Source organism: Diabrotica virgifera, chromosome 1 (assembly GCF_917563875.1).
Source record: "Diabrotica virgifera virgifera chromosome 1, PGI_DIABVI_V3a".
Taxonomy (NCBI): Eukaryota; Metazoa; Arthropoda; class Insecta; order Coleoptera; family Chrysomelidae; genus Diabrotica; species Diabrotica virgifera.
Window position 1 is genome coordinate 250,687,797 of NC_065443.1, and position 111,161 is coordinate 250,798,957.

Below are 111,161 nucleotides of genomic sequence, written 5' to 3' on the forward strand. Positions count from 1 at the left end.
ATTGTTTGAAAAAAATAAGACTAAAAATTAAAAAGTAAAAAAATATGAAAAAAAAACTTTTGAGAAACGCTTTTCTTTAGTTACGAGTGACTAAAATTAAAAATATTATAAAAAATGAACCAAAAAGCAAAAAATAAAAAAAAATTGAAAAAATCTAACACATTGGTTAAGGCTATGGGTACATAATTCCCAAATATTTTACGTGTATGCCTACTTTTTCTGTCTTTACACGGCAAATTACGTGTAGTAAAATTCACACTGGTATGGATATGTAAACATTACTAGAATGTCATTCTACTTGAAAATGTCATCATTAATTTAAAGAGATGGGTTTTGAATGTTCTTGGATAACTGTTATTTTTATAATTGCAAATTATTAATTCAGTTAATAAATGTGATAATTTTTTCACTAACTATGTATTCAGTGATTGTAATAATTTATTTGTACAACAAAGACTAATACTCAATCGAGAAAAGAGGAAAAGTGTTAAAGTGATTTTTTAATAATATATTGTTATGGAACGCTTACAATTTTGAACATCTTTAACAACAAAATACTTGGATCACAGAATATATTATCCTAATGTATTCTCTGCTTGGATCTTCCACAAATAATACACAATAAATAACTTTTTATTACGTTCACGTCTTAAATCAATTATTTATCAAATACATTATATATCAATAATATTTAATCAATAACTCAACATATTCCCGATGCAATGTCAAATATTTAAAATTGTCACTGATTGTCAGTGTCTGACTGACAATATTACATTATGCTGACATATATTACATTATGCTGATATTATATTACATTATACATATATATTACATTATGCTGATAATATTACAATATGCTGACAATATTATATTCGGCTGAGTGCGTTGTAAGACAAAGATAGATTTGGAAAATATTACCACGGCATTGTGTTCATTTTTTTCAAATCCTGAAAAAACCAATAAATATTTTTGAAAAATTTAAACGCAGAATGAAAGACTAAATTATTACCGAGGGCAGAAAGTCCCTTAGAATAAATAAAAAGTTTATTTTGAATGATATATTTGAAATTAAAAATCACACTGAATTTTCTCTTAGTTTTTCACCCCTGTAACTTATTAAAATAAACATTATAGAAGTTCTCAGGGACTTTCCGCCCTCGCTAATAACGTAATATTTCATTCTGCGTTTAAATTTTTCAAAAATACTTATTAGTTTTCTCAGGATTCGAAAAAAATGAATCCCCATTTGAATAGCATTGCAGCTGAAAATACGTACCGATCCTCTTAAAGAAAAGCGTAGGGCGAAAACGGTTTATTCGATGAACACGCGCCACGCTTTTCTTTAACGGATGTGTTAGATTTTTTCAATTTTTTTTTATTTTTTATTTTAGTTGATTTTTTTATAATATTTTTAATTTTAGTCACTCGTAACTAAAGAAAAGCGTTTCTTAAAAAATTTTTTTCATATTTTTTTTGTAAATAAAAACACTGATGAACCCATAAATTAGAAGTTGGATTGATAAGATTAGAATGACATGCATGTAGCCCAGATCTCAATCCTATTGAACATTTATGGGATGAATTAAAAAAAGCTATTCGCCGTCATCCTAGGCCTCCAGAAAATTTGGTGCCGGTGAGTGTATTTATTATAATAATTAATCTGACTATAGTCATATTAAATAACAAATTATAATAATCGTGTGTACATATCATTTGTGAATGAACTTTACCTTAAGAGCGTAGGCACAACATTTCGGGCAATGCTTTTTAAATAAATTCTTTTTTTTTCGAATCCTAAAAAAACTAATAAATATTTTTGAAAAATTTAAACGTAGAATAAAATATTACATTATTACTGAGGGCCGAAAGTCCCTGAAAACTTCTATAATGTTTATATTAATAAGTTACAGGGGTGAAAAAAAAGAGAAAATTGAGTGTGATTTTTAATTTTACTCATTCAAAAGAAACTATGTCATTCAAAAGAAACTTTCTGTTTATTCTAAGGGACTCTCGGCCCTCGAGAATAATGCAATCTTTTATTCTGCGTTTAAATTTTTCAAAAATATTTATTAGTTTTTTTAGGATTCAAAAAAATTAATTCATTTCTTTCTATGGTGGTCATTGGGATTAACGATGGGCGCATGCATTAGTTAAATAATAGAGACGATCTTGATGTAAAATAGTTATTTATGTACCAAGTCAGTAAAGTGACTCTTTATCGAACGAGTCTGATATTATGAGCCGAGCGAGTCTAGCGAGCGAGGCGAATAACAGACGAGTTCGATAAAGAGTCTTTACTGACGTGATGCATACAAGATTTTATCGCCAATCATACAAAACATTAACACTTACTTAATTACATCCTTCTAATGAAAAAAGAGTGTGTGTACTTTGTATGCACGTAAAGTAGGTACTTAAAATAACAGCCTTTCGAAGTTGCTTTTTCCTTGTTTAATCGTAGAAAATCTAAATAAATAGTCATATTTTGTTTAATCTTTTTATTGTACAATGTACAATCCGACTTGTCGTGGTGACATCATTGGGGTAATTAACTTGTCGGGACTTGTCGGGTGACGTCATTGGGCAATAGGGTGGAGCGAAAAAATTAAAGTTAAAATCTTGTTTCGCAATACCCGCCAAAAGTTGCCTATTGATAAGTAAAAAGCACTTGCAAAATATGAACAAATTCGAACAACTGCTTTTGCCCTCTACCAACGCTTGTTTTTCTCCAAAAATGAAAAAAATCGTTTGTTTTGAGCAAAGCAAAAAATTTATAATTTGTTTCCTAATTAATTAATTTGCATACTACGCCTATGGAATACATAACTACGATCATTTTCTAAATAGACCCTACGATCGTGCCGTTGCCAAGGAAACAACACCGTAGCTAATTAAGGCGGGAGGGCGGTCTTATTGTTATGATGCAGAATCATCTGATGATCTGATTCTGCCTTCATACGATTTTAATATTCGAACGCGTTACATGGTGTCTGTTATTTATTTGTGTTTAGTAAGTACGAAGTGCCACTATTTAACCTATTTTTGGATATTTTGGTGTTTATATTAGACTTTCGTTTCATTATTAATTCACAAGTGACATTTGAAGAATTACAGCGATTATCCTGCCTAGCAACAGGTATTATTTTTTTTAATGCTCTATTTTGCAATATTAGTAGAATATTTTAATTACAACGTTGGTAATAATGGCTGACGGTGTGATTGGAAGAGTTGTAACCAGAAGTACAAGTGAATGTCCCATTTTTGGTGCCCCTTCAGAACTTAAAAGTACCGTTTTGCCAACTATTGGAGACACTATAAAAGGTTATTTGTATATTAAACATAAATTAATCCATGAACGATCCGGCCAAGAGCCAAGCGTTTCGGAAATATCCAAACAGTTAGGACATCAAATAGAAGAAATTTGGCAAAGAGCTTCGATTCCCACAGTATCACACGAACGCATCCGTCAACTGATTGGTAAGCATTATAATACATATCGTAGCCTTATCAGATATCCACAAAAAAAACGTAATGAAAACCACACCATAAAAGTAAAAACTTTTAAACACGAATCAACGAAGCTGTTTGATATCGCAGCCTGTAAATGCCCAATAATTACTTCTTGTTGTTGTGTCAAGTCACGTAAGGTTCCAACTGAAGAACGGTCTTTCCTTTTGGACCAGAGATCAAATAGAAGAATGGGGATTGGAACTGTCGATATAATTGAGACTAATAAATTAAGAAAGAAACTTGAAAGACAAAAAGCAGAAATCGAACGTGAAGAACGCTTTCGTCAATGGCAAGAAGGGGACTGTAGTCAAAGTGCTAAAATAATGGATGATAGTATTGACGATGGTAATGAGGGTCAATTTATTAACATTGTTGCAGTTCCAGAACTCAAAAAAAGTAGTAATGATACATTCTCTGCAACGGAGCCATCAACATCAGAAGTTGGACAAATGAGGTTCACACTTCCAACACTCTCACGGGTCTGTGACCAATATGGTATTTCTGATAGAGGTGCTGCAGCAATTGCTTCAGCAACGTTACAGGACATTGGTATTGTTACAATGGATGATTGTTCTAAAGTTGTTGATAGAAGCAAGGTTCGAAGAGAGCGCCAGAAAACACGTGCTTTACTCAAAAATTTGCAAACTGGAAGTGGAGAAGGCTTGAAAAGTATATTTTTTGATGGCAGAAAAGACAAAACGCTCTCACAGGAAATAGTTGGCGACAGATATCATAAAAGAACGATCAGCGAAGAACATATATCTATGATAGAAGAACCAAATTCTCTTTATTTGGACCATGTGACGCCGAGTTCTGGAACTGGGAAGCACATAGCGACAGCAATCTATGATTTTTGTATTAAAAATGGATTAAACTTCAACGAAGTTTTAGCTGTTGGTTGTGATGGTACAGCCACAAATACCGGAAGAAAAAACGGTGTTATTGCGAATTTACAGAATAAATTGGGACGTCCTTTGCAATGGTTAATCTGCCTACTGCATGCGAATGAGCTGCCTCTGCGTCACTTATTCGCATTCCTTGATGGTGCAACAAGCGGTCCTCGTGAGTATTCGGGACCTATAGGTAAATTGCTTGAAAACTGCGAGGCACTGCCGCCTGTACAATTTGAGGCAATTACTTGCATTGTGCCCGAAATGGAATATAGTGATCTGAGTACCGACCAGAAATACATGTACGAAATATGTCTTGCAATTTCGGCTGGTCAGTGCTCCTTAAATCTAAGTACTCGCAATCCAGGAAAACTATCACACGCTAGATGGCTTACAGCCGCAAACAGAATGCTAAGACTTTATATTGCAACCGAAAGTCCATCTGCAAATTTAAAAATTCTGGCTGAGTACATAGTAAAGGTATATGCCCCAGTTTGGTTCCAGATAAAGAAAGAACCTTCGTGCGCGAATGGAGCAAGGCATATATTTAAGATAATATCATCATCTCGTTATTTAAGTGATGATCTTAAAAATATTATTGATCCTGTCATTCAACGGAATGCTTATTATTGCCACCCCGAAAACGTGCTATTAGCCATGCTAACTGATGAACGAAGGTAGTAGCTTTGCGTAGTAACTAGCTTTGCGTAGAATTTTGAAAGCTAGAGAAATGGTCTCTGTTCCCACAGAAGTAAGAGAATTCCATATTCCACAACTGAACTTCCATGTCTTAGACTACATTGATGTTATCAACTGGCAGACGTGTGAAGTAACCCCACCTCCAATTTTAGCTGGCGTTTTGAATCAAACACTCCAACAATGCATCAATAATACCGAGGCAGATTTGGACTTCGTTCAGTTCCCCTGTCATACTCAGGCAGTGGAACGGTGTGTTAAGATGGTGACTGAGGCGTCTATGTCGGTGATTGGTGAATCGGCTAGGGATGGCTTCATAAGAGCAAAAATTAAATCTAGGAGCATCATGCCCTCGTTCGAAACGAAAAAAGATTATAAGGTGATGTAGTGATTGAATGGTGGCTATAACTGACTATAATGGCTATTACAGCTCTTTATTTAAAAAGTATTATTGTTCAAATGTCCGTCTCTGCTGTGTTTGTATGGTTTTTTAGTATAATAATAAATCCTTTTTCTACTTTACTTTTTATCTTATATGACATATATTATGTAATAGTTCCAAATTGAAACTTTGGAAACATATTAAATGCCCTAATACCATTTCAACGGGCGGTAGAGGGCCCAAGATGTTAAAATAATTCAAAACATAATTTACCTTTTATTTTTAGGATATTATAAGGCAACTTTTTGCGGGTATTGCAAAGTGAAATTTTGAAAAAAAAATTATTACCCCTTTAAGGGATGGTAGAGGGCCAAATATGTTAAAATAATTAAAAAACATCATTTACCTTTTATTTTTAGGATATTATAAGGCAACTTTTTGCGGGTATTGCAAAATGAAATTTTGAAAAAAAATATATATCTCATTTTCACTCCACCCTATTGGGCAACAGCCCGATTAATTATTTTTAATCATTTTTTAAGTCCTTATACGCTCTGAGCTTCGCTGGTGTCGCTCCTAGCGGTTACTAATTCAACTTTCACCGGTAATTTTTAAATTTATTATTTAATTGTTATCGCTTAATATTTACAACGCTAAAAAGTAATTAAATTGTAATAGATTTTTTTTAAGATTTTGCTAATCATTTTGACGTTCTATTGATGAAATATTAATTTCTTACTTCGGATACTTTCACAATTATCATGTAGATGGCGCCAAGATTAATTTATAATTACAGATTACAGAACATTAAAAAACGCAAATTCAGTATTTAAAACGTAAATATATTTAAAGTAAAAATATAAACCACAGCTTTGATCAACTAATATTTTTTATAATTAATGTTTTTAATTTTAATTTAAAATTAATCACTTTGACATTTATGTCAAATTTCCGGTAAACGTTTACAGACTTGTCACTACTGGCGCTCACGAATTTATAAATATCCCCTCTACGTACGAGCTCACAGCGTATAATAGTCTAGGGCCGGTTGTTCGAACGCTCATCAACAATGATCACTATCAAATATTTAATTACTGTCACCAACTGTCAATGTCAACTTTGACTGGGTTGCTGAAAACATAATTGATTATAATTATGAGATTAGTTAATCAATTAACATAACAATTATTAACATAATTGATTAACTAATTTCATAATTGCAATCAATAATTATGTTTTCAGCAACCCAATAAAAGTTGACATTGACAGTGGGTGACAGTAATTAAATATTTGATAATGATCATTTTTGATTAGCGTTCGAACAACCGGCCCTAAGGGTCGGTTGTTGACGATTCCGACAATGATTGCAGATGGCAACTGCAAACATCAGTTGCAGTTCTCGGCGTTATGGACGTTACTACTTTGCACTATGTATCTGTATGAGACTGATTCCGACATCTGACTGCAACTGCTGTCGGCAGAACCTCAGTTGCTAATAATTATGCAAATTAATAGTGCAAAATAATGACGTCTGTCATGGTGACAACTGTAACTGCCGCCTGCAGTCGTTGTCGGAATCGTACCTTTAGGGCCGGTTGTTCGAACGCTAATCAACAATGATCATTATCAAATAATTAATTACTGTCAATGTCAACTTTGTTTGGGTTGTTAAAAAGTCTGTGGAGTCTATAATCAATTAATATAACAATAATTATTAACATAATTAATAATAAATCTCATAATTGTAATTAATTATGTTTTCAGCAACCCAAACAAAGTTGACATTGACAGTTTTGGTGACAGTAATTAAATATTTGATAATGATCATTGTTGATTAGCGTTCGAACAACCGGCCCTTAAAGTGTGTGGTATAATTATACAGGGTAGCGAGAAAGTATGGAAACACGGAAATTTCTCGAAAACCACTTGAACGATTGTTATAAATTTTGGTGGGTAACGGTACTCTAATACGGCCGACATTATAGTGGTAATTACATTGTTGTCAAATCTTCCGTTTTTCTGGAAATCTAATGAACTTTCTTATTTTACATAGAACACCCTGTATATTTTTTGCGTTTTGAAGTCCTTACGAAATACTGATTATTTTTCATATTATGTTCGCTATACCTAAATGCCATAATTTCGGAGTTAATGCTACATTTATTAAAAACATTTTTTTTAACAAATTATACAAATTTATTTTTTTGGACCGGGTAGATAATATTTTAGGTTATTTGGGTCATTGGGAACAAAAAAGGTCTTTTGTAATTTTCCTCAAAAGTTAATCGTTTCCGAGTTATAAACATATTAAAACTGAAAAAAATCGAAAAATGACGATTTTCTGGATTCAAAAACATAAGTAAAAAATATTATTTTTGAAACTATGAAGTACCTAAATTCAAGTTAAAATCTTATGTTATCAGATGCCGATAAGTAATTTGGTCTTATTTCATTCTAAAACATTATTTTTTAGTTGTTAATGCAGCCCGATAGCCCGTCCTCGCATATGAGCTTTAATAACAATTAAAAAAAAAAACAATAATTTAGAATAAAATATGCCAAAAATTCTTATAGAGATCTGATAGAAAAAGGTTTGAGATTGAATTTAGGTACTTCGTAATTTTAAAAATTATTTTTTTACTTGTGTTTTTAAACCTTGAAAATCGTCATTTTTTGATTTTTTTTTTAATTTTAAATTGTTTATAACTCGGAAACGATTAACTTTTGAGGAAAATTACAAAAGACCTTTTTTGTTCCCAATGATCCAAAGAACCTTAAATATAGTCTACCTGGGCAGAAAAAATTGATTTTTATAAACTATTGTTAAATTTTTTTTAATAAATGTAGAAATAACTCCGAAATTATGGCATTTAGGTATAGGGAATATAACATGAAAAATAATCAGTATTTCTTAAGAACTTCAAAAGTAAAAAATATACAGGATGTTTTATTTAAAATAAGAAAATTCATTAGATTTCCAGAAAAACGGAGGATTTGACAACAATGTAATTACCACTATAATATCGGCCGCATTAGGAAACCCCTACCCATTAAAATTTATAAAAATCGTTCGAGCGGTTTCCGAGAAATCACCTTGATTCCATGCTTTCTCGCTACCCTGTATAGATTATATACAGTGCTAGTCAAAAGTCCGTACCCCCCCTCGTATCTTTTGAACGGTTATACCTACAATAGTGAAATTTGGAGGGAGGAAATAAACGGACGTAAGCTTCTTAACTAGTCATGACAGGTGACGTAATTATGACAGATGACTTTACAGCGCCACTGTGACAGATAATTTTAAATGGGACCTTATGGCAAGTGATACCTCGTTTGAAAGGTATTGAAAATACCTATTCAGTGATACTAATTTTGTTTGAGTTTAAGCTAATTTTGATGAATAAATGAAATAGATATAAAATTGTATTTTCGCATGTAATTAATAAAAATTCAAAATTCCTCCTATGATTACTTGTCAAAAAGGTTGAAGATGACGTAAAAACTACTAGAGAATTGAAAAACGTCAACATTTTAGACAAAAAAACCATAGGCGGACATTTGAATTTTTATTAATTAAATGCTAAATTACAATATCATATTTATTTAATTTAATCACCAAAATCAAAATAAACTAAAACCCAAAAAAATTAGTATGACTAAATAGGTATTTTGAATACCTTTCAAAGGAGGTATTACTTGCCATAAGGTTCCATTTAAAATTATCGGCCACAGTGGCTCTGTAACGTCATCTGTCACTATTACGTCACCTGTCATGACTAGTTAAGAAGCTTACGTCCGTTTATTTCCTCCCTCCAAATTTCACTGCCACATTGTTTGATTTGCTTGTCTAGATAATGTTTAGAAGAAATGCGTTCAATGTGCTTCCCCGTTTAGGATTTTGTCCTCTTCAGGGTTTGAGGTGAATGTATTGTGTTGGCAGCAAAGCAAACAGTCCGAAAACCACACCGGGGCAAGCGCCGTGTCCTGGTGTTCTTGGATCCTGGGTTATGCCAGACGGTGTTGTCCAGAAGGCCAGAAGTCAACAGAGAAGAAAGTTTGATGGATTGGTGTTGGTTCCATAGACATTTACGTGTACTGTCCGTGCTTTGCTTTCGACCAAGCTCCCTAGAAACCATTGTACAACGACAGGCGAACCTGCGTCCCTCGTCGGCGGTCAGGAGGTGGCTTTGAGCGCAGCGTGGACAGTGAGCGTTCGAGTGGAGAAAATAGTTGCGGCTATTTTCTTGGGACGAACAGGTATAATTGTGCAATGAAGTTGGGAAACCGCAAAAAACCAACTTCTCCCTGTTCGGGGTAAGGAAGAGGAAATGTTAGAGGTGGGTACGGAAGGCTAACGGGGTAGCCTCAAGGATGTTTTCGTACTCTACCGGGAGTTCGTCAATGCATGTTTGCATTAGAGCGGACGGTACGTGAATCTTTTTGCGTTTGGGCTTTCGGTAGAGTACGTGGCCGGAAGATGAACAGGAACATTTGAGAGATTCTTGTGTGTCGGAAGGGGGGCCGTTGATTACTTTGATTGTGAAGTTCCTGTTCAGAGAGTTTATTCTCTCGGTGATTTTGGGGATGTTCGAGATGTTATGGATTTCGTTTGAGGGATATCGCCAGTGCTCATAGTTACATCTACGCAAGACTCTGCGCTCCGCCCTCAACAACCTCTCTTGTTTTTGTCTTGAGCAAAGAGAGTAGATACATGATTTGTACTCCATGACGGGTCGAATAAAGGTCTTGTAAGTGTGAATGAGAGTCTTCTTGTGTGTCTTGCCAATTTTTCCCGAGAGAGCGTTGAGAAGTCTGGCCCTGTTCCTTACCCTATCTAAAGTTGCCTTTAGATCTGCGTCCCAGTTGAGAGTCCTGGTAAACAGTACTCCCAAATAGTTCACAGTCGGGCTAACAACAAGCCTTTCTCCCAACAAACTCAGAGGATATTGGTCGTCTTCATTGCGAATGATTCTATTTGACACAGTAGGGGCGCGAAACACAATTGTTGTTGTTTTGTTCGCGTTGAGCGTGACTCTCCACTTACAACACCATTCGCCGACACCGTCCAACAGAGCCTGTGCTCTTCTGAAGAGGAGTCTTGGGTTGTATCGAGAGGTAGTTGAGAGCAGAGTCGTGTCGTCTGCATAGAGAAACAGCCGAGCACCTGGGATATTTTGGTTAGTGATGTCGCTGTTGTAGATGATGTACAACAGCGGCGCTAGGACTGAACCCTGGGGAACTCCAGCTTGTGGAGTGAAGGGGGTGGACTTTTGATCGCATATTTTCACTCTGACAGTACGGTTGTGGAGGTAGGAGTGTACAATTTTGGTAAATTGCAATGGAAGCCCGATGTCCAGAAGTTTCCGAACAAGCCCGTCGTGCCAGACCTGGTCGAAAGCCTTCTGCACATCCAGAAATGTGGCTATGGCGATAGAACCATCGTTGATGGTTTGAGTGACTTTGGTAGTGAAATCTATTAATGCATGTTTGGTAGATTTACCTGACTGGAATCCATATTGGAATTTTGGTATGATATTGTGGTTTTCGAGAAAGTTATTGAGCCTCTCCTTTAGGATTAGCTCAAGAACTTTACCCAGAGTATTGATTAATGAAATTGGTCTGTAGGATTCCACGTCGGTTGGGGGTTTGCCTTTTTTCAAAAGCATGATGGTGTTGGCCACTTTCCAAGGAGTAGGAAAATGGCTGTTTTTGAGACATGCATTGAATATTTTAGTTAGAAGAGGGATGATACTCTCTGGAAGTTTTTTGAGGCACCTTCGGTTGATGCCATCAGGTCCGGGAGCGCTGTTTTTGCCGATTTGGCAAAAGCTCTCCGTTTCCCTGTCTGTGAGGGGGTCCATGATAGGATCATAGACTGGAATGTGGTGGTTGAGAGTAACATTTACAATGTATTCTGTGTTGAATTTAAATATGCGATCAAAGTTCGGGTTATCTGGCGTTTGAAAATTGTTTTGAAGCGAATTTTTGAATGCTTCGGCTTTCCCTTCTGGGGAATTGACTATGTGATTGTTGACCAACAGATGAGATGGTTGAGATAATTTTTGTTTTGTTAGGACTTTGAATTTTTGCCAGAATTTACCTCCGTCTCTGTAGTCCAGTTTTGAGGTAGTCTCTTCCCACCGGCGAGCCGTTAGGACAGATATCTCCCTCTTTATCCTGGCACAGATTCGGTTGTACTCTGTTTTGATTAGTGGGTTTCTGTTGGCCTTGTATTGACGTAGAAGACGTCGTTTTTGTTGAATTTTGGCAATGATGTATTGTGGAAGTGCCGGTGATGTATAAGTTATTTGTTTGAGTGGAATTGCGTGCGTGATCGCCTCAGTGATGAGGTTCTCGATATTGGTTGCACTGGTGTCGATACTATCGTTAGTATCGAGTTCGCCTAACATTGGGAGATTTTGTGTGATGAAGTTTTGGAATTCAGTCCAGTTAGCGTGACGATAGTCTCTTATAGATCTTGGAGGGTTTGGTTGTTTTGGAGTGAGAATGTCGGTGTCGACAAGAAGAGGTACGTGGTCTGACGTTATCGAATCGCCTATGTGGCATCTATCCCCGAACCGATCCAGAATGTTACTAGTAACTAGGATGTGGTCGATAATAGAGGCCCCATTGGCGTTCAAAAACGTGAATTCAGTGTTGGTGATTCTTGAAATGGGAAGGTCTAGTAGATAATCCGTGAGGCGGATGCCTTCTGGGTTTTGATGGTGATCACCAAACTGTGTATGTCTACAATTTAGGTCACCCATCAACACAGCCTTGCCGAGCCTCGAAAAGTACTCTAGCAAATGCCTGTTGAGTGGTTGACCCGGGTGTTTGTAGTAAGAGACTATCGTGAGGGTTTCGTTGTTGGGGATGTGCACGTCAATTGCCAGGAAGTCCACATCAGGTGGACGAAAATTTTGTGGGAATGTGTGTGTGTTGTGCGGTATTCCGTGTTTCACGAGAATACCATTCCCACGTGAAACCTGACAGCGGCTTCGATGGATGATCGAATATCCTGCGAAGTGTGGATCGTTTTTCGACAGAGTATCTGTGAGTGCGAGGATCTGGATGTTATGCTTCGACAGGATATTCTTGATGAGGGGTCTCTTTTTGGAGAGACCCTGACAGTTGACTGTGCCTAGGGTGAAATCCATAAAGGGAGGGTGTTTAGTGGTTGGAGCGGAATGTCACCGTGACATTGCTCCCGTACCCGTGGACCACTGTCGAGTGGTCGTAGACTTGGCTAATCAGATTAGCCGTGATTGCAGCGATATGCTCACGAAGTTCAGGCAACAAGTTAAGCAACAGAGCGGTCTGAATAGACAAGATGTTTTTTGTTTCTGTAGGGAGTTCGAAAGGGGGGAATGATCTTTCGATCGTAAGTGGCTGAATTTCATGTTGGGCGGAGGGGATGGTGTGTCTTTGAGGACACTTGTTGGAATATGCGGGGTGGTCACCGCCGCAATTCGGGCATTTTGGTTCCTGCTGTTTGGTGCAGGCGCTGGATTTATGGTTGCCGCCGCAGTGGGGGCAGACGAATGCTTTTTGTGGGCATTCGTCGATGGAATGTCCGTTGATGCAGCATTTGCTGCAATATTTTGGAGTGGGTATTGTAGGGTCGGAGCCATGAGGGAGTTCGGCATTGTAGATCTCGCCATCTAGAGTTATGCCTCGGCTCAGTGCTGACGTGAATTTTTCCAAGGATTTGGTCACCACCTTGATCACTTTGGAGTCCTTGCCTGTTTTATAGGATTTGACTCTCCACAGTCTTTCGACTGGGAATTGCTGTTCTGTGAGCAAGTCGGTGACCTCCTGCTCGGAGTAATCCACGTCGATTCCAGTTATGCAGAGGAGATAGGTGGGCTCTTTTGCGGAAGTGTTTGCATTTCTGCTACGGCTATGGACCGTAACCATGGTTTGGCCAGTTGCAGTGTGGATTGCTTTCTCGATATCCCCTGCATTTATAGGATTAAAAAGTCGAAGATGTGCGATTCCATGTGAGAGGACTTTGCAAGAGTGAATTTTGTTGGACAAAAGAGTGGTGGCATTTATTTGCCGAAAGAAGGTACGTTTGTTACAAAGATCTTTTGGGAGATCTTTGATTAGATATTCGGACAGTGTGGGATCGTTTATGGCGTTGATGACGTTTTGATTTCTGGCTTGGGTTTTGGGGCGTGGATTGGCTGCGGCATTGGCGTAAGACATTTGTCTTATTTGTCTTCTTTGGAAGACGAAATCGTTCGGTTCAGGATTGTTTTCAGTGCTGATGGTTGCTTGTGGTTGAGAAGAGGGTTGCTGTTGAGAAGATTGTTGTTTCGGTTGTTTGGGTGCTTGCTTAGACGGTTGAGTTGGGACTTTGGGTATGGCACCGTGAATATTCCGAGCGCTCTGTCGCTGAGGACCAGCCTGTGCTGGTGTTCTTAGAGGCGGAAAATCATTAGCATATCGCTGCAGAAGGGGGTTGGAGGCGTCCCAAATTTCACTCTTAAAGGTATAACCGTTCAAAAGATACGAGGGGGGGTACGGACTTTTGACTAGCACTGTATATATTATATTACTTAAATGGTTTAAACTTAAGTTTGTTATTAAATTGTGACTTAAATGTTTAATTTGTTAATAAATGATCTATTAGTTTATATGTTGTTTCTAGTGTTGCCCAAAATCGGTCTTGGTCTTGCAGTCTTGGTCTTGTTCTTGCGTTTTCGCAAGACCAAGACCAAGACCAAGACCGCCTAATTTTAGCAAGACCAAGACCAAGACTTACCGTGCAAGACTTGAGCAAGAACAAGACTAAGCCTGCGAGACTCTTGCGTCTTGCAGTTAGAACTGAGGGTCGTTTTAGGGAGTATATAAGTTCGGCTATATTCTTAGATACTCTATGAGAAACAAAAAAAATTGTATCAAAAATTTTGAAAATTGGACTTATGCGCATTACGAACAATACCATAAACATACATAGCGAATCAAAATATCCATTAAAAGAACACTCGACACATTTGACATGTACTGAGAGGTCATTATTATAATGTAAAAATAAAATTTTTTAGTCATACATTCTTTCTCAGCAGCAGTGGCGTAGCTAGCCCCACAGGGGCCCCGTATCAAAGATTTTCGCGGGGCCCTTTTCAAGAACTGATATAAGGTAGTGCTAGAAAATGTTCGATGGAACACCGTACTTATGTGAATGTGTACTCTTTTGTATGGTGTCTAAGGTTAGACTTTAACGGATACCCTTCTCAAAAACCTGGAAACCTTTGAAACCTTGGTGTATCGAAGGATCCTACGAATAAGTTGGGTGGATAGAGTTCGTAACGAAGTTGTTATACATTGGAAATTACGGGAAGTCATCAGAACAGTAAAAACTCGCAAACTTGAATATTTTTTTGGCCATGCTATGAGGTGCTATGTGCTATCCGTATTATACTACGGGATGGAAGCGTGGACACTGAAGAAAATTGACGTGAGAAGACCGGAGACATTCGAGATGTGGGTGTACCGAAGAGTGCTGAAGATCTCATGGGTAAATAGAATAGCCAACGTAGAGGTAATGAGACAGACGTATGCATAAGGAAAGAGAAGTATGTACTTCTAACAATTAAGAGAAGAAAACTGAGATATATGGGACATCTGATGAGAGGAGATAAATATCTAATACTCCACTTCATTATGTAAGTAAAATCCAGGAAAAAGATTTATAGGAAGCTGATAGCTAATTTAAGAGGAAACAGTAGCGATCAACAGGTAGCGAAAACGCGTTCCAAGATTACGGCTGTAATTTTGAATATTTTTTCGAGATATTTGGCACACGTATTCGTAATATAATAAAGAATGGCGGTACAGAGCCTAATTTGAAAAATATATTAATATGTGGAAATTACTCTGTAATTAAATACAATATTAAAAAAAACGAGCCTGTACCGCCATTAAGAAGAACAAAAAAATACACTTTCTTCATATAAACTTTTTTATCCGATGCCTAGATTTTGTGTCATTTTGGAACTACTAAAATTTTTTATTCCATTAATAGTTCCAAAATGACAGAAAATCTAGGCATCTGATAAAAAAGTTTATTTGAAGAAAGTGTATTTTTTTGTTCTTCTTAGTGGCGGTACAGGCTCGTTTTTTTAATATTGTATTAGAGTAATTTCCACATATTAATATATTTTTCAAATTGGGCTCTGTACCGCCATTCTTTATTATACTACAAATACGTGTGCCAAATATCTCGAAAAAATATTCAAATTTACAGCCGCAATCTTGGAACGCGTTTTGGCTACCTGTTGATTGCTACTGTATCACCTTAACTCATGGCTGAAGAATCTTAGGGCATAGTTTGGATGTAGTAACAACGAATTATTTAGAGCCGCACTCTCAAAAGTAAAAATCGCTTTGATGATTGCCAACCTTCGAAGCGGAGACGGCACCTAGAGAAGAATGCGCCACCCAGAGAATTATAATATACTCCATTTAATAATAAAAGGCAAAGGAGACGGAAGAAAAGGGTCAGGTCGAAGAAAAACGCCATGGCTTAGAAACTTAAGAGAGTGGTTTGAGAAACTCCAGCTTCCATTTTCCGACCTGCCGCCAACAAAATTACTATAGCCAATTTGATAGCCAACACTCGATAATCGAGCACGGCACATGAAGAAGAAGACATGTGTGAATAATTTTATTCCACTTTAAAATCCCTGAAATTCAATTACTCATCAGTACCAACTAACCAGCATCTGAAAGAATTACTAAGAAGTGCTGTCACCATTTATTCACTAAGTTTTAAAGAATTATCAAAAGAAGTAAAATAAATTTATAATATTTAAATTTAGTACAAATAGGTTGTACTTTTATTTACACGTGTTCAATAAATATTCTGTACAAAATTCTGTAAAAAAAATTTTAACACCTCTTTTGCATAACTTTTTGATACGCATTTAATGACGGCTTCTAAAAAATTTCAAATTTCTATCAACGAATATCAAGGACCTTGGCCACCCCTGTTACAGACGACAATTAGATAAGAATTAATTATTGTTTCATTAGTAGATAGAGATCTAGATCTAGTACTTACCATTGCAATCTAAATCACTTTGAGAATCTGGTTGATGGAAAAATGAAGAAATTTTGGGTATTATCTTCTTCAAAACTTCTTCCTTTTTTTGTTTCATTTTTCTTTTCATCGCTCCACTCAGCTACACTCTTTTTATTTCACTAATTTTTTTCACTTCACAATATTTTCAGAATTTAAAATTTAAACTTTGTGAATCGACTGCACAAATTGAACCTAATAAACTCTAATAAACCAAACTCAAAAAATAGATTTGAAAACAGATTCAGTTTTTTCAACAACACTTGTTATATAAGCCAAGGGTGACGGGACAATGAAAAAATGGGCTAAACAATAAATAGATTAAGTACACGCAAATATACCCAAAACAATACATATACACACTGTTCCAAATCGTCAAGGATTAAGCGATAACAAAAATTGCAATTTGGCCATTTTACAGTGTGTCACCGCCAACGGTAAATGAACCATGAAAAGTACCTAACTTGAAAACAAAAACAAAGCTTCTTTGTTGTTATGGAATAAGGCGGCAAATGGATATATGTATTATGATTTACAATACAATATTATAGATAAAGATTCCATTATACGAAAAGGTCGACATCCAAACAATACACTGTTTCAAAGCGTTTTATTAGGGAAATTGTAGAATATTTTGTTCAATTTTTTCAATGGAAGTTTTGTTTCGACATGCAGCGCCAAGGCCCCGTATAATATGCCGGATATCGTGTAGACATAATACCGAAATATTATTTTAACGATATAGGTACACTTCTCCAAGAAATTAACGCACCACCCATCTTTATTTATACGTCCATGGCACCACCTTAAAGGTCATTTTTAATGTCTCAAATTTCCTAAACCTGTTGTTATTTAAATTTAAGTGATTTTTTTAATATTTGGTCTTATTCTATTCTTTATAAACATCGCAGTAATAATAGATATTGTTGCTAGACAGGTCAATTTTGTCAGTGTATACCGGGTGTACCACTCAAACTGTGTTTTTTCTCACTCTGTGGAATATTCTAGCATTATGCTAACTTATTATTCTAGCATGCAATAATAGCATACTGAAATTAATGCCCAACTAAAGCCTCATATTTTCTTAACATTATGTTTTTTTATTCATTCACTTATATTGTATAATAAAAAAGTTAGGTACTTTTTTAACTATCCATGTTTTTCATCAATACAGAATGTTTTTAAATAAGTATGGCAAACTTTAATGGGTAATTCTGCACGAAAAACTAATGACAGTTTACTTCATAAACGTTTACTTTATAAATGCTTTGTTTACCAAATAGGGAGGGGTTGAAATTTTTCTTACAAACTGACGATTTATTTCTTGCTCTAAAATCGGCTGAAATACGCAAATGAAATTTTGTGGGTTTTAAGAGGTAGTTTTAACTTTAGTTAGTTAGAACATAACAGCGATCACTTTAGATCGTGGGTTCAAACCCCACCCGGTGTCAGTTGTTTAGATATTTATTAATTTGGCTAGTCTTTACTATGGCTATGATATTCAAGCTTAAAATGTACCTCTCTGTTACGTTGTTCTAAGATATGCAATAGGCTAATGGGCAACTGCGAGACTTGCAAGACTCTTGCTGCAAGACCAAGACCAAGACCAAGACTGGGAGCGCAATACCAAGACCAAGACCAAGACCAGGTGTACTGCCGCAAGACCAAGACCAAGACTCTCTAAGTCTCGTCTTGGTCTTGCATTTGGGCAACACTAGTTGTTTCACTTTTGACACATTAAATACTTATAATATAAAAAGTGAAAATTCTATGTATGTTATATATTTTGCATTGAGGATATTGTAATTCTATGCATTTTAACGAGCCTTCCATTTGGTTTTACTTAAATGGAAAAATTGCAATACTAACAATGCCCATACGAATAATTGAATTGGTCTGCCGAATAACGTTGTAAGCGCCACATGGTTTGTTTTTGAGAAGTCAAAGAAAAAGTTTTAATATTGTGATAATGGTGAGTTTATACATTTTAAGGGTTAGTAATACAGTTTTTAAATACAAAATACAAACTGTATTACTCACCTTTAAAATGTATAAACTCACCATTATCATAATGTAAAACTTTTTCTTTGACTTCTCAAAAACAAACCATGTGGCGGACCCATTCAATTATTGTGTATTTAAATCGACGTAAAAACCACGTTTTTCATATCACGTATTTAAAACGTGAATTATGGTGGGACAAATCGACGTAAAAACTACGTTTTTCATATCACGTATTTAAAACGTGATAAAAATGACGTGAATTATGGTGGGACATATTCACGTGATTTTTGACGTCAAAGAAACGTGATAAACTGACGTTGCTTGGTGATAATTATGACGTTTTTTCAACGTTTTGTAAACGTTATTTGGTTGCCTGGGTAGTTGATGGAGAATATTCTTTAGACAATTCAGAGAAATATGCTAGTAAAACACTTTCACTATAATTAGTAATACTATTTTTTTCACGCCATGCTTCAAATATGTCATATTGCCTATTGTATTTTTCGATGGATTTTGCTGGGAGAAGCTCTGAAACTACCTCTAACGATTTCTTGGGTATTTTAGGTGGCGTACATGTAATTTCTTCCATTTCCAAAGCAGCACTACTGTACTATAATTTGATATTCGTTCTAACACTTTTATTACACTATATACAATTTTCAATTTAAATTTTTTAAATATGACAGTGATGACAGATGACTTCTGCATGCCGCTTTCGATTTTTAATCGATAGATAAATATTAATATTGAATAATTACAAAATCGGTAAAGTTTTGATTAATTTTATATGAATATAATTGCAAAATACTACAGAATTTCACTTTTTGGCATAAATTTAATTAACAATAACGTAAATTATGTACAATATTTTTAATAATTAAAGTAAATAAATTTTAAGTTCACTCAAATAAATAATCGATTACTGCTATCGACCACTTACATTGAATCTCGGTTAATTTGATTAATCGCGGCAGGTAAAGTTAAATTCTTCTTTCAGTACAATAAAGTGTTACTTTACTGCCGCAAATGGCGTCAAATGAGTACAATAATGAATGATTTTAGTGTCGGTTGGCGATAAATATAATTATTGCTGTTCAGTCAGATCGCGAATTTTCTAAGTGACCACGATCGCGTCTACGATGGCGATGGCGATGGCGATCTCGGTTTGTGTAGAAAGCGAACACATCGGAGTGATAGCGACGTGCGATTTTATTAGTATAAATAATACAGTTGGAAATATTGCGTCTCAAATGTACGATTTACAAGAAGAAGAAACAGTGCTTGTTGCAGTATTGTTGGGCGAAAATGGCAGTTGAATCTAATTTGAAGACATCGCCGCCGCCTATGAAAAGTATAACTCCGAAAAATGCCGTTAAGGGTAGAACTTTCAATGAACGCCGCGAAAAATTATATTTTTGATTATATTATTGTGAACATTATAATCCCTAATAAAGTGTTAGCGAAAAAATTTATTTTTTGAGGAGTATCAGCAAAAAACATAATTTCTTCTGTGGGTCCACGAAAATTATAATTAGTAAAATGTTCTCAGAAATAATTGTTTTCGTCGGCATCTATTATGAACTAAATCTTTTCATTATAAATATTTTGAGAGTTATAATCTTCGCGGACACGCATATAAAAAAATTGTAATCGCCAATACTTATCAAAGAGTTATTATTTTCACTGCAAATGTATTAGGAATCATAATATATTAATCAAAGGTACCAGCGATATAACCTTCATTAATCGAAATTAATTCGGATAAAGAAAGATATTCAATTAAAGGTATGCGTGGGCATTCTATTTTTTCCATTTACAAATGAAGGTATTTTTCAGAAAAAGAAGAGGTGTTTGGGTAGGTATAAAGGTATGTGACATTAACCTGAGGTACAAGCATTAAGGAAAATTTTATAAATTGTTGTAAATGAAATTCATGAGGCCGAACAACTAGCCCAGAAGAGAGAAGATGAAAAGAAAATATAAAAATTTTATTGTGTCACCGCATCCCTATAGGGGATTAATATGACAGTCAATGGGAGCAAGAATAGGATATTACCTCCGAATTCTATCCTACTGCATGGATTTTAATGAAATTTTGGGAATAGCCTCTACTTTTCTCCTAATTCAAGATCCTGCAAACCTAACGCAAGATGGTTCCTCCCAACGTGGAAGTCTTAAAGAATTTAAAAAAAAAATTTACATTCAAATTAACCAAATGTTAATACAACATATAAAAAATAAAAAACTTTAATAATGAAGTCTATAGAACCATAAAAATATAAACAAGTAGATTCTTCCTCCTTCCTGGTCTGGTCAGTTTTGTCTTTGCTCCTGTATTTTTAAGCTGATGATGGCTCGTGAAGAGCCGAAACGCGTCCTTATATGACCATTTTATTAATATATACATTTTGTGGTACTTCTTTGAGTTTGGTAGTTCCTTAATTATAGAACAGTTTTTGCTTAGAATTAGGTTCTCTAGCCTCTTCTGTGGCTATTTTAACCAAAACATTTTTCACCTCCGAGAAGGGGTGGGAAACACCCTCAAGAATAAAGCGCACATCGGCATAGGGTAGACTTTGTTTCTTGAGCCATTCCCTACTTACTGTGAAAATATCAAGTAAGTCGATGTAGTAGGATGGAATTCGGAGCCAACACAAGGTCCGAGGAACAAGAAAAGACGAATTTTGTAAAATCGTTTTATTACGTACAATAATAATTGCTTAAAATATATCTGTAAATATACAGTACAATGGATTATTAGTTCATAAAATTTGTCATAGACATATACCTACAAGTTTATAAAAATATAACATTTTAACAAATAAATTTCTATAATTAAAAACATTCATCATAAATGCAATTATTAAACGCTTTTATTTAGTTCAATCGTTTGCGTCAAATCTTTAGAAGTTAATTTGACTGCCTTTTCTTCAATGGAAATGAATGAAATTTTGCAGACATATGGATTCGCGGGAACAATACACGAATAGTCGATCAAATTTTTTTTTATGTTTATGAATTGTTTAAATAAAAAAACCATTTTAATGGAAAATGCTTAAATTCTCTTGTTTTTTACAATGTAGAAACTTGAAACTTTTACAGATTATAGCTAATTATATGAACTATACATAATTTCACCTTTTACGTTATTTGTTTACGTTATGCTTCATATACAAACAATAAAGTTTCAAATTTATCCAGTTTTTGTCCGATTTCTATCCAGTTTTCAGCGAAAAAAAGTTATGGCACCGCAGAGGGACGAATGTTGCCCTTAGTATCGTCGTGGGCTTCGACTGTCCATAAAACACAAGGTTCGACTACTGACTACGCTGCGCTGTCGGGAACTTGGGCCCGAAAGTGTTTGCGTAAGGACATGCTTAAAAGCCTGCATTGAGCCTGCAAAGCTTACGTTTCATTGAGCCGAGTGCGATCATTAAGGTACGTATCCATACAAGGGTGAACCCCGCTCGGTGTAGCTGCTCAAATGGATACAGCATGCGCCCCTTATATATAAACCGCAAACCGGTTGAAACGAAGAGTGTACGCGCCAAGCGGCGATCACTGACGCGACGTATCCACTAAGTGGAGCTACTACACCGAGAGAGGTTTACCCTTGTATGGATACGTACTTTTAGATGGCTTGCGCATCGAAGAACTGCATTGCGAGAAATTAACAGCGTCTACACCGTGCAATAGTAAAGTATTACAAGAGATGGAAATACTGCGAAAACTATAATAGTCGTAAATAATGATTTTGATTTAAGAAATATAAAGAAATTACAGAAAATGTACAATGTATGTATCAAAAGTTAAAATAAATGCAAAAAAGGTATCTGTCATATACCTACATCCTTTTTTTTTAAACATGACGATATATTTTAATGTTTGAAAAGTGTAAGACTAAAAAGTAAAAAATAAAACAATATGAAGATTTTTTTAAGAAACGCTTTTATTTATTTATGAGTGACTAAAAGTTAAAATATAAAAAAATCAAATAAAAAGCAAAAAATAAAAAAAAATCAAACTCGACGGATTATTCGAAAAAAACGTTCGTTAAAAAAATGAAAAAATCTAACACATTCGTTAAAGAAAAGCGTGGGGCTCGTCTTCATCGAATAAACGGTTTTCGCCCCAAGCTTTTCTTTGACGAATGTGTTAGATTTTTTCATTTTTAACGAACGTTTTTTTCGAATAATCCGTCGAGATTGATTTTTTTATTTTTTGCTTTTTTATTGATTTTTTTATATTTTAACTTTTAGTCACTCATAACTTAATAAAAGCGTTTCTTAAAATTTTTTTTCCATATTGTTTTATTTTTATTCTGATTTAATACGTTCAAATCCTACATTAATACCTTTGTTTGGTATAATCCTAAACACACTCTTGTCCAATTCGATCGGTATATCCGTTTTTTCGGTCGGGACTATTTTAAAATATCTCAAAATATAGAAAAATAATATTTTTGTTTCTAGAAGCGCAAATCTGGAGCCGATACAATTCCTGGGTCCCAGTCCGAATGGCATATAAGAATAGGGTTTAATGTTAGCTTTGTTTTCTTCACTGAATCTTTCAGGATCGAAAGATTCTGGATCTGGAAATAGTTCAGGATCGTGATGGATGGAGTAGATGGACAGATGTACGATGTCACCTGGTTTTAGTTGAACTGGCTTTTCTTCAGGTAAAACTGGTTCGATGGTATACGGTTTGGTACATAGTCTGTCCAATGTTGGCATAGCTGGCCATTTTCTTAGGCATTCTAAAAATATGTATTTAATTAGAAAAACGGGTAATAATTAAATAATTAGAAAAATATTCTTGAGTATTTTGACGTCTAGATTTTTGACATAAATACCTACTCAGGATTAATGATATCTGTACTAATTATCATGATTGGTTGACTGATATCAGTCAGGGTAGACAGACAGATATACCACATAATCATCCGTATAGAGTATAGAGTATAGACCTTCACGATATTCGATAAAAATATTGATATTGTATTGATATACCTATACAATACATAATATGATAACTTAGCAATATTAATGTCAATACGATATTCATTATCTGAAATCAATACAATACTCTTTGTATTGTCGATACGCCTACTTCGATATTATTGAGAACATCGATATCTAAAAAAAAAAATAATAAAACACCACGTGAGTTCTGCATAAGTCCTATTATACAGTTAAAATATTATAAGAGTTATGTTAATATTACAAGACTCACAAGCGCATATGCTCTCCATTAGTGCGAGAGAGAAGGACGATGAACCCAATAAATCAATCAATTTCGATATAGTCTGGGCAGATTATCGGAGAATAGGCCATTTTTGGGAAAAGTTATTTACCAGCAATTTTATTGCTGGAATCGAATCTTATGATTCTATATATTAATAATATAGGTATGCAAAGTCCGCAGATAGTGTGCTACTTTTTTTATAAACAAAATGCGCCCGAAAATCATGTTTTTTTCAATTTTTGCTCTATAACTCCAAAGATTTTAACTTTACACCAAAAACACTCAAATAATAATTCACCGTAATTAAATTCTGCATAGCGACGTGTTTTTCCCGATTTACTGCGACGAAAATTTTCCCCCGAAAATGCGGGTTTTTAAACAAAATCTTTAATTTTCAACTAAAATTTTAGATAAGTAATTGTTTATCAATAATTAAATAACTTGGTAATATAAAAGCTCTTTTCGTATAGATTATAATTCCAGAAGCCAATGGAAATTGAATGGACAGTTTAGCAACAATTGATAAATTTTTAGTTGAAAATTAAAGATTCTGTTGGAAAAACCCACATTTTATGGGGAAAATTTTCATTGAAGTAAATCGGGAAAAACACGTCTCTATGCAGAATTTAATTACGGTGAATTTTTATCTGGGTGTTTTTGGTGTAAAGTTAAAATTTTTGGAGTTATAGAGCAACAATTAAAAAACACGATTTTCGGGCGCCATTTTGTTTATAAAAAAGTAGCACACTATCTGCACTATCTACGGACTTTGCATGCCTATATTATTAATATATAGAATCATAAGATTCGATTCCAGCAATATAATTGCTGGTAAATAACTTTTTCCACCTACCTCTACCGAAAGTATACTTTTCCGGACCTGATTGTAGGGAGCAAAGTTGTACTTTTCCCCCCTAGGGAGGAAAAGTATTTTCCTCCCTAGGGAGGAAAAGTAAAAGTGACATCATGGTATTTCATTTATGAAATATAACTTATTGACGCCCTGTACAATATCTATTTCTATTACGTAAGTATCTATACATTTTAACGTTTATTTATAAAACACCCTGTATTTTTCAGAATGGTAAAAAACAGTTTATTGTTATTTTGATTTAACCATGTTTACATTAATAATTTGACTTATATTTGACAGTTGACAGTTATATTGTACCTACTTGTTAGTTTTAATTCTAATAAATTTTGTTGGTTACTTACATAAATAAATTAAGTAAAAATGAAAAAATGACTTGTTATTTGAGGAAGGTGGAAAAACCATATGTATACATGGTAGTAAAGTGCCTTTTCCTCCTTTGAATGATTACTGCCCTCCACCACGCGTCGGGCAGTAAACTTCATTCTCGGGAGGAAAAGTAGCACTTTCCTCACTTGTTATATAAATAGCTATTCCTTGTATTTTGCTAATTTGCCCACAGTAATATCTTATTTTTAAAATCATCAGGTAATATCGATGTTTTTGAAAAGAATAGTGAAAACTACTTGCAATCTCCCAGACCTGGACCAGACACAAATATTTTATTATGGTGGAAACCATATAGTAGTGTTTTCCCCGTTTTATCTCGGTTAGTTGGGGATATTTTGTGTCCAAGGGAACGTCTTTACCAGTCGAGCGGCTTTTTTCTGAAGCATCGATGGTGCGAAATAATAAAGGAATATTAAAGATGCTCTTTAAAAGAAAAAAGTACATATTTTATCAAAGAACTCATTTGTGTGAACATATGGATGACGAACTCTTTAAATGATAATATTTTTTTGTGACGTTACAATATAATTTATCCTCTTTCTTGTATATTTTTTTGTCGAGATTTTTTTAATGAAGATAGTGAGAAATGAACAAATAATTGTTTTTGCCCCCCCCCCCCTACCTAGAATAGGGATATTGAATAAATCTTTGCGGCAGAATTACGAGCTATTTATGAGCTCTCGAAGTGATATAGTTTAGATTTTTGAGCTCATCCCATTCACCCCCAAACAACCCTTTAATTGATTTAACTTAAGAGAAACATGCTGAGAAAATTAAAATTTATCGTATCGCGGATATAATTTGTATAGCTTATATATAATCTAAGAATAAAGTCTTAAATCGCGCCCATTTCGATTATTGAGCTACAGCCGCTTCGCAAGAAAACCACCCCATCTTCCCGGCTTAAGAGAGAGTTGTACTTAAAATGAATTCAATTATGAATTCAATTATTCACACAGAAATAAAAAGACACGTAAAATGTTTGCTAATAAAGAAACTCAAATTTCGTTCTCTATCATTTTATACGTGTATATAGTATTATTGAAGTTATTATCAAAAGAAAATAATTTACGAAAATTTGAAAAATTTTGATTCTTTTAAATCGGTAAATAAATGCATATTTTTTAAAAATATGCATTCTAAATCGGCCAAAATGTTTAAGGTCATTACTTATACTAAAGTAAACAAAGTCTTATAGGGATTACTAATAATTTTCAATTTTTTTGGAAATGGCGTATATTTTACTTTTCACTATTTCGTAAAAAATTCTAAAGGGTCGTCTTATTTTCACTGTAAGTTGCTTAATATCAACTTCCGTCAGTAGCTCACTTGTTAAGTATTGCCAAAGGATATATACGTTCACGTCTATATCCTTTGGTATTGCTGAGTACTTTAACAAGCGTATATTAAATATTTATATTTTATAAAATGCAACGTTTTTCCGTTAATTAGGCTTGAATAAAAAGATTTGAGTACCTACTCGCCGAAAAAAAACTATGTACATTCAATTACATATAACTCACTTTTAATTGATAATAAAAGATTTTTCAAAGATTCAATTTTGGTAACGATAACTTATTTAAAACCGCTTTAAAGCATGCATTTTTTTGACGAAAAATTAAAATCATTGATCTTTAATAACTCAAAAAGTATTGATTTATTTTAATAACTTTATATAACAAATTTTGCTTATAATTTATCCTTCTATCGATTTTTGAAGTTATTTTTAATACATAAAATAATTTTCACCCTCGAGACGGGGTGGCATCCACCCTCAGGGTAGAAGCGCAAGGTGGCACCATGTCACGTTTATTTTTTGAGGTATCCTCTAACCACTCTCCAATTTTCGTAAAAATCGATGAAGGTTCACCGAAATTGAAGGTAATAGTTTATTTTTACCTCCCAGTGACTGCATTATACAAAAGAAATTGCAATTTAATTATCTAAATGAGTGTATTGTGGGAGATCATAAATTATTAAACAATATGTAGTCGTCAAAATATAAATTGAATTCATTTTAAGTACAACTCTCTGTTAAGCCGGGAAGATGGGGTGGTTTTCTTGCGAAGGGGTTGTAGCTCAATAATCGAAATGGGCGTGATTTAAGAGTTTATTCTTAGAATATATAAGCTATACGAATTATATCAGCTATACGATAAATTTTAATTTTTCTCTGCATGTTTCTCTTAAGTTAAATAAATTAAACGGTTGTTTGGGAGTGAAGGGGATGAGCTCAAAAATCTAAACTATATGACTTCGAGAGCTCATAAATAGATCGTAATTCTGCCGCAAATATCGCTTCAATATTCCTATTTTTAAGTAGGGGTGGGGCTGACTCAGCTGACTGACTCAGTTGCATCAACTTTTTATTTAGTATAACTAACTTGAAATTACACCTTTTTAAACCTAAACTCAATTTGTTTCGACGGGAAATGAATGATCGTATGGGCATGTCAACGCAACTATAACAAGTTATTACCCATTAACTTATTATTTATTACTCGACGATTCCATTTGAAGCGTCTCCGAAATACCGCAAAGTCACGGATCGTCTACAGTCATGGACGATCATAGGACGATCATGGGCAACTATAGCCGAGTATGCCCTCTACACAATCGTGCTCGCGCTTGATTGTCTGTAATCGGCCATTATGTAGATGAGCCATTTGAATTAAATCAATGTTAGGGCACCATTGTTAAAAAGATAGATGCTCCGTTAGGAAGCATTTTTTGATAAAGTAATTTACGTCTAATCCATATAAGATGAATGCTAAAATTTTGGCCCGTTAGGGATTTATGGACTAGCTAATAGTTTTTATGCATGGATATATGCCCCAGTTTATTAAGGTAACCATTAATTATATTTTAAAACAAAGTTTTATACAAAAAAGGTAGATACCTACCGCTACAACGTTTTATCAAAAATTACTATAAAACTAAGCCTATTAGCGGTATGTGGTTTACAGTTATGTTATGATTGTTAAATTAAACTTACATCAAAATTACGGTACTAAAGATTATGAAATTGAAAGAATCTAAGTACTATTAAATGTTATAATTTTGTTCAGCCACAATATGCCATCAAGAAATTGACAATATTTAGTTGTCGCTATATCTGTTTTCTTTCAAGAGTCAATAAATACATATTGGTTCATTAATTGTTCATTGTTCTATTTGTGATTCAATATAGACAATTAAATAGACAACCAAACAACATACCTTGTGTCTGGTACATACAAAAACCTATTTAGTAATACAATGGTATTACCTCATAATTAACATTTTCTATAAAATCTTTTATAGTGCGTCTAATAATTTGGCCAGAAACTGTACTATACTACGAAAAAAACAAAATTTGTTCAGATTGTTATCAGATGTTTAAACCACTGCTGATGTTAAGCGTTTTAAATAATTCTTCAGCTGTGAATGTAAACCATACTTTTCACTTTCTCAGCTATTATATTTTTATTTTGTTTCTTAGCGACAAAGGTTTCCTATGTTACGACAGGTTATTATGGAGCTTTAAGATTTTTATGATCGCCGACACCGACCCTAATATTATTATGCAGGTAATTTTTAATCTCATTTTAGATAAATACGATAAGTAATAAAATAGTATTGGGAGTTTCACAATATAATATTCGGTAAAATACCATTACTTACAGTAATTAGGGCAAATTTTAACAATTTATTAGTTGTATTGTACAAACTAGTTATATATTATGATTAAAATATGATCATATTGTCTTTTAGACCGAAAGATACCTAATTATGGGATATATACGATTTTTAAAGTATTCAAACAAATTTTTGTATCATTATCCAGGTACCTCACGCATTCTTAGAAAATTTAAAAATGAATAAAACCAGCATTTTTGTATAAAGTGGAAAGTGGGCATATACTATATGATTTGTATTTAATAATATTTTATGGAAACGGAATGCCACGGATATGGAAAGTAAACGGAAGGTATAGTGAGAATCGACCTTAAAGCGGTTGGCCTGCGCGAACCTGCTTTGACTATATTCGTGTACATTTAAAGACGTATTCATTTTAAAAACGTTTAAAAGCGGGTCCGCGCAGTTTGACCGTAAGCGGAAACCGCTTCCACTATGTTCGCCGACTTAAGGCGATTTTGCGGTTTCTAAATGTAGGCGTAGCATTCTTGAAATATGTAGGCGTACCATATTAGCGGTAAGTGCAATATGCTAAGGTATATGGACGGCAACTGTAGTAGATACCGTCAAAACGCCATGGTATTTAACATTTGCCGCCAAATGGCTTAGGCTACGGCTCCACGGGCGAGAAATTTACGCTAGCAGTAGCTGTAAAACGAACTTAAGGTTCCACGGAACGGAATAGGAATAGCCGAACTGAACCGACTACGCACAAGTCCTGTAGTCGGTACAGTTCGGCTATTCCTATTCCGTTCCGCGGAACCTTAAGTTCGTTTTACGGCTACTGCTAGCGTCAATTTCTCGCCCGTGGAGCCGTAGCGTTAGTATTTTAATTTAAAAGTGTAGATTCCGCTAACAAAGTTGCAATTTTATTTAAAATATAATGCTTCTACAACTCCAAAGACTTTGTAAATATTTACTAAATACCATGTTCTTCCTAGAAATACAAAAATCTCATTTTCGATAAAAAATCAGTTACCGCCTTTGGGCTTAGCACGGCAGATCTCATCTGCATATAATTTAGATATATAAACAATTACAGAGATAGTAGAAATGTTTGTTTTAACGGGAAATATTTACCTGACACCACCATATCCATATATTTCATGTTTACAAGAGCTTCGTATGTTAATTTTCCATTACAATTTTCCATAGTTTCTTTAACTTCATCTCTAAGGCTCTCTTGAATATCTGGATTGGCACATAGTTCATGTCCTAAGAAGCTCATTAAGTTGGAACTCGAGTCAAAACCCGCAAAGAAGAAGACAAGAGCTTGGGCGACAATATCGTCGTTGGTGATATCGGTTTTTACTTCAGCTGGAAATTGAAATAATTAATACTAAAAAGTTTAAACTCTAAATAAAAATATAGTTCTTGTGAGGGAGTTACAATTAGAACTTACATTTAAGATGTTCTTCGACAATGGCATATCCAGTATCATCAGTAGTCTGCTGTTCATCGGCTTTAGAGGTTCCTTTTCTTGCCTCTAGAAGTAAATGGATCATATCTGGCCTCACAATTCCTTTTTCTTCTCTCATTTTAATAGAATCTTCAATAATCTTCGTAAAGAAGTCCCCGACGCTTTCTTCGATGATTCTGATGTTCAAGAGCTAAATATATATGAAATAATATATATGTATTAACATTTCTGGTTAAATAAAAAAAATTAAAGGAGCTAATATTTATTTAATAGAATAATATAAATTTTGAAGTAATAAAAAAATATAGAAGAAAGAGGGAAGAATCAGCCTTTTAGGAATCAATAGACCATCAGCAAATTTTAGGTCCAGAAGTAGAAAGATCTGAGAATATCATCTTCTTCTTCTTCTTTTTGTATAGACATGACTCTGTCTGTTTTTTCAATATGCCTCTAGTAAGTTGTCGTTCCATCGTTTTCGTGGTCTTCCCACTGATCATCTCCCTATTGGGGAACCGTCTCTCGCGCTGTCCTGACTATCCTATTTGTTGTCATTCGGCTTATGTGGTCATTCCATTCTATTCTTCTGTTTCTTACCCAGTTGTTAATGTTATACACCTTGCATCTCCGTCGTATATCTGTACTTCTAGCTCTGTTCCATAGAGTCTTACTATCGATTTTTCGAAGGGTTTTCATCTCCGCTGTTTAGAGCAAGCTTTTGCTGTTCCGCTAATGACAGTTTTGTAAATTCTGCCTTTCATTTCTTTTCCGATATTTTTATTTCTCCATATTGTGTCATTCAGGCAACCTGCGGCTCTGTTTGCTCTATTCACTTGATCTTCTACTTCTGTTTCGAGCCTTCCGTAGCTAGATAGTGTGATGACTAGGTATTTAAACTCCATCACTTGTTCTATTATCTGACCTTCCAGCTCCAATTTACATCTTATTGGATCTACTGTTATAACCATGCATTTTGTCTTTTGTGAGGAAACTAACATGTTAAATTTTCTGGTGATTATGTTGAATTGGTGCAGCATACGTTGTAAATCATCTGTACTTTGAGAAATCAGTATTGCATCGTCCGCATAGCAGATTATTATAAGCTGTTTTCTCCCATTTGGCATCCTTTTTTAGTTCTTACGTTTTTATTATTTCGTCCATGATCAGGTTGAACAATAAAGGACTCAAGGAATCCCCCTGTCTTATCCCATTGCCGGCTTCAATTGGTTCAGTTAATTCATCGTCAACTTTTACTTTTATTGTGTTGTTCTAGTAGATGTTTTTGATCGTTTTAATTATTCCTAGAGGTACCTCTCTTCTCGAGTATAACAAATGGATAACGTCCTTTAATGTGAGCCTGTCAAATGCTTTCTTAAGGTCCACGAAACATAAATATGCCAGTTTGTTGTATTCCAACGATTTCTCTTGAACTTGTCTCAATATAAATATAGCGTCAGTGCATGACTTTCCCGATCTAAAACCTTGTTGTTCTTCTGCTAATGTTATAATTTCATTCAATTTGTTTGTTATCACTTTGGTTATTAATTTTGATGTTGTGTTTAATAACTTAATTTCTCTGTAATTCTCCGCGTCCGATTTGTCTCCTTTTTTGAAGAGAGGTATTAAGATGCTTGATCTCCATTCTTGTGGTATTCTGTTTTGTTCTATTATTTTTTGTATTAGTTTTAACAGTTGTTTAGTTAGATCTTGTCCTCCGTACTTTAGGAGTTCGTTCGATATTCTGTCCTCTCCCTGGAGATTTTCTATTTTTTAATTTTCTTAATGCTTCCCGTACCTCTCCCTCCTCGATGTTTATTTCTTCGTTTGTTGCAATTTCAGGTGTTGGTGGTTCACTATCGTCGCCTTTAGCAAATAGAGATCGGAAGTAGTCTGCCCATGTTTCCTTCTGAATGTGTTTCGCTTTTATTAATTCGTTCATCTCCTTTCTTTGCCCTCTGATCAATCTCCATACTTCTTTTTGCGTTCCGTAGAAGTCGTGTTCCATCTGATTTGAGAAACTCTGCCAGTGCTTCCTTTTTGTTTGCCTCACTAACGTATTCATTTACCTAATTGGTTTAAATAGATGGATGATAGTTCAACGCGTTTCAAACAGAGAAGTCTTAAACAAGATAGGTCAAGGCGAAGGCGACTTGATGAAGATGATAAAAAAGAGAAAACTTGAATATCTGAGGCATACAATGAATGGTTACTCAACGGAAGGATCGACGGAAAAAGAAGAATTGGTAGGAAGAAATATTTATGGCTCCGAAACCTTCGTCAATGGACTGGCTTATCAGCAGATCAATTGTTACATGCCGCGCTAGATCGAGAAAAATCTCGGCAAATTATCATGGAAGCTACCCACGCCTAAAATTTGGAAACGGTACTGAAAGAAGAAGAATTGGTTTAATAAAAAGATTTAACCACTTTGATTAAGAAATTCCTTTTTATAAAATAATATTTCATAAACAGACACTTATATGTCACTTGACCAACGGATAGAATATTCGGATTCTTCTTCTTCTTCTTCTTCTTGTAGTGCCTATCCGTTTCGGATGTTGGCGACCTTAATGGCAATCTGTACTTTGCACACTTCTGCTCTAAAAGACTTGTGGTTGTTGTTTTGAACCATGTGCGTAGATTCTTCAGTCAGGAAATCCTTCGCCTTTCTGGTCCTCGTTTTCCCTCCACTTTTCCTTGCAAGATTAATTGCAGTAGTCCATATCTTTCACGGTTTCTCATGATGTGACCGAGGTATTCGATTTTGGCTGCTTCTATTGTGGTTAACAGCTCTTTTTCTTTTTGCATTCTCAGCAAAACACCCTCATTAGTAACGTGGTCGGTATAAGGTACCTTCAGGATTCGACGATAAAGCCACATCTCAAAAGCCTCAATTTTCTTGCAGGTGGCGTCTGTGAGAGTCCACAACTCAACTCCGTACAACAGTATAGGAAAGATATAACATAGCAGTAACCTGACTTTTATGGGCAATGTTAAATCATGACATTTGAATAACTTAGCCATTTTTTGAAATGCAGATCTTGCATTCTCTATCCTACATTTAATTTCTATGGAATGGTCAGAGTTTTCATTGACGTTCGTACCAAGGTAGGTGTATGTTTTTACTCTTTCTATTTGTTGACCGTTCACAATGATTCGCCCAAATTGCTGTTCCTTCTTAGAGATCATCATACATTTTGATTTCTTAGTGTTTAGTGAAAGTCCGTATCTCTGGCTGACTTCTGTGATTCTGTTCATTAACTCCTGGAGGGCTTCAGAACTGTCAGCGAATACCACCGTGTCGTCTGCGTATCTTATGTTATTAATACATTCTCCTTTAATTCTAATTCCGGCTTCAACATCATCCACTGTTTCTTGAAAGATTTGCTCAGAGTAGATGTTAAACAGCAGTGGTGATAATATACATCTCTGACGGACCCCACCTTTGATTTTGATATCGTCTAATTCTCCTGCCTCTGTCCGGATAGTTGATGTTTGATTCCAGTACAGATTGCTGATAGTTCGTTCTTACATCACAGGTGTTTATTCCAATATTGGTTAGTATCTCCATCAGCTTGTCGTGCTTTATGGTAATCAATGAAGCATGCATAAATATCGCAATTTACGTCTCTACATCGTTGAAATAGCACTTGTATACTAAAGAGAGCCTCTCTCGTGCCCAATGCATTCCGAAAACCAAACTGTGTACGGCTAATTTTCTCTTCGCAGAGTCTATATATCCTTTGATGTATAATTTTTAGAAGTAATTTTAAAATATGGCTCATTAAGCTGATGTTCGGAAATCACTGCAGGATACGGATTTTGTTTTCTTTGTTAAAGCAACAAACGTCGACTTTAGCCATGTACTTGGTATTACTCCGCTCAAATATATGTCATTAAATATTTTTGTTAGGCGTCGAGTATCGTCGGTATTAAATAGTTTTATGGGTTTAGCATATGCATTGTCAGGTCCAGGAGCTTTGTCATCTTTTAGTCGTGATATTGCTTTTTCCACTTCATCTGATGTGATTGGTAAGCGGTCATCACATATGTAGGATGAAGTTGTTCGGATCTAGTAGCATCAAAGAGTTCTTGTATGTATTTTGTCCATATGCAAATTTCTTGGTTTTTGTCTGTGATGATATCACCCTGTTGGTCTCGCAGTTTGCTAGTTGTGTTGGATTTCTGAAGACCAGCTGCTTGTTTCACCTTTTTATGCATGTTAAACGTATCATGTTTTTGTTCTAACAACTCTATCTCTTCACACTGTGACTTTAACCAATTCTCTTTGGCCTTTCGTATTTCAGTTCAAAGGATAGAAGAACATTAACCAATATTTTACCCCATTTTTCTACCAGAACACTATCACTTCAAGGGGCGTATGAAAAAAATCGGGCTGACGGAAAGGTGAACTGAAAATTCTGTCAGGCTGATGACGGGACGACGGAACACGTTCTGTGCAACTGCCCAGGATTGGATAGGATAAAGCTCAATACATTTGAGTATTAACAACTCGAGCTTAGGCGACTATTCACAACTAAAAAGAGGAGCTACACAGAACAGCAAATACGAGAAATGGACATAAGTGGCGAGAGAAATCAAGTAAGGAAATTCTTTATAGACAAGACGAAAACGGCTTTGCATAATCACATTCGTGAGACACCCCACAATAAGGTTCAAGGAGTCGCCCACGCAAAAAGTGGTCCAAATTTTTTTAACAATTTTTTTAAATCAAATTGCAAAAATCAAAATTTTTGGCCCCACAATTTTTTTTTAGATTTTTTGGACAATTTTGGACAAAAAAGGTCTGTTATATTTTTTCTCTAAAGTTAATCGTTTTTGAGTTATAAGCAATTTAAAATTTGAAAAACGAGAAAATGACCATTTTTAAGGCTTAATAACTCGGTTAAAAGTTATTATTATGAAAGTCAGAAAGTGACTAAATCAAAGTTTAAAGCCCTCCCTACAAGATCCTGAAGAAATTTTTGTTATTATTTTATTACTAAGCTGTTATTTTTAAGTAATAATAATGAGCGCCATGCACGTGTTAGGCGGCCGTAAATGCTGAATGCGAGAGAGATGCCATTCCGGCAGTCCACATGTCCATCTTACTCGCACTTACATTTACAGCCGCGTCAATACGATCTAACCCCTCATTTTTATTAATTAAAAATAACAGCTAAGTAATAAATTAATGACACATATTTCTTCAGGACCATGTAGCGGGGGCTTTAAACTTTGATTTAGTCACTTTCTGACTTTAATAGTAATAATTTTTAACCGAGTTATTAAGCCTTGAAAATGGCAATTTTCGCGTTTTTCAAATTTTAAATTGCTTATTACTCGAAAAAGATCAATTTTAGAAAAATTATAAGAGACCTTTTTTGTCCAGAATGATCCAAAAACCATAAAAAAAATTGTCTGGCCCAAAAATATTGATTTTTGCAATTTGATTAAAAAAAATGTTAAAAAAAATTTGGACCACTTTTCGCGTGGGCGACTTCTTGAACCTTATTCTGGGGTGTCTCACGAATGTGATTGTGCAAAAAAATCTCATGGGAATATTTTTCCCAACGAACCCGCCGTTTTCGCCTTGTCTATAGGGAAGTGCAGAAAGTCAGACAAGGCGGAACTGTTGTGGTAACACAAGTTATGATAAATGAATCAGGTGAACTGATAACGATAGAAATAGAAATCATTGGACGATTGAAGGAATACTTTCGAAAACTAAACTTTGAAAGTGAGAGAGAGGAAGCAGATATTACATTTCATTCTGCAGATGTTGAAAACCAGCACCAACACTTCGGAAGAAAAGAATGCGATATCATCTCTTAAAGATCTCAAAGCACCAGGAAATTATGGTACAAATGGAGAATTTATAAAAGAGGAGGAAACGTTTTACATAAAAAATTGTAAGACATTATTCTGAGTTGATAGCAACAACAAAAAATGCCTAGGGAATGGAATGGAAGCGTTATAATACCCGTACTAGGCCAGGAACCGAAGCTTTTCACCTCGCAATTTTTACAGAATGGATCGATTTGCTTGAAAATTTAAGAATAAGTACTGGACAGTCCAAGGATTAAAATCTATATGATTCCGAAAGGCGCTTTTACCATGGGGGTGGTTGCCACCCCATCTCGGGGTGGAAATTATTTATTATATTTTGACCGCAAAAGTTGATAAAAACATTCATTCTAAGCAAAAAATGTTGTACTTATACATTTTTTTTAATTAATAGTTTTCGATTTATTCGTTATCGAAAGTATTAGTTTTGTATAGAAAATTTTTTTTCAAACCAAGTTCTTGGGAATTAAAATAACCTATAATTTTATATTAAAACATCTTTCTATTTTTTTTTTTTATTTTTTTTTTTTTTATTTATTTATTATTTATACATATGACCTGGCCTCTAGTGACTAATCCAGGTCGTTTTTTCCTGATGGGATTACAGATATTTTTTTTTTATATTTTTACATTTTTTACTCAACTATTAAATCTATTTTTACAATAACAATTTGCCATAATCTCTTAATTACGTATAACAAACAAATTTAAATAAACAATTTAAAATATTTTTGGTACTATCAACTCCCTTCTAAGTTATAAAGACAGTCCCTCTATTTTCAGAAGAGAGTTGGTAGTTTTTTTTTTTTTTTTATTTTTTTTTTATTTTTATGAATTATGTATTGAATTATTATTTTTATTTATTTATTTTATATTGAATTATTATTATTATAATTGTAAATATCTATTTTTGAATTTATATTTTATTTTATTTATTTTAACTTTATCTTACTCAACTTCATCAGGGTTGGATTATTGGTTGTCTTCTTCTATTATTATAGATTTCTTGTTGTTTTTTAGATATTATTTGTGCGAGATTGTTTAATATTTCAAAATATTCTTCATTTTGTAATATATCTCTTATTTCAATTCTTTCTAATCTTCTTCTCATTTCTCTGTGTTCTTCATTTTCTATAGTATTTTCACAATGTAACACTATATGTTCTGGTGTACCTAGTTCTCCACATTCACAATATGCATCATCTTTTAAGTTAAATCTTTCCAAATATGTTGGGTACGGTCCATGTCCTGTTAAAAAGTGTATTAAACCTTGTTTTGGATTAAAATAATTTGGAATGTTTTCTAATATTGGTATAAAATTGTATAAACGTCTAGATTTTGTTGAATTTTCCCATTCATTTTGTCTTTTTCTATTTATTATTTCTTTTAATTCTCTTTTATTTCTTATATCTAATCCTATTATTTGTATTATTTTTTCATGTTTTTCTTTTTTTAGCCAATAATTACATGCTCTTTTTTGTGTTTCTAAATGCATTGGCATTACTCCAGTTAAAACTGTGAGTGCCTGTGTTGCAGTTGTTCCAAATGCTCCCGTCATTCTTACAAGAAATCCTCTCTGAGCTCTATTTAATTTTTCTGCGTTTTTTTTATTTATTAATCTATGTGCCCATACACTTGAACCGTACCCTACAATTGATGCAAGTATTGTACTTAGGTATATTCTCATCTGTCGGAACGAAATTCTATATTCCTTCTGTGCTAGACTAGCAATGCTATGCATGATCTTTGTTGCCTTTTCACAGACACAATTCATGTGTTTTGTAAATAATTTTTGTTCGTCTATTATAATACCTAAATATCTTGTTTCCATTTTTCTTTTTATTGTTTTCCCTCTAATTTTTATAATTGGATCTCTTTCTAAATTTCCTTTTATTAAACTATATGTTGTTTTTGAATCTGATATTGTTAATTTTACTTTATTCATCCAATCATTTACTCTTATTAATACTTCATTTGATTTATTTTCTAATTCTCTTCTTGAGTTTGCATCTATGATCAACAACAAATCATCTGCATATGCTATGCTTCCAAGCACTTCAGGATCTATAGTCAATTGTTCCAACAGTTCCTCTAGCATTACATCCCAGAACATAGGTCCACAAACTGATCCTTGTGGACATCCTTTTGTGATATGTTTTGTCTTTTTTCCTGTTGGACAGCTTAGGCTTGCATATCGGTCTTGACAGTAGTTTCTGAGACTTCCGTACAGATTCTTTGGACATCTCATTCTTCGAAGTCTTTCAAAGAATGACGGCCACCAAAGATTGTCAAAAGCCCCAGACACGTCTATAAAGATCATTAAAACATACTTTTTTATGCTTTCGTTTACTATTTCAAATACTTTATTTATTGCATCTTCTGTTGATCTACCTTTCCTAAAACCATACTGACCAGGATGTAATCCAATTTCTGTTCTTATTTGATTTAATTTTTTACATAGTAATTTTTCTTGTAATTTTCCCATTGTATTCAATAAACATACCGGTCTATATGATTTCGGTAAGGCAGGATCTTTATCTTCCCCTTTATGTATTATTATAACTTCTGCTTGTTTAAAATTATTGGGAAACCTTCTTTGTCTAAGACATTCATTATATAATGATGTTAGTACTGGAATTATTTGTTCCGACAATGCTTGAAGTATTTCAACATGAATATTATCCGGTCCAGGTGCCTTCTTTCTTTTCATTTCTCTCATACTTTCATATACTTCTTCTTCTGTGAATTCCTCTATTTCTCTTTCTTCTTCTATTTGGTATTCTTGTATCATTTCTTCTCTTATATTTCTTTGTTCTACTGTTTCTCCTTCTAATTTATCTGGAGGTAATAATACATTAAGTAATGTTTCGGCCGATTCTTCCCAACTTTCTGTAAATGTTCCATCTTCTTTTTTTAAAGTAGAAAGCATTGTCGGACATCTAATTTTTTTAGAAACTATTTTATATGGTATTCCCCACATATCTAATTCTAAGTGTCTTGATACGAAGGTTTCCCAACTTTTAGCTTTTGTTATTTTTATTTCTTGTTTATATTCTTGTTTTAGTCTTCTATATTCACCTAGAAGGATTTGCCTCTCAAGATAGATACCACATCGTTGATATCGCTTTCGCGCATATCTAACTCTGCTTCTCATTCTTGTGAGGTTTTCCTTCCAGGCTGAGTTTTTTACTTTACTATTTTCTTTTATTTTTGGTATTGCTATATCCATTGCTTTTTTAATTTGTTTGGTTAATTCTTTTGTTGCAATATTTATATTAGATCCCCTTTGTACCAGACAAGGTGGTCGAAACTCAGACTTTAATAGTTCATAATTTGCTTTACCTATATTGTATCTTACCGAAGATATTTCCGTATTACGTGGATTTAGGTTATTAAGATTGAAAGTTATAAGGTTGTGATCACTTATTGTTGCATGCTCCATCACTTTCCAATCCTTAACTAGGTGTGCTACTGCAACATTTGATATTGTTATATCTATATTGCTAGCCGCACCAGCTCTGTTTTGAAAAGTTGGTGGGTTTCCTGGTTTATTGTGTACTATCAACTCTAGTTCATTAATCATATCTTCTACTAATAATCCTTTTTGATCTGTTTGAGTTGAATTCCACAATATTGATTTTGCATTTACGTCTGCTACAACTATAACTTTTTCCTCTCTATACGTTATAAATATAGCTCTTATCTTTTCCACGTATTCATCAATATCTTCACAGAACTGACAATATAGGTTAGCTATGATAAATTTACCTGCTTTTGTTAGCAATTCTACACAGATACAGTGTCGATCACTAAATTGTTTTAGAATTAGAAGTCTCATATTTTTATTGAATAATACGGTTACCGCCATTGGATTTTCTCCTATGCTTGCACATTGTGCATTAATTGGCATGTGTTGAATTTTTCCTAGTCTTGTGTATGGTTCTTGAATGCAAACCATATCAAGACTATTTTCTTCTGCTGTTTTTCTTATTTCATGTAGTACTGTGATACTTCTCATACCATTTATTTGTCCTATTTTTATATTGAATGTTTTGTTTGTCATTAATTAATTTGGTTTGTTTTTTTTTATTAATTTCATTTTGGTTTCCGTGTTTATTAGAATCGAATAAATTTTCATTTTTAGTATTTTATCACCATATCTGTGTATTTTATTATTTTTAATTATTTTATCTGAGTTTATTCCCTCTTCTCTGATACAATAATTTTTATTATTTTTAAAGTATTTTTGTTTTATATTATGATTTATATTTTTTGTATTTTTAGCATTTAAAGTATGATTTTTTGTTCTCATGACTCTGTTTTTAACCATTGCATCACATTGGTTTTTATGTTTTTGAAATTTTTTATTTTTTATTATATTAATTTTTAATGTTATAAAATTTAATTTTAATTTAATTTTAATTTCAAATTTAATTTTAATTTTCATTTTAATTTTAATTTTAATTTTAATTAAATTTTAAATAATATTTATGTACCATAGTCTGTTTTTTGAATTAGACGATTTAAAAGTAGAGCATAAGTTGTACAATTTTTATTTTCTTTATTACATTGTTTTCCTCTGTGTTTGCAAGGTATGCATACCTTTGGCTGTCCTGTTTTATTACAATTTTTTCTTTCGTGATTTTCACCACAATGGTTACATGTTGTTTCTTTATTACAGTGTTTGCTTACGTGTCCTAGATCATTACATTTATTACATTTTGCTACCACTATGTAATCTTTTGTGTTTACACTTGTAAAACCAACATATGTTTTATTTATTATTAACTGTTTTCTTATATCAGGTGACACTTCTAATACATAATGGACCGTAGATTTCTCTCTTGGTCCTGTCTTAAATTTTAATTTACAATTGTTTGTAAAGTCTTCTTTTGTTATATTTTCAAAATTTTGAGTATATATTTTATTTAATATAATTTCTTCTTTTTCGTTGCTTGGTAAATCATACATTATTACTAGTGGTTTTCTTTTTTTTGGAAGTTCACATTTAAATTTTTCTTTTATTTTTTCATTATTTTTTATTTTTTCAATGTCTTCTAGTGTTGGAGTTTCAATTATTAATACTCTTCCTGATGTTCTCATTTTGTTTATTTTTAATTTATTTTTTTCTGGATCTAGAACTTTCGTAAGTTCTTCTTGTACTTTTCTTCCAGTTTGTGCTGTTTCACTTGTTATAAAAAGAGTGTTTATTTGTTTTTGTGTCTCTATTAGTTTTTGATTTTCAGTTTTATTATTTATTGGTTTTGATGTTATTGCAGCATATGTTTGTTTCGTTTCTTGTGTTTGTGTTATTTTTCTTAATTTTTCATATTCTATTCTTTGTCTATTATTTTCTTCTTTTAATATTTTTATTTGTCCTTCCATATTTCCATATTCCATTGCTAATAACATTATTCTATTTTTTAAATCATCTTTTCCTATTTTACTTAATCTTTTACCTATTTCCATTTCACCTTCAATGAAGTCAAGTAAGTCTTTAATTTTTGTTTTAGTATTATCAATATTTTCATTCAAATTTATATTTAATTCAGTATTATTTATATTATTATCTACAATACTATTATCTAATATTTCATTATTATTATTTTGAGATAAGGTATTAATACTAATTCTAAAACTATTTTCAATTATGTCATCTATTTGAGATGAATTACCTCCAAAAGAAGTAATTTTCTTTTTATCTCCCATTTTTTCCACTTTTTTACCTACAATTTCTTCAGTGTGCTCTTAGCCCTACCACTGAGCTTATTGTGGGAGGACCCCGACTTATGGCAGTGGAGTGGTTGCCCGCCCCCTAACCACGTGGAGGTGGCAGGAGTACTAACTACTAACACTAAAGAAATACAGGATACATACACAGATGTTCTTACTAAAATAAATAGAAATGTTCTAACCTATTTGAATTTGGATGCCTGTTATAAAATCCTCCTCCATGGGGTTAACGTTTATATATATTACAACTAGTTGATGGGATCATCAAGGAGAGTTCGTTTCACACTTTCGTATGAAAGTAAATAAAATATATAAATAAAATATTTATAAAAAATAATTTTGTAGGTTTTTACAAGATATATAAGCCTATTAATATTAAATATTTTTAAAATCCTCAGTCGCCAAAAAGAGGTGAATTTGAAAGGGTTGGTAAAGGTGGTTTTTGCATGTTATTACAAGTTTAGTTGTCAATAGCTCACCCAATTTTTGCCGTAATTTTTTTATTTAAATGAGGTTCTTGGGACTTAAATAATTTCATATTTAAATATTTTTTCGTATCTCTGATGCTTATCTTGCTATTCTGAAGAAAAGGACGTTTTTTCCAAACTACAAAATTGGTTTTATTCGTTTTTAACTCTAATTTTTTAAAAACTAATCATTCTAAGCCGGTCAAACTTCTAGAACCTATTAATAGTACCTAAATAAAAAAGATCAAATAACGTTAATGACTAGTATTAATTAGGGTGGTGATTAGGGGGTAGCTTGCGATCACTTTTTCGCTGAAAAAAATGGGGACTGACATTCTTTTAAGTCACTTAATTTTTGAGCTAGAGACTTTTTTATTTCTGGCGATAGATATTTTTAAGTACTTTAAACGAGTTTGAACAAGCTCTCCTCGAAAAATGCATAGTTTTCCCGTCTTTTCACTTTGAAACTACAATATTTACCATTTGACGAAGAGGAGCCAGCATATAATGAAATATAGCTCGATTACTGTTGGTCTTAAAGAAAATTAAAAAAAAACGTATTTGTTTATTTTTTTAAAAGGTACATTTTTGTTAAGTTGTTTTGATAAAACGAAAACTTTTGGAGTTATTAGCATAAAACTTATTAAAAACATTGGTTTTTTCCATATAAAACTAACACTTTCGATAGCGAATAAATCGAAATCTATCAATTTTATCAAAAAAATGTATAGAACGTTTTTTTGCTTATAATGAACGTTTTTACCAACTTTTGCGATTAAAATATAATAAAAAATATCCACTCCGAGATGGGATGGCAACCACCCCCATGGCAATAGCGCCTTTCGGCATGATATATATTTTGATCCTTGGACTAACCACTACTTATTCTCAAATTTTTGAGCAAATCGATCCATTCTGTAAAAATTGCGCGGTTTTGTCCTATTTTAAGCTTCATTACTTAGACTATAAATAAAAAATGAGAAAAAACAATTTCGAAACTATAGTCATATCGCTTAGTATATAAAATTGTATCAATTATCTTGTCAAAGAGGCTCAGTCCGTATTTGGAAGTTAGTCTAGGCGAGTACTAATACAGGTTTTGCGCTGGAAAATCAACAATAAATAAAATATTTACGATCCAAGAGGTATTGGAAAAAACAGGAAATTCAACCGAGATGTACACCAAATGTTCGTAGATTTCCAGCCAGAGTATGATTCTTTGAAAAGAAGCAGACTATGGCTAGCAATGCTAAAAAATAGGAATATTAAGAAAATTAGTGGAGCTAACTCAAATTGCGTGACAGACTCATATGTACAGGTAAAGATAGGAAATAGAACATCGGTGTCATTTAGCAAACCCCTTATAACCGTTCATATTCATTTTGGCCTGTAGGGGAGTGCATTTAGATTTTCACTTCGGAAAAAATCAAACAAGATAGGACTTTTTGTAATTTCATTAAGAAATGTTTAATAAACAACATATCAAAAAGTTCTACTCGAGAAGTGGGTGGTTCATTTTTTATTAAACAAATGAACTGCGAAAATAGATGTTTTTTTAAATAACTCCGAAAATATAAATTTTTGAAAAAAACTGACTTAACCATTGAAAAATTCAGAAAATTTAACAAAAAAAAACTTATATAAAGATTTTTCTAAAATTAAACCTGTAGCTTCTATAATTTTTTATTTATAACGCTAAAGTCACCCTTCTCACAAACATTGGCGCACTGTAAAATAGCGTACGGCGAAGTGCACGGTTAAGTTATTTTAATGTAATTCTTTAACTAATCGATCAAATGAAATTTTACAAATTGAACATGAAAGAAGAATAATTCAGCTATCGTATGGTTATAATAAAAAGAAACAAAATATATGGGCATAAGTACGGTGTGGGCTGAAATTGAGACTTACATGAATTTTGTTTAAAAATGATTTAAAAATGTGTAACTAATACCATTTTTCTTATAAAACTTTCAATTTTGCACAACTTCCCTTTAATGATATTACTAAACGATGTTTTATTCAAAAAAAATCTCAAAAATGTATTTCAAATGATGTCTCAAAAAATGGAATTTTTGAAAACTTCACAGTTTTACAGAATTAACACCATTTTAAGACGGTATTACTTATTTTTCAACAGATCTATTACAGTTTTATAGGTGTTTTTTTAAAGCTTAGGATGTAGTCTTTAAAATGCATTAAACTATTTTACTTTAGAAATGAAATAAACTATTTCTTTTTGAGAAAATTAAGGAAGATAACAAAAATGTAATACAAAAACCGAAAATTACCAGCTAAAAAAATGTTTATACAAAGTGATCAAAATTTTTTTCTGTAAAACTTATCTAAAATACATTTAATAATAAGCTTCAACAATAATAAATGGTAAACAAAAAAATTTTTTTAGCTCATACAGTATGTCTGCGTAACTTGGAACCTATTGATAACTTTTTTATTATCAGTCTTACGAAAAAAAGTTATTTTTTATAAAATACTCTGCATTGTATATAATCTAAGATGCAACCATCAAATATATAATTTTAGTAATTTTATACGAGGTATGTCAAAAAATATGAATTTCACTCAAGAGTAAAGTACCTTTATATTTCACAATATCGAAAATTGTTATAAAGAAAAGTTGTTTGGAATTAAAAAATATGTTTCAGTGTTCAACTACATCTTTCTAATTAAAATATTATGAACAATAAAGGCACTTGACTCTTAAGAAAAATTCATATTTTTTACATACCTCGTACAAAACTGAAAAAGTTTGATATCTGATGGTTGTATCATAGATTTTAGACCAAATAGAGCATTTTATGAATAATAACTTTTTTCGAAAAATTGATAATAAAATAGTTACAATAATTGTAATAAAATGATGATGGGTATCCCTAATTTGAGAAAAAATTGAATTTTTTTTTTCGATTAGAATAATGTAATTGTATAGTAACACATAGTTTTTAATTTCAAACAACTTTTCATAATAGCATTTTTTTATATTCTGGAATAAAAAGTACTTTACTTTTTAAAGAAATTCATATTTTTGACATAACTCATATAAAATTGATAAAATTTAATATCTGGTGGTTGAGAGTTTTAGATTTTTGACTATCCAGAGTATTTAATGAAGAATAACTTTTTTTCGTAAAATTGATAATAAAAAAGTTTTCCATGTAGATCCTAGCTACGCAAACATACTGTATAAGAGCTTCTGTATACGAATTTTCAAATTGTAATGCCCTATTCGGATTCAGCATAACCAAAAACAAAATAGAAACATATTTGATCATAGTAAAATGATGAATTCAGCGATATTTTTAAAATTATTTATACGAAACAATTGTTATTGTTTAAACAATTAATAAACAATTAGCGGCCAAATCTGCGAGTAGAACTTTTTACTTTAACATGTACCTATATGAACTAACAAAAAAAGTTTTTAGGAAAATATAAGCTTGTTTGAATTATTCCGAAAAAATGCATGTTTTCGTTCTAATTGCACTCCCCTACTGAGAATATGCAATAAATAAAATATCGTCTGAAAGGGGGATTTGAGAATCGAGGATCAGAACTATTGTTGGCTTTTGCAGATGATCTAGATGCAGTAGCTAGTAGCTCATTCTACAAGAGACAACAATAATTCTACAAACCTAACCTAACCTAACCCCATTCTTACCTTCGCGACACTTGGTAGAAATATGTTAAAAACAAATCTAAATAAGGCTCTGTAGCTACCAAATGCAGTTAAACTCTTTCCGTTGACGTAGAATTCGTTGTTCGGCTTGGCCAGCGAATCAACTTCAAATCCAAAGGCAGTTGAAGCTATCACATCGTTACTATACCGCGAAGATACTTCTTTCATTTCCACTGGGAACACATCTTTGTTTTGACTGAGGTAAAAATTGACGAACCTCTCAGCGTTAGCTTTCATTAAGAGAAACATTCCTTTCATCTTGCTGCTGGTGAACGAGGGACTAAGGGTTGATCTCATATTTCTCCATTTGCTACCTACAAAAAATACAGTAAGACACAAGAGGCATACGATAATTAGAAGACAATAAAAAAAACGAAACACATTCACCCGACAGAAGAATAAAAAATAATTACTGGAACGTTTTTTCGATAGAAATGGAACATGTTTTTTATGGTCTGCAAAATAAAACATAACACTTTTAGCCCGATCAGGGAACACAAAATTTTACGAAAACCTCCAAAAAAATAAGGGAAGGATGAAAATTTGGGAATAGGTAGTTCAAATTGTCTATTATTATATAAGAAAAAGTTTACAATTCAACATCCCCTCCATTTTACAAAAATTGGGAAATGCGGGGTGAAAAATATTTTCTCGGGAGTGAAAAAATATACGTTCAAAATAGGCCCGGAATTGGATAAAATTCTAAGCCACTTTTGTTCTATAGAGTTTTTTCACTAAGTCAATACTTTTTGAGTTATTTGCGAGTGAATATGTTAATTTTTAACAAAAAAAACATGTTTTTGGACGGTTTTTCGCAGATAACCCAAAACGTAAGTATCCTAGCGAAAAAATATTCTGAGTGAAAATATAGCTTATAAAAAATTGAAAAAATGGTGCAGGCGTGAAGTCTGTTGACCCAGTGGAAGCAGAGTTGTAGCTAATGAAAAGTACGTTCTTCTTCGTCAAATTCCAAATCGAATATTTCAATGTGAAATAACCAAAAAACAGAGCACTTTTCGGGGAAAATTCATTATAACTTTTTTAAAGTGTTTAAAAAAGTTTATTTCCGTTTTTAAAAAAAAAAACTTCCAACATTAAAAATATGTGAGTTACGCTCAAAATATTGTTGGCTCCTTTTATTTTTTGGTACAAAAATTGCGAAAATCAACCCCTAATTAGCTTCCCTAATAAAATTAATCGTTACCGCTTCACAAGTTACTTTACTTATGTATTATATATATTATCTATAATAAGTTTCATTGGTTTAAAGTGTTCATTTTTGAAAAAAATTGGGTTTAAAATAAAACATTTTTTTTAATTTTGAAAAAAATGGAATTATTAATGGACTTAACTTAAAAATATTAGTAATACCAAAAATCTTAACGAGTAATAAAATGTACGTTTTGCTTTTCTGAATATTTTTTCTTTTTTGTTTTCTTGTTAGACAAAAATTGGTTATGCTATAGCTGTTCAAAATTTGCCAAACTCGTGATTAGTTACTCGTTCAATTTTAACTACAGCTTTTTCAAAAATAAGCACTTTGGCCCGATGAAACTTACAGATCATATAAATAATACATACGTAAAGTAACTTGTGAAGTGGTAATGATAAAATTTATTTGTGATGCTAATTAAAGGGTGATTTTCGCGATTTTTTTACCAAAAAATAAAAGGGACCAACAGTATTTTGAGCGTAACTCACTTACTTTTAATGTTACAAGTTTTTTTTAAACAAAAAGAAACCTTTTTTAAACACTTTAAAAAAGGTGAAATAAATTTTCCCCGAAAAGTGCTCCGTTTTTGGGTTATTTCACATTGAAATATTCGATTTGGAAATTGATGAAGAAGAACCTACTTTTCATTAGCTACTCTGCTTCTACTGGGTCTACAGACCTCAAGCATACACCATTTTTTTCAGTTTTTTATAAGCTATATTTTTGCCAAGAGTCTTTTTTTCGCTGAAATACTTACTTTTTGAGTTATCTCCGAAAAACCGTCCAAAAACATGTTTTTTTCTGTTTAAAATGAACATATTCACTTGCAAATAACTCGAAAAGTATTGACTTAGGGAATAAACTCTATAGAACAAAAGTTGCTTAGAATTAGTCATTTTATCCAATTCCGGACTTATTTTGAATGTATATTTTTCACCTTCGAGAGGGGGGTAATCCCCTCCATTTATGAAAAATGGAGGGGTTGTTGAATTGCACACTTTTTCTTATATAATAATAGACAATTTCAACTACCTATTCCCAAATTCTCATCCTTCCTTTATTTTTTTTTTGGGGGTCAGATTGTTCTTTGATCGGGCAATTTATAAGAGGTCAAAGAACGGAGGTAAAGGAACTAAGAGAACCAAAACACGTAGAAAACTATACATGGATTGGCTATATAAAAAAGCTCTATGCAGAGGAAGAAAAAATGACCATGAACCAGAAACACCAGAAATTACCACCAATAAAGATGTTAATATAAGTACCTAACTACACAGGAAGTTCGAAAAACACTTGAAAAGCTGCAGGTAAAGACGGAATACCAAACGAATTACTGAAATATTGTGGAGCAGCAATAACAGAACAATTAACAACATTAATTAACAAAATCATAAAGCACAATAAAATATCGGAAGAATGGAGAACGAGCGAACTAATAATTCTACTACTCAAAAAGCAATTTACTGAGAAATCACTAGAGTATAATAGACCAGCATATCTATGTCTGATTGACTTAAAGAAAGCATTTGACAAAGTAAGATTCAAAGATATAATCCATCTTCTGTATAATGGAGAAGTCCCCCTAGATATCATAAAAACTATTAAAAGCATCTACCAAAACAACAAAGTGGAAGTCAGAATAGGTGGACAACTTACAGAACCTATAGAGATAGGCAGCGGAATAAAACAGGAAGACTCATTGAGTCCTATCATTGATTAAGGTATTGGAGTCCATCAACGGTCCTATAGATACTCTTCAATGTAATCATGGATGAAATCATCAAAAGCGCCAACAAAGGAATAGGATACAGAATGCGGAAAAAGAAGTAAAACTACTCCGTTACGAAGAAGATGTGATATTTATAGCCCAAGATGAAGATAGTCTGCAGAGATTAGTTCACAAATTTAACATAAGAGCAAAAGAATGTAATATGATAATCTTATGTCAGAAAACTAAAACAAAAGTATGCAAAGAGCCAGTCAGATATAGAATAGAATTTGATGGCATCAGTATTGAACAAGTAATGGAAATAAAATACCTTGGAATTACACTGTACAGTTTTGGAGACCTGGACAAAAAAGTGAGAGATCAAGTACAAAAAGCAAATAGACCGACAAGATGCCTTAATAATACTATATGGCGAAACAGACATATTAACAGTGAGATGGGTAAGGTATTTCTTTAAATTCGTTCCAATCTTACTTGGATGATAGGAAACAACTGGTTAGAGCAAATGATACAGACTCTAGTCTCAAAACATTGTATGTGAGGTACCGCAAGGTTCAGTATTGGGTCCTCTAGTTTTTCTTATTTTTATTAATGACATCACTAGTTCAAAAATCGATGGAAAAATCTTTCTTTTTGCTGATGATACCAGTATCACTTGGTGAAACTCAAATATGGCAACTATTCATGCTATTAAAACTTCCGATCTACTTACAATAAAAACCTGATCTGACTCTAAATTACTCTAGTTTAACGTAGATAAAACAGTAGCATTATCTTTTAAAGCAGCTCTTCAACCCTTACCTCTTAATAACAGCCAGATCAGTACCGTTGATTCTGTAAAATTTCTTGGTATTTTTTAGACAGCAACCTTAAGTGGTCCCTTCATATCGAATTGTTAAGGAAGAAATTATCTTCAGCTTGTTATGCTATAAGAACTGTGTCAAATGAACTCAATTTAGCATCTTCCAAAATAACATATTTTTCTTTGTTCAAATCACATCTCCGTTATGGTCTTCTTTTTTGGGGTTCTGGTAGAGCTTTCCAATTCGATGTCATTTTCAAATAACAAAAACGAGCAATAAGATATCTGTTTGGCCTCAGAAGAACAACGCATTGCAGAAGTTACTTCAAAGATCACGGAATTTTAACCCTTCCATCATTGTATATTTTAGAAACTGTTTGCTTAATTTGTAAACATCTTCACGTCTTTTCACCAAGACCTAATCATGACTACTTCACGAGAAATTCTACCTTTGACGTCTATTTACCGACCCCGTCCTCTGAGTTAGTAAAGAAATCTATATTATATTCCGCAAAAAAACTTTACAACCATCTCCCTCTACAACTTATATCTGCAGCATCTTTCCCCAGATTCCGTAAACTGACAAAAGCCTACCTATGTGAAACACCATATTATTCAGTAGAAGATTTTCTCCCTTTGCACAAGTAGTATTTTTATTATTTTTTAATCTATATTTGCGGTAGGGGAGCCCAAGCGGGGATTTTTGCAGTTACTCGTGCGCGTCAGATTATCATATGGGGAGAAACCTGGTACCCTTCAGATGTACCTCTATATTAGCTCTTAACACAGGGGAGTTCGTCAAGGGTGACCCGAAAAAAGAATCTATCCTTAAAAAAAACTCAAAATTATCAAATTAAGATCTAGATTCACTCTCTGATTGAACTAGAATATGATGCGGCTGTAGTTTCGTGTTGCAACGAAAATTGAATATGGTTATTGATTTTTGATTTACATATTTACTCTGATTGGAGTACGAAGGGAACTATTCTCGTTGGAACTTTACCGCGCTGAGCAGATGGGACGTGAATTATAAATTGTAAAATTGTAAAAAGTCAAACCACAGCTCAGATGTTACCTGGGGCCATGATACTACGACAACCAGAGATAAAGCCACTTCGAGAACAACTTTTAACCGGTGACGTCAGCGCCCGACAAACTTGTACGGAGACTTATGGGAAAGCATAGAGTTTTATACGGTTTTATACATTCTCGTATTATTAAATAACTGAAATTGTCGTTCGTCTGTTCTGTTACACGGTTTAATTTATACTTCGATGAATTATTGTAATCATACAAGTATGTAAAATAATACAATATATTATGTAGGAATTGTTCTAAAAAACGTAATAGTTTTTTCACTGTAAAAATTTAAGAGGTTTCTTGACATGCAGAAAACTTTAAATAAATCGCGTCAAATAAAAGATGGTTTAACAAATAATAAAAAAACTAAAGTTTCAAAAAAGTATTAAAATTATAAAAACAAAATTAAGTAGATAGATTTAGATGGATTTAAAGAGGTGGCCGTTTAGCCTATTCCGCTGCTACTTTTTCAGATCTATTGTGGTCCTCTAATTCTAGATTACATTCTTTAGTCTGGCCCTTTTTAAAAGGTCCAATAAGCCCCCAATTCGCACCGCACATTCTTCTACATTTGCCCAAGGACATAGTAGCTTTCTGTGTGGTTTTCAGGATGTGAGTATTCCATTTAAGCATATGATCAGTATAAACCCCAAGGTATTTTGTTTTTTGGCAAATGAAATCTCTATTCCTCCCAGCGCACCACCGGTAGTTTTAAGCCTTCTAGTGCTCCACTAAAAAGTGAAATTTAAAATTATTTACCACTAATAACTTGCATCCACGTTCTCTCATTACGAAATCTGTTACAAGTATTTCAGCCATTTTAACAAAATTTATTTCGACTTTCTCATGTAACTCGTCCAAGAGACAATACATAAATGATGAATAACTTTTACACCACCTTCAAAGAGGGTAATTTATACAAGTAGTACCTGGAATACCGGTATTAGATTATCAACATCGTTAAGAATTTTTTTAAAAATGAGAGTTACAAATTCACCGGTAGTTGATGGGTTATCGAAAAATTAACTCAGGGCCAGAGTTACCAGTTGGCCTATAATTAGGATGGGGGATTAAAATAGTTACGAATTCACCGGGACCCGCAATATTAACTCTGGTTAAAGCAACCATCAAAGCAAGAGTAGGTGGAGGCTGTCCACAAGGAGGAGTTCTGTCACCTCTACTTTGAGCAACCTTGGTAGATGATCTCAAAAATCTCTCCACATAAGACTTTTTTGTCTAGGATACACTGACGATATATCAATCGTAATCAGGGGCAGGTTTGCCCAGCTGGTGTCTGGGAGAATGCAAGAAGCCCCAACTATAGTTGACAACCGGTGTAAATAAGAGAGACTGATAGTCAATGTTCAGAAAACAAATCGCCAACTGCACCAAAAGGACAGCACTAGAAGGCTTAAAACTACCGGTGCTGCGCTGGGAGGAACATATATTTCATTTGCCAAAAAAACAAAATACCTTGGGGTTTATACTGATCATATGATTAAATGGAATACTCACATCCTGAAAACCACACAGAAAGCTACTATGTCCTGTAAATTATAATTTTAATACTTTTTTGAAACTTTAGTTTTTTTATGATTTGTTAAACCATCTTTTACTTGACGCGATTTATTTAAAGTTTTCTGCATGTCAAGAAACCTCTTAAATTTTTACAGTGACAAAACTATTACGTTTTTTAGTACAATACCTACGTAATATATTGTATTATTTTACATACTTGTATGATTACAATAATTTATCAAAGTATAAATTAAACAGTGTAACAGAACAGACGAACGACAATTTCAGTTATTTAATAACACGAGAATGTATAAAACCGTATAAAAATCAATGCTTTCCCATAAGTCTCCGTACAAGTTTGTCGGGCGCTGACGTCACCGGTTAAAAGTTGTTCTCGAAGTGGCTTTATCTCTGGTTGTCGTAGTATCATGCCTGGGGCATCTTAGTCAAATATTTAAAACATCCATGCCTAAGCTAGCATTTTCAACCGATGTTTCCTTGACGGATTACTTGTACAGGACTTTGACCCACATATTTTTGTTAAATTATATCTTGGTGGTTAGCATGTAAATTTCACGTGAGTGTAACCTACAACTTTTCTTAACCTTTAACTACACGCGCTGGCGTACTTTGTACGCCAGATATAAGAATTCTACTGGAAATATATTTAAAAATTTAATTTTTTACCTTGCTTATTTTTCTAACCTATCACTGGAATGTGCTTTACAATTTGGTTTTAGTTTAGTTATAATCGGCGTTCTGGAAAGATCGTAATTTACATTTTATTATTTGTTGTTTCCGGTGGTGGACAATATACCCCAGGATTATATTACTATAAGTCGTAATATACGTTGAGTCCGCGAGTCTTTACCCGTGCGTCATTAATACCTGGCGAGATAAAACACAAACTTTTTATCTAGCACCATTCTCTTCCACGCATGAAACTCATGACAAACCAGCTGCCGTTTGTTATTAAGTAAAAACACATGTTATTTTTATGAACCATCTAGACTCAGTGCATTGAAAAGAGATAGGTACAAAAAAAGACGATTCGGTATGTTTTCATATTTTAAGCACAATTTGTTTGACGTTTCTGCTTTCTTTATTTTTGTGGCTGTCAGTCAGTTGAATTTTTTGCGGTTTTTGTCTAATTTTTGCGTTTTGAAGTTTCTTTATATTACACAAACAGTTGTTTTCACAACTAATTTTATATTGGGCTCTGAAATTTTAAGGTAAATAATTATATTTTGGCAATTAATATTTAAAACATACAAAGCTAACGTCATTCACACAGTAAAGAAATGATTGTGTTTAGATTTCCGTCAAAGTGAATAAAGTAACAAAAATAAAATATGGTATTGAATTTTTTTATAAATTGTTTATTTATTTATTAATCAATAATAATAAAAGAATTTATTAAGCTACTTCAAATGTAGCTGTAATTCTGCACACAAATTTTGAAGCAAAACTTACATTTCACATTCTATATATTTGATAACGTCAAATTTTAAATTAAAACCCGTAATCGGAACAGTAGCCACTTTCTGTCAGTTGTTGTTACGTGAAATAGATTTCCGACTTATTTCGTATGCTTTAAATGATGACGCACGGGTAAAGACTCGCGGACTCAACTGTAAGTACATATTTTAATTGTTTTTTAGTCATTATGGCAAAAAATATATTTTTCTTTGTAAACAATACTTTTTCTCCTGTAAAAAATCACATTTAAAAAAAATTTTTATTAGTTATTTTATTTATCATGGAATCCAGTTATTCCATGATTCCAGTTATAAATCCCAATTGGCTTACTGAAAAGGAACTCCAAGTATTCACTGATGCCGAATAAGCTTTATAACAAACAACTAAGTGTATTTTTTCAAAAAAATTAAACAAATCCGCTGTTTTTAAGTGTATTTTCTTGTGGCGTACAAAGTACCCCACGCGTGTAGTTATGTTATAACTTGATGCGCGGGTAGTTAAAGGTTAACCGTAGTCAAAATTTTAAAATCTTTGTATTATTTTACCAGGTTATATTCATTTTAGGTAAGCACTGATGATGACTGCTAAACCAGTCGAAAACTAGTTATGTGATTGTGATGTAGCCCTTTTTAGGGATTTTAAATATATGGGTCATTCCATTCCAAATCATTCAATTTTGGAGTAAAAAAAATTTTTGACCTCCGATTTGTCTGAAAATTGGTATATAGCTTCTGCGCGACGTACAAATAAGATATTTAAGGTCAAAAAATCTTCTTCTTCTTTTTTTCTCAAAATGTTATTTTATGCGATTTTACAGTGATTTGGTGTTTATTTATACAAATTTGCATTTTCTATCGTAAAGTATCAATGAAAAACATAATATTTTAATAGAAAGGACTCAAAAATGTCATTATATGGCATTATAACAAGTTACTTTGATTCAAAACAAGCTTTTGATCAAATTTTATAGTGTAGAAAGCGTTAAAATACCGTTTTTTACATTTTTCTCCATTCCCAAAATACATCATAATCGATATGGCTGAAAATTTGCCCACAGATAGACAAAACATAGGACTTTAAGTGGTGAGAAGGATTTGAATTATATTACAATACCAAAAAAGTTACATGCAATATTATAGTCAAAAATATAGGCGTCTACTGTAAGTAAAATTAACTCGAAAATATCGACCTCACGACAAAAATTGTTAAAAAGAAATTGTAATAATTGTAAATACGATTTATTTGGAACAATTTCAGTTCCCGCCATTTTTGTCGAAAAGTTAAAAATGGCGGAGATATTGAGCCAAACAGGTTCTCCTTTAAAATCAAGATGGCGGCTAACGTAACGGAGGAATCCATTCGTGATTTTAAATTTAGGCTACTATTGACTCCCTTAAAGTTCAGAAAAATAAAATTTTGGGCAGCTCGGCATTCAAGGTCAAATGCTATCCCGACTGGACTAATATATATTTTGAGTATGATATTACTGCATGTAAATTTTTTGGTATTATAATATAATTCAAATCCTTCTAACCACTTAAAGTTCTATCTTTTGGATATCTGTGTGCAAATTTTCAGCCAAATCGATGATGATGTATTTTGGGAATGGAGGAAAATGTAAAAAACGGTATTTTAACGTTTTTTACACTATAAAATTTGATTAAAAACTTGTTTTGATTCAAAATAACTTGTTATAATGCCATATAATGACATTTTGAGTCCTTTCTATTAAAATATTATGTTTTTCATTGATACTTTACGACAGAAAATGCAAATTTGTTTAAATAAACACCAAATCACTGTAAAATCGCATAAAATCACATTTTGAGAAAAAAAGAAGAAGAAGATTTTTTGACCTTAAATATCTTATTTTTACGTCCCGCAGAAGCTATATACCAATTTTCAGACAAATCGGAGATCCAAAATTTTTTGCCTGAGTGATTTGACATGGAATGTACCATATACCTTTTATAAAGAATTTTACTGTTTTTTGTAAAATTCCCTCATCTTCTTTAGTCTCAGCATCCGTTATGGCTTGCAAATAGTAGAAGCCTCGGAGGTGTAACCAGAGAAGGTTCCCATTGTTTTCAATCTGGTAGGATGTAGAGTAACATTTTTGGTGTTGTTTTATGTGCTATTTGATTGAAAACTTAGTCTTCTTAAAAATATTTCAGTTTATTTTAACTTATAATCTTTTGATTAAAATTAAAAATTATAGTTTTGAAATCACAAAACCCAACCGCGCTAGAGCTACAGGTTTAGGTATGGGACGTGCGGAAACGCATCCAATCTGCATTCTGAATTTTTTCAGAAATTGGTAGATTCGCTCAAATGAAGCAGTTAAAACCATTTTTAAGACTTTTGTAATCATTTAAAAAAAATACGATGTACTGTGAACTATAAAGTAATTTTAACAAAGAAACTTTTGGTGATTTATCCAAGGGCGGATCCAGGACTGATTTTCGGGAGTGGCCATGAACTTTTTTTGAGGAGTACCAGGGGGTTTGGGGGTAATTTTTAAAATTTAGGGTTACAAGGGTGAGTTTTAAGGCACTTTTCACACACTTTTGAGTGCCATAAAGACATTCAAAACTTATCGTTATTAAAGTATATTAAAGTCAGTACCGATTCCTTTACATTTCTTAGGAACCAAGTACAGTTCCTTCAACTACTTTGCTACTATTTCTCCCAATGCTTCTCCTAACAGGCCTTATTATTCTCCTCTTTCTTGATTTTCACTAATTATTTTTATGTTCTCATAAGCGTCAATGAACTTGACAAAGTCTTCACGAATATTGTTATTGTGTATGTATCTCAAATTTAGAGAAAGCTGTTCCACGTGGCAAACGTCGGTGGATTCGTCAAATATGACAGAGTAATAATTTGTACTTTAAACCTGATTCATTATTTGTTTGCCAACCTGAACGCCCTCCTTGTGGTATGATCTTTTTTCATGAGTTTGTATGGCTCTGTTTTTGCCTATGAGTTTGGCGAAAGATGTTAAAGCTTTCGTGATATGGCTCTGCGCTGGCATCCCTTTATTGTGACCATATTTTTCATTAGAAAAATAAAACGCAATACTTGCAAAACAATCCCGTTTGAATGTGCGAAAGTACCAATCAAATTCCTTTGTTCTAAGTGCTGATGACCCAAGTAATGCTTCATTTCTTTTTTATTCTTTATGTGTACAGAATATGGAAATTGACAGGATTTTGATGGCTGCCAAGGCCAATTCTAACAATTGGCTCTTTGTAAAATTATCAACATTTTGATTTACAGAACATCCTATTGAATCATCCATTACTGCTTTTGTTCAATTCTAGTCCAGAAGACATATTTATTCCCTGTTTGGCACAGGGAATATTCCCTGTTTTTATATGTTTTTGAAAATAAAAACATTTGAACTGCAAATATTTAAATTTCAATTTTTTTTAATTCTCGGGAGGGGCCATGGCCCCCATGGCTCCCTCCCTGGATCCGCCCACTTATACATAATTTGTCAGAAAATTATTAAGCACTAAAATAAAACAGGTAAAAGTAAGTACTCACCTGTTAAAGCAAACAGATTTTTTGCCCACATAGGATCTACATCTTCCCTAGCGAAAACACGATGTTCGTTAAAATAATCAAAGTCCTTTATTACCATTTGCTTGATCAAATCAACATCTTTGATTAACAGAGAAGGAGAATTGAATTGATAGAAGCCGTGATATCTGCTCCCAGGGAAACCCCTGTAAAGGCTGATTATATTTTCTGTAAACGTCATGCGATAGAACAGACCAAACCACGAGAAGCTAAAAGCTTCGAAGAAGTCTTTCTGTGGAACACCTCGTTCTTTCCAGAAATAAAGTGGTTTTATAAGGAAGTAGTAGGTTAGAGTTGCTAACAGTACTGCTCCAAGAATCCAAAACATATTGAACTTTTTTCTAAAAGAAAAATATAAAAATGATTCAAATAATATTCATATACACACAGTTAGCACCTAAAGGTTGGAATAAATTCATTTTTTCGAAAATTGGCGATTTTTGAAATAAATCCCGAAACAGGTTGATTTTTATTTTTAAATTATGATTTTTTGGCATATATATTATACTAGTGACGTCATCTATCGGGCATGATGGCGTAGTCGATGATTTTTTTTAAATGAGAATAGGAATCGTATGACAGCTCATTTGAGAGGTTATTCAATTCTCTATTCACTAATATAAACATTAACATACTTCTTTATACAGGGTGTCCAAATTTTTTTTAAATAAAATAATTGACACAAAAAGTAGATTGTATGTAATTTAATTAATTCCAAATACATTTTACTGCTGTCAGAAAAAAGAAAAAAACGTTTATTTGAAAAATAAACATTGCCTTTCGCTTAAATTAAATGTTTAAACTGCCAAGAGGCAGGTGGGTGGCTCCTTTAATCCAGGATCAGTTGCGCCGTGAGAAAAAATCTAACATTTTATCCTTTTCCGTTATAACTTGATGAAAAATTTTGGAACATAACTTTCCACTCGTAAGTGTCTCTTGGAAGATTGTAGTAATGCGTAGGTATTTCTTATTTATGTTTTTTTTTTATGTGGAATTTATGGCTTTGGTGAGAATCAATTAGCTTTGAAAAGGTTAGAAATAAATATTTTTAAAATATCAAGTAAATAGAAATATTATAAAATAAAAATTTGTTTTAAATTCGTATTTAAATTCGTATTGTTAGATTATTTAATCTAAGGCGCGAGTGACAGAAATGAGCGGGACGCATATTTACAGATGCTTGCGTGTGTAGACACCAGGGTGTTGAAATCAGTTAGGGTTTGGAAAAACATCATATTTACACATGCTAGCGCGTGTTGACACCACGGTGTTGAAATCAGTTAGGGTTTGGAAGAACAGTACGTTTACAGACGCTAGCGTGTGTTGACACTAGGGTGTTGAAATCAGTTAGGGTTTGGAGAAACAGTACAGTTACAAATACTAGCAGATTTGGACACCAGAGTGTTGAATCCAGCTAGCTTTTTTAGTAATTAATATACATGCATAAATGCTAACGGCTATTGACTTTGATTTTATATACCTACTGCTGTGGAAAAATATTTAACTGATTTAGGTATTAGTAAATAATTAAACGTTGTTGGGATATAAACAATAATATATTAACACAAAAGAACAAGATAAAAAATAATGTTGCTCTGAAGCTATTTACTTGTGGAATTTTTATAATTAACTATTTAGATGGGAAATTATGCCACAATTAAATTGAAAAAAATAATTTTATTAACGTTTCGATGCCCAAATCGGGTGTCGTTGTCAAAATAAAAATACTACTATATTAAAAAAAATGTTGTTGCTTAGTAAAAAATTCTACTAATAATTTTTTTAATCTGATTCATTTATATTGGCAAGTCATACATATATTAGACATTTTAAAGTATTTTTAAAACCTTTTTATATACTTGGGTTGGTTGGTGTCACGGACTCCGCAAATTTTGTAATCCATTTTAAAAATAGTTCTAGGCTACCTAGACACCTGACATTTTCAAGATAGCTTAGAACTAGCTAACAATGCAATATTTTACTGCTCTTATACAGGGTGATTAATAATTAGTGGGGTGAAGCTCCGTAGATCCGTTATAGTAATGTATAGCGATAAAACTTAATAACAAAAATTGTAGAAAACTTTGAGCTTCACATTACAAAATTAGTTAGAATGTTACAGGGTGTTCGATAATGTAGTGGCAGACCAAGCTTAATTTTTTTAAATAGAACACCCTGTATTTTATTTTATATTCGAAATCTTCGTAACTTTTCGATTACAAAAATATAAATGTTTGGTATGTTATACGGGGTATTTACAAAGTTATCACCAATTTTATATGAAAATCGTAACAAGTTTAACTACCTGTATAAAGAAAAGCAAGCACAAGGTCAATGGTTTGTTGACGTCATATTTTTTTATTTATTGTCAAAATTTTCGTAAATTGTTGTTTTGCTAATTTTCTTTATATTGAATACAGGGTGAGTCAAAACGCAAGTACATTATTTTCTCAGTAATTTTAAATAGGACACCCTGTATTTTATATTATTATCGAAAAGTACCATTACAATACTTTTATATAACATTCCCTATGTGTAAATTTATTAGTTTTCGAGATATTTTCATTTTTCAGAGCAAAATTATTAATAATTACGGGTCTAAATATTTCCAAATTTTAAGTAAGCCATGACTGAATAATTGTCTAAAACTTACAATTTACGATTACTGATTATCAATCTGTAATCAAAGTGGGCTACAATTTTTGTTATTAACTTTTATTACTATATATTACTTATAACGGATCTACAAAGCTTGACCCAACTGACCAATCACACTGTATGGATAAATCGATTTTTTTATTTCAAACTATGTATTTTAAAAATGTGACTAATGCAATGATATTTTAAACTACGTTAATAAATCGATATCTACAAATTGATGGTGCCTCAGTGGCATTAGACTGCAGATCGAGATGTCCCCAGTTGGAACCAGGCTGTTGCGTATCTTTTTTTAATTGTTTTAGTAAATAATTAAAAAAAGACTAAGTTTTCACTCTAATGGCATATAAATCAACATAATGCTATTCTATATCCTACCAGAATGAAAACAATGGAAACTTTCTCTGGTTACACCTCCGAGGCTTCTACAATTTGCAAGCTATACGGATGCTGAGACTAAGGAAGATGAGGGAATCAGGGAGAGCAGCATATGTGCCTCCTGATGAGAGACTAATAAGTTTCGAAACCGGTAGAGGTGTTTGCTGCACTCTCTGATTGGAGTAGAATATGGTTCGGCTGTATTTTCGTTTTGCAACGAAATTGAAAATGGTTATTCATTTTTAAATAATTAAAAGTTTATATACTTAAAATTATATATACCATTTTAAACAACCGTGGTATTATAAAAAATACTATTTTATACTAGTGTAATTTTTGGAATCATAATTAGAAACAACAATTAATAAACCTACTAAAAATTCATATTTTATAAGTTAATTATTCTTTCCAAACATGTTGTATCCTATATATGTACAATAACAAAACCGTGATATTATAAAAAAGTACTTTTTTATTAGAGTGTAATTTTTGAAATTTGAAGCATGTTATCGTTAAATCGTTTATCGTTAAATTATTTTATATTCTTTCCTATAATTAATAAAAAGGTTTTATTATAAAAAAGTTCTTTTTTATAAAAGTGTAATTATTTACTAAACAACAACATTTTTGTTTAATTTATTAGTATGTATTTTGTATTTTGACAACGACACCCGATTTGGACGTCGAAACGTTAATAAAATTATTTTTTTTAATTTAATTGTGGCTTATTTCCCATCTAAATAGTTAATTATAAAAATGCCACAAGCACATAGCTTCAGAACAACATTATTTTTTATGTTGTTTTTTTGTGTTAATATACAGAGAGAGTCTGTAATTTGGAATAAATTCAATATCTCAAATACTAATTGTTTTTTTGAAAAATGTTCAGACCCATCGATTAGTATTTTAAATTGTCATTTATGACATATAATAATAATGTATACAGGGTGTCCCAATTTAGAGATATGACGTCATCATTGATTTCCTTAAAAGGCAATACTGTCATTTTGATAGCTATTTTGATAGGGTGTGTAAAGATATACACAACTGCCGAATTTCAAATTTTTATTCCCTACCGTTTACAAGATAATAAAAAATAACAAAGTTATGAAAAACAAGTAATCAAATAATAATTGAATTTAATAATTATTTCAATTAAGCAAATACTCATAATGTTGTCATATTGTCAATTATTGTCATATTGTCAATGGGCAACGTTATGAGCATTTGCTTAATTGAAATAATTAAATTCAATTATTATTTGATTACTTATTGCTTTTCATAACTTTTTTATTTTTTTAATCAAGTATATTCAAATGGGAAATAAGCCACAATTTTACCTAAAAATGATTTTATTAACGTTTCGACGCCCAAGTCGGGTGTCGTTGTCAAAATACAAAATAATACTAAATAAATAAAAATGCTGTTGCTTAGTAAAAAATTCTTCTAATAATTTATTTAATCTGACTCATTTATATCGGCAATTCAGACACGTATTATACATTTTTTATTTTTTATTATCTTGTTAATGGTAGGGAATGAAAATTTGAAATTTTGCAGTTGTGTATAACTTTATACACCCTATCAAAATAGCTATCAAAATGACAGTGTTGATATTTAAGAAAATCAACGATGACGTCATATATCTAAATTGGGACACCCTGTATACATTATTATTGTATATCAAAAAGGACAATTTGAAATACTAATCGACGGGTCTGAGCATTTTTCAAAAAAACAATTAGTATTTTAATTATTGAATTTATTCCAAATTACAGACCTAACTTTGTTATTTTATATTATCTTGTAAATGGTGGAGAATAAAAATTTGATATTTTGCAGTTGTGTATAACTTTACACACCCTATCAAAATAGCTATCAAAATGACAGTGTTGACATTTAAGAAAATCAATGATGACGTCATATCTCTAAATTGGGACACCCTGTATACATTATTATTGAATGTCAAAAAGGACAATTTGAAATACTAATCGACGGGTCTGAGCATTTTTCAAAAAAACAATTAGTACTTGAGATATTGAATTTATTCCAAATTACACACTCTCTCTGTATTATTGTTTATATCCCAACAACGTTTAATTATTCATTAATACCTAAATCACTTAAATATTTTTCCACAACAGTAGGTATATAAAATCAAAATCAATAGCCGTTAGCATCTATGCATGTATAAGCACTAAAAAAGCTAGCTGGTTTCAACACTCTGGTGTCCAAATCTGTTAGTATTTGTAAATGTACTGTTTTTCCAAACCGTAACTGATTTTAACACCCTAGTGTCAACACACGCTAGCGTCTGTAAACGTACTGTTTTTTCAAACCCTAACTGGTTTCAACACCGTGGTGTCATCACGCGCTAGCATCTGTAAATGTACCGTTTCTCCAAACCCTAACTGATTTCAACACCCTGGTGTCTACACACGCAAGCATCTGTAAATATGCTTCCCGCATAAACATTGAATTTAAGCGAAAAACAATACATTTGTCAAATAAACAATTTTCCTGTTTTCTGACAGCATTAAAATGTATTTTGTATTAAATAAAGTACATACATTCTTCCTTTTGTATCAATTAATTAATATGAAATTAAAAAAAAATTGACACAATATATAAATAAATATATTAATGTTTATATTACGGAATAGAGAATTGAATAACCTTTCAAATGAGCTATCGCACGACTACTATTCTCATTTAAAAAAAATCATCGGTTTCGTCTTCACGCACAGATGGATGACGTAACTAGTATTATTCCTATGCCAAAAAAATCGTAATATAAAAATAAAAATCGACCTCTTTCGGGATTTATTTCCAAAATTGCCCTTTACGAAAAAATGAATTTATTCCAACCTTTACGTGCTTGCCGTATACAAAAGTGCACGTAATACTAAACATCTAGCAGCACGCTCTATCATCATCATATTATGCTGTGCTAAAAGTGCATTCATAATACATAATTAATAGGTTATTAATAGGAACAAATTTATAATTAATAATAATAATATTATGAAGGATTATATTTTTTAAATAAATGTATATTTTTGGATAGTATATAAAATACAGTGGTCAGAGAGCCAAGCGGGACAGGTGAGACCTCACTTCGCTTCACTGCTGAAAGTGCTGAAGTGTTGAGGTGCGTATCAACCATAGATATAATTTACTGTAGATTACAGATTAGGCTAGCTATGGGCCGCTCTGTGTATCGAGGTGTAACGCCGATATCAAGAACGCCATTGGTCAATATTCATTTTGAGTGGTCTAGCCATCTTTGTCCGTCATATGAGCGGTATCGCTTAGTAAAGAGAGATAGATAGACCACCGATTGACTGCTGCGCGTTACGCTTTTTTGCTCAGTATGCCTTGTTTACGGTTAACATGTCTCTGGTTCCAACACTGGTCCGGTGAACAGAAAAATAAAAAGGCTAAAGCAATATTTTAAAATTCTACGGCTTAGACTGGAATAAGCTGGTGTCTAAAGAGCCTATGGGGTAGCAGTAAGGTAAGTTAATCATTACATATACCGTAGATAACACTGCGTAATGTTTATGATTTGTAAACAAATAGGTATTATTCAAACAGTAATTAGGAAAACTGTAAACTATTTGCTATGAATATTGGGTTATTGGTTATGTATACTGGATAATACACAACCCAAACTAAATGATATCGGTTTTGCATATTCTATTCAGTAAACTTGAACTAACACAATAAAAAAATGTTTAGATATTTGATTTGAAATTAAAGAAGTCTAAAACAGTAAGTTTATTTCAATTATTAATATTAAGGGGGTAGGCGCAAAACCTTGGTGCAATACATTCATTTTTTCGAAACCGAAGAAAATTAATAAATATTTTTGAAAAAATTAAATATTACATGAAATATTACATGATTACCAAGGGTCGAAAATCCCTTAGAATAAACAAAATATTTCTTTTGAATCAAATATTTTAAATTAAAAATCACACTAAATTTTATCTTTTTTTTTTCACCACTATAACTTATATTGCGGTAGGTGTGTTGCTGGAATTAATTGAAATGAATTTAATAAAACGAACAGTAAATATTTATTTATTTTCGTAACAAAAAGTATTTGCGCTTAGGTCTCTCTCGAAAAATGGCCGAACGATTTGTGTGTGATTCGTTCACCCGCTGTGTCGTGACTGTTAAGAAAAGTCACAATCGATTATATCGATTTTATGACTTCCTGCAATATGGTCCGGAGAGGACAATAAATCACTCCGATCTGACGCATAAAAACAGACACATTTCTGCAGTTTAGAAACGAATGCCATGTCCCAAAGTGAGTTGTTGACATAATGGTCTGATATGGTAATTAATTTATGAGGACTTCAGTTTGTTAAACTGCCACTCCAAAAACATATGGTCAGGGGATGCATTCGTTTCGTAAAACCATGTTTTTCTTAGCGTCTGTTTTGTATATTAACGGTGACTTTTTTATATTAACTTTTTGTTAATTTTGTATATTAACTCATTTTCAGGTTGGGCGTAGATTTACGCTCCTGTTATGTCTATGTCTCGGATGTTGTTTTTTGATGGAATGTGTCTAAAGATATTCAACCTCTCATCTTTACCGATGAGCCCACGGAGGTTGAAGAGGGCGAAACACATTTCTAAGAACTGGTGTTTGGATCTTTGATTCTATTCGAAAAATTTTTCCCAGCCAGAAATAGTGGATGTGTGAGTTATTCGTAAGGGGATTTTTTCACATTCTCTATTTCATTTGTTTGATTTCGTACGAGTGGTCGTTAAACCAGTACCTGTGGATCTTTTGATCACTGAGTGTGTTTCAAAGATCTACATCTTTTGTTTTTTCATAAACATTATCTTACTTACTCTAAAGTAATTAGGGAATTAAAACTTGAGACTGTCATTTTCAGGTTGGGCGTAGATTTACGCTCCTGTTATGTCTATGTCTCGGATGTTGTTTTTTGATGGAATGTGTCTAAAGATATTCAACCTCTCATCTTTACCGATGAGCCCACGGAGGTTGAAGAGGGCGAAACACATTTCTAAGAACTGGTGTTTGGATCTTTGATTCTATTCGAAAAATTTTTCCCAGCCAGAAATAGTGGATGTGTGAGTTATTCGTAAGGGGATTTTTACACATTCTCTATTTCATTTGTTTGATTTCGTACGAGTGGTCGTTAAACCAGTACCTGTGGATCTTTTGATCACTGAGTGTGTTTCAAAGATCTACATCTTTTGTTTTTTCATAAACGGTGACTTTATATGACCGATATTATTTCGTTTTGAAAAAAAAAATATTAAAATTAAAATTAGCAAAAATAGTAATTAAAGCGTATCGCTATACTTATAATATTATTGTTGATTAATGTTTATTAAAATAAACATTATAGAATTTTTCAGATACCTTCGGTCCTCCGTAATAATACGTTTGTTCTAGCATCAGTTTCAAACGGTTTGAAACCATCAGCGAATAGTGGACCAGCGCGAGTAGAGGGGATAGCACTGGTGACTATATTATGTTCTCTAACTGACCAACTGCTTGCTGACGGTTTCTGACTAGTTTGACTGTTTGCTAGAACAAACCTTGTAATCTTTCATTCTGCGTTTAAATTTTTCCAAAATATTTATTAGTTTTCTCAGGATTCGATAAAAATGAATGCATTTAAATTGCATTAGACAAATGTTTTGCACCTACCCCCTTTTAACTGGTTTTTATGCAGTATTATATTATTTATAAAATCCACAAGGAAAGAAAAGTTTTCCTGTAGTTGGCTGTATACCATCAATCACAAAAATTTGAATAAATCCTTTGTAAAAGGTATAAAATTTATTAAAATCCCTAAAGGGCTACATCAGAACAAAACGTTTTCGATTTTATTACAAAATCATCATCAGTGTAAGACCTAAAAGTAAGTATAACCTATTTTATTAATGTAAAATTGATATTTAAATTCTGACTAACGTTTAAAACAAGTGGTTATACTCACAGTCTGGATGCTAGCTGAGCCACCAAAGAAATATATGGGTAATAACCCTTCAAATATAAAATGTATGCTTTACAGATGCATATTTACTTAAAATGCCTTGTGATGGGCAAAAGGCAACAGGAATAATGCCCTAAGGTAATGTATTTAAATTCCCAACATGTGGGATGCAAAAAAATTTTGAGTTTACATTTCGATGACTTTATGGCAACTGAACGAAATTTGAGTGATGTTTCTGAAAGGTGTCAAAGATCAAACCGAACAATGTGACATAATGGTTACCATGTATTACCTCAGCCAACTGATTGTGATGATATTTTAAAAAATTTATTCCAATTTTTTTTTTATATTATTTATGATTTTTCCTATGAATCTTTATATTATTGATACTGAACTCGTAAAAACTATTTTTTTGGAAAATCGGTCAGGAATTTAGACATTTTTGACAACATGTTTGAAAGAAACGTTCGATATTTTCTTATAATTAGCCGTTGTCTGAAAACGAAAAATACCTGTACGGAAATGTTATTTCCTTACTGTAAGGAACAAATATTTTTCTATGGATGCTATACAATGTGCCACTTCTCTCGCTATTTACATACATTCAAAACGAAACATTTCTCACGCAGTGAGAAAAGTCGGTCATTGTAGTGAGAAAAGTCGGCCATTGACTTTTTTCCAAACACATGATCGCCGTTTCCATGGTAACATGCACAATACAAACACAATTATTTTTGTTATACAAAATGTGTTGAAGTAAAACTTGACAAAAAAACCTTTTAAAACTGTTCAAATATAACTGTGAATTATAATTTTAAATAAATAAAGTACCGTAAAATGGGGTGACTTTGACCGATTTTGTACTTTAATCCTATAAAAATCATATTTTAAATTTTGCTACATTTTTCTATATGCAAATATGTTATGGGTTTAGGCGTCTACTTTCAGTAGCTTAGATTATAATTACAAGAAAATAATCATGACTTAGAAAAAAATAAAAAATGCCTTTGGTCAAGTTCACCCCATCTGGGGGGAAGTTGACCGTATATGCATTTTGCCTGTAAAATTATTTTTCTTGTAAGTGGGGTTAATTTGACCGTTTTTTAAACCATTTTTTCTTAATTCATTATATCGGTGGACTTAACAACCCTTGGAATATTAATTCTATTTTTTTTTTAATTAAAAATGAATTCTTAGATATTTATAAATTTGAATCGTTAAAAATAATTTTAAAAATTATATAGGGTGGCTGAAGTATCTCACAATAGATATTTTTCTATGTTTTCGGTCAAATTCACCCCAGCGGTCAAAGTAACCCCATTTTACGGTATATAAATATTAAAAACATTAAATACCTACATATATGTGTGTATGTATTTTATTTCAACTTAGGCATATAATATACCTAAAAGCACCTAAATTATTTAATTTTGAAGTTTGAGCTCTTGACAAAACCGCATCCATGGAAAAAGTACAGTGTACAACGCATGAGAAAATGACATATTTCTCCCTCGCTTGATTAGCGGGGGATTTGAACAAACTTCTGCGCTCGTGAGAAATATGTCTTATTTCTCACTTGTACAATATACTATTCCTTACAGTAGATTCAGAACAACTGACAAAAATAACAAAATACCTCAAATTTGACAATTCAATATTATTGTTTCTATAGTTACAAAACCTGTTTTTGGAGGCATCACGAATATTTGAGTCAAAATAATAATATGTCTATTTGAAAATTTTATCATGTTTATTTTAATATAATTTAAATGTTCGATTTTCGGAAAAATTGTATGTATACCTTGTAGGAAAAGCCACATTCGCGATTCCCGGACTTTGTATTGCCTTGTCTCGGCTTGCGCCTCGACGGCAATCTTTACATCGTCCGGGAATGTTAAAGCTTTTCCTATTAGGTACACAAGAAACTATAACTTACCAGTAATTTTTGAGGTTACACGTTTATTAATTATATACTTTCTTTATTTTATCTAACAAAAATAACACCTATAAATAATTATTTTTGTGGTTAAAATTGTTATCTTGTTTTATCAACTAAGATAAAATATCAGTTGGGGCCATTTGCACCTAAAAACGTACAGTGCAGTTGATTTGATATCCATTCAATTCGTTTAATCCTAGTTAGTGATACCGACTTTGCAGACAAATTAGAAAATAGATCGATTTTTGTTTTTAAATTATGATTTTTTGCGATTAAGTTATGTTAGGTATACATTCTAAATTTGTAAAATAAAAAAATAAATGCATATATAGGTACACCAAAGTTTCAATACAGCATTACAACTACATACACAATACCTATACAGGGTGATTGATTAGTGTGATAAAGCTTAGTAGATCCGCTATAGTAATAGATAGAATAAAAGTTAATAACAAAAATTGTAACCAACTTTGAGCTTCAAAATTACAAAATTAGTTAGAATATTACATAACATAGTGGCAGTTGTTCGATAACATAGTGGCAAACCAAACATTATGTTTTTTTTAATGGAATACCCTGTATATTGGAAATACAGTAGAACCCCGATTAACCGTGCTTATCGGAACCGGACGTTGGCACGGATAATTGAAAAGCCCGGATAATCCGAACATTTATTCCTTATTGTAATACATATGTACTTATATCCATACGTATATTCATACATATAGCCCTACTATAAAAAGACAACAGAAAAATAAATATTTCATTATGAGTCTCCCTCTCCGCTTATAGAGTTTCCGTCGAGTGATTTACAGTGACGCTATTTTGATAAAACCTCAAAAAAGCAATTTAAGTAATAGAAAATCATAGCACGGATAATCCGCAGCCCGGATAATCCGCACACGGATAATCGGGGTTCTACTGTACTCCTAACTTTTGCATTAGAAAAATATAAAGGTTATGTTATACAGAGTATTTTCAAAGTTATAACCAATTTTGTATGAAAATCGTAACAAGTTTAAATATACTCACTGTATAAATAAAAATAAGCACAACAGCAATAGATTATGGATGCCATATTTTTTATTTATTGTCAAAATTTTCCAAAATGCTTGATCGTGGTAATTTTCTTTATATCGAATACAGAGCGAGTCAAATAATATTAGAGCATTATTTTCCCAGTTATTTTAAATCTAACACCCTGAACACCGTACTTTAATTTTTATAAAACATCCCTATGTCTAAATTTATCAGTTTTCGAAATATTTTCATTTTTCAGAGCAAATTATTAATTAGGTGCCGAAAACGGGAATGGGACGTTTAATCGCCGCCGGTTTATCGCTGCCAGTTAATCGCCAGTCCATTTCATCGCCGTCAGTTTCATCGCAAGTTAGTCAGTTGATTTTGTACTATGGGAGATGACACGACACGACGTTAAATTTAGTTCAAAACTTATGACAATTAAAAAAATAAAAAATATTATTATATTAATTTACTGTTCTATTTCTTCTTCCCCTAAATTTGATACTAAATAGTATTAAATTTGTATTGTTAAATGGCCTTGTAGAAATATATATGTTCAAATTTATGTAGTGTCAGGTTAGGTTAGGTTAGGTCATTTCCGAGAATTCCTAATTAATATCAAAAATAAATAATAAATGTAACTGTAGAAAATTGGTCGGCAATTTGGAAATAAATCAGTTAGCGATTAATTAACTGGCAATGAATCGGCCGGCAATGAACTGGCGGCGATGAACTTCGCGGCGATGAAACGTCGTAGACCGTCTAAAACTGACAATTTACGATTACTGATTAGCAATCCGGTAATCAATGCAGCAATGTAGCAAATAAAGGAAGAAAAATAATTTATTAGTAATAAATTTTACAAAAAAAAAACACAACCACAACATAAAACATTTTTGAACGAATTCAAAACTATTTTTGTATATAAATGTAACAAATAATGAAAGAAAAAGAATTTATTAGTAATAAATTTTACAAAAAAAAAAACAAAAACACAAAATACAACATCTTGTGAAAACAATAATTAAAAACTACATTTGTATGTAAATGTAATAATGGAACAAAAAATAAAGAATGAAAAATAATTTATCAGTAATAAATTTTACAAAAACAACATGAACACATGAACACAAAATACAGCATTTTTGAAAAAATTAAAAGCTACTTTTAATAAAATATTTTAAATATTTAATTATATAGGAGTTCAAAATGACCTCCTAACACATTTATGTATGCCGAAAAACGGTCATTGAATGAGTTACTTACACTACGAAGCATTTGTAAATTAACACTTCGAAATACACTTTGTATTCTAATGATATACATTTCTATGTATATGTATGTATACCAGAATGTATTCTAATAATAAAAATTGTATACATTTTTATTTTTACTTGGTATTCTATTTTTCATCTCATCATTTCTTGTTGTTGGAGGTATTTTATAAGCTTCGTTTTTAACGTAACCCCAAAAACATGAGTCCAATTTATTAAATTCTGGGGATCGTGGTGGTCACGCTGCTGGTCCATTGAAAAATGAAAATATCTCGAAAACTAATAAATTTAAGTAGACATAGGGAATGTTATATAAAAATTAAAGTACGGTAATGGTACTTTTCAATAGTGATATAAAACACAGGGTGTTTCATTTAAAATGACTGAGAAAATAATGTACAGTCGAACCTCGATAACTCGGATTAATCGGGACCGCGGCCGATCCGGGTTATCGAAAATCTGGGTTAGCCGGAGAATATGGTAAAAATTAATAAAATACGGTATATGTATTTACAGATAAACTCTGTCATAATTGAAATAACATGAAATATATATATATATATATATATATATATATATATATATATATATATATATATATATATATATATATATATATATGCACAGTACCTGACATCTAAATTACTAAAAACACACAAACACAAGCCTAAACAAACGGAAGCGAACAGTACAAGACTCTGTACTACACACAATACAGTCACAATCAGAACGATGTTATGTTATTTAAGAACAGTGAAAACTAAGACCATTGTTTAAAAAAGAATTTTTTAAATAGTCTTTTAATCTTTTCTAAACAATGCTAAGACAATGTGAAATAAATAAAGAAATACTACAGGTGTCTGTTGTTTCCGATAATCCGAGGCAATGAATGTGGCTCTGCTGCCGGGTGCCATGAGTCATTTTTACTATCGTATAGTTCAAATTACACAAATACACATTATCTCTCCAATATTAAATTACATACATTTTTATTGTTGAAATATTCGTCTGATGAAAATCAGTCCGGGTTATCGGGGGCCGACTTATCGGGGTTCCACTGTACTTGCGTTTTAACTCATCCTCTATTTGATATAATGAAAACTAGCAATTTCAATAATTTTTGAAAATTTTGCCAATAAATAAAAAAATATGGCATCAACAAACCATTGCTGTTGTGCTTATTTTTATTTATACAGTGAGTTGAATTTATTACGATTTTCATATAAAATTATAATTTTGTAAATACCCTGTATAATATAACAATCCCTTAAATTTTTGTAATTGAGAAATTAACAGGATTTGGAATATAAAATAAAATACAGGGTGTTCTATTAAAAAAATATAAATTTAGTCTGCAACTATGTTATTGAACACCCTGTAACATTCTAACTAATTTTATAATGTGAAGCTCAAAGTTGGCTACAATTTTTATTATTAACTTTTATTACTATCTTTACTATAGCGGATCTGCGGAGCTTTATCACACTAATGAATCACCCTGTATACAGAGAGGGGCAAAATTATCGATGCTTTTTCGAAATGAGAACAGAGGTCGTGTGCTAGCTCATAGCCAATTCTCTATTCGGTAATATAAACACTAACATAATTGACGAAGTAGTTTTCAATCCTAATAGTAAATTATTAATATTGAAAATATTAAAAATATTACTAAAAGATTTTTAAATTGAAAACTTATTGGTACAGTTTCCCGGTGACACCTCCAAGTCTTCTACAATTTGCAAGTCAAATGGATGCTGCAGTGAAGACGAGAGGGAAGGAATTCTACACTATGCAATTCACATCCCCCGTCTGCAGCTGGTAAAGTTCCAACGGAAAAATGCGCCTAGTTACTCTACGGAGTAATACGACTATAAAATAAAAAATAAAAATGTATACCATTTTTCTTCAGTTGCAATGCGAAGGCAAAACAATCTTACTTTTCAATTAGAATACAGAGTGCAGTCCAGTCGCTTGAATCGCGATTTTCGGCTCTTATTGGAGCCTCATCGGAAAGAACGTAGGCACTGTTCTCCATATTTTAACTGATTCGCATCGATAGGTTTTCCCACCCATTGCAACCGAAGTGATGATAGTAGGTGGCTAGCGCCATCTGGCATTGAAAGACGAAGTAGTTTTCAATCCTAATAGTAAATTATTAATATTGAAAATATTAAAAATATTACTAAAAGATTTTTAAATTGAAAATTTATTGGTACACTTTCCTGGTGACACCTCCAAGACTTCTACAATTTGCAAGTCAAATGGATGCTGCAGTGAAGACGAGAGGGAAGGAATTCTCGTCTTCACTGCAGCAACCATTTGACTTGCAAATTGTAGAAGTTTTGGAGGTGTCACCAGGAAAGTGTACCAATAAGTTTTCAATTTAAAAATCTTTTAGTAATATTTTTAATATTTTCAATATTAATAATTTACTATTAGGATTGAAAACGACTTCGTATTTCAACGCCAGATGGCGCTAGCCACCTACTATCATCACTTCGGTTGCAGTGGGTGGGAAAACCTCTCGACGCGAATCAGTTAAAACATGGAGAACAGTGCCTACGTTCTTTCCGATGAGGCTCCAATAAGAGCCGAAAATCGCGATTCAAGGGACTGGACTGCACTCCGTATTCTAATTGAAAAGTAAGATTGTTTTGCCTTCGCATTGCAACTGAATAAAAATGGTATACATTTTTATTTTACTGACATACTTATTTATACACGATTTTTAGAAAAAAAAAATTGTTTGAATTAAATTAATTGACAGAACAAGATGTACGTTTATAATTTATTTACTTCAAATTACATATTAATGCTACAGAAAAAAATGTTTATTTGAAAAATAAACATTGATTTTCGCTTAAATTATATGTTCAAATACAACTGCCAAGAGGTAGGTGGGGGGCAGATAGCAAATTTAATAGAATGTTGAAGTTTTATTATTTTTATATAAATGTACCTTAAAAATGAAGCTCGAAAGAATCAATTGAAATTTACAAACTATCAATCTGTAAAGTCACTCTTTGGACAAGTACAGTTGTTGTTTAAATAATCGGTCTCCAGGATATAGTATATTAAGTATGGAGAACGGTAAGGGTTTTATACCGATCGAAGACAATTGTTTGGAGGAGGAGCGGAGCGACGACTCCAATTATTGTCTGAGATCGGTTACCCTTAACGTTCGACATGCTTATAACGTTTTTTGCACGATTGATACCATTATAAATTATAAAATTAAACATTTTCGTCATATTGACTAGTTTCATTCATTTTATCAAGATAGATACTTTGGTTGTTAGGTAGTAACTAGGGTGCATAACAACAATGGAGAATTGTGTTTTTATTTAGTTCTCAATAATTTTAAGTACAATTTTGATTATTATAAATTAAAATATGAGCGAAAGTAGATTTTGCCAAAAAATATTGTGCAATACTAGTAATACTACTAATGTATGCGATTCTGCAGGAGTTTCTGTTAGAAGTGAAACCCCAGCCCAAACAAGTGGGATTTCATTCAATAATTTAAAAAATTGTACCATAAGTTTCACTATTAATAAATAATTCGTTAGTTTTCTTTATTCTTTCAAAAAATAAATTAAAATTAAGAGATTTTTTAACTCGACGGTAAGTGAATTACTTACCGTCGAGTTGGAGTACTTACCGTCGAGTTGGATTACTTACCGTCGAGTTGCTAGTAAATCACCTAGTAAATGTCACCTACTGACGTAAAATCTGTCACGGTAAACAGTCAAAAATTATCAATCGTGCAAAAAACAATTTGAATAACTTATAATAGTTATTTATGATACAGGGTGTCTGCGTAACTTGGAACCATATGGGAAACTTTTTTAATATCAATTTTACGAAAAAAGTCATTCTTTATAAAGTGCTCTGCATAGTCTAAAACCTAAGATGCAACCACCAGATATCAAATTTTGTCAACAGTATACGAGGTATGTCAAAAAATATGAATTTCGCCCCAGAGTAAACTACCTTTATATTTCAAAATATCAAACAATTTTATTCTGAAAAGATATTTGTAATTAAAAACCATATTCAAATATGCAATAACAGCCTTCTACTTGAAAAAAAAAATTTCTGAAATTTTCCTAAAATACCGATTCCGAACATCATTTTTATTTATTTGGCATGTAATAACTCTTTTATTAATAATTTTAGGAAAAAAGTTATTCTTCATAAAAATCTGGGCATGGTCTTAACCTCAAGATGCAACCATCAGTTATCCAAGTTTGTTAATTTAATACGAGGTTTGTCAAATAATATGAATTTAGAAATAATTCTTTCTAAATTCTTTCTAAATTCATATTATTTGACACACCTCGTATAAAATTAACAAACTTGGATAACTGATGGTTGCATCTTGAGGTTTAGATCATGCACAGATTTTTATGAATAAGTATTTTTCCTAAAATTATTAATAAAAAAAATGATGTTCGGAATCGGTAATTTAGGAAAATTTCAGAATTTTTTTTTTTCAAGTAGAAGGCTGTTATTGCATATTTAAATATGGTTTTTAATTACAAATAACTTTTCCTAATAAAATTTTTTGATATTTTGAAATATAAAGGTAGTTTGCTCTTGAGCGAAATTCATATTTTTTGACATACCTCGTATACTGTTGACAAAATTTGATATCTGATGATTGCATCTTAGGTTTTAGACTATGCAGAGCACTTTATAACGAATGACTTTTTTTCGTAAAATTGATATTAAAAAAGTTTCCCATATGGTTCCAAGTTACGCAGACACCCTGTATAAGTGTTAAAAGTACACGTTTAAGGCACGAATGTGAAAGTTTGCAGAATGAGCGAAGCGAATTCTGCAATTCACATGAGTGCCTTAAAAATGTACTTTTTAACACGTATATCATACAATATTTTTTCTATAAACGTCTTATATATCAACAATTATAATTTATTCATTCTCAAATAAAGGACAATATCTACAAAAACTTTTACTTGAACTTGACTGGCATTCCATTTTTATATTTTTCTTGACATTACATCAAAACTGCCTATACTGTCAATACGTAAATCATAACAACTATAGAATAACATCTTACCTTTATTGTTGTATATTCTAACAAAGTTTAACAGTTTTTTTCTACAAACGTGTAAAAATGCAATAATACAGTTTAAATTAAATTTTAAAAAACCTTTTAAATCACCTTTTTCAAATTGCGCAAGTTGTACTATTAATATTAATGTTAATAACTGAAATATAAATATTTTGACGTTTCACAATTTGACAATTTGCCTTAAAAATGTTATGCTTTAAAGTAGCATTTTTAACGCTCCTATGGAGTGCTAAAAATTGCATTTTTAACACGGTTGTAGAAAAACTATATTTAGTCGATCATTGGAATTTAGACCGCTTTAATAACTCATTAATTACCATAATTTTAAGCAGTTATATTACATGTTAAGCAAGAAGCAACTTTTTAAATTACTGCAAATTATAATTATCTTGGTCAATTAATTATGTTTTTGCACGATTGATCATTTTTGACTGTTTACCGTGACAGATTTTACGTCAGTAGGTGACATTTACTAGCAATTCGACGGTAAGTAATCCAACTCGACGGTAAGTACTCCAACTCGACGGTAACTAATTCACTTACCGTCGAGTTAAAAAATCTCCTAATTTTAATTTATTTTTTGAAAGAATAAAGAAAACTAACGAATTATTTATTAATATTGAAACTTATGGTCTTCTTCTTCTTCAGGTGCCGTCCTCGTTCCGAAGTTTGGTTATCATCAAGGCTATGCGTATTTTTGATACCGTAGATCTAAATAATTGGCAGCTGCTGCACTTGTACCAATCTTTTAAATCCTTCAACCATGAATGTTTTCTTCTGCCAATGGATCTTTTACCTATTATTTTTCCCTGAATAATTAATTGTAGTAGCTGGTACTTTTGTCCCCTTATTATATGTCCCAAGTATTGCAGTTTGCGCTTTTTAATAGTAAGCGCAAGTTCTTTTTCTTTCTGCATCCTTCGCAACACTTCCATGTTTGTCACTCTCTCTGTCCACGATATTCTCAGTATCCTGCGGTACATCCACATCCGAATGCTTCTATTTTCCTTGTATCGATCTTTTTCAGTGTCCTTATGGTACAATTTGTTTAATTATTTAATGAAATCCCACTTGTTTGGGCTGTGGTTTCATTTCTAACAGAAACTCCTGCAGAATCGCATACATTAGTAGTATTATCACTTTCGCTCATATTTTAATTTATAATAATTAAAATTGTACTTAAAATTATTGACAACTAAATAAAAACTCAATTATCCATTGTTGTTATGCACCCTAGTTACTACCTAACAACCAAAGTATCTATCTTGATAAAATGAATGAAACTAGTCAATATGACGAAAATGTTTAATTTTATATTTTATAATGGTATCAATCGTGCAAAAAACGTTATAAGCATGTCGAACGTTAAGGGTAACCGATCTCAGACAATAATTGGAGTCGTCGCTCCGCTCCTCCTCCAAACAATTGTCTTCGATCGGTATAAAACCCTTACCGTTCTCCATACTTAATATACTAATTTGAATTTGGAAACGCTCAAAATAATAGGTACTTTTTATGATCAACAACTTTTAGTTGAACCACTTTTCTTCAAAATGTATTTTATACAGGGTGTCTCAAAAGTAGCGGAACGGTCGAATATTTTGCAAATTGGACATCGGATCAAAAAACTGAAAAATACGTTTTCAATAATTTTCAAAAATCTATCGAATGGCATCTAACACCACCCACTGTAAGTGGGGTGGGGAGTAATACCTATAAGAAAACATTGTAACTATTTCCTGCGTAGGATCTGGCGGCCATTTTTATTTATAAACAATTTGGTGTCAAAAAACAGTATTTTTTCCTTTTTTTTTTTTCAAATTAATGAAAAACAGTAAGACCTATGGTTTTCTTAGTACAAACATCTTCGAGAGAATGGAAAAAGCTTTAAAATGGCGTATCACAAAGTTTAATATACTTATTAATTGTTAATATAATTGCGAAAAAAGGCGAGATTTCAAAAAAATTAATTTTGCAATATCTATTGTAAAAATAATTGTACAACTTTGAAATTTTTGTCAAATGAGGGTTCTTTGGTGATTAATATATGACAAAATTTCAAAGCGATTCATTCAATTGTTTTAATTTTATTCAAATTGTTTATCCCAGGGATCTGTTTTTTGCAATAACATAAGTCAGAAAAAAATGATGTTAGAACCATTCTACAGGTGTCAAATGAAAGAGCATGAGCTAAATTTTCAAATTAGTTTAAAAAAGTGAATAAAAAATGCATTTATTAGTAATAAATAATTATGTAAACGTCTGGTAAATTTTTCGTTATAAACTTTTTGAATTATTTTTTTTTCAAAAAAATCTATTTTTTACCCTGTTTTAGCTGCACAACTACAAAGTAATGGTGTTTATATGATAATTGATAAAAAATTGTAATAAATATATACAGGGTGTTTAGTAAAGAATGGGCCATAGCTTAACCTTAGATTCCTGAGGTTAAAATAGGTCGATTTAAGCTAACTTACCTTTGTACAAAAGTTGATAATAACCGAAATACAGGGTATCAAAGTTAAAGTTTTATTTTATTTATTTTTGAATACTTTCTGACAGGCATAGGACGACAACACGAAATTTGGTAAGTGGTGCTGGTACTGTACACCCTACTAAATTATATTAAACAAACGTTTCTGGCTACTACCAGAGGCGTACGACGGGGGAACGTGAATGGTTGACCCTTCCCAAATTCTACGTCACTGGCGGAATTTCTATTTTAGTGCAATTTTTTGATTTTCCAATACTTTCTATGAAAATAACATACTCTTTATTCGTAACGATAAAACCATTAGTTTTCGAGATATTTGAAGCTAACAACGAAGGAGCATAATACATTAATCAAAATAAGTGTGCCTTTTCATTTTTTACTCCAAATATCTCGAAAACTGATGACTTTATCGTTACGAATGAAGAGTATATTATTTGTATAGAAAGTATTGGAGAATCTAAAAATTATGCCGAAATAGCAGTTTTCTCAGTGACGTAGAATTTGGGAAGGGTCAACCATTCACTTTCCCCTTTCGTACGCCTCTGATATTAACCAGAAACGATTATTTGAACTACTAAGTTATAACATAACTTAGTAGGGTGTACAGTACCTAAACTTTCTGCCAAGTATCATAAGGATATGTCAAACAGTTTGGTAGTACTGGGCACACATATTTCTTAAAGTTTTAAATAAAGAATAAATCATTTAAAAAAAAAGAATACTTTAAAATAATTTGACATATTATCTGTTTCATACTTGTCAGAAAGTGTAAGCACTGTACACCCTACTAAATTATGTTAAATAATCGTTTCAGGCTACTACCAGAGGCGTACGACAGGGGAAAGTGCATGATTGACATTTTCTGAATTCTACGCCACTGATGAAACTGCTATTTTCGCATAATTTTTAGGTTCTTCAATACCTTCCATGCAAATAATATACTCTTCATTTGTAAAGATAAAGTCATTAATCTTCTAGATATTTGAAGTTAAAAATGAAAAGGCACACTCATTTGATTAATGTATTATGCTCCTTCGTTTTTAGCTACAAATATCTCGAAAACTAATGGCTTTATTGTTACGAATGAAGAGTATGTTATTTACATAGAAAGTATTGGCGAATCAAAAAATTGCACTAAAATAGCAATTCCACAAGTGGCGTAGAATTTGGGAAGGGTCAACCATTCACGTTCCCTCGTCGTTCGCCTCTGGTAGTAGCCAGAAATGTTTGTTTAACATAATTTAGTAGGGTGTACAGTACCAGCTCCACTTACCAAATTTTGTATTGTTGTCCCATGCCTGTCAGGAAATTTTCAAAAATAAACAAAATAAAATTTTAACTTTGACAAAAAATAAAACTTTAACTAAGGTTAAGCTATGGCCCATCCTTTACCAAACACCCTGTATAATTTATTATATAAAAAAATAAAAAGTTTATAGGGAAAAATTTACCATACTTTTACATAATTATTTATTACTAATAAATGCATTTTTTATTCACTTTTTTTAAATCAATTTGAAAATTTAGCTCATGCTCTTTCATTTGACACCTGTAGAATGGTTCTAACATTATTTTTTTCTGACTTATGTTATTGCAAAAAAAAGCTGTCAGTGGTAAACAATTTGAATAAAATTTAAACAATTGGATGAAACGCTTTGAAATTTTTGTCACATATTAAGCACCCAAGAACCCCCATTTGACAAAAATTTTAAAGCTGTAGACTTATTTTTACAATAGTTATTGCGAAATAATTTTTTTTTAATTTCGACTTTTTTTCGTAATTATATTATATATAAATGAGTAAGTAGGATTAAATTTTGTGATACGCCATTTTAAAGCTTTTTCCATTCTCTCGACGACGTTTGTACTAAGAAAACCCTAAGTCTTACTATTCTTCATTAATTGTAAAAAAAGGAAAAAATGCCGTTTTTTGGCAATAAATTGCTTATAAATAAAAATGGCCGCCAGATCCTACGCAGGAAATAGTTACAATTTGTTCTTATGGGCATTACCTGTCGAAAAAACGCTTCAGTACCCTGGCTGTTCAAGTGTCATGTAAAAAAACTTATTAGTACCCTGGACTATAAATGTTATTTTAAGTTACAAATTGGGTGTGTAGTGTGTAGCGTGATCGATCCTACCATGCTATTTTAGGACATCCCTGTCACTTACCTGATTTATGCAATCTCTTAAGATTTATTAGAAAATTCTTGTCCTATTCGTCAATAACAATATTGAAAAAAGTAATTCCAATCAAATCGCGTTCAGTGTTTTATCAAACGAATCATCAGTTGCACAATACTAAATGCTTCTCACTCGCATGAGAAAAAAGAAAAAACTGTTATTTACCGAACCCACGGCTAAAATTTTACGTTCTGTAGGTGATGTGTTTAATATCAATATAACCCAGTTCATGGAAGGCCGGCGAATAATCATGGTGGTCAGGATGTTCAATAATTTAAAACATCAGATCAGCAGCGGCGCTTCAGCTTGAAATTCGGAATTGTTATGTCCAATAAAACATAATATTTATGTTAATAATCCTAGTAGAAGTATTACAATATAGGGGAGTGCAATTTGAACGTAAACATGCATTGTTTCGGAATAATTCAAACAAGCTTATATTTTTCTAAAACTTTTTTTGTTAGTTTATATACATGTAAAACTTTCTACTCGCAGATTTGGCCGCTAATTGTTTATTAATTGTTTAAACAAAAACAATTGTTTTGCATAAATAATTTTAAGAATATCGTTGAATTTATCATTTTACTTTGATCAAATATATTTCTATTTTGTTTTTGATTATGTTGAATCCGAATATGGCATTACAATTTATAAATTCTTATAGAGAAGCTCTTATACAGTCGGAAAAATGAAAAAATACCCATGAACGAACATATAAAACACGCTATATTTTCCTGTCACCGTGTCACAATAGTTATTTTCCTAACTAGTGCGGAAAGTGATACTTTCACGCACGAGACTGCCGTTCGACGCGATAGCGGAGTTCGGGCAAGCAGTCGAGTGCGGGGAAGACACTTTCCGCATGAGTTAGGAACAATATTTTTTCTAGGGCCCTACTTTTGGAAAAAAAGCCACAAAAAATAGAGTTATATCAATGTTTATTTAGAAGTGAAAATACACAAATCAATTCTTTGACAAGGTTAAACCAAACTTTCAATATAATGGGTCACCATGACGACGATATTGGTTTCCATGACGACGATATGGTTTCCATGACGACGATTCAAAACCATTGTAATTGTCTACTGATCTGACTTTTAAATATTATGTCAAAATAATTTTATTTCATCGAATTATCAGTAGTAATTGCACAAGAGCTCTAAAATTATTGAATTTTTCCCGAGTGTCACTTTGGCAGTTTTAATTTCACGAGCCGAAGGCGAGTGAAATTTTGTCAAAGTGTCACGAGGGCAAAAATTCTATATTAATTTTAGAGTTCGAGTGCATTTTATTGTAATTTATATATGTAAGTACCAATTAGTGAAATTAAACACACAGTTGTTATACATGTATTTGACGGTTGAAAGTCATCACTTTTATAATTTTTAAAACATTTGTCATTAATGTCACTGAATGTATTTTTTCGTAGCAACGAAGGGCATCTGACGTAATATGCTTAACGACGGGAGATTATCAAAAATTATCACCTTAATTTGCATGTATGTAGCTTTCTATTGGTCAGAATCTCCTATGAATGAAATAATCAGTAGTAATTGCACAAGAGCTCTGAAATTCTATATTAATTTCAGAGGTCGAGTGCAATTTGTTGCGATTATTTCATGAATAAAACTGTTCAAAACCAAAGTTTTATTGTAATTTATTTATGTAAGTACCATTAAACACACAGTTTTTATAAATATTTGACGATTGAAAGTCATCACTTTTATAATTTTTAAAACATTAATTGTCATTAATGTCACTGAATGTATTTTTTCGTAGCAACGAAGGGCATCTGACGTAATATACTTAACGACGGGAGATTATCAATAATTATCGATTTAATCCAGATTTCTGTAGCTTTCTATTGGTCAGAATCTCCTATGAATTAAATAATCGCGCTAATTTCATTAAAACATGAACACAATAAGATAAATTTGAAATGAATTAGTAAATAACATCTAAATATTAGTTTATTGCATGTATTATAATATATTATATTGCCATATTATAAGGTATTTTACTTTCCCGCACGCCGTGCGGGTAAATTTACTTTCACGCACGCCGTGCGGGAAAGTGCAACTTTCGGAAACGAAATGCGTTCGTGAAAGTGGCTCTTTTAGCACGGCCGTAGAAAAAGAAAATTGCCCAGCGCAAGTACATGTAATAATAATTATTACATGTACTTGCGCTGGCCAATTTTTTGTGTGACACGGTGACAGAAAAATACAGCGTGTTTTATAATAATGTGTTCGTTCATGGGTATTCTTTCATTATTCCTACTGTACAGTATGTCTGCGTAGCTCGGAACCACATGCAAAACTTTTTTATTATCAATTTTACGAAAAAAAGTTATTCTTCATAAAATGCTCTGGATAGTCAAAAATTTAAAACTCAACCGGCATATATCAAATTTTATCAATTTTATTCGAGTTATGTCAAAAATATAAATTTCTTTAAAGAGTAAAGTATCTTCATATTCCAGAATATCGAAAAATGCTATTATGAAAAGTTGTGTTTGAAATTAAAACTATGTTTTAATACACAATTACATCATTCTAATCGAAAAAATTTTTTTTCAATTTTTTCTCAAATTACGGATACCCATCATCATTTTATTACAACTATGATAACTATTTTATTATTAATTTTACGAAAAAAGTTATTCTTCATAAAATGCTCTACCTGGTCTAAAATCTAAGATACAACTACCAGATATCAAACTTTTGCAATTTTATACGAGGTATGTAAAAAATATTAATTAGCGCCTTTAATATTCACAATATTAGGATATTAGGACATAAGAATATAAGGATATAAGGATATAATTGAACACTGAAACATATTTTTTAATTCCAAACAACTTTTCTTCATAACAATTTTCGATATTGTGAAATATAAAGTTCTTTACTCTTGAGTGAAATGCATATTTTTTGACATACCTCGTATAAAATTAATAAAATTTGATTGATTGTTGCATTTTAGATTATATACGATGCAGAGTATTTTATAAAGAATAACTTTTTTTTCGTAAAACTGATAATAAAAAAGTTTTCAATAGGTTTCAAGTTACGCAGACATACTGTATAAGAGCTAAAAAAATTTTTTGTTTAACATTTATTATTGTTAAAGCTTTTTATTAAATGTATTTTAGGTAAATTTTATAGAAAAAAGTTTTGATCACTTTGTATAAACATTTTGTTAACTGGTAATTTTCGGTTTTTGTATTACATTTTTGTTATCTTTCTTAATTTTCTCAAAAAGAAATAGTTTATTTCATCTCCAAAGTAAAATAATTCAGTGCATTTTAAACATTCCATCCTAAGCTTGAAAAAAGTAGCTATAAAACTGTAATAAATATGTTCATACTTGAGTAATACCGTCTTAAAGTGGTGGTAATTCTGTAAAACTACGAAGTTTCCAAAAATTAAAGTTTTTGAGACGTCGTCGTATCATTTGAATTAAATTTTTTAGATTTTTTTTGTGAGAAACATCGTTTAGTAAGATGTATGAAAGGTAAGCTGTGCAAAATTAAGAGTTTTATAAGAAAGATTGTATTAGTTACACATTTTTAAATCATTTTTAAACCAAATTCATGTAAGTCTCATTTTCCGCCCACACTATACTTATGCCCATATATTTCATTTCTTTTTATTATAACCATAAGATAGCTAAATTATACTTCTTTCATGATCAGTATATAAAATTTCATTTGATCCATTAGTTAAAGAATTACATTAAAATATCTCAACCGTGCACTTCGCAGTACGCTAGTTTACAGTGCGCCAATGTTTGTGAGAAGGGTGACTTTAAAGTTATAAATAAAAAATTATAGAAGCTACAGATTTAATTTTAGAAAAATCTTTACATAAGGTTTCTTTTGTAAAATTTTCTGAATTTTTTAACGGTCAAGTCAGTTTTTTTCTACAATTTATATTCTCGGAGTTATTTAAAGAAACATCTAATTTCGCCGTTAATTTGTTTAAGAGGAAACAGTAGCGATCAACAGGTAGCGAAAACGCGTTCCAAGATTGCGGCTGTAATTTTGAATATTTTTTCGAGATATTTGGCACACGTATTCGTAATATAATAAAGAATGGCGGTACAGAGCCCAATTTAAAAAATATATTAATATGTGCAAATTACTCTGTAATTAAATACAATATTAAAAAACGAGCCTGTACCGCCATTAAGAAGAACAAAAAAATACACTTTCTTCAAATAAACTTTTTTAACCGATGCCTAGATTTTGTGTCATTTTGGAACTACTAAAATTTTTTATTTCATTAGTAGTTCCAAAATGACACAAAATCTAGGCATCGGATAAAAAAGTTTATTTAAAGAAAGTGTATTTTTTTGTTCTTCTTAATGGCGGTACAGGCTCGTTTTTTAATATTGTATTTAATTACAGAGTAATTTCCACATATTAATATATTTTTTAAATTGGGCTCTGTACCGCCATTCTTTATTATATTACGAATACGTGTGCCAAATATCTCGAAATAATATTCAAAATTACAGCCGCAATCTTGGAACGCGTTTTGGCTACCTGTTGATCGCTACTGTATCACCTTAATAAAAAATGAAGCACCCACTTCTCGAGTAGAACTTTTTGATATGTTGTTTATTGAACATTTCTTAATGAAATTACAAAAAGTTCTATCTTGTTTGATTTTTTCCGAAGTGAAAATCTATATGCACTTTTTACGTTTAAATTTTGTGCAAAAGCACAAATATAATTTGTCATAAATATAAATTAAATGTTTACTGTACTGGCCTATCATATTTTGTGTTATTGGTCGTAAAGGTATAATTGTATCAGTATTGGCAAATACATTTCTGGTGGTATTAAATAGTAATTAGTAACTAATTATTTATGTGTATTTGGTATGTGGGGGTGACACACTCCCCTAATAGGGAACTTCTAGATTTTTTATGACATAATAATGTTCAGTTTTGTTTAAAAATAAGATTTCCAACATTTCGTCAATAACTTAAAGTACAAATTAAAAATCTTCTTTGCATTTAAACCATTTCAAACGACCCAAAAGCCGTGTGAACTCTTGTGACGTCAGATCATTATATTTTATAATGACTAATGACATTTATCGTATGTCATTGTAATAATAATTATATACCTACCATTTTGTTGAGATTGAAGTTTGATACAGTTTTTAAAGGAAATGAAAGAACTATCAATATATTTATAAAACTGAGTGTCAGAATGAATGCCAAACCTAATGAAATAATGGGGAGGACTTCAAATACTATAATGATATGACGTCATGAACAATGAGGGCGCGTTTTGGGCTGCCTGCTATAATTTGAATTTTCTCTCGATTTTAATTGTCTGTAGGGGCCAAATGAAAGACAAAGAAAACTTTTTTTCCTTGATATTTGCTTCAAATTATGTTCTGTTGTGATTTATTATAGCATTTATTTCGAATTTAAAATTTTATGTAAGTTTTGTTTTTTCTGATAAAATAATATTATAATCTTTTTAAACGCTTTTCTTTAGTTCAGTCGTTTGTGTCAAATCTTTAGACGTTAATTTGACTGCCTTTTGTTCAGTGTTAATGAATGAAAATTTGCAGATATATGCATTCGCGGGAACAATACACGAATAGTCGTAACAATCCATACTTTTTAACAATTGTGCCAAATTTCTAAAGTTCCTGGTTACCTTAGTAATACCGTACCTGTACTCTCTCCCCCACATTTAACTGTCTTGCACCATTGGGTTGATTTTCTGATCTGGTAAGTTTTGGTGGACGTATTGCGTCGATTTTGATTCTTAAACATCTGTTCAGTTACAGGTTATAGTTCAGCTGGTGATTTTCCACAGGAAAGTGGTGTCGCTCTATATTTTAAAAGAATTTCTTGTACTTTCTTACTCATGGGTATACGATCAGTAGACATAGCTTTTAATCCCATTTTTAGGGTTTGAACATTTCGTTCAGCTAAGCTATTTTGTAGCAGGATGACCAGGAGCAATAAACTTTTGAAAAATACCATGTATTTTTGAAATTTTTTTAAATTGGTCACTTACAAAAATGGTTGCGTTGTCTGATACCATAACTTGAGGATATCCGTGAGCAGAAAATATCGCTAACAGAAGATCAGAAGATGGTTTTTTCTGATGTTTTCGCATTCCTAAGAACTTTAATTTCAGCCCACCGTGATTTAGCGTCCACAACAAAAAAAAATAACCTTGGAATGGACCCGCATAATCAATATGGATACGGTCACAATTTTCTGTTGGAGTATCCCAGTGGTGTAGTGGAGCTTTTGAAGGTGATTTTCGAATTTCAGAGCAAGGTTGACATGACTTGACCATAATTTCAATGTCTTTGTCTATGTTTTTCCAATAGTAAGACTTTCTTGCAAGTTATTTCATCTTTGTAATGCCTATGTGAGTTCTGTGGAGTTCTAATAGGACCAGTCGTTGGAGTTGAGTTGGAATAACAATTCTCTGCAAAATAAAAACATGCATTGGGGTCAAAATTTACCCCACTTGGTCATCCGAAGGTTAATAAATATGATTTAAAGTAAATAGATCCATAAAAATGGTCGTAAGTATCAGCGCTACACTTACTTATTTCCACTTCTTTTACGCTGGCAAAACCAGGATCACCTTCATTGTCTCCTTATTCTCCTTCTTCTATTTTAGCTCCTTTTCTTGTTTGCATTAAGAGGTGGATCATGTCAGGTCTCACGATACCATTTGCTTGTCTTTGTTTAATACTGTCATTCACCAAGTTGTAGAAAAAAGCGCTCTCTTCCTCATCAGTAAATTTGATGTTGAATAACTAAAAATATAAATAAACAATAATTATTAGTTATTTTCCTAACAAGTACAGAAAGTCATACTTTTCCGCACGCGACTGCAGTTTGCCGAGCGACGCGAAGCGGGAGTTCGGCAAGCAGTCGAGTGCGGAAAAGAGACTTTTTGCAAGAGTTAGAAACAATATTTTTTCTACGAGTCTTTAAAAAATGAACAAATATTAATCAATTAATTTAATTAATATGAAAATACATACACAAATTAATTCTTTGACAAGGTTGTCAAAATCAAACTTTCAGTAGTAATTGCACAAGAGCTCTGAAATTATTGAATTTTTCTCGAGTGACACTTTGACAGTTTTAATTTCACGAGCCGAAGGCGAGTGAAATTATGTCAAAGTGTCACGAGAGCAAAAATTCTATATTAATTTCAGAGGTCGAGTGCAATTTGTTGCCATTATTTCATGAATAAAACTGTTCAAAACCAAAATTTTATTGTAATTTATTTATGTAAGTACCATTAAACACACAGTTTTTATAAATATTTGACGATTGAAAGTCATCACTTTTATAATTTTTAAAACATTAATTGTCATTAATGTCACTGAATGTATTTTTTCATAGCAACGAAGGGCATCTGACGTAATATACTTAACGACGGGAGATTATCAAAAATTATCGATTTAATTCAGATTTCTGTAGCTTTCTATTGGTCAGAATCTCCTATGAATGAAATAATCAGCATAATTGGTTAGCATGACGACGATCTTAGTTTCCACGACAACGATTCACAACCACTGTTATTGTCTACTGATTTGACTTTCGAATATTATGTTAAAATAATTTTATTTCATCGAATTGTCGCGTTAATTTCATTAAAACATGAACATAATAAGATACATTTGAAATAAATTAGTAAATAATATCTAAATATTAGTTTATTGCATGTATTATAATTATTTTAAGGCCATATTAAAATATCTAAATTCAGTGCGGAAAAGTAGTGCGAAAAAATAATCCAGAAAAGTAAAACTTTATAAACTAAAACGCTTTCGCGAAAGTAGACATTTTTGCACGCTCGTAGAAAAAATATATATAAATATTTTAAATATTATAAATATTAAATGTATAAACATTCTCAATTTCTTTGCAACATGAAAATGCAGCAGCTGCAAAATACTCTAGTTAAATCGGAGAGTGCAGGCAGAGCCTATACCGGTTTCGGAGGTTTTTTCCTCCTCATCAGTAGTCCCATATCCTCTTCTCTCCGATTTCCCCAGGTATCATACTTTGGGCATTTCCGATTTACAAAGAACGAAATGCCGCGGGTTTCCGAATTGCAAAGAACTAGAGCCATCTACCGAAAAACAAAATAAGTTATCAATCGAAGTAGCACAGAAAACGACAATAAATATCGTTCCCATACCACCAGATTGACAACAGGTGGAATCCTTTCTTTGGTTACAACCTCCCGAGATTTTCAAAAATTATAAATCATACAGGATGCCGAGGAAATGAAGATGAGAGAATTTTAAATAATTCACAACCCATCTGCTCAGCGTGGTAAAAGTTCCAATAAGTAAGATTCCATAGTACTCAACAAAAGAGTAAATGAATTAAAATGTATAAACATTTTCAATTTCTTTGCAATACGAAAATGCAGCAGCTGCATAATACTCTGGTTAAATCGGAGAGTACAGGAAGAGACCTGTTGTCAATCTGGTGGTAAGGGAACGATATTTTTATTGTCGTTTTCTGTGCTACTTCGATTAATAACTTATAACTTATTTTAAACAATAATTGTTTAAAAAATAATACTCAAGTTTGTTGTCCTCTTTTTTTAGTACAATTACTGTAAATTCACTTGTAAGAAGAATAAAAAATGATCAATGGTAACGTTTTTCAAAAGAAATGGCACAAAAATTTTATGGACTGCAAAAGGAAATATGGCGCATTATAAGGGGTCAAAGAATGGAGGTAAAGGAACTAATATGTAGAACTAAAACACATAGAAAAGGATACTTGGATTGACTATCTAAAAAATTTCTATGCAGAGGAAGAACAAATAGCGCTAGAACCGGAAGCACCAAAAATTACAGAAAATAAAAGGAGTTAAAGTACACATGGAATTCGAAAAATACTTGAAAAGCTGAAGAACGGAAAAGCTGCAGGTAGAGATGGAATGCCAAACGAATTAAGTACTGAAATATAGTGAAGCAGCAACGACAAAACAATTATTAATAATTTTATACAACATTAATTAACAAAATTATAAAACACAATAAAATGCCGGGATAATGAAGAACGAGCGAATTAATTCTACTATTCAAAAATAATGAAAAAACAGCCAGAAAACTACAGAGCTACCAACTTGTTGAATACTACCCTAAAAATTACAACTAAAATTTTAAAAGAACTATTGAATAATAATTATTCACATCACTATTTTTCGACATTTTTAAGCATAAAATAAAATAGAATAAAACTTGTTAAGTACACTTATAGCGTGCTCACTGCAGTTCACAGGTTTTACATGCAAAAAACATAATATTAGACAGTTTAACAGATTTTCACGATGTGAGGTCACATCTATGAGTCAAATACATAATTTTTTAAAATTGAAATCTGTAATATGGTTACTTAACAACTTTTTCATGCAAAAACATTTAAATCTTAGACAATGTTACTTAACATGTTTTACGACCGTACCTTTCAATTAGAGGATAGGTATAGGATATGAGCAACAGGGTTTTTGTACTGGAAGATCGTGTAGGTACAGATGCAATATTCGTCATAACGATGGTGAAAGTTCCCAACCTCCTATGTCAAGTTTTGGCTATTTTATTTTGTTACCCTAAATTAAAGAAAATATGTATTTTTCCTGTTTACAAGCTTCTATGTCATTATTTCATTAATTAGCTTATAGATGGCCATATATGAAACAACGATATAGGAGCTTGTAAACAGTAAAAATACATATTTCTCTTTAATTTTAGGGTAACAAAACAAAATATCCAAAAATTGACATAGGAGGTTGGGAACTTTCACCATCGATAAGCAAATTACTGAGAAATCACTGAAGTAAAATAGTAGGCCAGGATTTCTAAGTCTGATTGATTTGATGAAATCATTTGAAGAAATCATATTTCTGTATGATAGAGAAGTTTCCCTAGATATAATAAAATCTATTGAAAACATCTACCAAAACAACAAAATGGAAATCAGAATAAATAAGCAACTTACAGAACCTATGCACAGGCAGCGGGATAAGACAGGTGGACTCATTGAGCCATATTAGGCTCTTCAATGTATTCGTCATCATCACGTAGCTCTACACGTAGCGCTACAACCCTGGGTGGGTCCTGGCTGACTATACAACTTTCTTCCAATTTGTTAGGTCTTCCATCAATCTAGGGTCAAATGGAATGTTCATTTTTCAGAGATCTGCTTGGATGTTATCTCTCCATCGCATTCTGGGACGTCCGAGTGGTCTTTTGCATGTAGGAATCTCCTCCCATACCAGTATTACAAGTCTCTCGCTATGAAGTCTGTGCACGTGGTCTGCCCATCTTAGTCGCTGTGATTTAATTTCTTGGACAATATCGGTGTCATTGTAGAGTGCTTTTAATTCGAAGTCCCATATTGATCCTATATTGGTTCGTGTTAATATCGTGGTGAGGTCCGAAAAGTTTTCGTTTAAAATGTCTGAGCTTTTCTTCGTTTGATTTGGTCATGGGCCACGTTTCGCAACCATAAATGTTAGTACAGGTCTAGCGATGGATTTATAGATTTTGATCTTGGAACTTCTTGTAAGATTTTTTGATTTTATAAGCTTATCCAGTGCGAATAGACAGCGATTTGCTGATTGGATTCTGTCTTTTATTTCTTCAGTAACATCGTTGTCAGCTGTGATTACAGCCCCCAGATACTTAAAACGTTGTACTCTCTCGAAATTGAAGGTGTTGACCGTCACATTTTGTCCTATCCTGTCTCTTTGTGTCGTTCTATTTATACACATATATTTCGTCTTCTATCCATTAATCCTCAGCCCTACTTCGCTTGTTGCTCCTTCCACCTTGTTGAAAATGGCTTTTGTGGATAGGATGGAGTCTCCAACGAGATCAATGTCATCTGCGTATGCTAGTAATAACTTGGGACCTTGAACCGACAGCAGTTCTGTTTTTATTTCGGCCGACCTCATGGCTTTCTCTAATACAAGGTTAAAAAGTAGTGAAGATAACACATCACCCTGTTTGAGTCCACTGTTAATTTCGAAGTTGTCAGACAGTTAATTATTTACACGTACTTTTGATATTACACCCTCCATACAGACTTTAGTCATCCGAATGTGTTTCTTTGGTATTGAGAACTCCGCCACGGCATTTCATACTTGTCTTCTTTCTACGCTGTTATATGCCTGTCGAAAGTCTATGAAGAGATTGTGTATGGGTCTGTTATACTTCCATCTCTTTTCTAGAAGCTGTCTCAGCGTGACTTTATTCATGGATGAAATCATCAAAAGCGTCAACAAAGGAAGAGGATACAGAATGGGAAAAAGAAGTAAAAGTACTGTATTACGCTGAAGCGCAATACTGATATCCCAAGATGAGGAGAGTCTGCAAAGATTAGTCCACAGTTTTAATATAACAGCAAAAGAATTCAATATGACAATTATCTCAGAAAACTAAAACAATATTAAGCAGTAAAGAACCAATCAAGTGTTAAATAGAAATTGATGGTATTAGTAGTGAACAAGTAATGGAAATAAAACACCTTGGAATTACACAATCCAGCTACGGAGACCTGAACAAAGAAGTGAAAAATCAAGTACAACAAGCAAATAGACTGGCAGGATGCCTTAATACCACTATAAAGCGAAACCGATATATTAACACTTAGATGGATTCAAGAATTTATAAAGCCAGTATAAGACCCATAATGACATGTGCATACCATAGAAAGACCATACAGAAAATACGCTGAGAGATCGAAAGATAAGTGAAGATATTTGAAGAAAATGTAACGTACAGTGTATAAACGGATGGGCACTAAATACAAAAAAAGATTGGAATAACCACATAAGCAGAATGTGAGAGACACGTGCGGTCAAAATAGCAAGAGATAAATCACTAATCGGTAGAAGAACTATCGGACGACCGCGCAAAAGATGGAATCAGCAAAACAACTTTCCATGGAGGTCTCAATGCACCAATGAACAAGCAGAATTGCTTATAAAGGGAAGGAAGAAGTAAATAAACGCACCCTATACAATATAGGAGCTAACATACAGCCAGCGAACTTCATTAGTCTGCTAAATTTCACCAGATTCGTAACGTTACGACCTATAGTAAAAAAATCGTTTTTCGGGTCTGCAAAAGAATTTACACTGATTCCAAAGGCGCAGGTGGCTATGACATCCGAACAGAATTTCGCCGAGAGCTCTTTGAATTGAACTGAGGCGACAGATGAATCTTCTGCTAGGAGGTGTTTGATACAATTTTCGGCACATTCTATTATAAGTAAGAACGTGGCTTTCATCTTGCTGCTGGTAAAAGCTGGGCTTAAGGTATGTCTCATATTTCTCCATCGCTCACCTAAAGCAAAGGAAATTGTACCAAGTTAGTCTATGCTCTTAATTTAAATCAGTAATTTAAGTAATAAACTAAAATTGGAAAAAGTCTAGTTACTGCACGCTTCCAGCAGATGATAATCTGTTGGATCTTAATGTTGTTCTGAAGCTATTTCCTGGTGGTATTTTTGTGATCAACTATTCTAAATGGGAAATAAGCCACAATTTAACTAAAAAAAAAATGGTTTTATTAACGTTTCGACGCCAACATCGGATGTCGTTTTCAAAATACAAAATATTAATAAATGTTGTTGCGTAGTAAAATTTCTTCTAATAATTTAATTTAATCTGACTCATTTATATTGGCAATTCAGACAACATTTTAAAGTAGAAGACTTTAAATTGATATTGCCAATATTTATGAGTTGTGTTCCTGGGACAACCTTACTGAAAGATAGTTCATTCCATTACACGAAATCAACCAGAACTCAAGAATATCCGTCACAAAAAAATCATGGCATGTGATATGTCTTTAAAAAAACAACCACATGCAGCGGTGACAGTAAAATTCTCTTTATTTATTTTAATTTTAATTCTCTTTGGTGATTTACTATGGAATCTCTAACACGAGAATTTTACTGTCACCGTTGCATGTGGTTGTCTTTTTAAAAAAAGACTTGCTATTATTTTTTTGTGACGGATATTCTTGAGTTGGGGTTGATTTCATGTAATCGAATGAACTATCTTTCAGTAAAGTCGTCCCAGGAACGCAATTCATAAATATTGGCAATATCAATTTAAAGTCTTCTACTTTAAAATGTATAATATATGTCTGAATTGTCGATATAAATGAGTCAGATTAAATTAAATTATTAGAAGAACTTTTTACTAAGCAATGACATTTTTGTTTAATTTATTAATATTTTGTATTTTGACAACGACGTCCGATTTAGACTCGAAACGTTAATAAAATCGTTTTTTTTTAGTTAAATTGTCGCTTATTTACCATTTAGAATAGTTGATTCCAGCAGTTTCTATTGCCATCGATCAAGTTTTGAGAATTAGATCAAAAAGTTCCACCAATTTTTTCTTAATTATGTAGCAAGGTTATTCACAAATTATTATGCAAACCAGTAGGCACCACAAAAAATTATTAATAACAATACTCGCCGGTCAGGAAGAAAAATGTAACTACAAAAAGCAAAATTCTTCAGGAGAGCAAAAAAATAAACGATTTTTAAATATTGAAAATAGGGATTAAATAAAGAGTAATAATAATTCAAGGTAAAATCACTAAAAAATTAAGCACTTTTTGGAAAAACCCCATTTAAACTTTTTTAAAGTGTTTATAAAAAGCTTTGTTTTAATTGTTAACAAAAGTTTTAGCATTAAAAATAAGCGACTTACGCTCAAAATAAAGTTGGCCCTCTTTTTTTCTGTAAAAAATCATGAAAATCTCTCCGTGTTTAGCTCCCCAAATGAAATTAATCGTTACCTTTTTACAAACAATTTACTTACCTATCTAATTTTTATATGATCTGTCAGTTTCACTGGTTTAAAGTGTTTATTTTTGAAAGGGTTATAATTGTGAAAGCTTGAATGGGTCACTAATCACGAGTGTATGCAAATTTTGAACAGCCATATCTTAACCAATTTTTGTCTTACGGAGAAACAAAATAAAACTAGCATATTTACAATAGTAAAACCTACATTTTTTTACTCTTTAAGATTTTTCTTATCACTAATAATTTTTAATTTATTTTGAAAAAATGAAATTTTTCAAAAATATTTAGAAACTTTTTTTTTACTATAAAACCAAATGATTTCAAAAATAAGCACTTCAAACCAATCAAACTTACAGATCACATAAACAATACACATACAGTTAAAATAGATGGTAAAGCCAAACGATTAATTTCATTTAGGGTGCTAAATAGAGGGAGGTTTTCACGATTTTTTAAAACAAAAAAAGGGACCAACTTTTTTTTTCAGTGTAACTTGTCTATTTTTGATGCTGTAAACTTTTATAAAAAACAAATAATAAGCTTTTTTTTCGATACTTTAAAAATGTTAATAAGGTTTTCCCGAAAAGCGCTTCTTTCTTCGGTGATTTCGCGTTGAATTATTCGATTTGGAATTAGACGATTAAGAACGTATTTTCCATAAGCTACAACTTTGCTTCTACCCAATTTGTAGACTTTACTGGTACACCATTTTTTTCGTTTTTTTATAGGCTACACTTTTGCTAAAAATTTTTTTTTCGATAAAATATTTACTTTTTGAGTTATTTGGGAAAAACGGTCTGAAAACGTAGTTTTTTTGTCGAAAAATCAACAATTTAAATCGCGAATAACTCAAAAAGTATTGACTTACGTAAAAAACTTTATAGAACAAAAGGTGCTTAAAATAAGTCAATTAATCCATTTCCGGCCTTATTTTAAACACGCGTTTTTCACCCCACGAGAAGGGGTAAATGTCACCCCCCAAGTAAAAGCAACCAACGGCACAAATTCAACTTTGAAGTGGAGGGTAAGTAGAACCTAAATCCTAATTTTCATGCAATTCGGAGTTGCCCCTGGAAATTACACTCCAAAACGGTCATTTATTGGGCTATTTTTGTGTCATCTGTACATAGTATTTTAGAAGTTATTTACGCCATAAACAGGAATTAACAAAATTTTCAGTTACGTCATTGTTCTTCCGAGACGGCGTATAATGTCATTATGTAAGAATAATCTATAATAAGAATAACCTATTTACCACTCAAAGCAGGAAGACTCTTGCCAAACAAGGGTTCGATATCTTCGGGAATATAGACTCTTCTCGAATGAAAATATTCGAAGTCCTTTATCGTTACTTGCTTAATTATGTCTGGATCTCTTAGCAGTAATACTGGAGTACCGAATTGCTATGTACTACTAAATCTGTAAAAGATAAAAAAAACAAAGAAAGAATTATAATAATTGTTATAGATTCTATGGATGAAGAGAAATAACCCAATGAATGGATTACTGAAAAGTTAATTAATGTTAGTTAATGTTTTTTTCTGTATTTTAGAATTATTTTACAACTAAACTGGGTCACATGCAAGTCAATGGGAGCAAGAATAGGATATTACCTCCGAATTCTATCCTACTGCATGGATTTTAATGAAATTTTGGGCCTAGCCTCTACTTATCTCCTAATTCAAAGTCTACCCTATGCCGATGTGTGCTTTTATCTTGGGGGGGTGTCCACCCCTTTTTAGGGGTGGAAAATTTGTTGGTTAAAATTACTACGGAATTCGCTAAGGAACCCAATTCTAAGCAAAAACTGTTCTATATTTTTTTTGAAAACTCAATACTTTTTGAGATGTTCGTGGTTGAAAATTGACTATTTTCATTGAAACATATATGTAATACCTTTTCGAACGGTATTTTGCGAATACCTTAAACACTATGCATCTAACTAAAAAAACTATAATAAATATAATAAATGATGGTTTTGCTTGTTTTAGATTCAGAGGGTTGCACACCAGCTAGACAGGCTGTTTCTACCATTTCAGGCGTCCTCAGTAGCTTTCGTTAGTGTGCCTACCTCTGGACCGAAAAACAGCTCTACCATCATTTTAAAGGGAATCTGAAAAATAATTCAAATTTCCCATCAGACGCGATACAGCGACATCTACTAACAAATTGAAGAATCTCAGATGCAGAATCCACCAATTTAATAAGAATTAAAAATGGTAAATAGTATTTTAAAACTGAGATTTTTCGTGTTGAAAGTTCTTACTGGTACATCCTTAATCTGCGACTTTTTCAATTAATAAGACAGCAGACGACGAATATAGAAAACGAAAGGGAAACGATCACATTTCGCTTTCATTCGTCTAGGAAAAACGGACAGCAGAGGAACTTTCAGTACTCAAATCCTAGTAAAGGAAATAAAAATAATAAATGATGGTTTTGCTTGTTTTCGATTCAGAGGGTTGCACACCAGCTAGACAGGCTGTTTCTACCATTTCAGGCGTCCTCAGTATCATTCAGTATCATCAGTATCATCAGTCCTCGGGTGGATTCTGCATCTGAGATTCTTCAATTTGTTAGTAGATGTCGCTGTATCGCGTCTGATGGGAAATTTGAATTATTTTTCAGATTCCCTTTAAAATGATGGTAGAGCTGTTTTTCGGTCCAGAGGTAGGCACACTAACGAAAGCTACTGAGGACGCCTGAAATGGTAGAAACAGCCTGTCTAGCTGGTGTGCAACCCTCTGAATCGAAAACAAGCAAAACCATCATTTATTATTTTTATTTCCTTTACTCGGATTTGAGTACTGAAAGTTCCTCTGCTGTCCGTTTTCCTAGACGAATGAAAGCGAAATGTGATCGTTTCCCTTTCGTTTTCTATATTCGTCGTCTGCTGTCTTATTAATTGAAAAAGTCGCAGATTAAGGATGTACCAGTAAGAACTTTCAACACGAAAAATCTCAGTTTTAAAATACTATTTACCATTTTTAATTCTTATTAAATTGGTGGATTCTGCATCTGAGATTCTTCAATTTGTTAAAAAAAACTATCTTAAATATTTTTGTAGATTATACAAAAACAAAGAGACACTTGCCTTCATAAATCTTCTAGTTATAGTACAAAAAGAGATATGGTAGGTGAAAATAGTTTGTTTTTTGGTACATTCTCAAATTGGTGTATTCAACTTGAAATAACAGAGAAACAGTCGATTTGAGGTGTATAATGCTACTAATACTTGTTGTAGTGCTTGAGAAGACCTTTAAAATGAGCTATACTAAAGGTCCATTACATTAAAACTAAGCTGGATATGCTGCAAAGAAAATTGATAACTAATGTATTTTAAGAAAAAATGAGAAGTAATTTTAACCCCCATCCACCAAAATGTAAATGCATCGTTTTCCTTCCACAATACCTCTTATTATAGTGTTATTTCTATGTTCAAAAAGTTGGAGGGGTTTAAAATGTTTTTGAAAAAAAAAAGATCAAATTATAGAGAGAATTTTTAAATTTTTTTTAAAATCTTCCTTTTTTTCCATGTAACTTGAAAATGATAAGAGATACAGTAATGAAAAATAAAAAGGAAATTTTTATCTGAAAAAGCCCTACATTTTTGTTGGTATCTTTTTTCGTATCTCTTATCTTTCTCGAGTTACATGGAGGAAAAGGAAGATTTTAAGAAAATTAAAAATGCGCTCAATTTGATCTTATTTTTTTCAAAACCATTCATTTTAATCCATTCCAACTTTTTGAACATAGAAACAACACTATAATAAGAATTTTTGTAGAAGGAAAATGATGTATTTAAATTCTGATGGATGAGGGGTTAAATATACTTCTCATTTCTCCTTAAAATACATTAGTCATCAACTTCTTTGCAAAATATCTCTCTTAGTTTGAATGTAATTGACATTTAGTATTGCTCATTTTAAAGGTCTTTTCAAGCAATACAATAGTTATTAGTATCATTATACACCTAAAATCGACAGTTTCTCTGTTATTTCAAGATGAGTACACTGATTTCAGCATGCAGCAAAAAACAAACTCGTCTTACCTACCATATCCCTCATTATATTTTAACTAGAAGTTTTATGAAGGAACGAATCTCTTTGTTTTTTTATAACCTACAGAAATATTTTATATAGTTTATTTTTAGATGTATAGTATTTAAGGTATTCGCAAAAATCCGTCCGAAAGGCCAATTTCCAACCACGAATAACTCAAAAAGTATTAAGTTTTCAAAATAAAATTATAGAACACTTTTTGCTTAAAATTAGGTTCTCTAGCCCCTTTCGTGGCTATTTTAACCAAAACATTTTTCACCCCCGAGAAGGGGTGGGAACCACCCCGAGATAAAAGCGCACGTCGGCATAGGGTAGACTTTGTTTCTTGAGCTATTCTATACTTACTGTGAAAATATCAAGTAAATCGATGTAGTAGGATGGAATTCGGAGCCAAATACCCTCATTGACTGCCCTAACAGTGACATGTCAATAGCAGTTGCGAGATAACTTTTTTTCGCTAGCAGTTACGGGTTAACACAAGAAGACAAACGCTACCAAATCAAGAGAAAATATTCTTTTGGAACACTTCCCTAATAATTCTACTATTTGCTATCTAGAGTCCAAATTGTGAGGTTTTACCATCAATACCAACAATACACCTTGTTGGGAGTTCTTCGTTTCCGTGATAAAATCAAGGAAAATTTCAAACACCACATATTATTTTATACAAAAATGTAACTTTATACCCCAGTTGATTAGCAGTTAGCACTGATGATGGAATTTTTATTCCGAAAACGTTCTGTGATGTAGCCAAAAACAGTATACAGTCATAACTTTGATTTTTTTTTATTGGGAAAGTACATACAGTCGGAAAAATGAAAGAATACCCATGAACGAACATATAAAACACGCTGTATTTTCCTGTCACCGTGTCACAAAGAAAATTGCCCAGCGCAAGTACATGTAATAATAATTATTACACGTACTTGCGCTGGCCAGTTTTTTGTGTGACACGGTGACAGAAAAATACAGCGTGTTTTATATGTTCGTTCATGGGTATTCTTTCATTTTTCCTACTGTACATCATATGGCACCTCATTTAAAAGCTTTTGAAATACAGTGGAATCCCGACAAGTCGGCCCCCGACAACCCGGAAGTCCGGCTAACCCGGACCGATTATCGTCAGACAGCATTTCAACAATAAAAATGTATGTAATATAATATTTGAGAGATAATGTGTATTTGTGTACTTTGAACTATACGATAGTAAAAATGACTCATGGCACACGGCGGCACAGCTACGTTCATTGGCTCGAATTATCGGAAACAACAGGCACCTGTAGTATTCCCTTATTTTTATTTCAAACTGTATTAGAATTGTTTAAAAAAGACTAAAAGATTATTTAAAAAATTCTTTCTTAGTCTCCACTGTTATTAAGTAACATAACATCGTTCCGATTGTGACCGTATTGTGTGTAAAACAGTCGTATTTCAATTATAACGGAGTTTATCTGTAAGTATACCGTATTTTATTAATTTTTACCATATTCTCCGGCTAACCCGGATTTACGATAACCCGGATCAGCCTTGGTCCCGATTAATCCGAGTTATCGAAGTCCACTGTACTGATTACAAAAATGTATAAGTAATACTTGCGAAAAATTTCGGTCCAATGAATATTACTAATAATTTTTGAAAAATTTAAACGCAGAATGAAATATTACATTATTACCGAAGGCCTAAACTCCTTAAAAACTTCTATAATGTTTATATTAATAAGTTACAGGGGTGAAAACGAAAAAAAAAAATTAGTATGATTTTTAATTTCAAAGATATCATTCAGAAGAAACTTTCTGTTTATTATAAGGGACTTTCGGCCCTCGGTAATATTGTATTCTTTCATTCTGCGTTTAAATTTTTTAAAAATACTCATTAGCTTTCTCATGATTCGAAAAAAATTAATGCATTTAAAAAGTATTTGACCGAAATTTTGCCCAAGTATTATACATTTAATTAGTATTTCAAAAGCTTTTAAATGAGGTGTCAAATTTTAACACCTCATTTAAAAATTACCTGTCCGACCAAAATGCTTATGTGGTAAAAATAGATGAGTTAATATGGGGGGCACTTATTCCAGGGCACTGTAAAAATAAGGTACCTACTTTAACCTAACATTTTTTGTCTGGCAAACTTTCCGTCTAGCACATAATTTTTTTAATAATTTTTAATTGATATACCTACTTTAATTTGTAAATTAAAATGAATAGAACAGTAGCAATACACTAATGAATTACCTTGTACCCGGAAACTCATTATAAAGTTCCTGTATAGTGGTGTCAGCTCCCTTTCCATTGAAAAGCGATAAATAACTTGTGGTTAAAAATCGAACGATTCCTTTTTGTTTCACGTTTTTTTCCATCCAAAACTTGGTCTGTTTGTAAACAAAGCTATAGATAGCAATTATTAAAATCGAGATAACGAGTAGTGATATCATCGCTTGTATTAACACACTTAATTCACTCAAGCGCAAGGTCAAACTGGAGCAATTTGTTTATGTACAGACCGCGATATTAAAATGTTTGGTGTTGTTTGGAATTTAATTTCTACTCAAAAAAGATTATGAACAGACATATTTTACGTAACTACACACACAAAAAATATCTAACTATTCTCTTATCCACTATTCTCTTATTTCTTCTTCTTGTGTTGCTGTCTACACTAGCATTGATTAATAAGTACAGGATTAATAAGTAGAGGAATATTTATAATCAATGACACTAGTAAGTACACTGGCAAATCTGTATGTCCAATGCGGCTCTAAACAAAGACGTTGAATCAAGGCCGGTCCAGTCTGATATTTTTAAGGCATGAAATCTGGCGCCTACTGTCGACTATTATTCCAATTTTTTCAATAAAAACTCAACACTTTTTTGTTAATACATACCATTCGATTTGAAAACTTGTTCTCTACAAATCAAAGTATGCCGTGAAAATTATTAGTTTCACTGTTTTATTAAGACAAAAGTGCAGTGCCTTGAGTGCCTCGAATTCTTATGAATAATTATTATTGCTTTAAATTGTAAATAAAAAATATCGTCTGTATTACCTTCACTACTCCAAGAAAAATTAAGGCACCACTTTAAAAATGGGTCATTTTTGATGTCTTGGATTTCCTAAAATTGTTGTCCGATTTAAATGATTTTTTAATATATTATAGCCTTATTCTTTGGCAATATCGCTGTAATAAAATTGTTGCTATTAGACAAGTAAATTTTCACCATGCCGGGTGTACCAACCAAACTGTGTTCCTTTTCTCAAAGTTCACCACACCGTGTGGAATATTCTAGAACAGTCACTGTTTTCAGTCTAAAATTCACAAAATACTGATGTTAAAACCCACCTATAGCCTCAGGTTTTCTTAAAATTCTGTTTTTTGAGTCACTCGCTTATATTGGATAATAAAAAAGTTAGGTACTTTAACAATTAGCCATGTTCTTCATCAATGCAGGGTGCTTTTAAATAAGTACGTCAAACATTAAGGGGTGGTTCTACATGAAAAAATAATGACCGTTTGCTTTATAAACATATGTCCGCAAATGTTGAATATAAAGTTACGGGTCATATTACCCGTATGCATGCCAATGGTAAATATAAAATTCTTAATTGTATGTCAAAAAATGCGCAATAACTACCTCTTAAAACCCACCAAATTTCATTTGCATATCTCAACCGATTTTAGAGCAATAAATAAATCGTCAGTTTGAAAGAAAAATTTCAAAACCCCGTATCTCGGAAACGAAGCATTTACGGACATATGTTTATAAAGCAAAATTTCTTTTTCATGTAGAATTACCCTTTAAAGTTTATCGCACACCCTGCATTGATGAAAAATATGGCTAGTTGTTAAAGTACCTAACTTTTTTATTATCCAACATAAGCGATTGAATAAAAAAAACAGAATTTTAGGAAAATATGAGGCTATAGTTGGGTTTTAATTTCAGTATTTTACAAATGAATATTTTACGAATATTCTAGCAACACTTTCGTTACAGCGATGTTGTTAAAAAAGAAGGCTATAATATATAAAAAATTACTTAAATCGAACGACAGGGTTAGGAAATTCGAGACATCATATGTGACCCATTTTTAATGTGGTGATAATAATTATTTGGTAATATCACTGAAAGACATGTACATAGGTCGTCAGCGTGTAACAACTCCTCGACAGGATCGGTATGTGTTAGGATTAGCTCGTCGAAATGTGCATATAACTGCACGTGAGCTCTATGGAGCCTAGGAGCCTTAGATAATATCCACAACATTACTGCATGTGACCAAACTTCGAGGAATAGATAACATGAAGCTAACTTGCAGATCAGAGGTCGATTGAGAGTTCCTATGTTCATCATCATCATCTAACCTTCTGCATCCAAAGTTGAACATAAGCCTCCCCTAATTTCTTCCATGAGAGCATGGTGCTGTCAAGCAACATGCCAAATTCTCATGTTAGAAATCGTTGACTCATATTACGGTGGACACAACATGTGCATTGTGTAGTATTATTGGAATAGTCTTTATTTAGCACTTTATTACAATTATATTTCAAAGCAACAATCCTTATCCTTCACCTAACTTCTACTCTCCATCCTGACATCCTGTCATTCTCCCCAAAGAGGTTCTGTCTCAAGTACCGACTACGTTTCTGAAGGAAACATATACATAAGTGGTTGTATACTGAGCTGACTCTACATCTACATTCTCCTCTTTTTAAATGAGGTAAGCCACAGAGCTCTCTATGAAAATTCCAGGACCCCAGCAAATATAGAATGAATACATAACATAACATAATATACATAACTTAACAACTATAGTCGGACAAGTAAATTGGCTTTTTAATGTTCCTTTTAGGCCTCAATAAGAGATCAGGTTCCTGTACAGGTAAGTGTTCACTTTGGACATCACTTTTATTTGGTGAAGCATCGACTCCACAACTGTCTCCCATGTATAATCTCTAAAGTATTAGAGGAACTATTTATATTCTCATTCTCCTTTTCTTTGTGGGAGAAGTCTGGAGTTGCTAAGTCGCTGCCGTCAACAAATTTCTTAGGAACTAACTGGTTACTGGTATCAGGAGTATAGCAAGGTGCCTGGACCAAATGCCATCTGTTACGTCTGAATTTACCACTATTAGTTTGAACCACATAAGAGCGTGTTTCTTCACAAATTTCAATTACCTTTCCATATTGCCTAATATCAATAATCCAGATAGAATCGCCCACATCTAAAGGTTGCATATCCTTGGCTCGGTGTCTACTATTATAATTATCTGCTTGTTTTTCCTTATTTTCCCTTTCTCTTAATGACACTCCCCCCTTAACAACCGATTGTTCCAAATTTAATAACAACTGTGGTAGATTAGTTCTTAGTTCCTAATTTTCTAGAGAAAAACAGCTCTGCTGGTGAAAGTCCACACCTTAAAGGTGTAGCCCTATAGGCTAAGAGCGCTAAAAATATATCTTCACTATTCTTTTTGATTAGTTCTTTAGCAGTCTTAACTGCCCGTTCAACTAATCCATTGCTCTGTGCAAAGTATGGGTTACTAGTTACATGAATAAAATTATAATTTGAAGCAAATTTCTTAAATAATGTTGAAAATTGTGGTCCATTGTCACTACGCACAATATTGGGAATACCATATCTAGAGAATAAACCTTTCAAGTGAATTATAATAACAATTTTAGTCATTGAACTGAGCTCAAATATTTCAAAATATCTGGAGTAGTAGTCCACGACAATCAAGAACCATTTATCCAGTTTAAAAAGATCTAGCGCTATCTTTTCCCAAGGTCGTGTACATGATTCTTCTTTGTAAAAAGTTTCTTTTATATTTTCCCGAGTTTCCACACAATTGGGACAATTTCTAATCATATTTTCTATTTGAGAAGACAGCCCGATCCACCACACTGTAGATTTGTCCCTGCACTTGACTACCCCCAGATGACCTGTGTGAATATATTCTAGACATTTTAGTTTTAAAGCTGCTGGTATAATAATTCGAGAACTTTTTAATAACAAATTTTCACAAAATGAAATATCATATCTGAATTGAAAATATGGCAAAACATGCACGGGAATTTTAGACTTTTCTGGCCATGAAGTCAACGTATATTGTTTTATTATTTGTAAAACAGGGTCATTGCTTTGTTCCTCAATTATTTGCTTTATAAACCGATCTTTTATGAGTAAATTACGAATTACAGATTTAACATACCCCTCGACTTCAATACCTGTCAACTCATCATTACTAGGTACAGAATTTTTTATGGGACTTCGAATTAGTGCGTCTGACACAACCAACTGTTTTCCTGGGATGTAAACTACCTTATAATTGTAACGCATTAATCTCATCCGAAATCGCTGCAACCTAGGAGATAATTCATCCACATTTTTCGTCTGTAAAATTTCAACAAGGGGTTTTGAGTCTGTTTCAAAAATCAAATCTTTGACCCCTGCTATATAATCAGCAAAATTTCAACTGCCCACGTAATTGCCAGGGCTTCTTTTTCTATCTGCGCATATCGACCCTATACTTGACTTAATAATCGAGATGAAAATGCCACTATTTCGCGAGATTTATCTAGATTTTCTTGCATCAGACAAGTTCCTATACCAAAACAACTAGAGTCTGAATTTACAACAATAGTTTTGTTCGCATCAAAATATGATAAATTTGGGGAACTTTCTAAACATTTGTTTAGAGTATTTAGAGCTTGAATTTGAGCAGGTCCCCATAAGAGTACTTAGTCCTTTTTTAGAAGAGATGTTAAAGGTTCTAAAATTTTAGATTTGTTTTTAATATATTTACCAGCAAATTTAATCATACCTAATAATCTTAAAAGTTCTGTTTTATTTTCTGGTTCTGGGAATTCTCTAATTGCTCTGACCCGTTCAGGATCTATTTTAACCCCAGAAATAGTGATGATATGCCCCAAGTACTTGACTGACTTAGCAGCAATGACACATTTGTTTTTATTAAGGGTTACACCTTCACTGTGTAATTTTATTAGAACTTGGTTTAAAATTTCGTCATGTTCTTTGACTGAACTAGCATGAATTAAAATATCATCCATATAAAAGACTACCCCTATCATACCTGAAAGAATCTTAGAAAACCTAAGTGCAAAATATTCTGGAGAACATGAAATTCCAAAGGGAAGACGTGTAAGAAAGTATCGACCAAATGGTGTGATGAATGTAGTTAGCAATTGGCTTTCTGGTTTCAGTTTAATTTGGAAGTAACCACTAGTTGTGTCGAGCTTAGAAAATATTATTGAATTTTTCAGTTGAGCCAAAGTATGCTCTATTTTTGGAAGTGGGAAATAAGCTCTTAATACACTTTGGTTAAGCTTTGTGTAATCTCCGCACAACCTAACAGAGTCACCTTTTGGTACACAAACAATAGGACTTACCCACCTGGTATGTTCTTCAATTGGTTTTATTATACCCAACTGAAGTAGACGGTCTAACTCAACTTTTAACTTGGGCATGAGTGGCAATGGAACTACTCGTGGTACTGACTGAGCAAATGGCTGAACATTAGATTTTAGCTCAATTTTCATTGCTGTTTTAAATTCCCCAATATCATCAAATATTCCTTGAAATGACTCAGCTATCGTTTCTAATGAGTACTTGCTAGCACTATAGCTCTCTGATTCTGCCCCAAATGCATTTATATTTTTAGATACTAAGTTATTAATATAACGTGAACTATTTTTATTAATATTGAGCATTTTTAATTTTATAATTCCAGGCCGACCAAGAATAGGCACCTTTAGATTTTTTACAACATATAAAGATTCTGAACACATATTGTCATTATAAGTCAAATTAACATTAATTTTACCCTCAATTTCTAGTTTTTTATTATCAGGGCCCCCTATGGACTCATGGCAAACATACATTTTATTTTTCTAAAAATCAGACAACATATTTCTAGAAACACAGCTTACATCAGCACCTGTATCAACAAGAAAAGGCATAACATATTTATTGTCAACTAAAACTTTTGCAAACCACTGATCTTTATTATTAGTGTAAATGTGTCCTAGATGAAAATCAAAGTTATTTACCTGTAAGTTTTTCATTTCATTTTCTATTCCTACCTCACTTTCAGCACAGTTTTGACCTTCAACTACTCTTACATTCCTGCCGAATCTACACCTAGCTTGCCAATGTCCTTTCTTTCCACATAATCGACAACGACTATCTTTTGCTGGACATCTTTCTCGGCTGTGGCAGCTTGGTACACTACAGTATGTACATTTGTAGTTTTTGTTGGATTTCCCCTGTGTGTTCTGTTGTCCATATTTATTTGGTTCTGCTTGTGATTGTGACCAGTAGTTACCTCTGTGTGCATTGACCGTAGCTACTTCTTGTACTCGTTCTTGCCTAAGAATCTTGTTTTGAGAATTCTGGAGCTCGGCTTGACGTACTGTTAATACAGCTTCCCCTAATGTTAGGTTCTTTTGGACCTCTCACTTAATTTTACATCTAAAACTCCTACTACTATGCGGTCTCTTATTAACTCATCTTTTAGAGCCCCATAACTACAATGCTCTGCAAGGATATGAAGTGCAGTGATATATATGCATCCACCGACTCCCCTGGCTGTTGACTACGTGTGTTGAACTCGAATCGTTCAAATATTAGGTTCTTTTGGGGTACAAAATGAGCATCAAATTTCTCGATAATAATACTATACACTTGCTGTGCGGGTGTTAGATTAAATTGAGTTATAATTTCCTCTGCTTCTGCCCCCATTAGATACACTAGCACATACATTTTTTCAGCTTCTGGTTTGTTTATTAAACCGCTAACCGACATATATCTTTGTAACCTCTTTTTCCACTGATTCCATGATCCTGGAAGGGAGAAATTAAACTCGGAAGGAGCTGATACTGTTGCCATGTTGGCAAGCACGTGGCTCCCATTTGGTACCGCCTGATTCTCTGCCATTCCTGGATGTTTTTTCTTATTTCTGCTCTTCGAAGAAGGTTCTACTTGCCAAATATTCCTCGCAGTATTTGCAAGTTCCCTGCCACCATGTAGTATTATTGGGATAATCTTTATTTAGCACTTTATTACAATTATATTTCAAAGCAACAATCCTTATCCTTCACCTAACTTTTACTCTCCATCCTGACATCCTGTCATTCTCCCCAAAGAGGTTCTGTCTCAAGTACCGACTACGTTTCTGAAGGAAACATATAAGTGGTTGCATACTGAGCTGACTGTACACATTGGAGCTTACAAGAATGGAGTTCTCTGTGATTCACAGATGCAGCTAGGTTTTCTCTCAATCCTGATTCAAGAATAGTGAGAGTTTGTAGAGGACATGGTCGACAAGAAAGACTCAGGTATGTACAGGGTATTCGTTCATACAGTGGTCTACAAGTTATGGTGTCCCTTAGAATAAACAAAAAGTTTCTTTTGAATGAGATATTTGAAATTAAAATCACACTCAATTTTCTTTTGTATTTCACCCCTGTAACTTATTAAAATAAACATTAGATATAAAAGTTTTCAGGGACTTTTGCCCCTCGGAAATAATGTAATCTTTCATTCTGCGTTCAAATTTTTCAAAAATATCTATTAGTTTCCTCAGCATTAAAAAAAAATGAATACCTTTAAACATATTGGCCCGAAATTTTGTACTTACGCTCTTTTTTATATATCCTCTAAAAAATGCAACCCTAAATGCAACCCTAAATGCAACTTTTCAATGGACTATAAGAATGTATGATAAAATTAATAAAACGTTTGATAATTTTTCTTTTTTCCTCTACTATTTACTCTTTCATTTTTGCAGACCACCATTCTGGATCGTCACTTTGATACACAATATACCTCTTTTTTTTTCGAGAGTCTCCTTTGCCGCTTGATGAATGGAATCTTGAATTATTGACTCCTATTTTTGTAGCCATCCGGAACTATCCATCCAAAATACATCCTATCTCCGAAAGGGGATTATTACACTTTTGTGCCATTTGGTTGGTATTTTTATATAAACAAAGTTTCAGAATTATATAGATATATATTACAGTCTATTTACAAACATCTACAACAATTTCAATGCGTTTCAGTCCTAACCAACATCCTTCTTCTACTCCAATAAGTTCCGGACTCTTCGTCAGTTTTAAGGGTATACAGGTCTTTCCCACAGGCACAATTTCCAACCTCAACAGCACATTATAGAAGAATATTTTCGTTTCAAAAATAGCCAATCTCGAGGCTATACACCCTCTGGGTCCCATCCCGAAAGGCGTGTAACTGCCCGGTCTGATTTTATCTTTGTTCTCGTCGTTGAATCGTTCTGGATCGAACCGGTCTGAGTTTGGGAACAAATCGGGATCACGGTGCATGTTCACGGTGCATACGTTTGGCACCAGCTGCGCAGGCTTAAAATTCGAAATAAAACTCAATGCATCCGTGTAAAAGCTGTTGAATATTGCATTCACATAGAGTTCTAAACTATTCTGAACATTTCTCATATCTAGCTAGTCGGAAAGTATGTTTAAAATTGATTACAAAATTTTCCCGGACAAAGAGACACAAAGAGCAGTCAAAGTATATGAAAACCTTTTAAAAAGGCGTCTTTTATGCTTGGTTCGGCATCGTCACTTGGAGCATAAAGTCCTACTATCCCACTATCCCATGGCCATTTTTTTATTTCTAGTAAAATTATTTGTTCGTCTATCTTTTCCCAGCTTTTAATATTGTTCCTCTAATGTTTATGTATAGCCATAGAAGCACTCCTTTTAGCCCTTTAACTATTACATACTTCACTATAGAATGGATATATTCTCCTTTTCTTTCATTTCCTTTTCGTTTTTTCTTTGCTTCTGTAACGACCCATCAATCAACCTTATTATTATTCTTTAAATACTCAAACTACTCAATTAGTCTAAAAGCTAGTGAACCCTCCGACTAACGGTCTTCCTGTAAGGCTAGAAATTTGTATAGTGATAATTTATAGCACACCAAGGCTAAAAACCATGACCTGCCAGGCATCAGCCCTGCACGTGTATCTACCAGGTGAATCGAAAAGTGCATAGTTTAGGGGGTAAAATAAACGTTCTCCTGTAAAGTTTAAATTTAAGTATGTGTTTGAGTAAGTCATTTAGAAGAAATGTGTACAATGACAGGCGATTCTGTACAGTATAAGACCTTGACAGGCGAGGGAAAAGATTAGGTTGTTTTCCTAATTTTTTTTTTGCATTTAACAAAGTTTTTTAGGTTTTTTAATCATTCCAAACAGAAAAGGTTCTTAGTGACTTTCCTCTTAGATTAATAGGTTTTGACATAATATGTATAAGCGATTAAAAATTTAAAAATTGAGAAATCGGCCATCTTTAACCTTGAATCGGACATTTAACTGAAAATTTGAATGTTCTCAAGGTAGGTGGATATTCTTTAAACATCAGATGATGAAATCCCGAAGAGTTTTCTGCAACACAATATCGAAAACCCCTTTGTTTTTTAATTGCTAATCAAGCGAGCGCGACACTGTAGTATAAGTGAGGACGTTTGAGTTTGCGTAAATTCATTATCTCGAGAATGGGCAAATTTGAAGAGAAATCTTCAGACAGGTCGATTTTTATTTTTAAATTGGGACTTTTGGCATATATATATATATATATATATATATATATATATATATATATATATATATATATATATATAATACTAGTGACGTCGTCCATCTGGGCGTGATGACGTAATCGATGATTTTTTTACATGGGAGTAGGGGTTGTGTGATAACTCGTTTGAAAGGTTATTTCATTCTCTATTCAGTAATATAAATATTAACATAATTATTTATACAGGATAAACAAAAGAAAATTTTTTATTAAATTAATTTACACAAAAAGAAGAAACATTTTTTGCACACCCTATATAAATAATTATGATAACGTTTATATTAATGAATAGAGAATTAAATAACTTTTCAAATGAGGTATCACACGACCCATACTCCCTTTCAAAAAAATCATAGATTACGTCATCACGCCCAGCTGGATGACGTCACTAGTATTATACATATGCCAAAAAGTCCTAATTTAAAAATAAAATCGACCTGTCTGACGATTTCTCTTCAAATTTGCCCATTCTCAATATAATGAATTTATGCAATCTCGAACGTCCTAACTTATACTACAGTGTCGTGCCCGCTTGATTAGCAATTAAAAAACAAAGGGGTTTTCGATATTGTATTGAAAAAACTCTTCGGGATTTCATCAATCGATGTTTAAAGAATATCTACCTACCTTGGCAACATAGAAATTTTCAGTGAAAAGTCCGATTCAGGGTTAAAAATGGCCGATTTCGCAATTTTTAAATTTTTAATCGTTTATATGTCAAAAACTATTATACGATACGCTTTAATATAGCGTATATTAGTATAGCGATACGCTTTAATTACTATTTTCGCTAATTTTAATTTTAATATTTTTTCTCAAAAGCGAAACAACTTAGTCATTCGAAATTCACATTAAATTAAATACAAAAATATTAACAGTGACATGGCTTTACTCTGTCAACATCTGTTTTCTCACCCACATAAATTAGTTATCATATCAGACCATTATGTCAACAACTCACTTAATGCATCGAAATTGTTTTCTTAAAACTGCGAAAGTGTACGCCAGACCTAGTGATTTATTGACAGCTGGTCAAAGTAAAAGAAACACAAACATATTTATCGTTTGTGGTTTTTTTCTTCAGTAACAACTCAGCAGGCATACGTATCGGGTCACACCCCTTGGTCGTCGCTAACATGGACCTTTCCTTCCGAGTGTCTTAAGCGAAACACATTTTTGTTACAATAAATAAAATTTTTATCGTTCTTTTTATTACATTCATTTCAATTAAATTCCGGCAACTCACCC

At 32.5% G+C, this 111,161-nt stretch overlaps 1 protein-coding gene across 3 annotated transcripts; it reads right to left on the reverse strand.

Annotated features, from left to right (window-relative positions):
* Window positions 1-21,422: 21,422 nt before the first annotated feature.
* LOC114329102 (cytochrome P450 9e2) lies at window positions 21,423-86,090 on the reverse strand. 3 transcript variants are annotated; one of them, XM_050641983.1, is made up of 6 exons: window positions 86,056-86,090; window positions 57,286-57,662; window positions 45,898-46,229; window positions 30,157-30,364; window positions 29,835-30,071; window positions 21,423-23,327 (listed from the first exon to the last, which is right to left on the reverse strand). In XM_050641983.1, the coding sequence occupies exons 1-6, from the start codon at window positions 86,073-86,075 to the stop codon at window positions 22,888-22,890; spliced, it is 1,614 nt and encodes a 537-aa protein (XP_050497940.1). In that variant the 5' UTR covers window positions 86,076-86,090; the 3' UTR covers window positions 21,423-22,887. The 3 variants fall into 3 exon arrangements, with proteins under 3 accessions (XP_050497940.1, XP_050497941.1, XP_028133918.2); XM_050641984.1 differs by having other exon boundaries at window positions 45,898-46,225; window positions 57,282-57,662; XM_028278117.2 differs by lacking the exon at window positions 86,056-86,090 and adding an exon at window positions 68,284-68,393.
* Window positions 86,091-111,161: the final 25,071 nt, after the last annotated feature.

Excerpts from the sequence above, each read along its gene's own strand:
- LOC114329102 (XM_050641983.1), bottom strand. The coding sequence starts at position 86,075 with ATGTGGGGGAGAGAGTACAG. Across the intron at positions 30,072-30,156 it reads TGTCGAAGAACATCTTAAAT|CTGAAGTAAAAACCGATATC; the intron begins GTAAGTTCTAAT and ends TTCAATTTCCAG. Across the intron at positions 23,328-29,834 it reads TATGGATATGGTGGTGTCAG|AATGCCTAAGAAAATGGCCA; the intron begins GTAAATATTTCC and ends ACATATTTTTAG.